This window comes from Lotus japonicus, chromosome 4 (assembly GCF_012489685.1).
Source record: "Lotus japonicus ecotype B-129 chromosome 4, LjGifu_v1.2".
Lineage (NCBI taxonomy): Eukaryota > Viridiplantae > Streptophyta > Magnoliopsida > Fabales > Fabaceae > Lotus > Lotus japonicus.
The window spans coordinates 25,489,029-25,633,207 of NC_080044.1; the positions used below are offsets into that span (position 1 = coordinate 25,489,029).

At 37.5% G+C, this 144,179-nt stretch overlaps 6 protein-coding genes and 1 long non-coding RNA gene across 12 annotated transcripts; 2 read left to right on the top strand and 5 right to left on the bottom strand.

The window, feature by feature from the left end:
* Positions 1 to 2,408: 2,408 nt before the first annotated feature.
* On the bottom strand, positions 2,409 to 8,367 carry LOC130711986 (ASC1-like protein). 2 transcript variants are annotated; one of them, XM_057561802.1, is made up of 7 exons: positions 8,012 to 8,367; positions 6,830 to 7,059; positions 6,544 to 6,699; positions 4,882 to 5,067; positions 3,831 to 4,015; positions 3,293 to 3,354; positions 2,409 to 2,821 (listed from the first exon to the last, which is right to left on the bottom strand). In XM_057561802.1, the coding sequence occupies exons 1-6, from the start codon at positions 8,159 to 8,161 to the stop codon at positions 3,329 to 3,331; spliced, it is 933 nt and encodes a 310-aa protein (XP_057417785.1). In that variant the 5' UTR covers positions 8,162 to 8,367; the 3' UTR covers positions 2,409 to 2,821; positions 3,293 to 3,328. The 2 variants fall into 2 exon arrangements, with proteins under 2 accessions (XP_057417785.1, XP_057417784.1); XM_057561801.1 differs by having other exon boundaries at positions 3,298 to 3,354; positions 8,012 to 8,366.
* A 10,794-nt stretch (positions 8,368 to 19,161) lies between these two features.
* On the top strand, positions 19,162 to 23,367 carry LOC130709852 (uncharacterized). Of its 3 annotated transcripts, none has more exons than XR_009010210.1 (5): positions 19,162 to 19,409; positions 19,506 to 19,662; positions 19,748 to 19,795; positions 20,184 to 20,294; positions 20,593 to 23,367. It is a non-coding gene; the product is annotated as an uncharacterized LOC130709852 (long non-coding RNA). The 3 variants fall into 3 exon arrangements; XR_009010209.1 differs by having other exon boundaries at positions 19,577 to 19,662; XR_009010211.1 differs by having other exon boundaries at positions 19,162 to 19,576.
* Positions 23,368 to 43,069: 19,702 nt separating this feature from the next.
* LOC130712542 (uncharacterized) lies at positions 43,070 to 43,702 on the top strand. The gene has a single exon (XM_057562373.1). The coding sequence runs from the start codon at positions 43,070 to 43,072 to the stop codon at positions 43,700 to 43,702; it is 633 nt and encodes a 210-aa protein (XP_057418356.1).
* Positions 43,703 to 70,653: 26,951 nt separating this feature from the next.
* On the bottom strand, positions 70,654 to 85,234 carry LOC130714975 (putative disease resistance protein At3g14460). Of its 2 annotated transcripts, XM_057564962.1 has the most exons (5): positions 75,714 to 85,234; positions 75,335 to 75,409; positions 74,722 to 74,820; positions 74,308 to 74,474; positions 70,654 to 70,981 (listed from the first exon to the last, which is right to left on the bottom strand). In XM_057564962.1, the coding sequence occupies exon 1, from the start codon at positions 78,910 to 78,912 to the stop codon at positions 75,730 to 75,732; it is 3,183 nt and encodes a 1,060-aa protein (XP_057420945.1). In that variant the 5' UTR covers positions 78,913 to 85,234; the 3' UTR covers positions 70,654 to 70,981; positions 74,308 to 74,474; positions 74,722 to 74,820; positions 75,335 to 75,409; positions 75,714 to 75,729. The 2 variants fall into 2 exon arrangements, with proteins under 2 accessions (XP_057420945.1, XP_057420946.1); XM_057564963.1 differs by lacking the exon at positions 75,335 to 75,409.
* Positions 85,235 to 91,173: 5,939 nt separating this feature from the next.
* On the bottom strand, positions 91,174 to 95,025 carry LOC130714734 (uncharacterized). 2 transcript variants are annotated; one of them, XM_057564670.1, is made up of 4 exons: positions 94,802 to 95,025; positions 94,000 to 94,197; positions 92,076 to 92,499; positions 91,174 to 91,596 (listed from the first exon to the last, which is right to left on the bottom strand). In XM_057564670.1, the coding sequence occupies exons 2-4, from the start codon at positions 94,108 to 94,110 to the stop codon at positions 91,580 to 91,582; spliced, it is 552 nt and encodes a 183-aa protein (XP_057420653.1). In that variant the 5' UTR covers positions 94,111 to 94,197; positions 94,802 to 95,025; the 3' UTR covers positions 91,174 to 91,579. The 2 variants fall into 2 exon arrangements, with proteins under 2 accessions (XP_057420653.1, XP_057420652.1); XM_057564669.1 differs by lacking the exon at positions 91,174 to 91,596 and having other exon boundaries at positions 91,899 to 92,499; positions 94,802 to 95,022.
* A 3,502-nt stretch (positions 95,026 to 98,527) lies between these two features.
* LOC130712543 (uncharacterized) lies at positions 98,528 to 104,629 on the bottom strand. Its single transcript, XM_057562374.1, has 12 exons — positions 104,455 to 104,629; positions 104,187 to 104,267; positions 104,008 to 104,092; positions 103,786 to 103,918; positions 103,548 to 103,714; positions 103,378 to 103,400; positions 103,064 to 103,227; positions 102,903 to 102,953; positions 100,954 to 101,020; positions 100,188 to 100,272; positions 98,643 to 98,763; positions 98,528 to 98,557 (listed from the first exon to the last, which is right to left on the bottom strand). Exons 1-12 carry the CDS (start codon positions 104,627 to 104,629, stop codon positions 98,528 to 98,530), a joined length of 1,182 nt encoding a protein of 393 aa, XP_057418357.1.
* An 8,170-nt stretch (positions 104,630 to 112,799) lies between these two features.
* LOC130714484 (basic leucine zipper 43-like) lies at positions 112,800 to 113,729 on the bottom strand. The gene has a single exon (XM_057564380.1). The coding sequence runs from the start codon at positions 113,592 to 113,594 to the stop codon at positions 113,001 to 113,003; it is 594 nt and encodes a 197-aa protein (XP_057420363.1). The 5' UTR covers positions 113,595 to 113,729; the 3' UTR covers positions 112,800 to 113,000.
* Between the last annotated feature and the right edge of the window lie 30,450 nt (positions 113,730 to 144,179).

The window sequence follows — 144,179 nt, forward strand, 5'->3', positions numbered from 1 at the left end:
AACAAAGCAGTAAGAATAGGACCAAATTCTGGTAAACTATGTTGAGGAGAAGATGCAGACAAATATAAGGTGTATAGTAACTTTGGAAAGGATAGCAAAGTTGATGTCATGTTTGATATAGTGAAAAGAGGATAGAAAAAAAGTGGAACATGAAAATGTATTGAAAAATAATAATTTTGATGGAAAAATGAGTAGGAATACTTTTTGGTGGCCCACTAAAAATGTGTGTCACACAAATGAAAGCAAACAAGGATTAAATGATCATAGGTTTCATTTAATTCCACTTTGGGTCCCTGATATTTTACAAATGTGCGGTCTGCATCCCCTATATTTAAAATATGCAGTCAAGCTCTTCATGTTTCTAAAACGGTCGATTAAAGCTCTTCCGTCCATCCCCGTTAGTTGACAAACGAAAATACTGATGTATCACTTATTTAATTAATAAAATATTATTTTTTAAAATTAAATAAATAAATAAATTTTAAAAATTCACAAAAACATAGAATTCATCTCTTATATATCATCTTCAACTCCATCATCTTCTTCCATCTTCAACTCCTAAACTTAAACCCATAAATTTATCCTCCTCTTCAACCTCAAATCATTAACATAATGTAACCCAAAACTCAAATATCAAACTAAATTAAAATCTGTAAATTTACTCTCACAGAGGTCGCACATGGTTTGGGCATGGTGCTGGTGGGTGGTGACGCGCGAATTTGTACGCGATTTAGGGAAGAAATCGCGGATCTGGGCGCGGGTCGGGTTGTGTTGCTCGGATCTGCAACGCTGAACAGAGAGGGCGCGCGGTTCCCTCACTAGTTTTTAGTATTTATTTATTTGTTTTGTTTCAAAAAATAAATATTTTATTGATTAAAAAGTGATACGTCAGCATTTTCATCAGTCAACTAACGGAGATGGACAGAAGGGCTTCAATCAATCGTTTAAGAAACATGAGGGAGCTTGACCGGACATTTTAGACATGGGGGATGCATACAACTCATTTGTAAAACATCAGGTACGCAAAGTGGAATTAAGCCTTTAAAATATTATATTGTTCTCATGATTTTTTTATTCTCTTCTCTCTTTTTCTAACCACAAATCTTCTATTGAGACAATCATATTCGATCTGAAAGTGGTAAAGGCCAAAAGTCTTTTCAAGAATGTGTCTCCTAAGGGTCTAACTTTCAACCTCAGCAGTTTAAACACAACTTTTAACCAAACCATTGCGACTTACATTCATTCATTGGTCATTTCAAAAAAAAAGAAACATTCATTCATTGGGTGTTAATTTCTCTCTTTGCACCTAAAATAATGATAATGTAGAATAGTAGTAATGATAATGGTAAATAATAATTTTTTATTACAAAACATTCTCTTTTAAAATTTGTAATGTAAGAGAATATAAAAATATTCATAATTTTTTCTTCAAAATATTTGTATTGAATATTAAATTAGCACATTAACTTCAATAGAGATATTTTTTTTGGTACATCGAATAGATAAACTATACCTTTCATGGATTAATCCCAGGACCTTGCTCTTCAATAAAGATATTTATGTCATTCCAATCTTATCTTTTTTTTCCTTTATCTCACTTTTCCTTCCACTTTCCCTCATACCAAAATAACTTAAAAGATCTTTCATTTTACTTTCCTTTTGTTTTTCATTTCCTTTCTCATTTTCCTTCTCCAACCAAACAAAGCATGAAGCTTGAGTTTTCTGTGCATATATAAGGGAAAACTTTTGGATGTGGGTCCCACTCATTGTGTCCTTTCATGGATAAACAAGGGAAGATTGTGTTTTCCATTCTAAAATCACTTCTCTCATACACTTTCCACTAATTTTTCTTCAAAATAGTTTAAAAGTCCATCTGCCATGCCTAACAGTGCCCTCCCTCCTCCAACACCAACAACCATCTTTTCTCCGCCAACCGGTTCTGGTAAGTGTGGGTGGTGCCTACATTTCAGGTCATGAATAGTTCGAACCCTATTGGAGAAACAACCCAAAATACACCATCCATGCCACCATCTTCTCTGGCTCCTTACTTCACTCACCCTCCACACCAAAGCCCAATGCGAGAACAGAATAGGTATTCTGCAAGTGCTCGTAGGGGAAAAAATGCCCTATGTATAATAAAAACTGTTAGGCAATTTTTATCAAATCCTAGATGACTTGGAACCAGCAATAATGGGTAAAAAGATAGTGTTATGGTACCGTGACCTTGTAGCTCAATCAGCACCAGCTGAAGTATTGTAAGACCTCAGTGCAGTATTAATCAATCCACATACCCCTCTTTTTAATTGCGACAACAAAGCTAAAAGTTCTAACATAAGAAACTTTCTAAAGCAGCGCCATTAATGGCTTAGCAAAACCATTTATAATAGACATTTGCCTTACGTAATAAATTAGAACTAAAATCTTTCAACATTACGATGAACAAGACTAGTCCCAGAATGATCTGTGACACCAAAGTCCAACAACTTTTGTTCTCCAATAAATGAAAACCCAGGATAACATTTGTGCCAGAAAACGTTAAGGGGTCAATAGTCCTTCACACTTGTAATTGGAATCAGTATTGACAAATTTTTAAGCAAGTCAAAATAACAAAATGTCAGGCAGCAGACCTCAACTTCAGAAGGTGCTTCATACACCAATAGCTTAGAAGATTGATAATTCTCTGCATCTGCTGCCCTTTTAAATCAGCTCCGTCGCCTGAACTCAAATCAGTATAAATACAATCCCCTCCAATTTGAATGAACATTTGAAAATGATTAGCGTTGTGGCCGAAGGATAAAATGTTTGAAGCCAACAAATTTATCTGTGCCAGAAATAAAACCAAAAAGCATATTCCTTAAATTAAAGGACCGTAAAAAAGGCCACTTCACATGACAGATTTCAAGCTTCTGCAGTTGTATCTTATTTAAAACTTCTCTTTATCTCAATACGTAACAAACATGGAATTCATATTATATCTTTTGCCTCAAATGCCAAATGTACCTTGAGGTAATGCACGCACAAAAGATCATACTAGTTCGAAACATGCACTGAGAAAGAGAGGGGTGAAGGCTTAAGCCATTTTCTTTATGAAGTTTCCTTCTAAGCTTATATTGTTAAACTGGTAGAAAAGACATGATAAGCTGGTTCTAAGTTTACAATAAAGTTATGGAATTGTTTTTTTAATTGATAAAATAAGGGCAATTTGACAGTACCAACATGATCCCTAAAAAATGACTATATTCATTATGTCTAGATCTAGGGTGTTAAAAAATTGTCAACATTTTAAGTTCACCTTGCCTTAAGAAATATTATGGTCCTGCTTTCCTACTCAATCTTCATGTTCATCTTCTGAATCTGCATAAACAAAGTGCAGTAGTTAATGATCGGATAACCAACTTAAGAAAGTCTGTATTAAGCAATACACACATAGCTTATTAGTTTCAGAATTTTACAAACTAAAGCCATGACTGCAACTAGAGAAATTTATGATTGATTAAATATAACGCAATTATTTTCAGATTCTAAGCTAACACATCAAAGTGATCATGTCAAAAATATGCCCTAACATCATATTTTTTTGTTAATTACTAATAATTTCAGTATCCTCATTGAGTGAGGGAAATAACCTTTGCAGAAGTCAAGTCAACCTATACTTTTTAATCCACATGCCAGATTGAGTTGACAATAGTTCAAGTCGGAACTTCTACAATCATAATACTTTTCTTTTTTTTTTTCGTCAACTCATATGCAGAAACCAAGCACAGGGAATACATTACAGAAACTTTGATCAATAGTTTAACATCAGGAGGCCATGCATAGATTCAACTTACCTGATCGAACATCTTCACTAAGTTTTCCTCTTGCTTGGATTTGTTTAACAAGCATCCGATATATCAACACCCACCAATAAATATGGAGAACTAGCAAACAGTATAGAAGACTATTGAACACATAATAATATATTGGGCCATCCACTCGGTGCTTTTCCTTATCCAAGTTGAGCAGAACTTCATAGCTGGCAAAAAAAGTGAAGAAAGTTAAACAATTAAATCGAGAAATGTAATGATTTATAAAAAAAAAGGATAGATCTACTATTGATCCTTATATTGAATTGTTAAAATTTCTCAGACGGAAATAAGATTTCTTTTATTGTGCTTATAATAAGACTGCAGAAAGATTCACTTGGAAACTTCCCCTTGTTGACAAATTTTCTTTTACATTTCTTCCAGACAAGACAACTAAACATAATCTTAAAGCCTCTAGGGAAACTAGCCATAACCAAGAAAATGGCTTCAGCTTTTTCCTACAGCAGTACATATATCTTCTTTTTTCTTCTGGCACAGTGGCACTTGTTGCAATCGATTCCAGTTTTCAGCTGAGTAATTTTGTGAAATAGCAGAACATGCATGTTTTACAATATGATGGATACTGAAACAGCTCTCAAAAAGTACCAGGAGTGGAAACATTGTTGTACCCCAGCACAGAATCTAAACCACTAAAACGCTTCCGCACACACTTAATTTGTGATAAAGGCACCAGTATACATGAAAATTTAACAGTTATCAGGAAAAAGAAGAAAAAAAAAAATAATTTATAAAAAAAATTAAAGGGATTAAATACTAACTAGTACAGCTTCTATTTTGTTAAGTATGTATCAAAAAAATATGCAAACATTTGCAAAAGATGACAACTGAACCTGAAAATGCAACAGGACCATCATCCTTCCAGTGTTAGGGTAAATATATTTTAGTTTCAATAAATATATGGACTTATGTAGAGACACCAAATTGTTATTCACCTAGATAAGAAGCCACATAATAAATGTGGCCAGAGAGAGCAGAAGCAAAAATGATGTAAACTGGGAAATGAACTGTTACAAACCTTGTACTCCAAAGAATCCAGAATGGGTAGTAAATGAGGCGCAATATGACCCATGAGAAAACAAATAAAATAAATGCAATGCTAGCCATTGTTTCAGCACCACTGTATTTGGACATTTTCCCTATCTCCAGAAGCACATCACTAGCATCATGTATTGCTAAAACAATTGATCCAACACGAGCAAACCTGAATGTATTGAACATAGAAGAGAAACACAAAACTGTAACAGAGAATTTTCTAAGAGAAGCATAATCAAATAAAATAGAATTAGTGTGGGCCATAGATACTTTGTTCCCTCTCCCTGTCTCACGTGTGTGCAGCAGTAGTTAAAACACACAATAAGGAAGCTTTTTCCCACCAGGTGGTGTCTGCTATATGGATAATGTGACATCATAAAACTCTGTAGTGTATTAAATTTAAGGATAAATTGTTTACCTCTAAATATCTAAATGATTTGGCTTATAGTTTTTCTTGGTCTCTGTCTACCTTTAGCTATAGAAATATCTTTCATCTGATCAATCCTTCTGTCTATTGGCCTTCTTATTACATGAACAAACCACCTAAAGCGAGACTCTACCATCATTTCTTCAATGGGAGTTACTCCAATTTTTATCTAATAGTTGTATTCCCCATCCTATCTCTTCTAGTGTACTCACTCATCTATCGTATTCTATCTCTACGGAACCAAGTTTAGTTTCTTGCTGGCTTTATATTGCCCAAGATTCAGTTCTACACAACATTAAGTCTTATAATTGTGCGGCAAATTTTACATTTAAGTTCAAGGGTTACTTTTTTTTTATCACAAATCACACCCAAATTATTCCTCTATTTTATCCACCCTACTTGGATCCTATGATTGACATCTCCCTCTATCTCCCTCATCATTTTGTATGATGGGAAAAAGAAACTTGAGCCGTGTCGTGATGCTTGTGGTATTGGATGATCACCAATTTTTCTAGGCTGTGATGACTTATGTGTATCATGCTAAATTTACATTTCATTTACTTTATTTTACTTCAAAGTAGGCGAGAATCATGTGTTTCCAATGCTTGTCTCCATGTCTCTAACTTTACATTTATTCTCTTGATTTTTAATTCTCCAACTAAAACTATATCATCCATAAAAAAAGCACGCAACGAGGCATCATCTCTTGGATATGTTCAGGAAACACATCAAGAATAAAATAAAAGGATTAGGGGCCTTAAAGATTTGATGCACACCTATAGTTATAGGGGAATCTTCAGTACTTCATCTCACAGAGAACTCGTGTCATTCGTTAAAAAAGGTATGGAATTAACTCCATCTTTCTATGTTGTTCAATGACCAATACTTTTCCCTCATCATCCTTAATACATCTCACACATTTCAAATATTTTGCTTTTCTTTCTAGTTTTGGCAAGTCTGGTGATATTCTGTTATCCTTCATAATTTAAAAATGTTGCTTAAAATTTTAAAATAGTATTTTACATTCTATTTTCCATTAAGACCAAGTCAGTAAAATTCATTACATGGCTTAACTTGGGAAAAAGCACATAGATAAAATTAAATAAAAGACAAGATTGCCCCCTTTAACCATTTTGACAAGGAGCTTGGAACAAAGTGACTTCAGAATTTCATAAAAATCTTGGATGACAAGACAAATTGAAGTCAATAAAAACATACCTAAAAATGTATGACAACACAATGAGAATGACAGTAGCGACATGATGACTCATGGAAACCCCAAAGTCTGAGCGTCTTGTTTCCCAAAATATTAAAGCAAAAATGGAGTATGAATAAAATCCAGCAGCATACATATAGACTGTCTTCAATTTCAACCTGAAATGTTAGTAAGTCACAACTCTATAAGGAAACTTAAGTTTCCCAAAGGAAAAATTATTACAGAAGATAGATTAAAAATTGCAACTGAATTGCCACAATAATTGGGTATGTTAAGAAGAAATCTTACTTAATCTTTTGATCTGGCCAGACCTGACTCCCTGGCCCCACCCAGAAATTTTTCGTATCAGTAAACCACGGTTCATCATAGGTTACAGACAGAGCAAGAATCTCAGCTGATAGATAATAAATACATTTCCAGGCTGATTCTTTAAATTTCCTAATCTTCTTACTTCTCTCATCTGTCTGGTAGTCCAGCTTCTCATTCCCCTTTCCAAAAATCAATCTTCTAGCCATTCTCTGTAAATTCCATTCACTTAAGATTGACTAAATATAACCAGAAAAAAATTCTAAAAGAATTTTAAAAAGTAGAGAACAACCATAGCCCTGCAAAGGGTGAACTTTGTCATCACAAAAGCTTGATTGCAAACTTGATTGCAAACTAAGACTTCAAAAATTGAAAATGAGATGCATTTTTTTAATTTCTGGCAGTAACATAGTAAGTAATGAAGAGTCTAAAGGAAAATATAGAGAGAAAAAGGGCTGAAGTTAAGAACTAAAGCGAGACTTAATGTAATTTTGGCAGCTACCCATTGAAAAAAGGAATGGAGCATCCAGATAATGCCTTGTTTTTTAAAAGTCCAAACTACACATAACTTTGAAAAAAATCCATGACAACAAGCAGGTCAGGCAATGCTGTAGGAGAGGAACACCAAGAGAATTATTTACCCAATACCCAGAAATATTAAACACAGTGAATTAAAAAAAAAATTACAAGCTTACCTATACATCAAGGATACCTAGTGTCATTAGCAAGTGACTAAGAAATCAAGAAATAGAAAGTATCTATTAATATAGTGGTAACCTTTTAATAAATGTTTTCCTTAATCAGTATGCTTAAGGAGTATGGACATTAGTTAAACCATAAAGGTATCCTATAAAAAAAATCATAATCATAATTAGTTGTCCAAAGCAAAACTTTCTCAATAGCTTCATCTACAAATTGGTATACAACTTTTCTCAACAAATTCACAAGCAGAGCCAGTAACAGGTGGGGAAAAAAGAACCAGAACTATCATGTATAAATATAAAGTCAAAGCAACATTAAAGCACATCAAATTTGAAGTTTATACTTTTCAAGCTAAAGCAATCTCAACATTCTGAAAAAGTCAATCAAGGTTTTACATCCAATTACAGGTTCATAACAATCAGGAGAAAAAGTCAGAAGAGTTGAGAAAATCGAAGAAGGTACCTCAAAAAGGAACCTATCGAGGAAGAATCGAAGCGAGGGGAAGAAGAGCGCGAAGCAGGGGAGAAGGTAGAAATCCTGGTAGTCAGGGTAAGATTCATGGTGCCAGTCAATGGTGTTGAGTCGATGAATCCAATCCATCATCACCGTCATGGTGGTGGTGGTTTTCTCAGAAATTTTCTCGGGAAACAAACGGAAAATCGTAGGAATGAATCAGAATCTGATTCTTATAACGACGACGCATAAAGAGGTGAGAGAACATGCGAGCGAGCGTTGATTATTATTATTATGATTGAGAACACTGCGGCATATCATGTTCTGTGGAGAAATTTAATTTTGGACGAAATTGCCCTTTCTACTCACAGCAAGTTGACAGAGGGTTTGAGATTTGTGATTTGAGATAATATATGATGATAACAGAGAAAGTAACAGAGGAGTGAGTTTGGGTTTGACAAGTACAGTTCAGATGGCTTCCGTCATTTCCTCCACTTGAAATCATATCATACTAGAAATTAAACCGGGTTTTTAAGTTATGTGTCTATTATTTGTAAAAATAATTTATGTAATATGAAAAATTATTGAATAGTAGATAATTAAGAATATGATAAACATATTGGTCTGGTAGGGACGAAGCAATTGGGCTGACTAAACTTATGTATCAAATGGGTCGGGCAACCCATGGTCCAACCGGACTAAAACCCAAGCTATAAATAAAATAGGACCGCCCAAGTGGCCGGGACCTATCATTTTACGCAATTTTCTTAGTTTTTCACTTACTTCGTTTGCTCTCAGTTTGATTAGCTCACGTTAAGGTTCTATACTGGAACATTGGCGCCCACCGTGGGGCCGAAGGATACTTTCCTAGGCTTCGTTTTTCACCGCGATGGTGACTCGATCCGGGGCGAACGGAGAGAGGAATCATGTTCAACAAAATGATGTTCCTCCCGATGTTCTTCAGCGGATCATGGACGATCTCAATGAACTTCGTCAACATAATCAACAGTTACAAAATCAACTTACTGATATCAATCAGACTCAGGGATTACGCGAGGGCGATCGAAGAATGGCTGAGACGGTGGTGGATTTTCAACCTTTCACAGAAGAAATAGCGAACACCGCCGTCCCAGACAATTTGAAGACGTTAAAGCTTGATTCTTACTATGGCGACTCAGATCCAAAGGACCATTTAGTGTATTTCAACACAAAAATGGTCATTGTAGGCGCATCAGACGCGTTGAAGTGCAAAATGTTACCATCAACTTTTAAGAAGTCGGCGATGATTTGGTTTACAACTCTACCGTCAAGGTCAATTGTCAATTTCACGGAATTATCTACAAAATTCTTGTCTCAGTTTTCTACCAGTCGTGCACAAAAAGTAACTCCGGCGACATTATTCAATGTTCGTCAAGGACTAAATGAGACTTTGCAGTCTTACATGGGGCGTTTCAATCAATTATCTGTTCATTTGGAGGATAAAATGCCGGAAATTTGCATTGCAGCTTTTGAATTGGGCTTGAAGCCGGGTGGTTTGAACAGTAACTTGAGTAGAAAACCTGTGGAGACAATGACGCATTTACGCGAAAGGGTACAAGGATACATCAGGGAGGAGCAGAGCGATCAGATCAAGAACAACCGCCCGAATGCAGCGATTACAGGGCAGAAGCAGCAGTTTGAGGCGAAGAAGGGAGCGGTTGCAGATCAATATTCGAAGGGATGGACTGAACGTGGCAACGCGGGGTATAACAATCGCAACCGTTATGACGGTCGATTTGATAACCGTTCTAATTTCAAATATCGTGCTCAGCCGTATGGGATGCGTGGGCCCGGACATTCAATGACGTGGACCCGTAATCAAAATGATCGTGCAGTGCCTTTGGCGGTTAATTTGACTGAAGCTTTACACACGTGTTTGGAGGCGAATGTTATTCGCTTTCCGTGGCAGCCAAAGCCGTCAACGGGTTATGTGGATAAGAAGAAGTGGTGTGAATATCATAGGATCTCGGGACACAATACTGATGATTGTTTTACTCTGAAGAAGGAGATCGATAAATTGGTAAAGGCTGGGTGTATGAAACAGCTTGAAGGGCGAAGCAATTCAGATGAAGCAGGAACTTCAGCAAGGCCAACCGAAGACGGCAAAGAGATTGAGAGTGATGGACAAAACAGACAATCAGAAGGGAAAGCGAAGGGGCGGATTCATTCTATTTTTGGTGGATTCCGCAGTGGAGGAATGACTAATTCAGCTCGTAAGAGGTACGTCCATTCCATTAATGCTGTTTATTCTAACGATTGGGGAAGTTGGGCAACCAATCAACCCGATATAACTTTTACTGTGCGAGATTTTGAGGGAGTCCAGCCTCATGAAGACGATCCAATTGTTGTAATGTTGAGAATTGCTGATTACGAAATTGAGAGGGTACTTCTGGATCAAGGAAGCTCGGCGGATTTAATTTATGGTGATGCTTTTGAAAAGTTGGGGCTAAATGAATCTGACTTGTTGCCTTATGATGGCTCTTTGGTGGGTTTTTCTGGAGAAAAAGTATTTGTTCGAGGGTATGTGGAGTTGAAGACTGTCTTTGGAGAAGGGGAAAATGCGGAGATATTTGCTATTAAGTTTCTGGTAGTAAAATGTACTTCGCCGTATAATCTACTCATTGGAAGGCCTTCACTAAACAGATTGGGGGCGATCATTTCCACACGACACTTAACAGTTAAGTATCCGTTGAGCAAAGGAGGAGTTGGAGTTTTAAAGGCTGATCAAATAGTTGCCAGAAAGTGTTATTCAGAAAGCTTCAAGCAGTATGGGCACATGGGAAAGAAGGCAGTGAAAGAGGGGCATCGAGTCTATGAGGTGGATGTAGATCAGTCAGACATTAGTTTGGATCCTCGAGACGGATTCATTGAGCACAAGATGACATCAGAAGAGGAAACTAAGGCGATACAGATTGGTGAGCGAAACTTGAAAGTTGGTGTCAATCTAACTACAAGTCAAGAGGACAGGTTGATGAAGTTGTTATCTGAGAATATGGATTTATTTGCATGGAGTGCAAAGGATCTACCAGGAATCGATCCGGAATTTATCTGTCACAAATTGGCTTTAAATCCCGGGGCGAAACCTATTGTTCAATTCAAAAGAAAGATGGGCGAGGAAAAGGCAGAGGCAGTGAAGGTGGAAACCAACAAGTTACTGGAAGCTGGATTCATTAGGGAGGTTAAGTATCCAACATGGTTGGCGAATGTAGTAATGGTGAAGAAGGCTAATGGAAAATGGCGAATGTGCACAGATTATACAGATTTAAACAAGCATTGTCCTAAGGATTCTTATCCTTTACCGAATATTGATAAGCTTGTGGCTGGATTCGGAATGCTTAGCCTCATGGATGCATATTCAGGGTATCATCAAATAAGAATGTATCAGCCAGACGAAGAGAAGACAGCTTTTATGACAAATCAGGCGAACTATTGTTATCAGACTATGCCGTTCGGGCTAAAGAATGCGGGAGCCACGTACCAAAGGTTGATGGATAAGGTGTTTGACAAGCAGGTGGGGCGGAACATGGAGATTTATGTAGATGACTTGGTGGTCAAGTCAGAGGAAATGATGGCACACTGTTCTGATCTCGAAGAGGCGTTTGGCGAGCTAAGAAAGCATAACATGAGACTTAACCCAGAAAAATGTTCGTTTGGAATTCAAAGTGGAAAGTTCTTGGGCTTCATGATCACAAAGAGAGGAATTGAGGCGAATCCTGATAAGTGTAAGGCGATACTTGATATGCAGAGTCCAACCTCAGTTAAAGATGTGCAAAAATTAACAGGAAGGATAGCAGCTTTGTCCAGGTTTCTTCCGTGTTCTGGGGAAAAATCAGCACCATTCTTTCAATGTTTAAGGAAGAACAAAACTTTTCAGTGGACTGAAGAATGTGAAAGGGCGTTCAAAAGTTTGAAGGATCATTTGTCCAGTCCACCAATTTTAGCCAAACCAATTCCAGGTATTTCATTGTTAATGTTTATTTCCATATCTGATAATGCAGTTAGTTCCGTTTTGTTGCAAGAGAATAAAGATGATATGAGGATCATATATTTTGTGAGTCATGCTCTTCAAGGAGCCGAGGTTCGATACCAGAAAATTGAAAAAGCTGCATTAGCTTTAATTATATCCGCCAGGAAATTAAGACCTTATTTTCAAGGCTTTCTAATTGTGGTAAAAACTGACTTGCCACTTCGCCAAGTTTTGCAAAAGCCTGATCTGGCTGGAAGAATGGTTTCCTGGGCTGTTGAGTTGTCAGAATTTGAAATCACTTTTGACAGGAAAGGTCTGGTTAAAGCACAGGTATTGGTAGATTTTGTCAACGAAATGTCTTCCAGTGAGAAAACTATGGAAATTGGAGAATGGAGTTTGTCTGTGGATGGTTCATCCAATTTTAAGGGAAGTGGAGCCGGAATAATTCTAGAAGGACCAGGAGGCGTGACAGTCGAGCAGTCACTCAAGTTTGACTTCAAAGTAAGTAATAATCAGGCAGAGTACGAAGCTATAATTGCATGTTTGAAGTTGGCGATCGAGATGAGGGTCAAGAGCGTAATGATTAAAACAGATTCTCAAATAGTTTCCCAGCAAATTCAGGGTGAATATCAGGCGAGGGATGCACAGCTGGCTAAGTATTTACTGAAAGCTCAAGGATTGATAAAGCAGATAGGCACAATGCAGGTCAATTATGTTCCGAGGGAAGAAAATACAAGGGCGGATATTCTGTCAAAGTTAGCAAGCACCAAGAAGCCGGGGAACAATAAGTCAGTCATCCAGGAGGTTTTAAACAGCCCAAGTATCGAAGAGGACGAGACAATGATGGTGTTGACTGTAGCAGATTCAGATTGGATTGGGCGCATCAAAAAGTGTTTGGAAGCAGAAGGCTCTGATGTGCTGACATTTTCTAAAGATCAAGTTCGCGAGGCAAGTCGTTACACATTGCTGGGCGATCAATTGTACAGAAGAGGGATTGGAGTGCCTTTATTGAGATGTGTCTATAAAGATGAGGCGGAAAGAATCATGTTTGAAGTTCATGAAGGTGTGTGTGCAAGTCATGTGGGAGGCAGATCTTTGGCGGCGAAAGTGCTCAGAGCAGGTTTCTATTGGCCAACTTTAAGAGGGGACTGTATGGAATATGTGAAGAAGTGTGAAAAATGTCAAATTTATGCAGATTTACATAGGGCGCCACCTGAAACTCTTAGTTCAATGAGTTCATCGTGGCCATTTGCAATGTGGGGAGTGGATATCCTGGGACCGTTTACTCCAGCAGGTTCTCATATTAGATTTATTTTGGTCGCGGTAGACTACTTCACTAAGTGGATTGAGGCGGAATCAATGGCGAAGATAACAGCAGAAAAAGTCAGAAAGTTTTATTGGAGAAAATTAATTTGCAGGTTTGGCGTGCCAGCAACTATCGTCTCAGACAATGGAACACAGTTTACTAGTAGGAGTGTGAAGAATTTTTGTGCAGAAATGGGGATTGAAATGCGCTTCGCCTCAGTCGAGCACCCTCAGACAAATGGTCAGGTAGAGTTAGCGAATAAAGTCATTCTCAATGGAATTAGGAAGCGGCTAGGCGAAGCTAAAGGATTGTGGGCTGAAGAGTTGATCACGGTCATTTGGGCGTACAATACTACTCCTCAACCAACTACTGGCGAATCACCTTTCAAGTTGACTTACGGGGTAGATGCTATGATCCCAGCAGAATTACAAGATGTAACTTTCAGGGTGGCGACTTATAATGAAGATCAGAACGACATGAATAGATTGGTTGATCTCAATTTGGCAGAGGAAACGCAAGCAGAAGTTCGCCTGAGACAAGCAATGGTAAAACAGAGGTCGGAAAGGCGATACAATTCCAGAGTGGTTCCGAGGCAAATGAAAGTGGGTGATTTGGTGCTGCGTAGAAAGGCAAAGGGACCTGATGATTCGAAGTTATCACCTAATTGGGAAGGACCTTACAGGATTCTGCGAGAGCTTGGTCAAGGGGCGTATCATTTGGAGGAATTATCTGGGCGAAGGGTCCCAAGGGCTTGGAACGCACAGCATCTCCGTTACTATTACAGTTGAAGTGCAGGGTGATCGTCCAGTTTGCTTTGTGTTGTACAGTTTGGTTCAGTCTATGTGTGTCTGAGTCTATGTTTCGTTGTTTCAGTTTGTGTGTGTTGAAGACTACGTTTGTTCTTTGTATCGTTTAAGACTATGTTTGTAAGACTAAATTTGATGCACTCTTTTCTCTACCCCAGGCGGGAGAGTTTTTAACGAGGCATAACCTTTTTAAAATGATCAGGGGCGTATCATTTTACTTATTTCTTTTACCCAAAGCGGAAACTTATCAACTAAGGTCTATCAATTGGGCGACGTCAGACAATTGAGAAAAGAGTAAGTCTCTTAAAACAAGAGCATTCGACCACGAATTCATAAGCACAGCCTTAAATTGGATTTAAGCTTGTCCAAAATAAGCACAAGTCTCCACGCGAGCATATTAATGAAATCAAATATTGTGACTTTGATTTCCATGAGTAACAATGTCGAATGATGAAAAATTTGACTAAGTTATATACACTAAAGCCTTATGATTCCAAAGTAGTTGAATAAGTTTAAAACTTATAAAATTTTGGAGATTTACCAAAGGGAATTCTTACAGTAAAACAAGAAAATGATGTGCATGGATAATGAGGAGGCGGATCAATTCTGATGAAAGGTTAGTGAATGAAATTTCCATTAAGTTATGTTCTGAATTTCATATTGACGTTATGATATTGTTTAGAAAAATGCCTAATCACAGAATTAGTTATTCTTAGGATTCTTTGTGTTAACGAGGAAGTTGTTTTAGTATGAAAGATAAGACAGTTTCAGGCGAAGCAGTTTGAGAATATGAATATGTGAAGATTTTGGAGGGTAAACACATACATTCATTCATGTGATACTGAAAGGAAATTCATGCATTGATTGAAAAGTTTGTTACATAAAAACAAGGGGAATAAAGGGACGGAAATTAAAGAGACTGGAGGTCTTTTACATAATTTGCTCAAAGGAAACGGTACAAGTCTTGCAGCTAGTGGTTTTCTCCTTCTCCTTCTTTGGTGTTGACATTTTCTTCTTCATTCTTTTCTCCTTCATGTTCTTCTTGTCCCTCTTGTTCTTGTTCTTCTTCTTCTTCTTCGTTTCCTTCCCTATCTGCGTTATCCGGGCTGATCAGTTTACCGTCCACAATACGAGCATAAAGGTTTGAACCCTCCAAGTTGATCGCCAGGTCAGGATTGAGGAAGGAAATTTGATTCAGTGCTTTGGCGAAGCCAGCTTCAAATTGGTCCAAGACGGAGCATTTTAGTTCAGCAATCTCCGTTGTCATCTTAGAATTTTCATTCAGAGTTTGGTGGTGCACTGTAGTAAATTGAGTGAGATCGGCTCTTATTTTTTCATTCTCTCCGCTTAATGCTTGAGCGGAAGCTTTGTTCTCTTCAACAGTCTTCTTCAGTTTGGCAACTTCTGATGCCAAATCAGCGGCTTTTTTCTCATTTGCCTTGTTGGATTTGTCCAACAACTTCATTGTAGCCTTCATCTTTTCAATCTCTTTCTCATTTTCTTCAATGAGTTTGGCGTTGGCAAGACCGTCAAACCCGGCGGATTCTAAGTCGATCATTTTAGAGATAGCAGCAATCTCTAAACCTTTAGTCATCATGGCCTGACAAGCTTCTTTCAGACCAATCTTTCGCATCTTTTCTCGGTCCGCCTCAAACACTAAGTTTGTTTCCACAAGAGAGTTGAAGTAAATATTCGAGTCCCACAGCGAAGTTACTTCAGTTGAGGATAATTCTTCAAATTCTTTCAACAAATTCTTCCAGCAAGGGGGCGGACCGCTTGATGAGCACCCTTTGTTCGCTTCAAGAGCACCGCTTTTGCCCATAAATTGTTCCAGTGAAGTTTGGTTGCTGATTTTGCTTTTGGCAGAAGCCGGGTCTTCGTTCTTCTTTTTCTTCTTAGTGGGGCGACCCGTTTCGGTGCCGGAATGGCTGGTATCTTGATCAGCGACTGATTTGGAGGGATTCCTTTTTTCTCGAGCGGCTTGTTGTTCGCGACGAAAGCGAAGGATGTCTTCCTCTGATAGGCGAGCCATCTTGCCTGCAACAATTTATGAGTATTAGAATAAAAACAAACATAAGGTGCAGCAGGAAAGGACAATATAAGTTAGGATGCCTTACCAATGTAGACACCCACTTGATTTTTAGAAAGGGCGGTCATAAAATCGGTAAGGTTTAATCCTAGGTTTGACAGGAACCGGCAGTCAACTAGTTCCTCAGGTGTCAATGCATCATCAGGAATTTTGATGATCACTTCATATTGGTTCGTCCAATAAAAAGGGAATCGAGGGCTTCCATCATCGAAGTAGAATATATCCTTACACCGATCAGACTCGCGGAGTTTGAAAAACTTTCCTTTGAAATGTTTGTAATGACTTTTGAAAAGGGTAAACAGCCCCAAACCTCTAGCAGTAGCGAGCGAAACATATTCGCCCCTAACGTTGCGCCCATAAGTTTCAAAAAAATAAAAGAATTTGTTGCTGGTGGGTTCGATGCCTAAGGTCAGGCAAAGAATTTCAAAGGCTTTCAGGTAAGCCCATGCATTACCATGAAGTTGGGTAGGGGCTACGTTTAGCAGGGTTAAAACAGAGCAGGTGAAATCAGAAAATGGGAGTTCGTACTTCAGATCGGAAAATAGGCTTTCAAAGAGGTAAGTGAAGTTTCGCCCTTGGTTGTCTGGTTGTCCAAAGCAACATGGTTCGTCAGGGGCGCAGGGGATTATGTCCAGGTGGGCATCTAGGCCATCTTTTCTAAAATTGTATTTAGTGACTAAATCGATGACAGCTTTTGGGGTACAAATTTTAGAAAATTGTTTTTTGATTTTACTGGAGACCCATAGAGAGTTTGCGGAGGTTGGAGCACTAGGAGTAGAAGTTTCCCTACGAGTTCGTTTAGCAGCCATTCTTTCAGAAGAAATCCTGAAAGTGAAATTTTAGAAGGGTAAGATGAAGGTAGACGTTGGGTCTAAGTTGTAGGTTTGAACGTGAAAAAGATTCGAAACAAGTTTTTGGGTTGAGAAAAGTTTAAGTTTTTGGGTTTGAGAATGCAAAATATTTGTTGAGTATACAGGAGAAAAGAGGGAAAGAGGATTTACCTGGGAAGGATGAAGACTTGGACGGAATTTGGAGATGTTGCTACTGAATAGAGGTGAAGAGCGGCGGTGTTGTGCAAACTCCGGGAGAAAGGATTAGAAAGCTTGAATCTTGGTTAAAAGAGAGAATATGGAAAGGGGGAAAATGAGAGTGTGAAAGAAGGGTAAGAATTTTGGACTTTATATAGAAAGGGGAGTGAAGATGAAAGGGTGAATTAAATGGTGAGTGAACGGACGCGTGTCTTCACGCGTGGGCTGTGTTCGAGGCAAAAGTTCTGACGTTTGGATCAAAGGGACACGTTGGTCTGAGATTTTTGAATTTGAAGGGATGTGATTCGTTAAGGGAAAAGTGGTAAGGGGTATTACAGTCTAAGGGACGTGACGTTTCGAGGCTAGTTGTGTTTCAGGAGGAGGTATGATTTTTCGTTTTAAATTTATAACACTTTATTACATTTATTGCAGCTTTGATGATTATGTTAGTGGAATTTTAAAATATACAATAGTATTGTAGCATCAAGTTCCCAAAAATATGCAGAAGATCTACTTGATGAATTTAAAGCAGGTGAAACAATAATGATTTCGAAATCCGCCACGGTAAGGGCATATGAAGTGACAGCTGAGGGGATGTGACAAGTTTGATTCAACACGCAAAGATGATGTTCATTATCTGTTTTGTTAAGGTTTATAAGTATTTGAATTTATACGCCCTTATTGACATTTAATGTGATGTAATAGCTGAGGGCTTATCGAAGACACTTTCGCCTTATACAAAGTCTTAGTGTCTTGAGGGCTTGTGGTCTGGTAGGGACGAAGCAATTGGGCTGACTAAACTTATGTATCAAATGGGTCGGGCAACCCATGGTCCAACCGGACTAAAACCCAAGCTATAAATAAAAGAGGTCCGCCCAAGCGGCCGGGACCTATCATTTTACGCAATTTTCTTAGTTTTTCACTTACTTCGTTTGCTCTCAGTTTGATTAGCCCACGTTAAGGTTCTATACCGGAACACATATGTAATGTAATTACATTAATGAAGCTCAATAAAAAATTATTGTACACTAATTTTTTAGTTTTTGTTTTGGTATAAACATTTCGTACCGGTCACCCTTTGAATATACCGACAGATTCGAGATTTAGACACAATTAAGACTCTTCATCCCTCCCCCAGGGTGTATTGTGTGGGGATCGAATCTGAGAGCTCTTCAAACACAAAGTCTGCGTTGTCAACTGAGCTACCCCGCTTGGGTTAATTTTTTAGTATATTAAATCACATATTTTATATTTTATGTTTCTTTAGTAAAAATTATTTTCAATTTGTTTGGTGATTATATGTTTAAATATTAGTGCACTCTCAATATTAAGTAAATTGATGAAAATATATAATTAGAGCTGAATACAGTGTTTGTGTAAAATCATCTATAAAAGTAAAAAGACTTTTATAAAGTGATATTTATCTCTTCTTTTCATGTTTTTGTCATAAAATTAGTGTTTTCAGTTGAAACTTTATGGAAAGTGTGCTAATGAAAGTTTAATGTCGAAACATATTCTTAGTAACACATATAAAATTTATACTATCTATAATCTATCTATCTATTTATCTATAATCTATAATCTATAATCTATCTATCTATAATCTATCTATCTATCTATAATCTATCTATAATCTATCTATAATCTATCTATCTATCTATCTATCTATCTATCTATCTATAATATATATAAAAGCAAAGTTTTTGAAGCCTTGAGGGCAATTTGGGACTTCAATACTTTATTGTACTATACTTGAAATTTGTATATGGCCATTTTAGTAAATATACTAATTATTTCACCCCCAGAATCAATCTCAGCCGTTCATTCCCTTTCTTTGAGCATCTGAAATCATAGATCTACATGCTCTTTGCGCTTCCAATTGTATATAGTATTGGTGTCTTTTATTCTTCCTATCCCATTCAAAACGCACGCACATTGCATCCGGTGAGAACGTTCTCCTCCTCTGTTTAATTTAATGTCGTCAGTTTCACTATAAACAATCCGTTTTTGTATCCGAAAAGAGAATGAATAGCAAATTGCAGGCTTGGAATTAGAAATGGAAACCATGTAGGGTTTGGAATCAGAAGATGAAGACAACGAAGAAGAAGAGCGGTAAAAGAGTCTAGGGCCAAAAAGAAGAAAATGGTGGCGGATTTCGAATGTCTACAGAGGGTAACACTTTTTCTACCTGATTTTCTTTTCTCTATTTCTTTCTTTTCACTTACCTCCCTCTTTTTGTCAATTCATTTTTGTTTTTCCTTTCAAAAGGTTTCCATTATTCACCATTTCGCATCTTCATTCGCTTTCTAACTCCATTTATGGATTTCGAATCTCTACAGGTAGGTGTGTAGTGCTCTGTTGTTAGTGTTAGGAGCTTCATTAACATGTCATTTCAGACCCTTACATTATGTTTTCCTTGCATAAGGTTTTGCTCGCAAATTCCATCTTTTGAGGTTTCTGATTTCACCAACTGTACTAATTAATTTCATGTTTTTTATTACTTTCATCAGAATGGTCCTCTACACCATCTTTATTACCCTGGCTTTGAACAACCTTGGGTAATCTTCCTTTCTTTCTATTGAATCATAAGCTTATTATGTATGCATTGTCAATTTTGTTATCCAATTGCTTGGAAAATGTGCCGGTTGTACTTTCTGCAAACTAAAACCTTTGATGTTCTACAGTTTGAGATTCTGGAAGTGCCTTTGTTTAAGGAAGGATCTATTTTTAGCCACTTGAAGGATGTAAAATCCCAACTCTACTTGATTCTAACTGTTTCACAATATATTTATTTAAATTAGATGATAAGAAGGATCAAAGATGATAATTAGATTGAAATTTCAAGGAGACCTTATAAGTGAATAAACAACTGTCAATCCAAAGGTTTCATGATAACAATGATGAGAGGAACGAAAAGTAATCGCCATGTTTATTTTTCCATTTCAGGTTTAGGAGTTTTCCACAATTTAAAGCTTTTAGATGATGACATGGGGACTGAGATTAGTTTATACTCTCCTTCTTCAAGTTGAAAGAAATCATAAATCATGACTTCCCCAGGTGCATTCTACAATGATCTAAATGATTTTTTCTTTTTATTTATGGTGTAAGCATTGATAAGATTGTTTTATTCCCCCATGTAGCTACTCCCTTAAATTGATTTTGTTTGTTGATGGGAGGATGGTTGGTTGCTAAATAATGGATTTATATTTTTTTAGTATTACTTTTCCTTTAAGTGTTGCTCTTTGTTATGTTTCTCCATTTCAAAAAATAAGATTGAGAGCTATTGAAGTTGAAAAATGTTCACAATTTACTTTTCAAGTGGTTGAGATCTTTACTAACACATTTCCAAATTCAGGTGGTGCTTATCGAAAACTCTTCACAGCTAGACATGCTAAAGGCACTGGTTAGATAAGAAACTGGGAATAAAGGGAATTCAAACATGCTATAACATGCTCAAGGCATTGGTTAGAGAAGAGCGTGGGTATCAAGGGAATTCAAACATGTTATAAGTGATGGAGAATTTGTAGGCTGAGACATGGATATGCTATTGCAAGGTCTCAGCCTCAGCCTTTACCCGCCTGCAATCCGCCCTCCGTTGTTTCCCACTTCCGAACCCGGTGAGTAAATTCTTACTTTTCTTTTGAGGTTTTACAAGTTGTTCCATTATGTGTTTTTTCTTATATAAATTTTGGTATCATTTTCTTCCCAAACCTGTACATTTTGATAATTGAATCCATATCCTCTATTTAATTAATTGTTAAAAGTTTGTAAATGTTTAATTCAATATTTTCCATAACAGCAAAGCTATATGTAGTCCCATATTTGGCTATATACATATATGGTATATCCGTAACTTTAGCAAGGCAATATGTTCAGCTTATACAATTAGTAGTCTAATATATATTTAGGAAGAAGTTGAAATTTGGATTATGACCATACTGATCAGTAATCTAATATATATATTTTGTAAATGAAAAATTTTAGGCACTAAATTAAAAGTGCTTCAGTATAACATATATTTAGCAAAGAAAATGTAATGCATCCCATTAATAAATGATATCTTCTATTCAAGGTTTAAGCATCACTACCAAATGATAGCTGCTCTTAGCTCTAAAGGTTTAAGGTTCGAATTGGGGTAGTTGTTGCTGAGTTGCTTTCTTTCCTGTGAATTAGTCCTTTAGCTATCACTGAGAGATTTGGATGCTGTATAACCCTTTAGCTAGAGAAAGAGTTCGCTTCAAAAGATCTATTTCATTCCCTTGCAAGTTTTGTTCAACTAACCCTTGTTTACACTAATTTATTCAAAATATTTATGAGAATTATGTATTTCACATTCGTAGGCTATGATGTTCTTCTGAATCGTCATTTTTTATTGTTTTTTAAATTTTACATAATAATACTCAGACATGTCTTTTTGGTCAATACCTTCTCATAAGTTTTTTGTTTACGCTTTCCTCATTTTAACAGTTGATAAATCGTGAAAAATATTACTTATTTTTTATACTTCCCAATAAGTATTAGAAATAATAGTTTATTGTATGTTACGTTTCGTACTTTTAATCCTTCTTAAAGTGTCTTTAAGAGTCAGTTACAAAGTCTAATGGTATTGCACTTTATTAACAGTCATTGAGTAAGCTTTTGATTTTCCATGAGTTACATTTCAGCTTTATCTTATGCTTATCTATTAATTGCTATTGAAATTTCATGTTTCATACACTTTGGTTGTTTCATACCCTCCTGTAAGTTTTTTTTATGCTTTCCTCATTCAATTAGTTAATAAGTCTTGAATTATAATTTTGCTTATTTTGATACTTTCCAATAACGGTTAGATATAATTGCTTATTGTAAGTTTTATTTCCTGGTTTTAATATTGCTTAATGTGTCTTTTAAGAGTCTGTTATTTCCTGCTTTTAATCTTGCTTAAAGTGTCTTTAAAAGTCAGTTACAAAGTCTAATGTTATTGCACTTTATCGGGTGTCATTGAGTAAACTTTTGAGTTTTTACGAGTTACATTTCAGCTTTATAATATAGCACTATAAGAGGTAATAATTATGAATTAAGTATCCTTTTAATTTCACCTTATTTCTGCTTTTTTTTTACCTTCTTTGTTCTGCATTCAACATCGCCATTTCTTCGCCGCATTTCGTTCCTAGGATGACACGTTCATGAGTTGATATTTCTGTCTGTTTTAAGTTCAGACTTCGAAATTTTATCCCTCCTCTTGGGGTTTTTTTTTCCCCTTCCTTCCTTCCTTTGTCCCTTGCTTTCTGATTCTTCTTTCATTGCATGACAAATTTTTTATTCTTCTTTTTTGATTATGCAACATTAAGTTTATTGATACAGTTCGAGCTGTGCATGATTTTCCTTTTTGCGAGCAATTCCTGGATTCAATTTCTTCAGTGTCAATTGGGTATAGTTTGAGCAGTGCAAAGATCAATGTAGAATATGCTGAGGCAAATGGTGGTACTTCCAAGGACACAAAACCTTTAGTCGATAAGGAGCATGTTTCTATTTCTTATCCTCTTATTGCTAAATGTTTTCATGCTGTTGTTCTTCTCTTGACTTCTTTTTATTTTGATTAGTTTTTTTTTATGGTAATAGATGAAGATGGTTCCGGAAGCTGTAATGCTAAACTCATCAAACTTATTGATAAGGAGAAGGATTCATTTCTTACTTAGTTATGTTTTTGTTTCGTGTTTTTTTATCATTTAATCTATTATATGTAAGTTTACTTACTTAAGTTAGTTTTTTCAAAGTTGACACCGAAAGACCATATTGGATCAGTAAAGGCTAGGGTGAGTCAACAACTCATGAAGCATGGTGGAGACATTTACCAGAAGCAATTTAGACCAAAAAAATATTACTTATTATAGTCCTATCTCATATAACTATTACATCTCTCTCTCTCTTATCCCTTTCCCATGATTTTTTACCATTACACCCCTCCCTTCTTTCCCCTGATAATAGTTGGGACCCTAGAGCATTGGAAAAATAATTATAAAAAAATCATAATTTTTTACCTCATTATACTAAGTATCTTTTTCTATTTCTTATATTATAAAATTGTTGGATTAATTATAATTTTCAGTTTTATACCCAATTTGACAATCCCGCTTGGAGAAAAAACAAATTGATGATGAATGTCTTTTGTTAGCTTATATATGTTACTTGAACTTTATGCAATAAACTAATTTTTTACATTTAAATCAAAATTAAGTAATACAATCATAAATGCAAGTTAACAGTTTAAACATTAAATTTGATATGAGTGTAGAAAAAGTTCCCACTAAAAATAAAAAAGACAAATAATAAAAAATAGAATTTGAAAATAAATTAAAATAAAGTGCAAATAATTTAAAGTAAAAAAAATGAAATTGATAAAAAACATGTGATTTGAAAAAAAATATATACAAAATTCAAAAAAGTACAAATTAATTGAAAAATTATAAATATAATATTTGATAATACAACTTGAATTTTTTTAGTTAAGAATGACTTCAAAATCAATTAAATTGTTAAATTAAATGGATATACACCGTCAGTATAAATAGATTTTAGGGTTAATCCTCTACTTGGTCCCTGTGGTTGTGTGGCCGTCTGAAATTAGTCCCTCCCCGGAAAATCTGAAAATCTAAGTCCTCGCGTTTGAAAAAGTGTGTGGAGCAGGTCCTCGCCGGAGGGACTAATTTCCACACACTTTCCAAACCCGAGGACTTAGATTTTCAGATTTTCCGGGGAGGGACTAATTTCAGACGGCCACACAACCACAGAGACCAAGTAGAGGATTATCCCTAGATTTTACTCAGTCATCCAATTGAATTCCGCCACATTATAAAATAAATCTTTGTTTTAATTACAATTTAAAATAAAAGTTATTATTCCTCTTACGTGGCATATTGTAATTGGTTGTCAGTGTAAAACTGTTTTACGCCGACAGTGCATATCCATTAAACTATAAATTGTTATATAGAAAACAAAAATTAATGTGGCCTTTGAAAAAATAGGGGTAAAAACCACAAATAAATAAAATGATTGCACTTTTATAAAATATACAAACCCATAAATTAATTCCAAAGTAAAACTTCCAAATTTATATTTTATTATATCTAAAACTAATATATCCCTTAAATTTATAAAATTTTATGTTTGGTGTATTAAATTGCGCTCGCAATTCGAACTTATTTTGAAAAAATTCACGTTTAAAAGAAAAAATAATGTCCCCAAGGGTTAAGTCAAGTGGTAATAGTTATGAGACATAAGGCTTGAGGGATATGAAGGGTGAAGGGGTCAGGTTTAAACCCTGATGAAGGAACTAATTGCTCACAACTAATATTTTTCTATAAAAAAACCATGTGTGTTGTACGGGTCACAAGACGAGGATAAATAAGATAAAAAAAATAGTTACTCAAAAAATAAAAACAAACACTCAATCCAAAAAAACGGACAAATTTATGTTCCTTATATCTAAAATAAATTTTATTCTTTAAATCCATAAAATATCTTTAAAAAAATAACAGATATTTTAAAAAAATCATAAAAAAACAAAAATGGAGATCCCCGTGCATCGCACGGGTAAAAAATACTAGTTTATTGCATAATTAGTATATAATTAGTTAATATGCAGTTTGTAAGAGCATATATTTCTTAACTTAATTATGAATTAAGATGTTGCTGTTTTGCTGCTGCTGGTTTGCTGGTGCAGTTGTGCTCTTGACGTTCTTGGCTTTGCGGTTGTTGTCTTTACTGTTTGCTGTTGCTGTTGCTGTTGCTGTTTTGTTGATGCTGGTTGCTGTTTGCTGTTGCTGTTCTGCTGGTGCTGGTTTGCTGTTGCTGTTTTGCTGATGCTGATTTGTTGTTGCTGTTTGTTGTTGCTGTTTGCTGGTGCTGATTTGCTGCTGATGCTGTTTTGCTGCTGCTGTATTGCTGTTGTTGTTCCTGTTTTGCTGTTATTGGCTCTGTTTTACATGAATCTAGAAGGCTTTGAGGCAGTTTTGGTCCTGTCATTCTTTTGAGCATAGTTTGTGGTTTTTTTTTGTAGCAGGGTGGCTATCCCAAGCTTGTGGTACTCTTTTTCCTTACTGGGGTTTTTCCCACTGGGTTTACCCAGTAAGGTTTTAATGAGGCTCTTGTTTGGGATAACGTTGATGCCACTTTGCGGGTTGGTGGTGGGTTTTGTTGGCTCAAACTATTGGCCTATGTACTTTGCCGGCTGTTGTGTTTTGACATCGGGTTTGATCTTTCTTAGTAATAATATTTCTTTCATTTTCAAAAAAAAAATTATGAATTAAGATAATAATTTATCTTATTCGATAAATTTTTATAGTTTTATACAAAGTAAAAAATTATAAAACCTCATAAAACAATTTGAAAACACAAATCGTTCAACCTAATAAATGTCTATTACAATGGTTAAAATTAACTCTTTGGATCCCTGAAATTCCGTCTGTAAGGAATGCACTTTATGATAGACTTTTAACTTTCACTACACTTGAGTAAAACATGATTCTCTCAGTAGATGATACATGTGGTTAACACAAATAAATTATAAGGACTTAGTTAAAAAAGATTCTTAAACTCGTGTAGTATAATAATCCACAAAAGTGAAAGTTGGTTAAGAATGATTGTGATTTTTTTATCAATGAAGAAACAATGTAGATATATCAAATATGATTTCATTTAGGAACTTTATTAAATACTTCATCGCATACTACATTTTGTCTATTGTATATGAGTGCAACAATGATAAACCTCATAAGAGGTTATAAACTCATATTAAATATTATTAGAAAACATATTTATAATCAAAATTATAACTACTATCGACCAAAAAATTTAAAATTAAACAATTTTGAAAAATAAATTTAATTTAATTATTCTATTATTTTTTATAACTAACATGACATGCATAACATATTTGATATATATCTCCTAATTTAATTAGATTAGTTTTTAATATATGTAATTTATTTATCATCATATATGTAGTTAAATAGAAAAATTACTCTATGATAATTTTAACTATCGATAATTATTTAATAACAAATATTTCTTAATTTTAAATCTATTATAACTATTATTATTTAATATAGATATTTTTGTGAATATTTAATGTAGGTAGTTGAATAGCTTTTGACAATATAATTATTTTTTCAGTTTTTAATCTTATTATTTAAAATATTTATTACAAAGATAATTTGTTATTACTTAATGCATTATAATACATGCAATCTTTACTAATGTATTTAATGTAATGGTTCAAGTGTGTTTTACTTATATATATAGATAATAACTATTTATTATACCCGTACGGGTTATTTATATTCCACATTTACGATGGTAAATTTTCATTTAATATTTTTTTATTATTTTAATATTATAAAGTGTTTTGAATGATAGCTCAAGTGGTAAAGTCTTAGAGATATATCGGTTAGGACGGAGAGGGTCAGGGATCAAACCTTGGAGGGTGCAATTTATTTTTCCAATGTACAAAAAAGAATATTATGAAGTGCAAAATATTCTTATGAGTCGCACTTTTAGGGAAACAATTATGCTTTAACACAGCGGGTCAGAACTGTGAGAACAATTTAGCACACACAAAACATAGTGGTTTGTAAGAGAAAATTCATTAAATGGATGTATAGATGAAAAATGCATTGGCTTTCTAATATAGCAAACATTTAAAAAAAAAAATGAGACCAAAACAACAATCTTTATGGAACAGAGGTAATTTTTTTAGTTTATATTTGGATGAGCGTTTCTAGGAACTGACTCTAGTGAAATTGATGTTGACATGATTTTATTTCAATACACTTACAAGAAAATGTTTTGATAACTTTGATTCATTCTGGATTTTTAAGGACCTATCGAAGGCTAGCAACAAACCTATATTGGGTAGGCATGAAGAACACTGTGAAAAATTTTGTGTGCAACTATGATACCTGCCAGAGACAGAAGTACTTGCTTCCTCACCCGCTGGGCTCTTGCAACCTTTGTCAATCCCCGAGCAAGTGTGGGAGGATTTACCAATAGATTTCATAACTGTGTTACCCAATTCCAAGGGGTATGAGGCAGCCATGGTAGTGGTGGATCATTTGTCAAAATACTGCCACTTTGTACTAATGAAGCACCCATATACCGCTGAGAGAGTGATTGTTCATTGTAATCGTTCCCTGATTATAAGGAATAAGAGAAAGGTTGAGCTTCCTATATGAGCCTAGCTCTAGTTAGATTCGGGGATACAACTCCCTTTCTGTAATATTCCAATTCATCAATAAATAATCATTTTTCTGCTCTGTTTGTTCTTTTTCACTCTTTTGTGTGCCAATGAGTTGGGATTCTCAACAATATGGAGGCTTCTTTGTGGCACCGCAACTTAGTCATATCAATGAAAAGGGGCTGAATTGTTTAGCTATAAAGGATGTGCTCCCGAGATTGAAGAGTGCAGAGTTGGAGAAATGTTTTCATTGCACGGCTGGTAAGCATACTACAGTGTCCTTCAAGAAACACCCTCCCTCAAGGAAGTCAGAGTTGCTTGAATTGGTGCATTTTGATGTTTATGACCCTTTAAAGGTAAAGTCATTCAATGGTGCACTTTACTTTGTTACTTTTATTGATGATTGTATCAAGAAGCTTTTGGTCTATGCTTTGAAGACAAAAAAGTTATGGAGAAATTCAAAGAGCTCCATGTTATGGTTGAGAGACTGTCAGGAAAGAAGTTGAAATGCATTCGTACTGACAATGGTGGTGAGTATTGTGGACCATTTGATGTTTATGGCAGCAGGTATCAGACATGAAAAGACTCATCCTAAAACTCCTCAGCGGAATGGTTTAGCGGAGAGGATGAATATGACTTTGATTGAGAGAGTTAGGTGTTTGATTTCTGAAGCAAAGTTGCATAAGCGTTTCTGGGGTGAAGCTTTGTTCACGGTAGTGCATTTATTAATCTTATTCCTGCAATTGCTTTAGATGCAGAGGTGCCAGACAAAAATTTGGTTTGGCAAGAATGTCAGGTATGATCATTTGCGTGTCTTCAGTTGCAAGGCATATGTGCATGTTTCAAAGGATGAAAGATCCAAGTTAGATGCGAAGACAAGACAGTGCATCTTTATCGGTTATGGTCAAGATGAATTTCGCTACAAGCTATATGATCTTGTTGAGAAAAAGGCAATTAGAAGCTGTGATGTGGAATTCATGGAAGACCGAACCATTAAAGACATTGATAAGATGAAGAAGACTACACCTGAGATAGATAATAGTGTGTCTGATTTTGAGCCAGTTCGAACGCATGTTCATGATTTGGATATTGCCGATAATAATGTTCAGAATGATGACCAACCTGATGATGTTAGTGATCAGCAGCTCGGAGATGATTTAAATGTTCGTGTTAATGATGCTGAAGAGGAACATGAGATGTCACAAGATGAGAATCTTAGTGATGTTCTTGGACCACCTCAAGTTCAACTTTGGAGGGCTAATTGTAACACCCCGACTTTTGGGGGTCACAAATAGTAACCTATTAAATGAAATGAAATGATTTTCCAAAAGGATTTACAATTAAGGGTATATATATTTTTTTCATTTGTTTTCTAAAACATTTCCAAAACTTGATATGCATACTCTTTCCCAAACTCATACATCCGGCCTGGCCAAGGCAAACACTCGTGAGTGACGACGGATGTTCAAGACATATAGAATTGCAACGAAGCAATGATTAATTCGACAACATGGTTTTAAATGCGATAACATCCTAAGTCCAATATACTTCCTACAATCCCCACACTGGAGAGTTGCAGAAAAGCAATGCATCGGAACCTACCCAAAATCAAGGTAAATTATGCAGCCATCCCTATAAGCTTTACCAATAACAGTAAGCTTCTCTACCCAAGGCTCTAGCCTTACATCTAACTATTACTTCTACCAGTCTTCGGTTAATCTACTCACTCCAAGAAGTCTTCCCGTAAATCAATCCAATCACCTCCTGGCAGCGATCAACAGCTACTCGCAGCAACACCTGTTAGGGCCTGGCAGTTTGCCGACCGCCCAAACACAAACAAAGCAAACAAGGGTCAATCTCTAGCCTCTGAGCGTCAAGTCATCAGTCCATCACTCGTCGCATGCGCATAGATGTATCTTCATTTCCTTGTTAGGGAAGCACTACGTCTCCCTAATGTAAACGCACGACACAAGGGTCAATCATCTAACACGATGAGGTCTATACTCTCTAATCGACAAACAGATAACAAGATCAAGGACTAGCCCCTTAATCGATCCAAATGATAGGAGTTAAGGTCTAACCTCTTAAGCAAATAACAAATAGTATGACTAAGGTCAATCCTCTAAATCAACTAACACATAATAGGATTAAGGTCCAGCCACTTCAATCCAAGGTCAAATATTATGATTAAGGTCCAACCACTTTAATCAAATAGCAAAGAACAGGATTAAGGTCCAGCCACTTTAATCCACAAGCAAATAATAGGATTAAGGTCCATCCTCTTTAACCCATAAGCAAATAATAGGATCAAGGTTCATCCTCTTTAATCCAATATCGAATATTATGATTAAGGTCATACCACTTAATCAAAGAGTAATTAATAGGATTAAGGTCCAGCCACTCTAATCCAGGGGTAAATAATATGATTAATGGCAACCCTCTTAATCAGAGAATAATTAATTGGATTAAGGACAAGCCCCTTAATCAAGTCATGCAAGTATGCAAGAGCTAGCAAACCACGATTCGTCCTCACCCGGATACGTGTCTAGCTATGGTTCATGTCTCTATCGTTTTTCCCTAAGGTAAACGTCGGTCCATTGACCAATCACTTCACAACAAGGAGTAGCACCTGCACTTAATGGCGGTTCTACTCATAACGGCTCCTCTTCATGATGTTCACAACTCGAATCATTATCTTTCCTCGAACCTCAAATATTCGACCCTTCCCATTTTCGAACTCATTTCATATCCTAAGTTTTCCTCAAAAGGGGTCATCTTCATTATTCAAAGTGTTCTAATTTGAGTTAATTCATTATGGAATTTATTCTCAAACAAAGTCTTATGCATTCATTTATTTCAAAGTCTAACAGATTAAAGATCCCCAATGTCCTGGTTTAGGCGAAAGCCTCGATCCTCCGTGTCAACAGTAGCACAGTCCTTCCGACAGATCCTACTTGCTAACTCTCGTAACACTCCGCATTCGAAGTCGATATATCCATAAGGTTTGGGCATAAAACAAGATTCATGCACTTTTGCAATTAAAAGGAATAGAACATGTCTATCCACTATAAAACAATAAGACGGAAACTAGTAAACGGCCGAAGCCTCCAGAAAACGGAGACACACGCCTCAATCAGTTCACACGGCCGAAGCCTCCAGAAAACGTTTTCCCAGTCCAGTCCAACAGTCATAATCAAAAGCAATAAACAGGTCGAAGTTATCGACGCCTAAATCATATAGCTAATAACTAGGAGAGTTGCCCTTACCTCGAGTTGTTCCAGTCTCGCGGAGTAGGTCTCCCTCACAAGCTTGTTCAGTCAATCCCAAAGTTTCCACAATTGAACCTTTGAGCACACAAAGCAATAATGAATCAACACAAGTCGATACAGTCAAAACAATCCTAACTAATGTTCGACAAAGCTCAAGAAGCTTCAGAGTACCACATTTAGGCACGAATGGAAGGGCTCCCCCCGAATGGATGAGTTTTGACTCGATTCAAGTTTTGTACAAAAACACTTTATTCGCTAAAACGTGCATAACTCGAGCTACAGAACTCAGAATGACACGAAACCGGAGCCAAAATTTCCACAATTGAAAAAGCTACGCAATGGCTCAGGTCATAGAGACCCAAAAATTATTTTTGGACACGGTACCCAAGCAAATAGGTTTCGGCCACTATGGAAATAGGGTTTTCGAACTTTTTCTTCGATCTAAATCAATTCCTAGGTATTCTTAGGCGATATCTAAGCCAGGGAAACTCTCAGAAAAATTATCGAGTCGAAAACTGTCGCAGGGGTATTTTGGTCAATATTTTTAGCTCGGAAAATCAAAAATTCGAATTTTGAAAAACTAATCGGATGGAAATGTCACTAACGACGTTTATGACAACTAATCCTACTGACACTAAGCTAAGTCGTGAGTTCTAAACCGAAAGGATGAGACTTTGCCCCAAAAATGGGTATTTGAGGTAAAAATTGATTCCGGCGGAATTTCGGCGACAGAATGAAAAATGTAATCCGACAGAACTACTCTTGGGCACGTAGGGAAGATGTTTAGACAGAGAAATCAAGCTATTTGGACAATTTTACAAAAAGCTCCAAACTTTGAGCTCAGAAAAACATAGAAAAAGTCGACAGATCTGATGATCAAAAGTGAGGGATAGTAACTATACCTCGATGTCTTCGATTAGCAACGAACGGCGGAACGATCAGGCAAGAAACGGCGAAAATCTTCTTCTCCTCTCCTCCTCCTCAAGCTCTCGGCCTCTCTCTCTCTCAAAGGTGGGGAATTTTTTGTTTTTTTTTCATTTTCCACCTATTTATAGGATTTGGAAAATGCGGAAAAATGATTATTTCGCGATTCCAATTTTTCCTACTGATTCCAACGTATTTTAGACACGATATTCTTCCCGCTGAATCTTCTGATTCTTCAAAGAAATATCAGTATGATTTTTGGTTTTCGAGGCTTGTTTTTAATGCTTACCGGCATTAAAAATGCACTTTATGATATTGACCTCGGATGCAGAAACTTCCTTCTGAAGAAAGATTGGAAACATCAAGAAAAATGGGTGTTAGCGTGTGGAATCTTCGTTTGAAGCTCCGAATAGAAAAAGTCTTCATCGTGCGTAGATTTTAGGGTTTCTGAACTATCAGGGATTCCGTTTCGGCAAACTTCCGAGAATTGGAATTGGACGTTCGTACATTCCAGGGTTTCGTATCGAAACGCTTGTTTATAAATGAATAAGAGAAGTTCTAACATTTCTCTGAAGATTTTTCGAATTAGTTTCTGTCGTGTCCTAAAGTGTAAATTAGCTATTTACTAGTGTCTTTGACCTAGGCTTAGGCAAATATTAGTCGTGCTATAACTCTTATCGGTTTTGATACAATCCTTGAACTTTTCCTGAACCTTCTCCTTCATAAATCTATTTCATCCAATAAACTCTCGTTCAGGTTTCCCTTCATGATACATCGAACTTATTCGTTAATAAGGAATTTCACTAATTTATTCTAAGCTTAAAATCTTGGGTCTCACACTAATAGGCAGAGGAAACAATCTACCAGGTATTCTTCTGATGACTATGTTACCTTGTCAGATGGAGGAAAACCTGAGTGTTTTCATCAGGCCATGGAGAATCGCACTTTTGATTTGGTGAAATTTCCAAATGGCAAGAAGGCTTTCTTAAACAGGTGGATTGACAGGGTGAAGCAAGAAAGTAATTCTACATCTCCGAGGTATAAAACCATATTGGTGATGAGAAGTTTCAGATAGAGAAAGGATTAATTTCAATGAAATTTTTTCTCTTGTGGTGAAGATGTCATCCATCCGTGTTGAGTTTTGCTGCTATTCTTGATTTGGAGTTAGAGAAAATGATGTAAAAACTACTTTCCTTCATGGTGATTTAGAGGAAGAGATTTACATGTAGCAACCTGATGGTTTTCTTGTTGAATGAAAGAAAGAATATGTTTGTAGGTTGAGAAAAAGCCTACAAGAAGACTACTTCTGATCACTATGTCTTTATTCAAAAGTTTGCGGATGACATGCTTATTATTGGGAAAAATATTTCCACGATTGACAGGTTAAAGAAGCAATTGGGCGAGTCATTTGCCTTGAAAGACATGGAGCTCCTAAGCAAATTCTTAGTAGAAGAATCATGCGTGATAGTAAAGAGAAGAAACTTTGCCTGTCACAGGAACACTATGTTCCATATGGAAAGGGCTAAGGCGGTAAGTAGTCCTTTTGCTACTCATTTTAAATTGAGTGCTAAATAAAGTCCTTCAAATGAAGCTAAAAAACCACATATGCAACGGGTCCCTTATGCATATGTCATGGGTAGTTTGGTGTGCACAAGACTAGATATAACACATGTTGTTGGCATAGTTAGTAGACTTTTGTCTAATCTAGGTAGAGAGCATTGGAAGCTGTGAAATGGATTTTGAGGTATCTTTATGGTACTAGTAGTTTGAAGGAAATTCCGCAGGAAAATGTGAAGGAAAATCCGGAGGAAATTCAGTGTTTTTTTATGTCCCTACTTTAGAGTGGTTTAGGAATCATTATTGAAAATTTGAATTAGTTTAATTTGTTATGGAGTAAAGTTTTTTTGTAATTTTTATGTTTTAATTAGATTTAATGTTTGTACAATTGTAAGCATTCTTTACATAAGAACTCAATTGTTTTACACTATATTTGAAATTAAAAATAATTTTATATAAATAAAAATGAAATCATTCCTACGTAGCAAAAAGTGCTTGAATGTCAATGTAAAAAAACCTTTACACTAACTGTTATTGTAAGGCCCTAAGTTCAATTTGGAACAATTTTATGGAAGTTTGAATAAAATTGAAGTTTTAGCTAATGTTTGATAACTGGCAGATTAGGACTGTCAACTTGTGTGAATTTTTAGAGGGTCTTAAAGACTTCATTTTGGTAAACTTCCTTCATGAGAGTTGTAGCCCTTTAAGTTAAGAAAATTCTCGATGTAGTTTCGTGTAAATCCGATATCTGTAGCTCGAGATATCCCTGTTTTAATGAGTAAAGGTCGGGCTGTACAGTACCTACGAAATTTTATTAAAAGTTGAGTTTGTGTTTTGGGCTTAAACCTTTTTAATTTGGGTTAAGTGGTGGATTAAACTCATAATCAGAAGGTTCTTAGGCTGAATGGAGCATTATGGGCCAAGGAAGGCTGATCCAAGGAAAGAAGCAAGGGTTTTGAAAACCCTAAGGCTTGGTGAGCCGCCGGCTGCCCATGGAAAAGGAAGGGGGCTGCAGCTGGTTTTTCCTCTGAATTATGAGCTTTAATGAGCCATTAATACTCTGTTCTTGGGCTGTATCAGATCTGAAACCAGAAACCTAGCCCACACAAGCCCTGGCCGCCACCTATAGGTAAGGATTAGAGTGAAATCCTTATTTTCTTACATGCAAAACAGCACCAGAAAATATTTCACGTAAACACCAACCAAACAAGCAAACCAGCACCCTTCCCCTTGCTCCTAAGAGGCCTCCACTCGTCACCCTTGCACCACCAGCAGCCACCGCCCACCAAGGAGGAGGAGGAGACACGAGAAAGAGAGAAAAACCGCAAGGAAGGAGAGGAAACACGAGAAGGAGAGGAAGCACGTGGAGGAAGGAGAATTTTGGACAGCAGAGGAAGCTCTTTCTATTCTTCACTTCTCTCCATCAAAATCCTACTTCTTTTCATCTAAATTCATTCAAAACCCGAGGTAAGGGCTGGTTCTAGGAATGGGTAGGTTCTTTAGGGAATATGCCATGAATTGCCATGAGAAACAACTTGAGTTTTGGACTGTTTTTGCATGATTTCCTGTACATGCTTGCTTGCTGGAATTTTTCTCTTGAATAGCCATGAATATGATCCTCAAACGTTGTTTATGATCTGAATCTATGATTTTATGCGAGTTGCCATGGTATTTGTTAAGTTTTGTGCTATTTTGCACTTGTTATAACATGATCCTTGCTAAATGTTTGGTTCTGAAATTTTGAGTGGATATTTGGGTTGTTGGGGATGTACCAAGATTGCCATGATCAAAGGGGAAGGAAGGAAAATTATTTTTGAAAACCATAGAGCCATGGGAGTTTCGCTGCCAGTTTCCTGTACTGGACAGCGGACTTCGGAGCCCCTTTTTACCTGTTTATGGTCATCAAATGAAAAAGTGATTAAAATGAAAGTTGTAGATTTTCGAAATATCTTTCCAGACATATAAAAATCATAATTTTTGGTTTAGTAATGTGATCTGGGGGTCGTGTTTAGTAACTGTCACACCTGCTGTTTTTCCTGTTCCGGACAGTTAGCTTTAAGGCCTAATATCACCTAATTATGGGACTCAAATGAACAAGTGTGTAACTAGAGAGTTGTAGATATTTAAAATAGCTTTCTAGAAAGGTATCATACGTGATTTTTGGTTGAAAGATGCATTCTGTGGCTCTATTTTTGTGAAAGTTGTTTCTGCTGTCAATATGTTGAAGTTGCGATGATATATTATGCATGAGTGAATGTTCTTGCGTTCCTTTACGTGGATTATATTTATTTTCTCAGTTAATGGTTCAAGGGTCGCTCACCTAGCCGTAATTCCCTTGTAACCCGTGAATGTTGTGTTGTGAAGGTTGTTGTATAAAGAGTATGATAAGACTCTAGGATTGACTTTAGAGACTTAACAAAGAGAAAAGTGTAATAAACTCGCTTGCAAGTAAATGTGAATAATTTGGACATAGGTCAGGTAGACTATGGTCCATGAGAACGATGGTACCTTGCACGCGAGGGAGTTATTTGGGTTGACTGCGGTCTCCCGTGAACCTTGTGGGCCGGTGTGGCTTCACGTGATTTGGTTGACTGCGGTCACCGTGAACTTTTGTGGATCATTGCGGCTCCACGTGATTTGGTTGACTGCGGTCACCGTGATAACCGTGCCTCTGCGGAAGCACGAAGATGGCCATGGAAGTTTTGGTGGGTTGTGTGAAGTGAGATTCCGTTAGTAACTGACTCTTTCCCATAAAAGACATATAATGTACTTATATTATATATGTTGTTGTTGATTTTGTCATTATCATTTTTTTGTTGGACCTGACCCTGCTTGTTTGCTATGTGTTTATTTGGGGGGGGGGGGTAGATGGTCGTGAAGATAATGGCGACGACTCATTCTTGGGAGTTGATGCTACGTGACGAGCCACTACCAGATGATGACTACACTTCTGATGAAGAGGAAGAAGATAAAGAGGAAGGGGCCAAGGATATGGTTGGGTTGTGAGACATCCATTTTTCTTTTGGGTTGAGAGTACCGAGTTTTGGAAGTATTGAACCATTACTTTATTTTAGTTGAGATAGTTTAACTTGATGTAATTTACTTTGAAGTTTTCTTCCGGATATTTATTTCATACTCTTTTCAATGATTAATAAAGTTTGAGGTTTAGTTTGATGTTTATTTCCGCAAGTTTGAAATGGTTAAGTTTCGAGAATTTTGTAAAATTGAACTTTTATCATTAATTCAAGATTAATAAGTGAATCGACGAAAACTCTTTACGAAAATTGGTTAATTAGTTACTGTGTAACACTCGAGAAATCGGGGCGTTACATTGTGGTATCAGAGCTCCGGTTGAGAAACCAGAGCACTAAGGGTTTTGGGCTTACGAGTTTCCGAACTTGTTGGTGTTTTTGTTTTGTATTTTGATAAAGATATTTTCAAAGCTTCACGGTGAGATTAGGTAGACTTGTTTGCTAAGATGTTTGCTTGGCTGTGAGATTGTCTGTAGTTAGTATCATTACCTTGATACTTGAGACTAAGTGTTTGATTATATTAAGATGTTTGAACTCTGAGATCAATTGATGGAATGTCAATCGAAGGAAGAGTGGGCTTTGGAATCCCTTTTGCGCCCCAAGGTGTACGCCTATGTGCGTTTGTGTGCACCTTTGCTATTGGTAAAGAAGAAGGATGGGAAGTCCAGGTTGTGTGTGGATTACCGGCAGCTAAATAAGGTGACAGTGAAGAATCGTTATCCGATGCCTCGGATAGATGATTTGATGGATCAACTTCGGGGAGCTGTTGTTTTCTCGAAGATAGATATGAAGTCAGGATATCACCAGATCCGTGTCAAGGAATCTGACGTCCAGAAGACCGCATTCAGGACTCGATACGGGCATTATGAATATCTTGTGATGCCGTTTGGGGTTACTAATGCACCCGCAGTGTTTATGGACTACATGAACAGAGTGTTCAGACCATTCCTGGACAAGTTCGTGGTGGTATTCATCGATGACATCCTAATCTACTCGAAGAGTAGAGAGGAACATGAGGAGCATCTACGCCAGGTGTTGGGCGTGTTGCGAGAGAAACAGCTATATGCTAACGGCTCAAAGTGTGAGTTCTGGATGGAGGAGGTGAAATTTTTGGGGCATGTCATATCAAGTCAGGGTGTGGTAGTGGACCCTAGCAAGATCGAGACGATTCTGTCATGGGAGCAACCTAAGACGGCAAGCGACATCAGAAGCTTTGTTGGGCTTGCTGGCTACTATAGACGATTCGTCAAAGATTATGCAAAGTTGACTTCGCCGTTGACCCAGTTGACAAAGAAGAATCAACCGTTTGCATGGACGGAGAAATGTGAGGCTAGTTTCCAGGAGTTGAAGAAGCGGCTGACCACCGCACCCATACTAGCTTTACCTAAGGAAGGAGAACCTTATGACGTGTATTGTGATGCGTCGCACAATGGTTTGGGGTGTGTAATGATGCAAGATAAGAAAGCAATTGCCTATGCTTCAAGGCAATTGAAGACTCATGAGAAGAACTACCCTACACATGACTTGGAGTTGGCTGCCATAGTTTATGCTCTCAAGATTTGGAGACACTACCTCTATGGCAGTACGTTCACGATCTACAGCAATCATAAGAGTTTAAAGTACTTATTTGATCAGAAGGATCTGAACATGAGGCAGCGGAGGTGGATGGAATTCCTTCAGGACTATGAGTTCACTCTACAGTACCATCCGGGGAAAAGCAATGTCGTAGCCGACGCTCTCAGCCGGAAGGCTATACATGTGTCCTCAATGATGGTCAAGGAGTTAGAACTGTTGGAGGCTTTCCGAGATCTGAGCTTGGACGTTAAGCTCGCACTAGGAAGACTGAGTTTCGGAATGGTGACGGTGTCAAGTGGACTTTTGGAAGAGATCAAGTCTAGACAAGGGACTGATGAAGGGATAGCTGAGTGGCGAGACCGTGTGACTCAGGGAAAGGCACCAGAGTTCTCTATTGGGAATGACAATATTCTGCGATGCAAGGGACGGGTATGTGTGCCTAACGATGCAGAGATGAGAAGATTGATCCTGGATGAAGGACACAAGAGTAGACTGAGTATCCATTCCGGAATGAACAAGATGTATCAGGACTTGAAACTTCACTTCTGGTGGCCTGGGATGAAGAAACAAGTGGCTGAGTATGTTTCTACTTGCTTGACATGTCAGAAAGCGAAGGTAGAGCATCAGAAGCCCGCAAGGAAGCTGCAACCACTAGATGTCCCAGAGTGGAAGTGGGACAGTATTTCTATGGACTTCGTGACGGCTTTACCTTTAACTCGGAGGAAGTTCGATGCAATTTGGGTTGTTGTTGATCGTTTGACAAAGACCGCTCATTTTATCCCGATCAAACTGAAGTACAAGGTGGAGAAATTGGTGGAGATTTATGTGGCTGAGGTTGTGCGTCTACATGGTGTACCGACCAGCATCATGTCAGACAGAGATCCGAGGTTTACCTCTCACTTTTGGGGAGCCTTGCAGCAGGCCCTCAGAACTAAGTTGAGATTGAGCTCTGCCTATCATCCGCAAACCGATGGGCAGACAGAGAGGACAATCCAGTCGCTGGAAGATTTGCTACGGGCCTATGTGTTGGATCACAAGGGCAGTTGGGATGAGATGTTGCCGTTGATCGAATTCACCTACAACAATAGTTTTCATGCAAGCATCGGCATGGCACCTTACGAAGCTTTGTACGGTCGGAGGTGTCGTACGCCCTTATGCTGGCATCAGGATGGAGAGAATCTGGTGATTGGCCCGGAATTGGTGCAACAGACCACCGAGGAAGTCAGGAGAATTCAGGAAAAGATGAGGACCGCGCAGAGTCGCCAAAAGAGTTACGCCGACAACCGACGGAAGGAGTTGGAATTTCAGGCCGGAGACCATGTCTTCTTGCGGGTTACCCCGATGACAGGTGTCGGAAGGGCAATCAAGTCCAAGAAGCTTACTCCGAGGTTTATTGGGCCGTACCAGATCACGGAGCGAGTTGGACCGGTGGCGTTCAGGATCGCCCTACCACCGTTTCTATCCAACATCCATGACGTTCTTCATGTGTCGCAGTTGCGGAAGTACATGGCAGATGATTCGCATGTGATTACGCCAGACGACATACAGCTGAGAGATGATCTGACAATGGAGGTGCCACCCATCAAGATCGTCGTCCGAAGCATAAAGCGCTTAAGAAACAAGGAGGTGCCTTTAGTGAAGGTCGTGTGGAACCAAGAGACTGGTGACGCGACCTGGGAGTTAGAGGATAAGATGCGGGAGTCACACCCCGATTTATTTGTAAACCCTTAAGTTTCGAGGGCGAAACTATTTTTAAGGGGGGTGGTATTGTAAGGCCCTAAGTTCAATTTGGAACAATTTTATGGAAGTTTGAATAAAATTGAAGTTTTAGCTAATGTTTGATAACTGGCAGATTAGGACTGTCAACTTGTGTGAATTTTTAGAGGGTCTTAAAGACTTCATTTGGGTAAACTTCCTTCATGAGAGTTGTAGCCCTTTAAGTTAAGAAAATTCTCGATTTGGTTTCGTGTAAATCCGATATCTGTAGCTCCAGATATCCCTGTTTTAATGAGCAAAGGTCGGGCTGTACAGTACCTACGAAATTTTATTAAAAGTTGGGTTTGTGTTTTGGGCTTAAACCTTTTTAATTTGGGTTAAGTGGTGGATTAAACTCATAATCAGAAGGTTCTTAGGCTGAATGGAGCATTATGGGCCAAGGAAGGCTGATCCAAGGAAAGAAGCAAGGGTTTTGAAAACCCTAAGGCTTGGTGAGCCGCCGGCTGCCCATGGAAAAGGAAGGGGGCTGCAGCTGGTTTTTCCTCTGAATTATGAGCTTTAATGAGCCATTAATACTCTGTTCTTGGGCTGTATCAGATCTGAAACCAGAAACCTAGCCCACACAAGCCCTGGCCGCCACCTATAGGTAAGGATTTAGAGTGAAATCCTTATTTTCTTACATGCAAAACAGCACCAGAAAATATTTCACGTAAACACCAACCAAACAAGCAAACCAGCACCCTTCCCCTTGCTCCTAAGAGGCCTCCACTCGTCACCCTTGCACCACCAGCAGCCACCGCCCACCAAGGAGGAGGAGGAGACACGAGAAAGAGAGAAAAACCGCAAGGAAGGAGAGGAAACACGAGAAGGAGAGGAAGCACGTGGAGGAAGGAGAATTTTGGACAGCAGAGGAAGCTCTTTCTATTCTTCACTTCTCTCCATCAAAATCCTACTTCTTTTCATCTAAATTCATTCAAAACCCGAGGTAAGGGCAGGTTCTAGGAATGGGTAGGTTCTTTAGGGAATATGTCATGAATTGCCATGAGAAACAACTTGAGTTTTGGACTGTTTTTGCATGATTTCCTGTACATGCTTGCTTGCTGGAATTTTTCTCTTGAATAGCCATGAATATGATCCTCAAACGTTGTTTATGATCTGAATCTATGATTTTATGCGAGTTGCCATGGTATTTGTTAAGTTTTGTGCTATTTTGCACTTGTTATAACATGATCCTTGCTAAATGTTTGGTTCTGAAATTTTGAGTGGATATTTGGGTTGTTGGGGCTGTACCAAGATTGCCATGATCAAAGGGGAAGGAAGGAAAATTATTTTTGAAAACCATAGAGCCATGGGAGTTTCGCTGCCAGTTTCCTGTACTGGACAGCGGACTTCGGAGCCCCTTTTTACCTGTTTATGGTCATCAAATAAAAAAGTGATTAAAATGAAAGTTGTAGATTTTCGAAATATCTTTCCAGACATATAAAAATCATAATTTTTGGTTTAGTAATGTGATCTGGGGGTCGTGTTTAGTAACTGTCACACCTGCTGTTTTTCCTGTTCCGGACAGTTAGCTTTAAGGCCTAATATCACCTAATTATGGGACTCAAATGAACAAGTGTGTAACTAGAGAGTTGTAGATATTTAAAATAGCTTTCTATAAAGGTATCATACGTGATTTTTGGTTGAAAGATGCATTCTGTGGCTCTATTTTTGTGAAAGTTGTTTCTGCTGTCAATATGTTGAAGTTGCGATGATATATTATGCATGAGTGAATGTTCTTGCGTTCCTTTACGTGGATTATATTTATTTTCTCAGTTAATGGTTCAAGGGTCGCTCACCTAGCCGTAATTCCCTTGTAACCCGTGAATGTTGTGTTGTGAAGGTTGTTGTATAAAGAGTATGATAAGACTCTAGGATTGACTTTAGAGACTTAACAAAGAGAAAAGTGTAATAAACTCGCTTGCAAGTAAATGTGAATAATTTGGACATAGGTCAGGTAGACTATGGTCCATGAGAACGATGGTACCTTGCACGCGAGGGAGTTATTTGGGTTGACTGCGGTCTCCCGTGAACCTTGTGGGCCGGTGTGGCTTCACGTGATTTGGTTGACTGCGGTCACCGTGAACTTTTGTGGATCATTGCGGCTCCACGTGATTTGGTTGACTGCGGTCACCGTGATAACCGTGCCTCTGCGGAAGCACGAAGATGGCCATGGAAGTTTTGGTGGGTTGTGTGAAGTGAGATTCCGTTAGTAACTGACTCTTTCCCATAAAAGACATATAATGTACTTATATTATATATGTTGTTGTTGATTTTGTCATTATCATTCTTTTTGTTGGACCTGACCCTGCTTGTTTGCTATGTGTTTATTTGGGGGGGGGGGGGGGTAGATGGTCGTGAAGATAATGGCGATGACTCATTCTTGGGAGTTGATGCTACGTGACGAGCCACTACCAGATGAAGACTACACTTCTGATGAAGAGGAAGAAGATAAAGAGGAAGGGGCCAAGGATATGGTTGGGTTGTGAGACATCCATTTTTCTTTTGGGTTGAGAGTACCGAGTTTTGGAAGTATTGAACCATTACTTTATTTTAGTTGAGATAGTTTAACTTGATGTAATTTACTTTGAAGTTTTCTTCCGGATATTTATTTCATACTCTTTTCGATGATTAATAAAGTTTGAGGCTTAGGTTGATGTTTATTTCCGCAAGTTTGAAATGGTTAAGTTTCGAGAATTTTGTAAAATTGAACTTTTATCATTAATTCAAGATTAATAAGTGAATCGACGAAAACTCTTTACGAAAATTGGTTAATTAGTTACTGTGTAACACTCGAGAAATCGGGGCGTTACAGTTATAGCCATTAAATTCTTTTTAATTAATAATTTTAATTTATTTTAATTATTAATGATTTATGTGGAAATAAAACTTAACCAAGACGTGGATAAAACCACATCAGCGTTCGCTTGACACCGGCGATGACCAAAACAAAAGGACTAATTTGATCATGAGGATAGGGACTAAACGTGACCTCTAGTACAAACACAATGACTAATTTGATCATTAACTCATTAAACTAATACTAATATATAATGTTAATATAATGAATCGGAAAAAAGTTATTAGCTAATTAATATTGTTACTAATATGAAGGTCAAGTCAATTTTACTTTTACTTATTATTATCATTATTATTTTAAATTTTTTCTCTAATTGTGATTAACAATTAATATTAAAAATAATAATATTTATCATTTCAAAACTTTATAATTATTAGTTAATATGATGAGTAATATAAAAATTTATTAATAACTAACTAATTGTTATGAATAGGATGACCATTGAGCCAAGCCCATGTACTATATACTTAGCCCATTGTCTAATGCTATAAATATAGAGGAGGCTGCATCAAGCAACCTATCCCCATTCACACATTTTCTCTAGACTATTGCTTCTCTCTTCATCTTCTCTTCTATATATTTCTTCTGCTTACTATTATTCTTAACACGTTATCAGCACGATTGTTCTCTCTTCTCAAGCTATAAAAATGTCGAACCTTGCCAAGCTCGATTTTGTGGCCCTTGACATTATTGGGACAAACTATTTGTCTTGGTTGTTAGATGTTGAAATGCATCTAGATGCGAATGATCTTGGTGATGCAATCAAAGAAGGAAATGCTACATCAAACCAAGTTAAAGCTAAAGTGATGATCTTTCTTCGTCATCATCTTCATGAAGGATTGAAAACTGAATATCGTACCATAAAAGATCCACTTGATTTTTGGAAAAATCTGAGAGAGAGATTTGACCATCAGAAAACTGTCATTTTGCCAAAAACTCGTTATGAATGGCTGCACTTGCGCTTACAAGACTTTAAAAGTGTAAGCGAGTATAACTCTGCCTTGTTTAGGATCACTTCTAAATTAAAATTGTGTGGAGAAAATGTAAGTGATGCAGATCTACTAGAGAAAACATTCTCTACTTTTCATGCATCAAATGTGGTCCTACAGCAACAATATCGGGAACGAGGGTTTAAGAAATACTTTGATTTGATCTTCTACCTTCTCGTGGCTGAACAGAATAACGAGCTTCTCATGAAAAATCATGAGTCCCGGCCTACTGGTAGTGCTCCATTCCCTGAAGTGAGTGCAGCAGCACACAATCAAGTTTTTTGTGGTTAAGGCCGCAGTTACAGTCGAGGTCGAGGACGTGGATGTGGGCATAGCCACAGAAGATTACAAATGAACAATTCTTCTTACCATAAGTGAATGGAGATCATGAAAGGAACAATTGTGTGCAAAATGATAAACACGTTAAAATCACGTGTTATAGTTGTGGAACTAAAGGACATTGGTCACTAAATTGTCGTACGCCAAAACATCTTGTCAACCTCTATCAGGAGCACATTAAGAGTAAGGGGAAAAAGGTAGATACAAATCTCCTTTAAGAAAATGGATTTGATAATGATGCCACTCATTTAGACGTTACTGATTATTTTGCTGATCCTGATGGAAATGATTGATCACTTGATTGGTGATGGGAGTGTTCAGAAATAAGTTTCATGTTTTAATTCTTGTTTTATTTTTACTTTCCCACGGACCTTATGTTTGTCCTTGCTTTTTCATTTAAGAAATTGAGTGTTTATTTTGAACGTCAATTTTATTACTTCCTCCAAAGTACTCCCTCCGTTCCTTAATATAAGTCACATTTTTTGAAAAAAATTTGTTCCTAAATATAAGTCACTTTCTAATATCTAGGAAGCATTAAATAATTTTTTCCAAATTCACCCTCATATTTAATATGAAAGAGATTATGAACTTTTTGAATATTAACTTGGAGAGAGAAAATCATAGGAAAGTAAATAAGGGTAGTCTAGGAAAGCTAATCATTTCCTTTACAAATTTATTGTTACTAACTACTTTTCTTAATCTAAGAGAATTAGTTATTTGTGACTTATAAATAGAAATAGAGGGAGTATTTTTTTTATGATCTCATAGTTGTTTTTGTCTTTTCTATTATCAAGAAAGGACGTTCTTACTACTGTCACCACCTCAAATGGTGAAGATGTTTGTCTAATTAATTGTGCAAATGGCAAATATGATACTCAAGAATAAATCCTATTTAAACTTGAGAAGCGGAAGTCCTTATTATATTTGAGTACTACAAAAAGATATAAGGCACCATAAGAGCTAAAATATTGTTGCCTAGAAGAGCAAAATTGAATATTGACAATGATGGAAGTGAATGATGTTGTTTTGTGGACAACCATGATTACTGGGTATGCACAACATGGTAAGTTCCTGAAGATCTTAAACTCTTTAAAGAAATGCAAGATCAAGGGATACAATATGATAAAATTGATATTTGGAAGTGAAATAAGTACATGTGAGGGTATCCAAACACTTGATCAAGGACGGCAATGCACCTGTTAGTGGAAAAGTACAAGAATCATACTTTTCTTTTGATAAAATATTTGCAAAAGATAATAAATCATTTGCACAAAGTGGACAATGTTTGTTCAAATGTATTGAGCTGAACTGAAAATATATTTCATTCACATTTGGCTTTGCAGTTAGTGCTGCTGCAAATTTTGTTCATGCCATAAAACATGGTTAAGGTTTTGGGTTAAGATGTGGCGTCGATATCTATTGGTGTCTTGCTCCTCAGCTCATGGGCTCCCCTGTCTCCCCCAACAATGACTTAATTTGATTGAAAAATATTTCGGGGATTACATTTCAATGAATTTTTTTCAGAGATACAATTTAATTCTCTTAACAATATCGGGGACCAAAAGCACATTTAAGCCTATATTTTATTATAGTTTTTGGGATACATTTGGAAATATAATGATATTCTAGTTTAAATAAATAAATATGATATATATTTTTATTATAAATATAATAAAATAAAAAATGATTGTGTTAAGACATTTAAATAAATAGTATTAGAATTCTCTTTTTTGTCAATATTTTTTTTTGAAAGTTTCTTTTTGTAAATATTTTTTTTTTGAAATTCTTTTTGTAAATAATTAAATGTACTCAAATTTGAGCATGGATACAATATCTTTAAGCATACAACGCTGAATATAGAAAGGAGTAACACCCACCCAAGTACAATCTGCATGAGATAAGGTAAACTGAGATAAATCATGTGCCACTAAATTGGCCTTTCTACCTATGTGTACAACAGCAAAAGAGTGAAAACCACTTATTTTTTACAATTTCATAATTTATTTATTTGATAATATTAAAATCATTCAGTTAATTTCAAATTAAGTAAAAAATCATTCAGTTCATTTCAAATTAAGTAATGATTTTTTAATCTCATCAAAGTTTGTTCCACTATAACCAAAAAAGCATCTCATCAAATAAGTTGAATAACATTTTTTAATACTTTTTATCGGGATAATCACTTATCAGGAGTGTTAGTCACAGTTCAAACAGATTTATTTTTTCGACAGCAAAAGAATAACTCATGAGTCAAAAGATCATCCACATGCAATGAAGGTATGAAAAACGGTAGAAAGGGGGGGTTTGAATAACGTTTTCAAATTAAAACTTCCACCTTAAAGATTTCAACAAATCTTTCGAGACTTAAGTGCTAAAGATAAGAGATAGAAAAGCACACAAAGATTTTTATCCTGGTTCGCTTGATAAATCCCTCAAGCTAATCCAGTCCACCCGTCAAGGTGATTTCTTCCTTCTTAGAATGAAGGCAATCCACTAATCAGGTAAAGTGTTACAACTGCACTTGAAACCTACAAGTGACTAACAATTACACTGACTTAGCTCACACTAAGATTCACTCTCTTAGTCTTCTCTAGGATCCGATCAACCTTGATCTCCTAAAGGTAACTAAACAAATTGTTTAACAAAGAATGTTTACACGAGATTTGCTTCTGAAAAGCTAATAGTAAACACAATGAATTCAGATGAAAGAATGCTTGAAGGTTTTTGAATATAGCTTGCGCGTGTGTAATTCTTCCAACCGCATCTTTCAATCTTCAGCCTCTATTTATACTCCAAGGATTAGGGTTTGAACGCTGCATGGAAATGCTACCGTTGGAGGGCAGTTCTGGAAATTCCAGCTTCTGCTGTGGCTGAGAACGTTAGGTAGGTCGTCAGGATAGTACATATGCTTTTGTACTTGGATAGCGACTTGACCTTTAAACCTAGGAGACTTCTGATCAGGAGAATGCTTCATGTTGGAACTTGTGAAGCCGGTTGATCAGAGTCAGAGGGAAAGCACAGATCCTCTGACCGTTGTATCTTCTGATTCTGAACTCAGAGGGAAGTACATGGTCTTCAGAGTTTCTTGCTTCTGGACATCAGAGTTTCCACTATTCAGCTTCTGGATCTTCAGAGTCTTCTACACCATCAGAACATCTGAACCTTCAGAGTTTCTTGGTTGTCAGAACTTCTGGATCTTCAGAACTTCTAGTGACTGAGTCCATATCAGAGCTTGTATAACTTCAGATCTTCTGAAGCGTTTCTACTGTTCAGAGTGAACATAGATGTTGCGAAAGCGTTGCTTGGGTCACTCTTTATGCACAGTGCTTCTGATTTGTGTGAGATTGAATTGAGGTCAGAGCCTGTAAACAACACACTCAGAAAAACACGTTAGAGTACCACAATTGTTCATATCAAAAGGTTAACTTGTAATCATCAAAACATATAGTTGTACTACTAGATCAAAACTTGATCTTACAATCTCCCCCTTTTTGATGATGACAAAACTAAGATTTTTGATGAACAATTCTTAAACATTAAACTGAATTCACTCAGAGTTTAGGGATATAGAATAAGACTTATCCTGATGTGAATAGTTTTATCTTGCTCATTCTGAATTCAAGTCACAGCTTGATTCTGAGCTTAGCTCCCCCTGAATCTAATACTTGATGAAAACGTTAGAAAAGTCTAGATTCTGAGCTAAATAATATAGGAGTTCAGAGTGAAAAACTTATGACATAGATGAATTGGAATAATCAGAGCGCATAAGTATTCAGAGTCAACGGACAGAGTCTTGGGTATCAGAGTCAAACTAAAATCACTTCAGAAGAAGTGAAATGTATTCCTTGTATTTGCCCAGTGACACATCTATGGTCATAAAGGTGGAACTCTTAAATTCTCCAAAATAAAAATAAATCACACTAACACAGCTTACACATCAAAAACTGGTTGTACTCCCCCTTTTTGTCATAAGCAAAAAGCCTGGGGTGTGAAAAACTTAGTTTGAAGTACAAGGTACTCCCCCTTAGAGAAGGTCTAAGTTAAAAAAAAAACGATGCATGAAACAGAGTTAGGCGAATTAAAGAGAAGAGTTAATGCAAAAGAAGAACGTTTACCACCGGCCAAGGGAGTAAAGAGAAGCTTCAGTTACCAAGGACTTAACCTCGAGAAACTGTAGGAGCATTAACTGTCAGAGAGAAAGTGAAGCTTATATAAAGCGATGAAGAAAAGGGGTAAGCTTCACAACTCGATCAATACCATAATCAGAAATGGCTTCATACAGGGTTGCACTAGAAGAGCTCAGAAGGAAGGCCTTCGAGGAGGACATGTTCCTTAACATAAGACATCCAGAGGGTACAAAGACCATACCAGAGCTAGCGAGGACACTGCTTGAAGAGGACCTTTGTCCAGAGCTGAAGAATGACTTGAAGGAATTCCTTGCCTTCGTGGAGGAAGTGCAAGAACTCAGCCAGCTTGAGCTGAAGCTGCTGGAAGAAAAGGAAATCATAGAGAAGAAGCTCAAGACAACAGAAGAGATTCTGGAGAGGAATGAGCTAAACGTCAATCTCAACAACATCCAGTATTCACTGGATCGTCTGGAGAAAGAGAGGTCAGAGCAGCACCAAGAGTGCAGAAGAATGAGGAGGGATCCTCCATTCTAGAGTTTAGGAAAGAAAAATGTATGATGTAAAAGCATAATGATTATGAATAAAGAAAATTTTGCAAACACATGTGACAAATATATATAGATGTATGTGCAAAGCTAAACAGAAACTAACAAAGCATAACAACTAAAGTAACTTAAATAAAAGAAAAGGAAGTTAAAATAAAACTAAGTTAAGAGGGAAAATGAAGAGATCCTAAGACTAAGGCTTGTCAGAGCGACGCAGAAGTTCCTTAAGAATTTGCTTCATGTCCATCAGCAGAGACTCATGAGTATCAAGACGTTGTTCCATGAGATCGAGTCTGGACGAGCTTGACTGTGTGGAGCTAGAAGGAACATTCTGAGCAGCTTGATGAGCTGGAATGGAAGCAGAAGCAGCAGGAGTAAAAACCACTAGTGCAAGTGCTTGGCATCTAAGGGCTTCAGCTTCAGCTTCAAGTCTCTCTGCCTCTAATCTTGCTTGTTCAGCTTGAGCTGCTGCTTGACGTGCAGCTTCTTCTGCTTGCTCTTGCTTTCGTCAGGCCTCTTCAACAGCTTCAAGGAGCTTATGTCTTTGTTGTTGTTCATGAAGAGCCACCCTTCTTGCAAACCTCTGCTTTGCAGCCTCGATCCTCTGATCCCTTTCTGCAGTCAGATGCTGCATCATAATAGGAACTTGAGCTACTAGCCAAGTACTCAGACTATTCCACTCTTCAGCAACAGATTCAGCATTCTCACTCAGGTCAGTGTGACCTTGCACGTTGCGTAGCATCAAAGAAGCTTCATGATTAAAAACATTGATGCACTCAGAGAGAGAGAGGTGGGTCTGAGGTAAGTGTAGGGAACTATGGAGAGGTTGGTTTCTGGAGAGGTTGGGTGATTGCTACTGTTAGCTTCAGAAGCACCTTGAGGAGAGCCAATGTCAAAGGTTTGGACATGAGGTTCAGAGGCTCCAAGGTGTGGGTCAGAAGTTTCAACCAGAGGATGGGGTGATCTAACCGAAGAGTGGTTAGACACAGAGTGTTCTGGTTCTGGTTGAACTGGCTCTTGATGGGCAGGGTCAGGCTGAGCTTGTTGAGCCAAAGGGTCTGCCTCATGTAAGGGGTTAGCCAAGATAGGTTCATCTGGGTCAACTAGACGTTCAGGTCTAGGTCCAGGATATCTCCTAGGGCTTGGACATGTGAGGTAATACTCTGGGATGGCAGACACTTTTTCTTTTCTGACTTCCATGAATTTACGATGTGACTCAGAGTTATTGGAAGGGGAGGAGTCAGCAACGTTAATTGGGAATGATACAGGAGTATAGGCAGTGGAAGAATCTGTATCAGTGGTTCTGGCAGCTGGACGTGCTGATGCTCTGGGGACAGAGTGATCAGACGTTCTGGGTTCAGGTTCTGGTTGGACAGGAATTGTGAGTTCAGGTCCAGAGGGTTCAAGAATAATTGGTTCTTGTTGGATTGTGATGGGTGAGGTTGGTTCATTTGGACGAGGGGTTTGAAGCATATTCCACAGAGGGGCTTCTTGTTGGGAAGGTTGGAAAAAGGAAGACCTTGGGGAATTGGGTGGAGATGAGGCTTGGACAGCAGGTTGAGACTCGGGGATAGTAGTGAGTTGGGTGGATGTGCGTTTGAGGAGGGTAGAAATGGGAAGTGCATCAATAGAATTTAAATCATCATCAGATTCAATGATAGCAGACTTACTTGTACGCACGGCAGAGCGAGTCACTCTGGCAGAAGTATCCATCCTGATGACTATAGCAGCAGGTTCCACCCGTGCAGGCTTCACCACGATTCTGACCTGTTTCTTCTTCTTCTTGGGAGGAGAAGGACCATCCTCATTATCACCATCATCACCATCATCTGGCTTGGTGGTTTCAGCATGTTTTCTCTTAGGCTGGTCAGCCTTCTTCTTCTTTTTCAGAGGGACATCAGATTCCTCAGAGGATTCTTCTAAGACCATCTTTCTCTGAACTTTCTTCTTTTGAGGAGAGTCAAACTCTGGAGCTGGGGGCAATCTTCTGAAGAATTCATCAATATCAATCTCAAACCCTTGGTTCTTCAGATCATCAATGTAGCATAGAATTGCCTCTGGGTTGTCTGCTTGTGTCCACAGAGGGAAATCATGCAGAGGCACCCTTCTTTGTCTGATTTCAGCAGACGTATCTTCATGAGCTAGGGCAATTTTCTTCTTGACCAAACCCATCTTCTTCAAAGAGTTGGCAGTGAAGACATCACTAACGATGGTGGTCAGATCCTCTATGCATCCTGCCTTGATCAGATCTTGCACAAAGTTGCTCTCAATGAAGAGATCTGATAGCAATCTCCCAAAGGGAATATACTTGATGGCAGACTTGATGGAGGCAGTAGTTCTTGACTTCTTGATGCATTCATTCAAGTAAGAGAACAAGAAGAAGGGGAGGCAGATCTTCTTCTTATCTTGAATGAAGAACAACATCGCCTTCTGGCAGAAGTTGATGTAGTCTGGGGAACTGCTCTTTGGCCTCTGATTGATGCAGTGTAGCAGAATCTTGTGCCAGATTCTGAGCTTGGGATGAAGATCCACCACTTTGTAGTCAGTCTTGCCCGGTTTGTAAGTGGTGTACAGAGCCTTGTTGGTTTCATCTTTCGTTTTGGGTTTCAGCTTCGATTCAGTTAGTTGAAATCGATAGCCACGTGCAGTATCTGCTCCCAGCAGATTCACAATTGACTTCTCAGTTATGATGATACTCCTTCCAGCAATGTAGGAGACCACCTGAGTGTCATCGCAGTCGGCATGCTTCCAGAATTCCTTGACCAATTTGTCATAAATTGGTCCTCTGAGCCTGTTGAAGTATTCTTCCCATCCCTGAACTTGAACTTCAGGACGCAAGTCAAACCCATTTGCAGCAAGGTTGTCGAGGTCGAATCTCCATTCTGCAAGTACTTGAAGTTCTTCAGGAGCATACACGCAGTGAACGGCACAGCCCCGTTCTGCGATTGGGATCATCTGCTCTTGAGCTTGACCTTGATTTCTCTGAACCTCAGGACCTGCCTGTCCTGTAGCTTGACCAACTACCATTACAGGAAACCTGGTTGCGTCAGCAGCTTCGTTTTTGTTTTGTCTCACCATTTTGAGCGGTTGAAGGTTTTGGGTAGAAAGGAAGATGAAGATGATGAATAGAGAGAGAGAGAGAGATCGTGCAGATAAGGGTTTGAAAAACTGAGAGAGAGAGAGAGAGAATGTAAAACCGTAAGTGTAGGAGAACGTGTGTGTATAGTGGGTTTTTTTAAAAGTAACCGTTGTTGATCAAAAAGCAAGTTAAAATCAACGGTTAAAAATTAAGGACATCATAGTAACAGTAAATACACATATCACACGCAGGAGAGAAGCACATCTACACTCATTATGACAGACTATCACACGGGCACAAGGAACTATGCATCAGAGATACTGACACACGTTTTACTGTCTCAGTTTCAGAGTCAGCACCAATGGGTACATACACTCTGATAGAGTTACCTTCTGGACTAGACATCTTCTGATCAAGAAGTATCATAGTCAGAGGTTCTGATCCATCTTCACTCTGGACAAAAGTCCATATTCAGATTTTTCAGAATAAAATTAAATCTATCCTCTGCTAAGGGCTTTGTAAAGATATCTGCCCATTGATGGTCAGTATCAACAAACTTCAGAAGAAGTACGCCCTTCTGTACATAATCTCTAATAAAGTGATACTTTACCTCAATGTGCTTTGCCCTTGAATGTAAGATAGGATTCTTACTCAAAGATATTGCAGCAGTGTTATCACAGTAGATTGGGATATTGCTCTCAAGGATCTGATAGTCCTCCAGCTGATGTTTCATCCAGAGCATCTGAGTGCTGCATATTGCTGCTGAGATATATTCTGCCTCTGCAGTGGATAGTGCAATGGTTGATTGCCTCTTGCTTGCCCATGAGACTAGATTACTTCCCAGAAATTGACAATTTCCAGAAGTACTTTTTCTCTCTGTTCTATCTCCAGCATAATCAGCATCACAATAACCTGAAAGGTTATACTCTGATGTTTTCTTATACATCAAGCCAAGGTTAGTGGTGCCTTTCAGATACCTTAGGATCCTCTTAACAGCAGTTAAGTGGGTTTCCCTTGGATCTGATTGGAAACGAGCACATAAATGAACACTAAACAATATATCTGGCCTAGATGCAGTTAAGTATAGAAGTGATCCTATCATACCACGATAGAGCTTCTGACAAACTTTACCACTTGCATCTTCTTTCTCCAGAATGCATGTAGGATGCATTGGAGTCTTAGCAACTGTAGATTCCAGCATATTGAACTTCTTCATAACTTCTTTAGTGTACTTGCTCTGATGGATATATGTTCCTTCTGGTGTTTGATCAACTTGTATTCCCAGAAAGTACTTTAGTTCTCCCATCATACTCATCTCAAATTCATCCTGCATCATCTCAGAAAATTCTTTGCATAGAGATTGATTAGCAGAACCAAATATAATATCATCAACATAAATTTGCACAATTAAGATATCATCTTTGTAAGTTTTGCAAAAGAGAGTTGTATCTACTTTACCCCTTACAAACTTATTCTCCAGAAGGAATGAGCTGAGTCTCTCATACCATGCTCTGGGAGCTTGCTTCAGACCATAGAGTGATTTCTTCAGTTTGAACACGTGGTCTGGGTTCTTCTCATCTTCAAAACCTGGGGGTTGATGAACGTAGACTTCCTCTGAAATGTAACCATTTAGGAAGGCACTCTTCACATCCATCTGATGAAGAACTATGTTGTGATTCACTGAGAAGGAGATCAACAGTCTGATTGCTTCTAGTCTTGCTACTGGAGCAAAAGTTTCAGTGTAGTCTATTCCTTCTTGCTGGCTGTAGCCTTGAGCAACTAGCCTTGCCTTGTTTCTGACTACATCTCCTTTCTCATTCAACTTGTTTCTGAACACCCATTTGGTTCCAATCACATGAACACTTTCAGGCTTCTTCACTAAGCTCCAAACATCATTCTTAGAAAATTGATTCAATTCTTCTTCCATAGCCAGAATCCAATCCTTGTCCTGAAGAGCTTCATCTATGGACTTGGGTTCAATTAAGGACACCAATCCTTTCAGACTGAGCAGAGTTTCTTCAGAGGGTCTGAAGGCTGATCTGGTTCTGACTGGTTCGTCTTTGTTGCCCATAATTAATTCCTTAGGGTGAGCTGCAGTGATTCTGCTCTTCTTTAGAGTTTGTGAATCAGAGGGACCAGCTTCTTCTTCTGGTTCATCTTCCTCTGGCTCAGCTTCCTTTGGAGCTTTGCCTTTGTCAGAAACATTTATACTTAAATCTGCAAATTTCTCAACTAGCTTTGACTGATCAGAGTCAAGCTTATCGTCAAATCTAACATGAATAGATTCTTCAATAGTTTTAGCATCAGTATTATAAAATCTAAAGCCTTTAGATCTCTCAGAGTAACCAAGTAATAGACATTTAGAAGACTTAGCATCAAATTTATGCAATGTATCCTTAGTATTAAGAACATAACAAACACAACCAAAAGGATGAAAGTAAGAAATGTTGGGTTTTATGTTCTTCCACAATTCATAGGGAGTCTTATTCAGAATTGGTCTCACAGAGATTCTGTTCTGAATGTAACACGTTGTATTTACTGCTTCTGCCCAAAAGTGCTTAGCCATGCCAATTTCTTGGAGCATGGTTCTAGCCATCTCCTGAAGAGTTCTGTTCTTCCTCTCAACAACACCATTTTGTTGAGGAGTTCTGGGACAAGAGAAATCATGTGCAATTCCATAGGAATCAAACAGACTCTCAAACTTGTCATTCTCAAACTCTCCACCATGGTCACTTCTGACATGCACAATCCTACAAGCCTTCTCGTTTTGCACTTGGGCTATGAAGGTAGAGAACACAGCATGAGACTCATCCTTGCGGGTTAGAAACTTTACCCATGTACAGCGGCTATAGTCGTCAACGATGACCATCCCATATCTCTTGCCACCTATAGACTCAGTTTTCACTGGTCCAAACAGCTCGATATGCAGAAGTTCCAACGGCCTTGAGGTTGAGACAACATTCTTTGCCTTGAAAGGGACTTTTGTGAATTTGCCTTTCTGACATGCTTCACAAAGAGCGTCTGAAGCGAACTTCAGAGTGGGCAAGCCTCTGACAAGGTTTAGCTTGCTCAGCTGAGAAATCTTTCTCATACTGGCATGCCCTAACCGTCTATGCCATACTCATTGCTCTTCATTAACAGACAGAAGGCACTTCACATTCTGAGCCTCCAACTCAAATAATCTGATCTTATATATGTTGTTCTTCCTCTTGCTGTTAAACAGAACAGAGCCATCGATCTGACTTACAGCCCGGCAGGACTTTTGATTAAAGATAACATCATAACCCTTATCAGCTAATTGACTTATAGACAATAAGTTATGAGTTAAGCCGTCTACCAATAACACATTATCAATGCATGGACTACTATCTACACAAATAGTACCAGTACCAACAATTTTACCCTTTTCGTTGCCACCAAAGCCAACTTCACCTCCAGGCTTAAGTTTTAGCTCTTGGAACATACGCCTTTCTCCCGTCATGTGACGCGAGCATCCACTGTCCAGATACCATGACTGGTGTTTCAGTGGAGCTATCAAGGATATCTCATTTTCATCGTCTGAATTAGGATCTCCTTCTGATTCTGAGTCAGAGTCAACAGCTTCCTTTGACTCTGCTCCTTTGTCTTTGACAATAGCCATGAGTCCTTGGACTTCACCATCAGAGTCAACATCCTCTGACTCTGATTCATCAAAAGTCACCATCAGACTTTTCTTGGTCTTGAAGTGCTTCTATGGCTTCTTGTCCTTCTTCAATTTTGGACAGTCACTTTTGTAGTGCCCAGATTCTTTGCACTCAAAGCATGTGACTTCCTTAAGTGAGGACTTCTTCTGACCTGAGGATTCAGACTTTCCTTTGGCCTTTCCAGAGCCTTTGTACTTGCTCTGCCTGTGCTTCCAGATTCGGTTGAGTCTTTTAGAGATCAGAGTCAGCTCATCTTCATCAGAATCTTCTGATGCTTCTTCAGATTCTTCTTCTTCAGCTTGAAGAGCTTTTGACTTCTCTGCTTTAGCCTTCTCAGATTTGGATTTTAAGGCTATTGACTTCTTCCTCAGATCTTGCATCTCTGAGCGCTTCAGCTCATGGCACTTCAGTATGCTGATGAGTTCTTCTAAACTCATACGCTCAACATCTCTTGTGAGCTCTATTGAAGTCACCAAGGGCATCTAGCTTTCAGGAAGACATCTGATGACCCTTATGACATGATCTTTAGTTGTGTAGCTCTTGTTGAGAGGTCGTATTCCAGCTACAAGCAACTGAAATCTGGAAAACATTTCTTCAATGGACTCGTTTGGCTCCATGACGAAGGATTCATACTTTTGGATCAAAGACAATGCCTTTGATTCTTTGACTTTCTTGTTTCCTTCATGAGACATCTTCAGGGATTCAAAAATGCCTTTTGCATACTCACGATCTGTAATCTTCTGGTACTCTTCATAAGAAATAGCACTTAGAAGAATTGCTCTAGCTTTGTGATGTTGTGAGTAAAGCTTCTTTTGATCTGCAGTCATCTCTGACCTTGGGATCTTCTTGCCTTCTTCATCAGTTGGACGCTCATAGCCATCCACAATAATATCCCAGAGATCAGCATCAAAACCCAGAAAGAAACTTTCAAGTCTATCTTTCCAATATTCGAATCTTTGACCGTCGAACATGGGAGGCTTTGCATTGTAACCATCTCTTTGAGTTTCACTGGTTGTAGCCATTGTTTTTCACACCGGCCCGGATCACTGAACACTGTTAGGTGTGGTAATCAGAACTTGCGCTCTGATACCAATTGAAGGTATGAAAAACGGTAGAAAGGGGGGGTTTGAATAACGTTTTCAAATTAAAACTTCCACCTTAAAGATTTCAACAAATCTTTCGAGACTTAAGTGCTAAAGATAAGAAATAGAAAAGCACACAAGGATTTTTATCCTGGTTCACTTGATAAATCCCTCAAGCTAATCCAGTCCACCCGTCAAGGTGATTTCTTCCTTCTTAGAATGAAGGCAATCCACTAATCAGGTAAAGTGTTACAACTGCACTTGAAACCTACAAGTGACTAACAATTACACTGACTTAGCTCACACTAAGATTCACTCTCTTAGTCTTCTCTAGGATCCGATCAACCTTGATCTCCTAAAGGTAACTAATCAAACTGTTTAACAAAGAATGTTTACACGAGATTTGCTTCTGAAAAGCTAATAGTAAACACAATGAATTCAGATGAAAGAATGCTTGAAGGTTTTTGAATATAGCTTGCGCGTGTGTAATTCTTCCAACCGCATCTTTCAATCTTCAGCCTCTATTTATACTCCAAGGATTAGGGTTTGAACGCTGCATGGAAATGCTACCGTTGGAGGGCAGTTCTGGAAATTCCAGCTTCTGCTGTGGCCGAGAACGTTAGGCAGGTCGTCAGGATAGTACATATGCTTTTGTACTTGGATAGCGACTTGACCTTTAAACCTAGGAGACTTCTGATCAGGGGAATGCTTCATGTTGGAACTTGTGAAGCCGGTTGATCAGAGTCAGAGGGAAAGCACAGATCCTCTGACCGTTGTATCTTCTGATTCTGAACTCAGAGAGAAGTACATGGTCTTCAGAGTTTCTTGCTTCTGGACATCAGAGTTTCCACTATTCAACTTCTAGATCTTCAGAGTCTTTTACACCATCAGAACATCTGAACCTTCAGAGTTTCTTGGTTGTCAGAACTTCTGGATCTTCAGAACTTCTAGTGACTGAGTCCATATCAGAGCTTGTATAACTTCAGATCATCTGAAGCGTTTCTACTGTTCAGAGTGAACATAGATGTTGTGAAAGCGTTGCTTGGGTCACTCTTTATGCACAGTGCTTCTGATTTGTGTGAGATTGAATTGAGGTCAGAGCCTGTAAACAACACACTCAGAAAAACACGTTAGAGTACCACAATTGTTCATATCAAAAGGTTAACTTGTAATCATCAAAACATAGAGTTGTACTACTAGATCAAAACTTGATCTTACATGCAAAAGAATACACAAAACCGTTTTACATGAAGAAAGTAAACACCTAAAAACCCACAAACACTAAATGAGAGAGGATTAAAACTCCCAACCGAAATCCAAATACTCATGATGAAAGGATATTTAATGAAGAAGTTTTCCTCCACTAACTACTATTAAATCCCTTTCAAGACTCAATCGTAGTATATGATGACCCTAGTTTAGTAGTGTTTCTAGCGTCATTTCGTTGTGGGTTTTGAGTCTTTTTGTTGAGTCTCATGTAGTGTTTCACACCATCTCATGCATTTTTATCTTTATTAGTCCTTTTGCATTTCTTTGGTAATTTCATAGTTTTATAAGGTCTTTAATGGTATTTTAGTAGAGTTTAGGGGTCTTGTTTAATTCCTAGTTCATTTTATACTTTTGTGCAATTTAACCTTTGAGTTTCTTGCTTTTGTTCCTAGTCTTTCTATGCAAGTAACCAGGTTGTAACAGCTGGAGGAAGAAGGCCAAGGGGTTTAAAGACTTGAAGGAGGCATTAAAGAGGAGTTAAAATGAAGATTTAAGGTTTTTTTAGGCGAGCTGGGGCGCTCAAGCACCCAACAATGGTGCCTGAGCGCCAGGATGGCAGAAGCCAAAATGCTGGAAAATTCAGTCTGGCGCTTGAGCGCCCGGCACACCAGAAATCTCGTCCATTTTACCTATAAATAGGAATTTTGTCATTTCTCTTGGAATCTTTTGTCATTTTCTCATATTTCAATAAGTTAGAAGAGAGGGTTTGGGTTCTAGAGCTTGAGGAGCTTCCTCCAAGTCCTATGATCCAGGTTTTGTCTTTCTTTTCTTGTATGGATTTCATAGCCATGCTTGGCTAAATCCCTTTTGCTTTGGGTTCTTTGTAAGACTTATGATATTTTAATCTTAATTCCTATTTCTATTCATGAATCCTCTGAGTAAACCCTTGAATCTCATATCCATGCTTTATGTTTCAAGTTAGAACATGTGCTAGCTTTATACTTTTCTATAATAGAACGGAAGTTTGGGAGCGCTTCAAGAAGCTCTTGAGGAAATGTCCTCAACACAATCTCACCCAAGCTGAATTGGTTGCAACATTTTATGATGGTCTACAATACTCTTGGAGGTTTGGCCTAGATGCGACTTCAAATGGCGAGTTCGATGCTCTTCCCCCACAAGCGGGGTATGACTTAATAGAAAAGATGGCAGCGAGAGCCATGAACTCTGAAAATGATCGCCAAACCCGAAGGAGTAAGCTTGAAGTGGAAGCTTACGACAAGCTCTTGGCCTCCAACAAGCAACTCTTCGAACGAATTGCGGAGATTCAAAATCACATAAAGGCGACCAATTTGGTCGGAGCTACAACAGCCAAAGTGGAGTGTGTAGCTATTGGAGGGCCCAATGTTAGTGAATTTTGCACCATTACTAGTCAGGGTTTCCGAGGTCAAAGCTCTGGACTTTCTCAACAAGTCCAAGAGCAAGTTGGTGAAAATGATGGTGGCAAGAAGAGCTTAGAGAAGCTATTGGAGAGTTGCATCAACCGCATGAACAACAACCATAAGAACCAAGAGGCGGCTATCAAGAATTTGGAGAACCAACTTGGCCATCTAGCCAAGCAAATGGCCGAGATACCTCAAGGTAAGTTTTCTCCCGATTCTTTAATTTTGTCTAAACAAGAAAATTTTGCTGTTGTTACCACTAGGAGTGGGAGAGTGTTACACGAGTCAAAAAAACAAGATGAGGGAGAGAAAAATGAGAAAGTACAGGAAGAATATGAGGGTGCTACGGAGAAGAGAGTGAGTGAACCTGTGAAAGCTAGAGTTGTGAGCACTCCTTCTCCTGAACTTAGTAAGATTCCATTCCCCAAGGCTTTGGTTAAGAAAAATCTGGATAAACAGTTTTCTAAGTTTTTGGAAGTTTTTAAGAAACTCCACATCAATATTCATTTTTCTGAAGCCTTGGTGCAAATGCCTATCTATGCTAAGTTCATGAAGGACATTTTAAGTAAGAGAAGGAAGTTGAGTGAGGTTGATGAAACTATCATGATGACCGAGGAGTGTAGTGCCATTTTGCAAAGAAAAATGCCTAAGAAGAGAAGGGATCCTGGGAGTTTTACTATCCCAGTGGAGATTGAGGGGTTGACTGTTGTTGAGGCCTTATGTGATTTGGGAGCGAGCATCAACTTGATGCTGCTTAGCATGTTTAGAAGGCTGAACTTAGGAGAGGTCACCCCGACCATGCTCTCCTTACAAATGGCGGACTGATCCCTAAAAACACCTTATGGGATCATTGAAGATGTGATGGTTAAGGTTGATAAGTACATGTTCCCAGTTGATTTTGTGGTGCTGGACATGGAGGAGGATGCTAAGATTCCTCTCATTCTTGGCCGACCCTTCTTAGCCACTGGCAGGGCTAAGATCGATGTTGATAAGGGTCAGCTCATTCTAAGAGTAGGTGAGGACAAGGTAAGATTTTCGGTTTTCAATCCTAATTTGCAAACTAACCTTAATGATGGTTTTGTTTGTGATATGATCAAAAGCTTATCCAGGTCTTCAAAGGAGACCCCCAAGTTAAGTGAAAAACATGTTGAGCTTAATCAAGCTCTCATCAAGCTTGTTAGTGAAAACAAGTATGGGGGGTCTAAAGAGGAGAATTTCCAAGACCACATGGCCCGATTCACTCAAGCTAGTCACCTTGTAAATATGGAAGGTGTGACTAGTGATGAGTTCATGATTAAGCTCTTCCCTCACTCCTTGAAGGGGGGAGCAAGGATTTGGTACGATGGTTTAGATGATACCCTCTCTTGGGAGGAGTTGTTCCAAAAGTTTTGTGCAAGGTTCCTACCTTTTACATGTGGAGAAAAGATTGATGGTAAGGAATTCCCTTCCTAACACCAAAGGAAGGAGAGTCCACCTAGGACTATAACTTAGGGCTGCTTGGGAGACAACCCAAGTCTTGTTTTACTTTGCTTGTTTGTTTGCTGCATTTTGCAGGGAATGAGAGCCTAAATTTTGGAGTAGGAGGTGTATCTAAGGCCTCCATGGTAATTGGTAAAGGAGGTCGACTCTTTCTCTTAGTTTAGCTCATGCATTTTTGCATATTTTTCCTTTGTAGCCTTCATTTTCTATTTGGCCATTCATTGTTTAGTTAGAGTCGTTTTTTTGGATCTTTACTTCCCTATACTCACATGTTCTTGGCCTTAGTTATGCTCTCTAGCTTGTGCTGGTTTTGGAAAATGTTGTTGTAAATACTTGTGTTGTCTTTTGGGGTTGAGTGATTGCATGCTTTGGGGAAGAGAGGAGGAGACTTCGGTCTTCCGAGTGTTTCTTAAGGATAGAGTTGGTGTGAGTCTACAAGGGTCCATCTTTGACCCTTCACCATAAAATTTCCCTGGAGGATCCTTACTCACTCGTACTTCTTAGTTCTGTATTGATTTCACTCTTTGCATGCTTTGTGATACTTGCACAATTTTTGAGACTTGTAGGTTTTTGAGCTTTAGAGTTTGTTGGCTTGAACATTTGCCCCTAGTTGTCCCTTTTGAGCCTATTGAAGATTTCTTTGTTAGCTAAATGATTAGGGATGGATGATAGGTTGGATTTTGGGGAGTGTTGGTCCTTGCATTGTGTTGAAGCTAGTAATTAAAGTTGGAAATTGTCTCTTGCCCCATGTGAAAAAAAAGAAAAAAAGAAAAAGACAAAAAGACTCCTAATCAAGTTGGAGTTGCAAAAAGGAAAAAATAGAAGAAACGAAAGTTGAAAAAGAGGGGTCAAGAGACTTGTGCAATAGGACCACACTCAATATGTTTTGAAGCCTAGTCTTCCTTAGGGGCCAACCACCTTGTACTTCACCAAGCCACACATTTCACCCCTTGTGAAGTCTCTTTGAATTTGTGCATGTTTGATCATTGTTGCTTTTGAGTGAATGAAATCCAGAACCTATGAACTGCTTGTGTGCTCAGTGCACTAAATGTATATCTCATCCTAGGAATTTAAGATCTATATGTTTCTCATAATGGACTCTACACTCTTCTTTGTCTGAAAGTGGCATGAAGTGGATTGTTGTGTCTTTCTTTTGGAACCAGTTGTAGTTTCAATATCCCCCGATTTTGGTGATAAGTATTCTGTTGACAGCACTTGTTTTGGGAGCATTTCTTGCGCTTAAGGGCAAGCGAGTTGTTCTTTACGCTCGAGGGCGAGCTGTCGTTGAGTATAATGGTGTGATGACCCTAGTTTAGTAGTGTTTTTAGGGTCATTTCGTTGTGGGTTTTGAGTCTTTTTGTTGAGTCTCATGTAGTGTTTCACACCATCTCATGCATTTTTATCTTTATTAGTCATTTTGCATTGCTTTGGTAATTTCATAGTTTTATAAGGTCTTTAATGTTATTTTAGTAGAGTTTAGGGGTCTTGTTTAATTCCTAGTTCATTTTATACTTTTGTGCAATTTAACCTTTGTTCCTAGTCTTTCTATGCAAGTAACCAGGTTGTAACAGCTGAAGGAAGAAGGCCAAGGGGTTTAAAGACTTGAAGGAGGCATTAAAGAGGAGTTAAAATGAAGATTTAAGGTTTTTTTAGGCGAGCTGGGGCGCTCAAGCGCCCCACAATGGCGCCTGAGCGCCAAGATGGCAGAAGCCAAAATGCTGGAAAATTCAGTCTGGCGCTTGAGCGCCCGGCACACGAGAAATCTCGTCCATTTTACCTATAAATAGGATTTTTTTCATTTCTCTTGGAATCTTTTGTCATTTTCTCATATTTCAATAAGTTAGAAGAGAGGGTTTGGGTTCTAGAGCTTGAGGAGCTTCCTCCAAGTCCTATAATCCAGGTTTTGTCTTTCTTTTCTTGTATGGATTTCATAGCCATGTTTGGCTAAATCCCTTTTGCTTTGGGTTCTTTGTAAGACTTATGATGTTTTAATCTTAATTCCTATTTCTATTCATGAATCCTCTGAGTAAACCCTTGAATCCTATATCCATGCTTTATGTTTCAAGTTAGAACATGTGCTAGCTTTATACTTTTCTATAATAGAACGGAAGTTTGTTATAGATTAGGGACTTGTTGTGGGATTACCCCTTCTATGCTTGCTACTAGGAATAGAGGAAGGGTTGGGGTTTGTTGGCCTGAATTGCATGCTTAATGCCTTTAGCAAATGTTTAGGTTATCAAGGAATTGTGACTATCTTTCGGCTTGAGAGGATTGTCTATGTGTAACGCCCCAATTTCTCAACTGAGGAATCACATTAAGTAACCTAACAAAGTGTAAGGACTATTCTGCAATCCCTAAAATCCAAGGGTATTTTTTTTTTTTGAAAATGAAAAGACTAAATACCATAGGGTTGGAAATGTTACATAACTTTATTTAAATAATCTGTTTCCCGACATAATAATATACATAACATAGAGTAGTTCACAACACCTTAAACGGGGTTCCAAAATAAGTTTGCTCACTTAGACAAGTGGCGAGATAAGGTTTAAACAACAGAGTTTCAGAAGGAGAAAGAAACTCAGACATAGTCCACCAAAAAGGGAGAAGCAACTGCTTCATCCACCTTTACTCGACCGCCCACGGTCACGATCTCCAACTCGAACAGCTAAGCTTCAGCGGAAGGCTCTCCATCGCCTAATAGCATTAAGCGCCCAAACAACAAGTAGCAAATAGAAAGGGTTAACTCCATGCAATTACCACATAATAAAGAGAAAAGCATGTTATTCAAATCTAATACATGTCGTGGTAAGTAAGCTACCAATTTAACTCAGGATAGATGACAACTCATCCTATCGATCATGAAATCGAATCATATATTTAACAGAATTAAACATATCAGCATATCAGCAAAATCAACGATATGATTTTAAAACAGATACCAACAAAACTTAACAACATAAACTAAATCATGAATCAATAACTTAACAGCATAGGTTAATTCAGATAACAATAACTTCAACAATATAACATCAAATCAGATATCAATAATCTTCAACAATATAACGACAAATCAGATATCAATAATCCTCAACAATATAACGACAAATCAGATATCAATAATCCTCAACAATATAATATCAAATCAGATATCAATAATCCTCAACAATATAAATCAAACTAGATATCAACAATCCTCAACATATGACATCAAATCAGATATCAATAATCCTCAACATCAAATCAGATATCAAAACTTCATCAATATAAATCAAACAATAACGTCTCGCAAGACGGGACAGTCCTGTGAAAATATCCACTCCACTGTCACTAAGTAACGCCTCGAAGGACGGGATAGTCATGTGAAAATATCCACTCCACTACCACTTGATAACGCCTCAAAGGACGGGACAATCCTGTGAAAATATCCATTCCACTGTCACTAAGTAACGCCTCGAAGGACGGGATAGTCATGTGAAAATATCCACTCCACTAACACTTGATAACGCCCCGAAAGACGGGATAGTCATGTGAAAATATCCACTCCACTACCACTTGATAACGCCCCGAAAGACGGGACAATCCCGTGGGACAAACCCACCTCGTCGCCACTTCAAGCAAACCAAAACATCTCATCCAACTCAGTATTCACTCAAACAACAATCTCAAATCCAATAATCAAATTAACATAATCACATGTTATTCATATTATCAACAAACATAATTCAATTCAATTGCATACCAACTCAGTTCAATGACAGAAACCAGTAAACGGCCGAAGCCTCTCAGAAAACGGAGACACACGTCTCAAAAAGTTTACTCGGTCGAAGCCTTCAGAAAACATTTGGCACAAGCCTCAGAAACAGTCAACATAAGCAAGCATACAACATTGAAAGCATACCAACATTTCAGTCAATTGCCAATCAAGTTTAAACAACTTCATCTCAAACGCATGCAGTGCGATAAAAGCATGCAAGACTCAAAGACGCGCTAAAACCGAGTTACCCTTACCTTCGGGAGTAGAAGTTGTGCATGGAAGTTGTGAACCTAAAACAAAGAAACACAATCATCAACACAAGCCTCACTGGAAGCAACACGATCTAATAATACTAATCGAAATCGTAAAGAACGCTTTTAAAGCTTCAGAGTTCCTATTTAGGCACGAATTGACAACGGAGACTTCGTTCGCTAAAACGAGCATAACTCGAGCTACAGAACTCGGAATGACACGAAACCAACGCCAAAATTTCGACAATCGAAAGAGCTACGCAATGGCTCAGGTCATAGAGACCCAAAAATTATTTTTGGACACGGTTTCCCTAACAAATAGGTTTCGGCCACTATGGAAAATAGGGTTTCCGAACTTTTTCTTCGATCTAAATCAATTCCTAGGTATTCTTAGGCGATATCTAGGCCAGGTAAACTCTCAGAAAAATTATCGGATCGAAAACTGTCGCAGGGGTATTTTGGTCAATATTTTTAGCTCGGAAACTCAAAATCAGAATTTCGAAAAACAAATTAGATGAGGTCGACACCAACGACAATTATGACGACTAATCCTACTAATGCTAAGCACAGTCGGGAGTTTTTGATTCAAAAAGCGGAACCTTTGTCAGAAATGAGTATTTTTAGCAGAATTGAAGTTCGGCGGCGATTCGACGAGATTCGGCGAAATGTAATCCGCTAAACATGCTCAGGGGCACGCAGGGAATAAGTTTAGACACTAAAATCAAGTTATTTGGACAGTTTTACAAAAAGCTCAAAACTTTGAGCACAAAAAGACATAGAGAAAAGCGACAGAATTTACGATCAGAGGTAAGGAAAAGCATCAGTACCTCGAGGCCTACGCGTAGCAACGAACTGTGGAATGATCAGGAAAGAATTGGCAAAAATCACTTCTCCTCCTCCTCCTCTTGAAGCCACGGTCGTGTGTGTGTGTTTGTGATTTTTTTTTATTTTTTTTCATTTTCTTGCTATTTATAGGTTTTGGAAAATGCAGAAAAATGAAAATTTCGCGATTCCGAATTTTCTTGCGCATTCCTCTGTGAATTCTAAGATAGGTTCTGGCGACAGAATTCCAGAACTCAAAACAGGTTTCTTGGAATTAAATCAAACGATCCAAAGTCGGTGTAAATCGATTTTACCCGAAAAACTACTTTTTGCAGTTGATGTCGGATGAGAAAACTTCGTTCTGAAGAAAGATTAGAAACATCAAGAGAAATAGGTGTACGCGTGTAAAATCTTCATTTGAAGCTCCGAATAAAAAAAGTCTTCATCGTCGGTTGATTTTAGGTTTCTTGAACTATCAGTGATTTAGTTTCGGCAAACCTCCGAGGATTAGAATCGGACGTTCGTACATTTCAGGGTTTCGTATCAAAACGCTTGTTTATAGAAGATTAAGAGAAGTTCTAACATTTCTCTGAAGATTTTTGGAATTAGTTTCCATCGTGTCTTTAAGTGTAAATTAGTCGTTTACTAACGTTTTCGCCCTAAGGCGGAAGTGAATACTACTCGTGCTATAACTATATCGACTAAAGTACTATTCTTAGTCATTTCCTGAACTTTCTTCTTCATAATATAAATCCAAATATTAAACGAAAGTTAAGTTCCTCTCACGCTTACACAGAATCCTATGCGTGAGCTGGAAATTATTTATTTATTTAATTCTAAAATCTTGGGTCTTACACTATGCGAGGCATCGATAGATGATTGTTTAGGCTAAATCATCAAGGAGAGACTCAGAGCTTTGTGGATAGAATAGGTTGATTAGAACTGAATTAGTTAAGCAAGAACCCAAGGCATTCTCACCATTGATTATCACACACTTATCTTTGTTAGCTTTGTAATTAAGTATCACAACAATCAATCAACCTTTAAAACTGAATTTTACTCGCTTTCATACCGTGAACTCGAGGCTTAAACTGAATTGTCACATTCCAATTCCCTGTGGTTCGATAATTTAAAACCCGGAGATATCTGTGCACTTGCAGATTGACCAACAGTATAGTATCGGGTTTTGTCGTCTCCACTGGGATTGTGTTGCTATGTATTAATCTCACTAGCTAGATGTTGGGTGAATGGTTTAAAAAGTAAAATGTAGGTTTATTGAAATAAAGGAAAAACTATAATTAAAGCAATAAAAGAAGTTTCACGGAGGCAAACAAAGAAGAAAATGTATTTGGAAAATGAGTTCATTTGATTTACAACTTATTCTCAACCAATATTCTCTTATAAGATGAAATTAACATTTAAGATGTCGATAAGAGCTATTTACCCACTAATTTCTTAGCTAAGCGAATCTACCCATTAAGAACCTAGTCTTAATCTTTTAAGCCCTAGTGATCATAAAAGGAGCATTATAACACATACCTACTCGATAAGACATTCCCAAGCTCTGGTCATAACCCAAGAAGTTCATGTCTTAGTGGATAGAATCTCTGACTGTCACTCAAGAAATCCTAATAGTTCCTACTAGATAATCCTATCCTAGAGAGGTGAGTATCCCGACTTGTCACTCAGTATAGATCTCTTTCCTAACTCATGATATTCATACCTAAGAGTTAATGTCTCCTATTTTCACCTAGAAAACCTCAACCCTACCTAAGACATGTCTTTCTTAAGATGACTGATGCAAGGGTGGTTTCTCTCATTAACTAAATTCACACCAACTTTTCAATTGTCATGCAAATCCTAAAAAGCATCATATTGGTAAAAGATTCATGAATGCGCAAAGAGAATTAATAACCTAAGACATAGGAATTTTTCCCCTTTCTATGAACTAAGCCTACATTAACTCATAATTTTCCAATCTATTTATGAATTAATATAAACTCTTTAAATCACCAATTAACCAATTGAAGCATTAAACATAGAGAGAAACACCAAATAATGAAAATTCATACTTATAATTGCATAAAAAGTATATTGAATAAGAGACAAATCAAGTTTTATCATCCCAAATACTAAAAGAGAGTCAACACAAAAACAGGTAAAGAGAAAAGCGAAACCCAAAATAGAACGGAGCCATAGATGTCCGAAGAAGCTGTCACCTCCTTCATGGCCCTGACACCGGCCCTCAAGGGCCTAGCCTTCCTCTCCACCAAGAAATTGCCTTCAAGTCTCCCACAGGTGTTTATTAGGTTTTGGAGAAAAGAAAGATGAAAAAAATCTCAAAAATTAGGTCAAAAACTGATTTTATAGTGAATTTCGTGTTCTGTGCGTTTTTATCTTTTTCTGATACAGAAGATGATCTAGTGAGGTCAGGTGCACCCTAACACAGTGCACCCGCGTAAATCTGGAACATTGATGCATATCCGGCGAATCTGGCGTGTTTGGTGTATGATATACGGCGTACCGCGACGAACTGTAGTGTAGCCTCAAGGATCTCATGCTTTATCTTCCAAAGTATGACACGTGTCGAGATGTCAGCGCAGGTGCATGGTAGGTTCGTGAACCTGCGCTACACAGGATTCCAACGTCCAAAATTCTTTAATATTTCCGTTTTTTCATTATTTCTTCCTTTTTCCCCATATCTTCTCCTAAAATAAAGCAAATAAAAATAGATAAGAGATAAAAATAAGATAACACCTTAAAATAAACTTATCTATCCTAAATTAAAGTAAATAAATCCTAATAATATCTAGAAAATAATATAAAATATAGAGAAATACTAAAACTTAATAAAAATATTAAAATGCATTAAATAAGCCTAAAGTGTCCTAAAATGACTAAAATATCTTAAATAATATAGTAAAATGCATGCAAATAAACTAGGAAAATAACCTTAAATCTCGGGTCATCAACTCACCATTAGAAGAAACCAAACCCTAGAAAAAGAAAAAAAAAATCAAATTACAATCGCTAAACCTCCAAGAACAACAGAAAAAACACCAAAGCCCCAAATCAAATTAGTAAAAAACGAACAAAAAATGGAGCATAACCATGAATGGTTAGAAATCCCTCCGATCAGAGAACTTCGCAGTACCCCTTTGTTTCACCAAAACCACAGCCACTGAAAACTCCACCATTCCTTTTATGATGCAACCTCCAAAGAACCAGAGCCAACATAACGCCTCCTTCACCATGAGCAAGCCCAGATCACCTCTGCACCTCAACAACCAAGCCACGCGGAAAAGCTCGCCGCCAAACATGAAGACCATTAAGCATTAATCGACACACAAACTTATTATACAAGTTAGAGTCTCACATTGGCTAGAGATGCGGTCCATCACGTGCGCCGCTAAAGTCGCTGCCACCCTCTATACTTAGAGCGCCGCCGCAACTCTCACGTGCGCGATTCTCGCCGTTATTGAGCCCCAGCCGCCGCATTCTCTTCTTTGAGTGTCGCCGCCGCTCTCACGTGCGATCCTCGCCGTGTTTGAGCCGCCGCCGCCGCACCTTCTCTTCTTCTTCCTTTCTCCCTCACCTTCTTCCTCTCATGAGTTTATCAAGTGCTTATACATGTAAGGGTAGTCTCTTGAATTAGTGCGTGCGTATGTATGTTTTCATTTTTTTTCATGATATGTGAAATGAAGTTGTCAAAAGGCGTTGTGAATATGGTTGTATGTTGTGTTATTTGTTGCTCTTACATGTTGATGCATGCTTATTGATGATATGGGAAACATGTCTTAAATTGGATAAAAATTGTTGAACCGTTGGAATTTTGGAAAAAGATAAACGACCCCTTGTCATTGATGGTTGTGGGCCTTGAATGCTAACAAGAGCATCTATGGTTTGAAATTTGAAGTGGCAACATGGTGGTTATTTGTCCCACCGTTGTCCCATCTCGAGGAGATGTTTTGAATTACTCGACAACGTGGTTGTCTAGCCTAGTGAGGCTTTTGATCGATCCATCTTGTAGAAGCATATAGACATTAGGACTAACCTATCCTAATCGATAATTCGTGTAATTTGTTTTGTTGTTCTTGTTAAGATTTTTGATTTTTTTATTATCTCTTACCTTATCTCACCTTTTAATTCATGAACTCCATTGTCTTACCTTGTTGTCAAATTTTGAATTGTTTTTGTTTTGTTATTGAGACTAGCCCTTAATGTTTGCTACTTGTCTACTTGGGTGCTTAACGCTTTAGATGACGAGCCGTTTAGTGGTGAAGTTTGATTGTTCTTGACGACAAGAGTGGATGGGCGACGACTTGTGCTAGGTGACGAGGCTTTGAGGCGACGAAGATGGAAAGCGTGCACGCGAACGTTTATTAAATAATTTTATACTTTGTCCCGTACGCCGATATTATGTTGGTTTTGGATTTTGAATTTTGCGCTAGCGGTTTAGCTAGGAATTTTATCGGGATATTATTTATATTCATATTATCGCGATTTTTGGATATTGTTAAATCGGATAATGGTTTAAAAATCTAATGATAAAGTTTTTTTGAAAAGTTGATTAAAGTAAAGTAATCAAATTGATTTTTGAGAGTGAAGGATAATTGAATCGATTTTTGAAAAGCGATTTGAAATGATATTGAAAAACCTCATTTGAGTTCAAGTAAGAACTCAGGTTGTTCTGTCTAAGGCAAGAAGGGCTTTTAATGCGACATTGTGCCCGACCAGCTTACCTGGGAACTTCTCGGGCCATTGCTTGGGTGATGATGGACCTTTGTTTCGAAATATCACCATTTGGAAAAGAAAAAAAAATCCCGAATTAGTCCCCATATTTTGTTGGGTTACTAATGTGATCCCCGGTTTAGAAATTGGGGCGTTACATTTGTGGTTTGCACAACCATATATAAGCACTTGATTGGCCACATCTCTAGTGGAGCGTGGAATGAAATGGGTGGCCCAAATATGAGAGGTCTCCACAACAAATAGATGGCTCTGATACCATATTAGGAGGCCTAACTCAACTCAAAAGCTAGCTCAAGAGTTGAGGTTTGCACAACCATATATAAGCACTTAATTGACCACATCTCTAGCCAATGTGAGACTCTAACAATACATAATATGATACTAACAATGGCATACAAGCAACATGTAGATCCTGAAGCATCAAATCCTCTCTCTCTGCAAGTCGGCGGACACACTTAAACATTGGTCGTTAGTCATAATTAAGATACAGACATAGTGCAACAGCAAGTGAACAGGAAAATAGGATGAGTAGCTATGCCAAGCCATAGCCTATGCATTCACTGTGGATTTAAATGCTACCTTGCTCCATGGCTCATGCTATGCAGCATGTAGAGCATGTTAATGAACCTCAACCTCATAACTACATTTTGGATACGCAAATAGGCCAACAAAGAAAAAATGTGGCAACTGAAGTTTTTGAGAATAGATTATGTTAAAGAAAAAGAATCTGCACAGCTTTCTTGTTTTATGGCAACAGCATATAAGCAGACCGTGTAAAGCATCAGTATGTATTTGCTGGATCAATGACATATGGATCGTCAATGAGATCCTGTCTCCATCCAGCAAATACAAAAGTAAATTCTACAAGTTCGATGACTGTTATAAGAATAAGCAGTGCATTATGGATCGTTACGAAGTCATAAGCTAGGACATTTCATGACGCTTACTATTTTGCTACCATAAAACTGTAGAATGTTGAAACTTCCAGCTGCTAACGACCTTGGGTTGCCTGAGATGGGAAAAAAAAGATATTAAAGAATAATATTATGGAATTTGAACAATACAAAAAAACTTGCCAATCTTGAATAAAGTAACTAGGATTATTTCATAGTAGAGTTTCCCAATAAAATTTACTTGAATACCTAAAATATCTGATTTAGCAATCCCATTAAAATGGTAAAGATTAAATATCTTTTCACAAATAAGGTTCAGATGAATCCTTCAAACCTACTGAGCTGTCGTTTAGACATGCAAAATGACTCTGCTATGAATCAAATCATACAATGAATGAAGTCATACTGCAAAGATGCTCAAGCATAAAATTTTGATATTTGTTTCTTGGAGAATTTCAAACCCACAATCTGTGCTCTGATCCTGTGAATAAAAAACATAAGAAAACTGTGATTCCCTCCTTTTCTTCCAGTTCGTTCTCATTTGGAGATCTGGTGTCAAGTGCAATCAGTATTGTGTAATTAGATTCAACTGTAACAACAACCCATATAAGGCACTTTGGGTAATTAGTTAAATGAAATTTAGGGTTCCTAGTCGTGTGGGAAAGCCAGCGCACTCAAGAAGTTGCCATTCATTTTCAAAAAAAAAAAAGAAGTTGCCTCGCTATGCTTGTCATTCGTTTCCATTTTTTTCACCATTCACCTGTCCCCTAATCTTAATGCCTTCAGTTTCTCGTTCTTTAGCCAAGGAAGATCAGCCTTACACACAAGAACATATTGGTTGAGGTTTCCTTCTAGGCTTAATTGCAACTTTAGTCCCTGACGTTTACAAAAACCACGATTTTAGTCCCTCACCTAATTTAATTACAAAATAGTCCCTCACGTTCCCTCCTGTTTGCAACGTTAATCCTTCCGTCAAATTTTTAACATAGAAGGCTTATGTGGCAACACACATGCCTCTCATGTGACCTAGAAAAATGATTTAACTGCACTTTTGGTCCCCTACTTATACACATTGTGTAGTTTTGGTCCTTAAAGTCCAAAAATTACATCCAAATTAATAAAAAACAATAAAGAAATAGAAAATGATAACTATTCATCTTCTTCAAAAATTGCACTCAAATTAAAATTTATTTTACTATGACTGATAATGATTTTATAAAATATTTATTTAAATTCTTATTCAGTAATGTTTTGATAAGAATCATAATTATTTCTCTTTCTATCCTATTTATTTAAATTGAAATTATTTATATATAATCCTCCATATTTTTTTTCGATATCTTTTATATTAAGTTGAATGTCATTAAATATATTTTTATTACTCTATAAAGTATGAACAAATTACTCATGGTTGCTTTATTAATAATATTACTTTCATTTTCGTAAAAAAATTATTTAAAATTAAAATGTATAATATTATGCCTGATTATGATTTAATAAATATGTAATTAAATTTGAAGAATATGAATACTTATCATTTTCTGGTTTTTTTTATATAAATTTGAATGCAATTTTTAAACTTTAAGGACCAAAACTACATAATGTGTATAAGTCAGGGACCGAAAGTGCAGTTAAATCTTTTTTCTTGGTCACATGAGAGGCATGTGCGTTGCCACGTAAGCCTTCTCCGTTAACAATTAGACGGAAGGGCTAACGTTGCAAAAGGGAGGGAACGTGAAGGACTATTCTTGTAATTAAATTAGGTGAGGGACTAAAATCGTGGTTTTGGTAAACGTCAGGGACTAAAGTTGCAATTAAGCCTTCCTTCTATTTGACCTAACATTTCACAAATGCAAAATTTTCATGATAGATCATTGAGTTAAGTGGAAAAAAACAGGGAAATCGAAAATCCTTGAAGTGATCTGATGCACATGTAAAGTCTTTTAGGGTGCATTTGGGTAGAATTTGGACAGTTAGAGGGATTGGAGAGTGAATTGGTTAAGCGGTTAGTGACAATAACTGAATCAGTTAGTCTGCTATATAGCTGAACAGTGTGTAGTTACACTCAGATTGATTGTTAGTGAATTTCTTCTTCTTAGAACTTTTCTTCTTCTCCTCTCTCTCTTCTACTTCTTGTTCTCTCTATCTCTCTATTCTATCATTGGTATTCAGATCTGTAGATCCAGCGACATGGCTGATTCTACTCGATTGCAGAGTTCGATACGTGAGGCGGAGGAAAGGATCATGGCGGCTATGGATAGCATTCATAGGCACTTGCAGGAATTGGAGCAACAAATCCAGATTCAGATGAATGGGTTTCAGGAGATTATGCGAGGATTGGGATTGCACATGTAAAGTCATCTAGGGTGCATTTGGGTAGCATTTGGACAGTTAGAGGGATTGGAGAGTGAATTGGTTAAGCTGTTAGTGACAATAACTGAATCAGTTAGTCTGTTATATAGCTGAACAGTGTGTAGTTACACTCAGATTGATTGTTAGTGAATTTCTTCTTCTCAGAACTCTTCTTCTCCTATCTGTCTCTTCTTCTTCTCTCTCTCTAATTCTCTCTCGCTATCCTATCATGATCCTATGTGGTAGGGATACTGAAGCTAGAAAGCTTGACATTTCCAGCAAAATCAACAAGTTTGCCTCTTTGATGTCCCTAGTCCTATTTTATGCACAAAAAGGAAGAAAGTAAAAAAAAAAATGACCAGTTAATACTGAAACACCATAAATAATTCCCATGATCTAGTATTTGTGTGTTTACTATAGATAGCATATACATGTAATTACAGATTATGTGATGTTACATATCAAGTATGTGAAGAAAACCCAAATAAAATATTATAACTGAAGATCTTGAGAATCAAACTTGTTAAGGAAGCATAATCTTCATAACTGTCTTGATTTATTACAATAATGTGGTTGTTGAAACAGACTTTATCGAAGGACTAGTACTTCATATGTTTCTCAATTGAAGCGGGATGGACATATTCAAATTATATTACATGCTCTTTTTGTACTGTAAACACATAATTTATGATTGTTCAAAGAATAAGTGGTCAACTATGGATGGTTGCCAAGTCATAAAATTTGACATTGCTAAATGCTTATTAATTTGCTACCCTAGAAAAGTACAAAAGTAAAATTTCCATCTGGTTAAGAACTTCCAATGAGAGGAAAAGAGAAACAGTAAGAAGAAGCTTATGGCATCTGAAGAGTATACCTATATTTGTCAGGCAAGAAAAATGTAATCACAGTGAGCTAGAGGGGAAACCATTAGGAATCTCAGGCAACCGCATGTAGTATAATGCACAACCCACTGAAGTTTAGGAATCACCACATAACTACGTTGATGATATGTACCCTAACTAACTAAACACAAATAATTGGTATAACATCAACTTATTATAAAGTCCATATCGGTCTATTATATTTATACCTGTTTACCCTTCACATGATATCAAATGAGAAGCCTCCAAGTAAATAATCAGCTATCGATAATGTTTCATGTCAAGTATATCAAAATTTATCTTCAGCTCCTGTTCAAACTTAATTTCAGATCCATGGGCACAGGCTGCTTATCCAGGCTATTTAACCATAAGATATCTGAAAAATAACCAGACACCAAGAATCAGAGATTCCATTCTGACCTCAATAATCCCAAGAGTAGTACATTGAATTGAGCTAATACACCAAATTATACTTTCTGAATTAATATAGTATGAAGAAACAAGCACCGGTGGTGATTGCTGGTATACGGATAAATTTAAAATGAAATGCCAGATTAATAATCTAGTGTTTCACAAGAGTTTGCTTTATATTGAAGCATTTAATGATGTTGGACGAGGAATACCTGCATTTTATTTTCCTCTTCCAATCTTGAGAATGATAGGCAAACTTCTTAACCCAATTTGATTAACGGGTGTATTTCCTTTGAAAGTGTGCTCATTTCCTGGAGATTCAGTGACATATATACTAAATTAGTTTCCATAAAATATATAATTTTATTCAGTAACTCATATACACAAGAAATATAATAAGATTGCAAGCAATAAGTTTCAGTGTCTGTTGCAAATATGTTTGGCTCACGAACAGTTAGTACTACACACTTTAATTCACAACCATCCAACAGAAAATGTCACTCTTCTTGATAATCAACACAATAAGTGATAACCAAGTGTTTATTTTTTATGGTGTACCAAAACACGAATGCCTGACGATTGTATATTTTTAATATCTGCCATTATAATGTTGGAAACCAAAGGTAGTTAGTTTAGTGAGTAGAATGAATATATATGATGTTCAAAGCCAAAAGCAAATTGTTCCCTTGTGCACTCATGAAAACAGAAAACACTAATACTCAAGATTGTTTCCACATCAAATTTGTATTCTGCAAAAAACAGTATCTTTATTTTTTGCTAGAAAGAATTATATTGTTCAAAGAGATCTTTGTAGGATAATTGTACCTAATGATGGTAAACAAAAAATCTTCACTTTGGCTGCACAGTTCAATGCTGCGATCATTCTGGCCACATAACAATCTACAAACAACAATAATACAAAATGAAGATCACTAAATAACAATCTACATAGATTCTTTTGTTAAAACTTACACAAATGACTTTGTTGTTCTGTAGACTTTGAATAAACCACCAATTATGGTCCGATTGAATGCAATAGCAGAGTTAAATTGTAGAAAGAAAAAGACGTGAAATGAAACGCATGGTTGACTAAAATTCATGAACACTTTTCTTTGATAATAGGCTGAAATAAATTCATGCTAGAAAATAGCTTTCCTTTGTAGAGGAGATAATGAAGAAAAGTGGGTCAGCGCTAAACAATTACCTGTTGATAATCCGGTTCATGAAATTACTTCCCATTCAACCCTCAATGCAGTGGATGTGGGAAATGATGGGCACTGTTCTGTCAGCAAAGGGCATGCAGAGATGTGAAGCTCAGTTAGAGAGGCAGGCAACCTTTCTCCCGCCATGTTGTTCAGCTTTGGACAATCATCAATTGCTAATCGTTGGAGGGAGGTGAGGTGGAGAAGCTGCTTGCAATCGAACGTCTCGAGACTTGTAAATTGGCCTAGATATAGCGACTGAAGGGAGGGAGGCAGCAAACTCTCTTTTGGGAAGGACTTGATCCCATGACATAGACCATTTATCCTGACATGGGTAAGCATGTCCATGGATGGCCATGCTACGCCGCTCACTAGTTTCTCACAATTACTGATCTCAATAAATGTCAAGCTAGGCAGCATACCTTCGGCAGGAAACGACTCGATTCTAGGGCAGTTACCTATCTGAAGCGATTTCAAATTTGGGAGAAGAGTATTCAACTGAGGAGGCAATGACTCTAACTTGTCGCAATCAGAAACAACGATGCGAATCAAGTTGGGCGCAGCCAATCCTTCTCTTGCTAATGATACTAAATTGGGGCATTCCCGAACCTCAAGTAGGATCAGATTTTGAAGTGCAAAAACCCGTGACTCTGACACCGAAAGAGATACTAAACTTTCACAACCTGAGATGGATAGTCGTTTGAGATTTGGAAAAGACTCCAGTGGGAGAGACGTAAGCGAATCACAGCTGCTCTTTATTTCCAGCCACTCTAGTAACTCGTGTGTCTGTTTCTGCTGCTGAGGGAATTCTAGTTTTCTAAAATCCTCTATATACAAAGTCTTCAGTGATGCGGGTAAACAACCACCTGGAAATGACATGCCAAATGAACAAGAACAATCCCTTAATTCTAAAGATCTGAGACAAGTTGGTTTCTTGTTAATGAATGCTTCAAATATGGATTCCGTCACCATTGGGCTTGCTTCGATTGTCAAACATTCTATTGAAACTGGTAACTCTTGCAAGACTACTATTTTGGATTTAATTATCGTCATTTGGCGTATGGCGGGAGCCCATGGGAGAGAACATGCAAGTTGCTCACAATCTTTAATCTCAAGTTCTTCTAGAGCAGGGAGGTGACTTGGCAAATCTCCCTTCAATTTTGGACAATCTTCAATCGTCAGGCGCTTAAGTTGAGGAAAAGCACGTGGCTCAGAACAACTCCACACCTCCCAGCAAGGCATCTTCTTAAATTCAAGAGATTCAAGTGAGGGAAAGGGTGTCAACAAAGACCCATCATTTTTAGTATTATTGTTCAAAAAACTGGCATCAACCTTCTCTATCGTCTTCAAACGATAAATACCCAGGTGCACGAGAGATGGAAGACGTCCAAGTGAAGGGAGAATAACACAGTTTTTGCACCCATACAACGTTATTCTAGTCATATTGTGGTAGTAAGGATTTCCAACCCAATCCGGATATCTTGTACCCCTGTAGCGGTTTATCTCTAGGGACTGAAGATCTTGGTGAGGCTCTAACTTGCAAAGTATATCCATTTCAATTCCGGAATCAATACAATCTTTATCCAAAGACCAAGCCAATATTAAATGGCGAATGTGCTTCTTATCCATCATTTTTGCCTCATACGCTTCACTACCATTCTCAACATTCTCCAATTTTCTAATTGAAAATCGTCCATGAAGATTTGAAAGCCCTCCAAGTTCCTTGATCTTGATCTGTTCATGCTTACCCACAATAAAGTAAGGTAAATGTTGCAATTGCTTTAATTTGCTCATTCCTTTCGGCATCTCTTTTATAGAAGTTCCATGAATGCAAAGATAGTGCAAGTTTACAAGATTTTGCATCCCACTAGGTAGCATAGTCAGGCTATAACAATGTTCCAGCTTCAATGTTTGCAGATTATACAAATTACACAATGACTCTGGCAATGAGTTTATTCCTGTGCTAGAGAGATCCAAATAACGCAAATGGATTAGTCCGCCTATAGAATCAGGCAATGCAGTGAGCTTTTTGAAGGAAGTAAATGATAAAACTCTCAGGTACTCAAGATTTGACAGCTCAATACACACTACCTCGTCATCCTCAAATGAATGTTTTTCATAATTGGTTCTAAAAAACGTTCTTAGGAATTTAGCACCACTAAAGAATCCAACATTTTCCGACCTGGGACAACTGAAATTGAGGAATGACAAATGACGAGTTTTGCTACCAATCTTAGTTTCTCCCCCAAGATCATCTGATCTAAAGTAGAATTCTCCACCGCATAATGTTGCCAAATCATGCATGAGATCATGCATCACAAAAGACTCCTCATTCCATCGAGTAGGACTCGAGCGTTGAAGAAATGAGCTCGAAACTAAATAATCAAAATACTCATGGCCAGCTTCTTCTAAAGTTTTTCCTTTTTTTGGTGGTGGTATAAGATCTTCAGCAATCCACAACTGGATCACATCGTTTTTTTTTAATTCAAAATCTTTTGGATATAAAGAACAATGAACAAAGCAACGCTTCAAATGAGGAGGGAGATAATGATAACTAATTCTTAATGATGGAATAATCTTACTTTCACTTTCAGGTAATTCCCAAATGTCACTATTCAGCACATTATTCCAATCCCTGATATCACGCTTTCTTCGCAATAAACCCCCAAGTGATTGTGCAGCTAAAGGCAGTCCCTTACACTTCTTAACAATCTCCAAGCCAATTTTCTCCAAAGCTGTTGTACTCTTATCAGATTTTAGGGAAAGACACGCATGGTTTGCAAGCACTGACCAACAATATTCATTTGACAGTTGGCTTAAATGGTAGGTTTGAACTGTTTGGACTACAAAAGCAACCTTTTCACTGCGGGTTGTTACAAGAATTTTGCTTCCCCTAATCCCATATTGCAAAGGTTTTTTAAGAAGATTCCAACTATCATAATCTTCCATCCAAACATCATCCAAAACAATTAAGAATTTTTTCCCCTTCAACTTTTCCACCAATTTTTCTTGAAGTAAATTTAGATCATTGACCTGACAAGCATGTTGAGTTAGTGCCTCTGTCAAAGTTTTTGTAACCCTCATGATGTCAAATACTTCAGAAACACAAACCCATGCTTTGAAATCAAAATTAAAATTGTGCTTCAAGTTGTCATCATTGTACACCATTTGGGCTAAAGTGGTCTTTCCTACTCCACCCATGCCCACAATAGGAATCACAGCTAATTCTTCACCTCCATTATTATCATCTAACAGTAAGTCAATTATGGCCTTCTTGTCTTCATCCCTTCCATATATATTTCTCTCTTGCACAGATGTTGAGGGAACTTGTTCTAGCAATGAACATTGAAGAAAGGTATAGTACCTAGAGAGTGGAGAATTGTGCTAGAGAGAGAATGAGAATGAGAAAGAGAATGCTGAATTTCATGTATGATTTCATCAAATGAGCAAAAGTCCCTTACAATTGGTAACTCCCCCCTATTTATAGAGTTTGGGCACTATCTCTTGGGCCAATTGGGCCTCCGAAGCCAAGGCCCATCTTAAGGTTAGGGCCCTGCCCCGGGGCGGGCTACATGCTAGGCGTTGCCCCTCTAGGGGCTCGCCCAGTCCACTAGTCCACAAGACACCGAGCTTGAAGTATGAGAGCTAAGTGTGTCTTTTAAATGCCTTTACATATGTCCTATAATACACTGGGATTTGAGCTGCCAACATGGCTTAAGAGAAGAAAAGCAAACTATGTTGCCAACATGGCGTGAGCAAAAGGAAACTAGCATCTTTAGTCATCCAGTCCACTGACTTGGCGAGCAACCTGAGCTGACAAGTCCACAAGTCCACAAGCGGCGAGCGACCTGAGCCGACAAGTCCACAAGTCCACAAGCGGCGAGCGACCTGAGCCGGCGAGTCCACAAGTCCACAAGCGGCGAGAGCGATCGCTCCGTACTGGCGGTCAGCTGGAACAGGTGCATGATCGTCTACCGGCGGGAAAGGTGGCAGGCATTGGTCACGCGCCGACCACCCAAACGTTGATTGGCAGTATTCCCGGCGAGCGACTAAACTTTGTTGCTGGTATCACCTATCGGGCGATGATGTTTGGCTATTATAGTGGCGAGGCCTTTCGCGCTTTCCCCTATTTCAAAAACCCTTCGAATCCTCAACTGCCCCACGTGATGCGTCAGTTACATCAATTTCCCTCTTTCTCCGGAAACGTCACTTCACTTTTCATAATCGTCCCATCGTGCGTAATAACTCCCCATTACACGCAACCCACTTCCCCAAAAACCATCATGACTTCCAACCTTCCACACGCGTCCAACACGCGTCACCCTTCCAGACTCCCCCCTTTCCCTATAAAAACCCTTCTTCCCTACAATCATCCCTTTCCGAAACCCCTCTTCACCTCCCTAATCCCTTACCAGACTCCTTCTGCCAACTTCCGTTCCGGAGCCATCGCTTATCACCCCTTCCGCTACCCACTCTTCACATCTTACTCCGGTGAGTCCTACTGCCCTTATCTTTGCATCATATACATACTCATCTTCTCCTGTCTTTCACTTCGCTGGTTTCTAAAATGGCTTCAAACCCTACCTCCCCTAATCACTCCACTTCCTCCTCCGAAAGCGACCCTGATTCCACCGCAGCCGGCGGCCTCCGTTTAGAGGTCCCGGAGATCCCTGCTTACCGGCTAAAAACCTTCGCCACTCTGCCCCTTCCAGTCCAAGTAGCCCCCAAACATGAGGCCATAGACCAACCTTCCATCTTCCAAGATAGCAACCTCATAGTGGAATTCGTGGGTTCCTTGGGTGGCTTGTCCAATGATGACGAGTTTAACGCCAAACTCAGGATCTGGATTTGCCTTCCTGAGGACCGCCCCTGGGCTCACAAGCTAGACGGCGACGTAAAGAGATCTCACTTTTTCTTTGCGTACGAATACATGTTTAGCGAGCTTGGAATCAGGCTCCCTTTTTCGCCTTTTGTCCAAACCGTCCTCCGCGACATCAATGCGGCGCCCTGCCAACTTCACCCCAACGCTTGGGCCTTCATTCGGTGCTTTGAAATCTTATGCGCCGCGGTTGGCATCGCCCCATCCCCCACCAGTTTCTTCTACCTCTACGATGTTGACCCCAAATCCATCAAAAACAAAGGATGGATTTCCTTAAAGGCCCGGGCCGGCCGGAAGTGCCTGAATCCCCACAAAAGTAACGCGAAGACCTCCTTCGCACGGAAGTACTTTCGCGTGGCGGTTCACCCCGCCTACCCGGAGGCCTTCACCCTTAGGGACGGGACCGCCCTTTTCCCTCTTTACTGGATGGAAAAGCCCAATGGGATTACTGATCCTTCCGAGGAATCCTTGTCCGCCAACGACAAAGCTTTTCTGAATCTCCTTGCCCCACTCCCCATCCTTGACTGCTCAACAGTCCTTGAGGGTGCTGGCTCCTCAAGGACTCCCAAATACTTAGGTCGTCCATGGCTTACTTCTATTATCGACATTTTCTTTCTCGCCTCTTATGTTGTTATTGATGTTTTTTTTTTATTGTTGCAGAAGATATGAACTTCACAAACGCCGAACTCCTGAAAGCCCGCGAGAGGAGAATGGCTCGCTTTTCCCCAAAGTTCAACGCTGAGGGCGACGTGAAAAAGCGGGGCGGCGCTGAGAACCAAGGTGAGGGCGCCAAAGCCCCTAAGAGGAGAAAATTGGTCAAAGCCTCCTCCGTCGCCGGCCCTTCCAACCCTGGCGCTCAGCCCACCACTGCCGCTGCGTCTAAAGGCAAAAGTGTTGATAAAGCCTCCGCCGCCGCAGCTACCGAGACAATCACTGTCCCGGCCCCCAAATCTGCTACCGCGGACGTGGCCTCCGCAGCCGCCGCCAAGTCCACTACTGTTGGCGCTACAGCTACCTCTGCTGATCAGTCACCAACCGCCGACACAACCGCCAACATCTCCCAACCCCCAGCAGTTGAGGAGCCCGCCACCGTTAATGCCACAACAGCTGCCGCGTCGTCTGACGCTCCTGCCGGGGAGAAAGGAAAAGAAGATGAAACCCCCCAGTCTCTTCTCCGCCAGGTCGCACCTCCTAGCCCGCCCCCAACAGATGATGGGTGCCCCGTGTCTTCTCCACCTCGCCGTGAAGAGGGACCTTCCGATGTCGCCGCTACCCAGATCGAGCAAGCTCCTGGTAAAGAGAGCGGTTCCTCCAGCTACTTCAACATGCTTCCCAACGTCATTGAACCTTCCGAATTCTTGCTTACCGGCCTCAACCGCGAAGTCATAGAGAAAGAAGTCTTGAGTCGGGGCATTAATGAAACCAAGGAGGAAACTCTTGCTTGTCTCCTACGCGCTGGGTGCATCTTTGCCCATGCGTTTGAGAAGTTCAACGCCGCCACCGCCGAAGCTGAGCGGTTGAAGGCCGAGAGCGCTCAACATCAAGAAGCCGCCGCTGCTTGGGAAAAGCGCTTCGACAAACTGGCGACGCAGGCAGGAAAAGACAAAGTTCTAACCGACAAGTTGATTGGCTCGGCGGGAATTAAAATCGGCGAACTGGAGGATTAGCTGGCGTTGATGAAGGAAGAAGCGGATGATCTTGATGCAAGTCTTCAAGCTTGCAAAAAGGAAAAAGAGCAAACTGAGAAGGACCTGATCGCCAGCGGCGAAGCGCTGGTTGCTAAGGAGTCGGAGCTCGCAACATTGCGCGCTGAGCTGGAGTTAGTGAAGAAGGCGCTGGCGGAGCAAGAGAAAAAGTCTGCCGAGTCCCTGGCCCTGGCGAGATCTGACATGGAGGCGGTGATGCAAGCCACATCTGAGGAAATCAAGAAAACGACCGGCGCTCACGCCGAGGCCCTCGCCACGAAAGATGCCGAGATTGCTTCCCAACTGGCAAAAATCAAAGTGCTCGAGGACGAGCTGGCGACGGAGAAAGCCAAAGCCACTGAGGCGAGGGAACAAGCTGCTGACATTGCCCTTGACAACCGCGAGCGCGGTTTCTACCTCGCCAAAGATCAGGCCCAACATTTGTACCCGAACTTTGACTTTAGCGCCATGGGAGTAATGAAAGAGATAACCGCTGAAGGACTGATTGGTCCTGACGATCCTCCCCTGATTGACCAACACCTCTGGACGGCGACTGAAGAAAAAGAGGAAGAGGAAGAGAAAGAGGAAGAAGAAGAAAACAATGAATAATGTAATTTTTAAGTCATTTAGCTTTTACTGTCCCTTTGTAGTGTACTTTTCCGCCATTCATCTATGTTTAAGCAACCCTTCGCCATAGCTTTTCATATCGCCGTTGGATATTTTGTAAATCATGTTGGAATACTTTCGCCGTACATTTTTGGTCGCCGCCTTCTTATTGCTTAAAAAATTTAACAATGAATTCCATGCATGAATTTCATAGTTTAACGCCCCACCACGCCGGAGTAATAAAATACTCAACATCCTGAATGTCCAAGCACTCGCCTTCCACCTTATTCATTCGCCTACCTTATATCTTGCGCTATTTTTTCACGCGTCATATGATTGAATTACGCCTAACGACTTCGTGCATTAATTTTAACTAGGACTTGTTGCTTGGTATTCCACCACCAAGACTTTAGACGTTTTCCCCAAAGGAAGAAACGGCCTCCATTCTCGAGGGCTTTGCCCGCTCGGGGCTTACAATGCTTGGATCCTAATGGCCATTTGGGAGTCCCAAGACTTTCGCCTAGTTAACGGTGCTCGTCGTATTTTGGCGAGACTTATCCAGCACATCGTTTACGGGACCGGCGATCACGTCAGACTTTCCGGGGGGTGATTCCCAAGCGTCAAAGGCCATTTGTGGAATCGCCGCCACCTTCAAGGTTCCAGCAGGCCCCTTTGGGGATCAAGCCTGTCCCACTTAGTGATCGCCGTAATTCTTTATGTCGATCGGCAATTCCGATCGTCAGGGAATCCCTGGAATTTTTGGACACGAATTTCGTGAATTTTCGTTTTATTCTATTGATGGAGCGCCTCATTAAAAAACTCCTTTCGGAGAAAAAGAGCACGCTTTGTTATTGCAATACATTGGAGAATTTGAAAACACTTTTCAGAAAATTTTAAAGATATCTGGCTCCGGCGACTCCGCCTTGTTCGCTTTCTCGCCTGCGATCAACTATAATAGTAACGCAAGCTCAAACCATTGAACGACCGAGGTAGCCGCCTTCCATCAAGCTCTTCTAAGTGATAGGCCCCATTGCCAAGAACTTTAATAATGCGGTATGGCCCTTCCCAGTTAGGCGTGAGCTTGTTTCCCGGGGCTCCCGATCGCCACTTGAGGACCAGGTCGCCGACCTGCATATCTCGGACGCGAACCCTGCTGTTGAACTTTGCCGCCACGCGCTGCTTCATCGCTGTTTCCCGAATGTGCGCCTCATCACGCGTTTCCGACAAAAGGTCCAACTCCGCCGCCATATTGGCTTGATTCTCCCCTTCAAAATCTGGCTGGGTTCGCCATGTGAAGTTGTCAATCTCCACTGGCAACATAGCATCAACCCCATAGGTCATTCTAAAGGGGGTTTCCCTTGTAGTGGATTGCACAGTGGTGTTGTATGACCATAGCACCACCGGGAGTTCCTCCAGCCAGGCTCCCTTAGCCTCCTTGAGCCGTCGCCTTAATCCACGCAGGATTACCCTGTTTGCAGATTCCACTTGCCCGTTTGCTTGCGGATGCTCCACAGAGGCAAACCTCATCTGTATGCCCATTTCCCTGCAAAATTCTCTAGTTTGGTTGCTTGAAAACTGGGTCCCGTTGTCGGATACGATCGCCCTTGGGATCCCGAACCTGCAAACAATTCGCTTCCAGTAGAAGTTGACTATCTTCGCAGAGGTTATTTTGGCCAGGGGCTCGGCCTCAATCCATTTAGTGAAATAATCCACCGCTACCAATATAAACTTCATTTGCGACCTGGCGATCGGAAAAGGCCCTACTAGATCCACCCCCCACATGGCGAAGGGCCATGGGGCGCTCATCGTTACCAGCTCCTTTGGCGGTGCCTTAGATAAATCAGCAAACACTTGACATTTTTTGCATTTTTTCACAAAGTCCATGCAGTCTTTCCTGAGGGTGGGCCAGTAGAATCCCGCCCTCAACACCTTGCAAGCCAAAGATCTCCCCCCAATGTGGCTTGCGCACACTCCCTCGTGCACCTCAGACATTATCGCCTCGTATTTTTCCGGCGGTACGCATTTTAACAATGGCGCCGAAAAACCACGGCGATACAAATGTCCGTCGATGAGAGTATAGTGGCTCGCCTCTCGCCGTTGTTCCTTCGTGCATTGCTCCACTTCCGCTGGGTCCCCCGCTAAGATGGACAATATAGGTCCCATCCACGTCGCTCCCCTGTCCACGCATGCCATGAGCTCGCCTTCAATGCTGGGGAACGCCAGCGTTTCCTGAATCACACTTCTATTGTTGCCGGGCTTCCGCGTGCTCGCCAATTTGGCCAACGCGTCCGCCCGCTGGTTTTCAGTCCGAGGAACATATTCCACCACAACCTCTTGAAAAAGTGTCATCAAATATCGCACTCGCTCTAGGTACTTGATCAGATTAGGATCTTTGACCTGGAAAGTGCCCTTCACTTGGTTCTCCACCAACTGCGAGTCCGTTCTTATCAACAAGCTTCCAATCTTTACTTCACGTGCCAACTTCAACCCGGCGATGAGAGCCTCATACTCTGCCTGGTTGTTTGTGGCCTTGAACTCGAATTTCAGCGATTGTTCCAGTACTAGATCTCCTGGTCCTTCCAACGTTACTCCCGCGCCACTGCCACTGCTATTGGAGGATCCATCTACAAAGAGAGTCCACTGAGTGTTACTCTTTCAAACCGATATGGGGTCAATTCCACCACAAAATCAGCCAGCGACTGTGCGCCAACCTTGCCTCGTTTATCATATTGCAACCCATATTCGGACAATTCAACCGACCAGGCGACCAATCTGCCTGACAAATCCGGTTTTTGCAACACTTGTCTCAGGGGTAAATCCGTTCGCACCCTTACTGGAAAACTCTGAAAGTAAGGTCTTAACCGTCGGGCGGTGACGAGGACCGCCAATGCTGCCTTCTCGATTTTCTGGTATCTGACCTCTGCGCCCTGGAGTGTGTGGCTAACGAAATAAATAACTCGATGTTCGCCATCCACCTCCTGCAATATCACAGAACTCAGAGCACTATCACTCACAGCAAAATACAAGTGCAGCGGGTGCCCCTGCATTGGTTTTGACAAGATCGGCGGTGATGACAGAAGTTCTTTGAGGCGAACAAAAGCTTCCTCACACTCCGCAGTCCACTCGAATGCAGCATTTTTTCGAAGACACTTGAAAAATGGGAAAGATCTATCGCCAGACTTAGGGAGAAAACGAGATAGAGCTGCTATTCGCCCGGTTAAACGTTGGACTTCTTTCACATTAGAGGGACTTTTCATCTGCTGAATCGCCTTGCATTTGTCTGGGTTTATCTCTATTCCCCTGGATGTGATCATGAATCCCAGAAACTTGCCACCCTGAACACCAAAAGAGCACTTCTCCGGGTTAAGGCGCATATTGTGCTTCCTGATCTCGCCGAATGCTTCTTCCAGATCTTGATGATGATCCAAACCACGTACTGACTTAACGATCATATCATCGACGTAAACTTCCATGTTTCTCCCCACCTGCCCAGCAAAAACCCTATCCATCAATCTTTGGTAGGTCGCCCCAGCGTTCTTTAGTCCAAACGGCATGGTGCGATAGCAATAATTGACCCTGGCGGTCATGAAAGCCGTTTTGTCCTCGTCTGCCGGGTGCATGCGGATTTGATGATAGCCAGAATAAGCATCCATCAAGCTAAGCAGTTCGTTGCCCGAGGCACCATCAACGAGGCTATCAATGCTGGGAAGGGGATACGAATCTTTTGGACATGCTTTGTTTAAATCTGTGTAATCTACACACATTCGCCACTTCCCGTTCGCCTTCTTCACCATTACGACGTTCGCCAACCACGTCGGATACTTCACTTCCCTGATGAACTCTGCCGCCAGCAACTTGTCAACTTCCTGTTGAACCGCCTTTCCCTTGTCTCCTCCCAAGCGCCGCCTGAGTTGTGAAACTGGCTTGACACTTGGATTCAATGCTAATCGATGGCAGATGAAGTTTGAATCAATTCCAGGCATGTCTTTGCAGCTCCAAGCAAACAAATCTAAGTTCTCCCCAAGCAGCTTTGTCAGGCGCGTCTCCTGCTCTTCCGTCAGTCTGGTCCCAATCTTCAAAGTGCGATCGCCAAACTTCAGCGCCTTCGTGTCCTCAATTGGCGTGGGCCTGTTTACCCGCCCCTCGCCACGTGGGTCAAGATTTTCATCCGAAGCTTCAATTTCATAACATCTATGACCGACCAACGCACTTTTCTTGCCGTACAAGTTAAGGCAATTATTGTAACACTCCCTCGCCATCTTCTGGTCCACCTTCAGCTTTCCAACCTTTCCACTGCTTAGCGGATACTTGACCGCCAAATGGGCTGTTGAAATTACAGCACAAAGGCAATTCAATGTATTTCGCCCAATAATGACATTGTAAGATGCCACCACCTGGAGAACCAGATACCTTACCTTCAAAACCCTGGCACACTCATCTTCCCCGAATATTGTGTCTAGATCAATGTATCCTCGCACCATTACTTGCTCCCCCGCGAAACCTACCAAGGTTCCCGCATATGGAGTCAGATCATTGTCAGTTAGTCCCAACTTGTCGAATGCATCACCATAGATAATATCAGCCGAACTACCTTGATCCAGGAGTACCCTTCTAACGTTGAAACTGTTCATCCTTAACTGCACTACCATCGGGTCATCCTTATGAGGCTTGATCCCCTCAAAGTCTGCCATCGAGATTGTTATGTCAGGGTGTACGAATCCAAAAGCGACCTCATGAACAGAATTAACCGCACGAACATGGCGTTTCCGCGCCGCATGGGTGTCGCCACCGCCGCCAAATCCCCCAGCGATGGTGTTTATGGTCCCGACGGGCGGTCCTGAGTGTTGAGCGAACGTGTCATCAGCCCCTCTTGTGGCGATAGCCGCTGATTCTTGCTTTTTCTTGCCCTTAGTGTCCACTCGCTCCTCTTCTCGCTTATGCGTTTTGTTGTGATCGTCGTTGTTGCGCCACTGGCCTTGGCGGTTTCCTTGATATCCCGCCCGAATCAACTTATCAATTTCCCGCTGCAAAGTCCAGCAGTCGTCTGTGCCGTGCCCGGCGGACCGATGGAATTCACACCACTTCTTGGGATTGGCGTCCCGTGATTGATACTTAGGGGCCTCTGGCCCATCCACTAGATTTGCGCCCCTCGCCCCGCGGAGCATATCCGTTAATTCAGTATTCATTACCATGTCAGCTTCCTCCCGCTGGCGATGGGACTTGGATTGCCATGGCCGGCGTTGTTCATAATCATCACGCTGTGGATACAACTGCTCCTTGGTCGGCCTCAATGCCGCCTTCCCTTTATCTTGCCTTTGCTGCTTGCCATCCCCCTTATCTTCGCCATTCTTATCTTTTTTCGCGCGCTTGGGCGACGTGTCGCCCTTTACCAACTTCGCGCGCTTTCTTTTGAAAGCGTCGTCCTCCTCATCAAGAATATAAGTGCTGGCGCGAGCACGCATCTCTTCCATCGAACGCGCCGGCTTACGTGTCAATTTGCTGTTCAACCCTTCCGGTAGCAAACCGTTTTTAAATGCTAGAGCACAAGCTCGAGGCTCCTCGTCCTCAACCTTGACCGACGCTGCGCTGTACCTTGCCATGTACTCTTTCAGTGACTCTCCTTCTTGCTGGCGAATATTATATAGGTCATTGATCGTCACCGGCTGATTCTTATTCGCCGAGAATTGCACTAGAAACTTGGATGAGAAGTCTCTGAAATTTGAAATCGATCCGCGCGGCAAAGTTGTGAACCACGCCATCGCCGTCGATTTGAACGTCGATGGAAACATCCTGCACTTCACCGCATCTGACGCCGCAATTATCACCATCTTCGTATTGAAATACAGAAGATGATCCTTCGGATCGGAATCTCCGCTGTAAGAATCCAGAACTAACGTTTTCATATTATCCGGAATCGCCACACTCTCAACATCCTCCGAGAACGGACGGAACTCAGCCACGGAATCTGCTTCTCTGCTTCCATCGTCCCGCTGCTCGCGACGGTAGAAATCCAACTGAGCCTGTAGATGCTCATTCCTCTGCTGGATGTTGCCAATGCTGCGCATCAGATGGCGCCATTGCTCCTGTGTCACCGCCGGTTGTTGCTCCGGAGCAGGTGAATTCTCTGGTGAGCGCTCCAGAGATCCAACCTGTGAAGGCGATGGAGGAGGTGGTGGTGACGGAGGAGGAGAAGGCGGCTGTACTCCCGCCGTTCGTACCGGAGAATCCAGGATCACACGATGAGGCCGCCGAGGCGGCGAAATTCGCTGTCGCACTGGTGAATGATGCTGCCTCCTGCGTCGAGTCTCCATCCAAACCAAGAACGATGCAAATTCGATCGGAAAACGAACACCGGTTACATAATCAAAATCAAAAGACCAGAGAATTGCCTAATCACCAACAGAGATAACTTCCTGCACAATCAATCCACGTGAATGGGAGTAGAAAGTTTACAGTTCCCACAGACGGCGCCAAATGTTCTAGCAATGAACATTGAAGAAAGGTATAGTACCTAGAGAGTGGAGAATTATGCTAGAGAGAGAATGAGAATGAGAGAGAGAATGCTGAATTTCATGTATGATTTCATCAAATGAGCAAAAGTCCCTTACAATTGGTAACTCCCCCCTATTTATAGAGTTTGGGCACTATCTCTTGGGCCAATTGGGCCTCCGAAGCCAAGGCCCATCTTTAGGTTAGGGCCCTGCCCCGGGGCGGGCTACATGCTAGGCGTTCCCCCTCTAGGGGCTCGCCCAGTCCAGAACTCTAGATGAAGAATTCTCTATTGCAATCTCTTTAAGATCAAGACTCTCTTTGAGTTTTAAAATATGCTCTAGCTTGTCAACTATTTCATTCAAATTCAACCTAGTAGCCATATCCCCATCTTGTGCATTGAAAAAGCGAGAGAGCAAGTTAGAAGTAGTTACCTTCTCTTGAGTTGCAGTAGCAGCTTTGGTAGAAACTTGATCCAACAAGTCATCAGCCATGTAAACAACATGTTTGAGTTCACTGAGCCAGTCTTTAACATCAGAGTCTGTAATCTGTTTCTTCTCAGCATCATTGAGTACAACTCTAACAACTTTGAGAGTTGTCTTCAACCTTTGAAGTAAGGGACAAAGCTTCTTACCTCGGATGAAGTTGACAACAAGAGGTGAATCAAGCCTGTCGAAAACAACGTTAAGGAAAGCACTGAGGAAAGCTCCACCAACCATTGTTGCTGCCATGATCACAAACAAGATCGATCGAGATTGCAATTCAGTGAAAAAGTTGCTTATACAGGTCAACAAGGTACAGCGTTGTTGTTTTAATTTATATTAGTATTAAACAGATCGTTAGGAAGGTAAAGCGAGGGTTGAATTAGGATAAGATTACGACTTGGCTTCGACTTCTATGTCTCCGACTCTACGCACACTTTGCGAGACAAGTTCTGTGTTACCTTCTTCACATTCCCTTTTTTTATTTTCATATTTTAATGCTTGTTTGATGAATAAGAATAAGCAGATTATTACTCCATCAAGAAAAATTGTTATTTTAGATACTATTTAAATATTTGAAAATGTTCTTTATTTTTATTTTTTTACATGGGAAAACAAATGTTTGTTATCTTTAAAGGCAATGCATGTACTTTTTTTAATTTTTTCCACCTTTATTTTCATTTAATCAATTTTCTCTCACTTATCATCTTTCATATTAACCATTCACAATTCTTCTCTATGAACTACATTCTTCTCTATCAAAGGGAGAATTTAACAATTGTATATGGTACTAGTAAAACTAAATAAGAATTTTTAATAACATTATACTATCAATAATTATCATTTTACTTTTTGTGTCACATTCTTAAGAAAGTAGTGAAATTACTCGTTCTCATGCAAGCCTTTTATGTGTTTATAATAGAAACCCAAGATAAAGAGGAGAGAGAGAAAGAGTAACGGACTGTATCTGAATTTGTTGTTCTGTTTTTGCCGTAGTACATAGAACTATAATACAAGTATTTATACTAATATTGTGAAGCTTTTGCCAGAAGCTTTCCCGAGCTACTAATTATAGTACACTATTGAGCTTTAATACAAGTATTTATCTGACTGTATCTAAATTAGTTGTTCTGTTTTTGTCGTAGTACATAGAGCTGTAATACAAGTATTTGTACTGATATTGTGAAGCTTTTGCCAGAAGCTTTACCCGAGCTACTAAATATAGTACACTATTGATCCCCCCCCCCCCCCCCTCAAGCTCAATGTGAGAGATCGTTTGAAAGGACTCCCTAACATTGAGCTACCTTAAGCTCAAGAAACGTAGTAGGGGCTAAAGCCTTGGTGAGAGCATCAGCTACTTTAAACTGGGCTAGAATATGGTTGACATGCAACTATTTGTTGATCATTTTTTCTCGAACAAAGAACAAGTCTAGCTCCATGTGCTCAGTTTGAGCACGGAGAACAGGAGATTATTGATGTAGAATGGGCAATATGAAGTTCCTTCGATAAAGACTGCAACCACGAGATACAAATCCTCCTAACAAAGGAGCACAAAACCCCACAAAAGAGACGAACCCAACTAAGTCTCTCCATTATAACAAAAATGAGCTAAAGTAAACAAACCAGACAAAAGAGACAAACTCAAAAGTCCGCCTCTTCCTGAACAAAAACTCAAATCGCAACCACTGGGAAATGCCTCCATTTAGGTACCACATGCGGCAACAGGTTCAACCAAAACAGGAACCTATCAAAGCCACAACAGAAACCACCAAGAGTAAAGACCCTTTCCAACTGAGAAAACCAAGAAGCATAACAACCTAATATTGACAAAGAGCTAAACAAATACCGAATCCAAGTTTACCCAGAAACAAAATCACACACCCCTCAGGTCTCCAACCTAATATGCCTGCAATGCTACTGGATTATTTCGCATAGAGTCTCCAACCTAATATGTTAGCATTGTTACAGGATTATTTCGCATTAAGATGAAATAATGTACTACGGTTAATTCTAAATAATTCAGATTCATAAATTTCGCTTCCTGAATCTGTAATCTGAATAGAGATATTCATATCATCATGGTTTATCAACTATCAAACTAAATGGACATGATCAAACACGAGGGGGCTATAGATTGTTTGGACTAGAATCTCAATAATAAATAACGTCTCAATTGTTTCCACAAAAAGTTGACTCAATCAAGATAAACCTTGATATCAATACCATTATCAATAAGTGATTGAACTACAGCTCTGATTTTCCCTTCGAACTTGTCCCTATCTCTTGGAGTATAAGAAGCAGTATAAACATCAGCCTCTCTTGCTCTTTCAGACAAAATCCGACCAATGGCTATGCACGCTGGTATATCTGAACGAGATCTAAGAACGGCTTTGATGTCCTTGGAGTTGGTGCCAGCAACTGCAACCTGTTTGCTTGTCACCCTGTGGGTCACTGAAGCTGATACAAAGCGTTTTGAGATAAACACATCAAGTGTGAAAGGCTCCATGTAGGCAACTGTTCTTTGTTTGAATGATACATGCTTATTTGGATTCTTTGATTTCTTCCCTTTTTGGTATGTGTAAGGTCGGCTATTGTCATCATCAAGGAAATCCTCTACCCCGAAAAAGCTTCTTGGTGCCATATGCGCCTGAATTATAAAACAAATGCAACACAAATCAGTATTTATACTTAATATATGATTCTCCTCAAGCTTACATTTAATGTTTTCACCAGAGCTATTGATTTACGATTTCAACTTTGATCTGATAAAAACCAATTAACTGGTAGTTTTACACACAGACAACAACAGATTTGGAATTACAAAGTGCCACACGTCCTGATGAAATGTAGTTTCATGATGAACAGTTAAAACAGTACTAGATAGAAGTGTATGTGAGATCATCAAAATTCATAAGGCAAGTGCCAGACATACACGTAGTGAGTTACAAATGATAGAAATTATCAGGAAGTTTTCATCTCAATCTGAAATAAGTTTAGGTAACTGCAGATAATTTTCTTCGAGTGTAGGAATAACAGTTTTGCAGGATAGTGGTAATTGCCATATTTAAACCATACAAACTTGTAGAAGATGGACAAGAAATATTCTTCAACAGTATGTATACTTGAAGTTGATGTAAGAATCTAGATGAACCTACTGCAAATAAATGAAAAAATCTCTAAATTTGAGAGTCCATACAACAAACATGAGGACTAGTATGACAAAAACCATATACTGCACTGTATCTGGCCATGCTGTGAAACCAACCAAAATGTCTTTAGTTAAAAAGAACTACTTGCTTCAACAAAAGTGTTTGGCTAAAGCAAACAATCTTTTTTCTTAACAGATGCAAAAAGATCTTCTATTGCAGAGAAAAGAAGTGTTTCTCCAGTTCCCCCATATACAAAAGGACATGCATGGTGGGGAAAAGAGAGAATTTTTCATAAAGCAATTCTTTGAAAAGAAAATATTTCTCAACAAGGTGAAACAAGCGCTAGTTCTTTAATTATCTTACAAAAATTATTCAGTAAACACTTTGGGAAAATTCATACAACTCGAATAGATGGCATAACTAATGAAAAAAATAAATGCTTTCAGAAATCCTTTCACGAGCAGAAAGTTTAACTAGATCTACAAATCTTTCAAAACCAATCATACCACCAATAAACAAGTAGGAAAAATGCTGTGACATGACCAGTATTAGTATTTGTCCACAAAATTACATAAAAATAATGAAAAATCAAAAGCATCAAACATTCAAAAGCCCATGAAAAATAATTATGAATTCCAGAATTCAACATGTCAAATGCCAATTTAACCCTATCCAACTTTATACGCTTCAGGATTTCATACTCTGTTTTAATACTTCGCACACCTTATTTATATGTGAAATGAATGATTAGATACATGAATTACATCAATTAGAAGTACTATCTTGCAACAAAATGGAAATGAGGTGTTCAACATTTGTTTTCAAGCTTTTTATCTGAAGCATATAACTTCCACCATATGTTGCACTGTCATTTGCCTCAACTCATATTCAGCAACAGTTGTAGTAAAAGGAAGAGTAAGAAAATAAAGTTACAGTAATATAATTAATTGAAAAATCAAATTGAACTGAGCTTTGAAAGACAGAATTGTAGACTTTACTTGTCCACTGTGGAAACAGCATGAGGGCACATAATTCCAAGGCAAAACTCCATTTACTTCGCAAGTATAAACACTGGTTCTGCAAATTCTGCCAATTGCTTGCTTCAACATGTTTCTCAGACACCCAATAAAAGCTCCTTATTAGAAAAAACTCACTTCAGCCTATGGAGTATGGGACTAATGGAAACGAATATCTCCCTGTAAGAAGATTCATTTAAAATTCCAAGCCAAATAGCAACAATAATAACAAATTAATCGGGTTTTGCAAGAGGTATTTTGATAAGGTGCTGGACAGTGGGATAAAAGATGGTCACATTATCCGATAGACGTAAACAGTTTGAATTTTACTATCGGATTTCTGTTTTAGAGGAAAAACCCAAGTATATTTGGAATAACCATCAATTGTAGTAAGAGTATTTAATGCAGGAGGTTCATGCATAGAATGATATTCTGAAAGCATTTTTCCATCAATTGCAAATGACACGAGCATAGAAAACAATCAAACAAAAATTAAAATGAACACCTACAATGAATTTATCTGAAAAACACTAAAACCCCTTCAACCGCATTTCAACAAACACCTCAAATGCATAAAAACACAACAATAGTAAAAATTAACAAATATGCTACACACTAACAGAAAGCCAACATTGCATAATCTAAAGGGTTTGGTTAAAACCAGTTCAAGTTCAGGAACTATTGTTACAGGTAATTGCCATCACCTTTACTTATACTCCTCCGAACAATGGTGAAATCGAGTGAGAGAGAAAGTAAGGGGAAGAGAGAGAGAGCGAGAGAGTACCTTATGAAATGGTGTATAGGGGAAAGAGAGCAATTTTTCGGCCACCGGAAAAGAGTGTCGCCGGTGATTGGCGGAGCCGCCGTTAATCGCAGCCTATTCTAGACGGAGTGAAGTGAATCGCAGGGTTCAAGTCCAGAAACAAGGGAAGACGGAGTGGACCAGTGTTAGTTTGGGTCACATTGTCACAAGATCAATCACAAAGCTTTCATTTCAAAAATAAAAAAATCACAAGGCTTATTGGAAAAAAAAAATATAAACAATAAGTGTGTTGGAGTATGTAATTTTATGAATGTGTTGCTAAAGGGTATTGAAGGGTGAAGGGTCAGGTTCAAAAATTAGTGAAGGAACTAATTTACTAACAATTTTTTTTTTCGAAAGGAGAAAATATATATAATAATAATGAGGAAACTGATAAGATATACACCAAAACAACCTCAACACGGTATCAAAAACCCACACGACCAAGGCTGCCCACCAAAAAGAACAAAAAAAAAAAAATTAACCCAAAACAGCGGCAAATAAGAACAATAGCCTCAAAAACTAGAAGCCGCAATTTACTAACAATTTAACAACTAACATTTGCTTATCAAAAAATAAAAAAATAATAAATGTTGCGACTCTTCTCCCAAATTCGTTGAACCCTAATTAATTACTTAAAACTTTAATATGTTGTGGTAGAAAGAGTATTACCACTAGCTTCCTTCTTCAATTCAAATCATCAATTGAAGTGTCTCTATTAAGCTTTTGAAGGGTCTCGAATTAGTTATACATATACAATGTTTTTCCAAATTTTGAGTAACGCGGTTCTTTGATCGAATGTGGCAGTGCTAGATAGAAAGCAAGGAAACAATAATGAGCTTGGTGGTGCAGTAGATACTAGATACCCACCATAGTGGAGGTATCAACAAAAGTCATCTTAAAATAACTGAGAAAAATGTGTTTTGTGTGTATTTAAGTGCAATCAAACACACACACACATAACCAACATAGGTTGGCAGGTTTAACTCTTACATCTTCATAGGCCGATGGTTCAAACTCCTTTGGGATCAGTAAAATCTCAGTTGGTAGGCAATCTTTCTCGAGGAAATCCATTGGTTCTCCTTCCTAAGAGTGAGCCTCTGCTGGCCACCCTAGCATGTCACTGCGCTCTGCCTTGTAGTCTGAAAACCTTTCTCGGGGAGATTCGCTAGAGCTCCTACCTAGGAGCAGGCCTCTACTGGCCTCCTAGCATTCTATTGCGCCCTGCTCAGTAGTCTGGAGATGTTTTCTCTCTGTTCTACCATTTTTTTAACAAAAAAATAAAGACTTAATCCTCAAATTAGTCCTTGTCTTTGTCTTACAGTCTGATCTAAGTCCCTCCCCGAAAATTTTTGTGGAAAAGGTCATCATCAATGCAAAACATATGGAGCAAGTCCTCGTCGGAGCCCAGAGCTCCGGCGAGTGATGATTTGGCCTACTGACTGTATTATTGGTGTTGATGTGGCTTTAAAAAGAAATTTAAAAATTTGAAAAAATATTACACATCATATGATTAACAAAATTAAAAACTATTACTAATTCTAACCCTAATCTAATTAATCAAATTAAATTTCCTCCAAACTTATCTCAATTCCCCCCCCCCCCCAAATTAGCAATCATCCCTACCGAATTAGGTTCATCTTCTACAACCCACATCCCAAAATCTCTCTTCTTCTCTTCCACAGGCCACCACCACCAATTTTTCCCTTTCTCCTAGCCGGCGGCCTCCACCACCACCATAGCCACCTCCTCCATTTCATCTCCAAACCACTGTCGAACCCACCACTCCTCTTTCTGATATGAGGCCGCCACCATTTCACTCCAGAACCGCACCACCACTTCAGAATCGCATCGCCGCACTTCACCACTGTCATCACTTCTCCCAAAAGAGATCCAACACCGAGCCACAACCACCCCCGCGGCGCCGCCGTCACTTGCTCTCTGGTTCCAGCGCCGCCACGCCGTCGTCGCACGTCCTCCTTGTTTCCGCCACCATCGTCATCTCTTTTTCTGGTCCCAGCGCCACCACCGCTCACTCTCGGATTTGAACACAGCTTCAGCGTCCACTGTCTTCAGCCCCTTTATGCTGCTGATTCATGGATTTGTCCCTTAGAACTTTTCTCTCTTTTCTTTGTCTCAATTTCTACTGCTAGTGGTCTTTATTGGTTAAAATAAAGAAGAAGAATTTGTGGAGAAGAAGAAGACGATAGGCTCCACGGGAGAGAAGAAGTCGAAGAACAAGGGGAGAGGAAAAGAAGAAGAAGGACAGATTGGGATGATTGGGAATTTGAACCCTAAGTTGAGGAGAAGAGGATTTGGGTTGCAGATGATTTTTGTGATTTGGTTGGGATAATTGAGAATTTGGGTTAATTTGAGGAATTGGAATTAATTTGAGGGGGAATTGATTAAATTAATTTATGTTATTAAACCTTAATTTTTTATTTTTATTTTTTTAATTTTTTTAAAGTCACACCAGCACCAATAATACAGTCAGCAGGCCAAATCATCACTCGCCGGAGCTCCGGGTTCCGACCAGGACTTGCTCCAGACGTTTTGCAATGATAAGGACCTTTTCCACAATTTTTTCCGGGGAGGAACCTAACTCAGACGGCGAGACAAAGACAATGACTAATTTGAGAATTAAGCCAAAAATAAAACACACTTATTTTTTTAAGATAAATTGAGGAATTATTCAGAAAAACAGAAACACCAAATAGAGAAAAAGGACAAGCAAAAATTATATGCCATAACAAAATACCAATCTAATGACAAGCATGAGAAGCATCAACCTCCCTCAACTCCTCGTCTAACCCTCAGGCCTCAGATAGCCTTCAAATCATATATACTAGTTTTTAACCCGTGCCTTGCACGGGGAATTTAATTTTAGATTTTTTTTTTTTTATTTTTGTTAATCAACTAATATCTTTTTTATTTATTCTATATAGGTATTTGGTTTATTTTTCGTTTTTTGCACATTTGTGATGTAGGTTTTTTTTTTGCAAAGTAATGTGTTTAAGGGTCGAAAGCACATTTAAATTGACGTATGCATGAAGATTTGCAAACATAAAACGATTTATTGAATATTTGAGTAACATGGTCAATATACGAAAAACAAATGTCAAAATGTTTGAAAGTTACCACCGAGGTCAATTTACCAAAAAAAAACACATTGTCAACGTGGGTAAAGACATAAAAGTGAAAGTTTAGCACATAGGTTCTTTATTTGTAAACAATCTTGAGGAAATGCTACTAATTCTTTGAAAACTTGATCTTTTTGAACATTTATGCATCGTTACTTCCAACAACTTTTGTTATGGATCCTTCGTCTGAACGACGTTTAATAGGTGTGTTGGAGTCTTCAAGTATAGGTGGAGGTGTGTTTCGCTTAACACTTTTAGTGATTGTCTGCAAAATAAACATATTTTAAAATAGTGATGACCAATGTCTAAAACAAACCTATTTGACAATAGTGATGTACCTCAATCAGAGATTTTACATTTGAATCGGAAATATCAAAATTCATTTTGTAGATAAAAATAACCATTATTTAGCAATAAAAGTTTAAAATTTTACCTTTGTTTTGAATTTTGAAATTATTTGTTGGTCCTTGCAAATTTTCAAGACGTTAAATGCTGGATTAAACTACCTTCCGCATATATCCTTCCCTTCAACCTTGAAAAGAAATTTCTTGTGCACTAAATCTACAATTTATTGTCGGGGGTGTTCCATGCTCCCGGTCTACATAAATTAAAATGAAAAAATTAATATATTATGAATTAAGTGAGCATTGAAAATGTACCTTTTTTGACATGACTATGTTTACCTTTTCCATTTTTTCCAATATCTCGTTGCCTTTTTTGTTCATCAGATAACAACCTTCGCGATCAAAAACGGTAAACGTTGCAGATCCAGTATCATCAGCAACATTAAGCAACAATTTGTACCTGATGTAAACATTAATAATTAAATAAATTGAATATTTTACAAATTAATTTATTTATCGAATTTGTAGATTACCGGTAGGAGTGACATGCTTGTTACATTTTTCACAATAATATTGTGCTCCGTCAGAGTATGCTGCTGAGTTACATTCACAGTCATGGTAATACCAATCATTTGTGCTCTAAATTTTCTTAATCGTGGCATATATAATGAATATTGTACGCTGTAGAAATGAATTAAATGAAAAAAAAATTGTAGTTACAACTGATTGTTAGATTAACAATGATAATAACATATGTAAATGTAATACTTTTAAATGTAAATACTCAGTAACATGTTTTTTAAAATGGGAAATGATTGTACTTGATTTTGTTGTTATTTTTTTAGATAGTAATTTATTTATAGAAAAAGTAATTAAATTTGTATAGTGTAAACTTTATTTTTCTAAAAGGAGGGATTATATTGTCTATTGTTTTTATAACTGAATATAAAACACACTATTTAAGATCCATTAAATACGTTCATATAAGAGTTTTTATATTTATTAAATGATAATAAATATACTCGTTAAAAGACCTTTAAGTAGCTGAGTTTTTTTTTATTTTCTTTTTTAAATACGGTATTTACTTTTAAAGATTTTTTTAAATTGATTAAAATTTAAGTTTTTTTTTAAATTAAATAAGTGTTCCAACATTTTTTTTACAAAAGAAATTAAAAAGTTTTTTTTAAGAATTGAATATAGTAGCTGTTGTTTTAACTGTTGACTATGAATTAATCTTTTTTAAAAATGTTCAAACCGTGTATCAAATATTTTTTTTTCCTATTATAATGTTATGAATTTAAAGCAATTAAATTCAATGAAAGAGTATAAGAGTTTATGGTCTAATTAATTGATATTTCATCCCATTATTCATGTGTTGTTAATTTCCCATAATAGGTTATTATTAAATTAGTTCAATAAGTATTTAAGTTTGTAGTTAGTGTTTAAAAATCTCTAACCCCATGAATTTTGTATTTAAAACGCATTTCTGTTTATTGTAATCCTTAACATTATATGTTTATTTACTAATTTAATAATATATTCATTAATACTAAGTTAATAATATAATAGGTAATTGTTTTATTTAATTAAAACGTTGAATGAAAATCAATGTCTGTTTTTTTTTGAATAAAAAAATGTCTAATAAATTAAATTAAAAGTGATGAGAACATACCGATCTGCAAGTAACCAAATTTTTAATATTTGTGCTTGAGAAAAGCGTCAGGAACTCATCTTTTTCATTAACTTTAATCTTTCAATCACAATGTTCATTACTTGAGTCTGAATTGCGTCACACTCAAATAATCTTCTAAAAAACAAAAATTATGTTGTTATTTGTCATCTAAATTTGTTCAAAGTAATATGAAATCCACAATACATACATACCTTTCTCTGTAGGACACTGCTTGTGGAATGTTAGGATTGAACATTACTTTAGTGCAGTTTAACTCAGCAGTCAGTTTATATTCCCCTGGAAAAAAAATGAGCGATCAATTGTAAGTTTAAGTTTGAACATGTTGATTTATTATATAGAAGTTTATGTTTGTTTGTTGCTCAAAATTATTAAATGTACCTTAATGAATTGTTACAACTCCAACAATATGATAATAACAACATGTTTGTTGTCTTTTGAATTTAGAAGTGCATCCAATTCGTCGACAAATTAGCCGTATAAAAAATATTTAATTTTTTTGCTGTAAAAAAATTAAATAAAAGTTGTTAACTTTCTACCGTAGGAATTTAGAGAAATTAATAATACTAATTTGTTATTGATAAAAACAAATTTATCCTTGAGATTCAATTTCAATGTCTCTGCTCTGCGTATGGACTCTGTTCCGCTCAAATCCGTTGTAATTTCCGACGTGCGTTACTTCGCTCATAGTTTGAATGATGTCAATACATGGAAGTGTTGATGTATTTGAAGTTATTTAAATAAAGGTATTTACATACCAACTAAGAACCGCTCGTCAAAGTTAGAATTTAGAATTTCATGCACGTTGTCAAATAACAGATCACGCACATGAAACATATCTTTATTATATGGAATCATCCTTATTCTACTTTGCAAGTGTATCTTATAGATATGCCTAGATGCACTAAGACCTCGGAAATTATGTCATACCTTAGAAATATTCAAAACGGTATACCAAACCTTCCGTGATTATATTGGCAAAACGTTCATGAAGGTTATGCCTACACTCTGCATGGATTGTTTGACCCTAGAAATGAAGGAGTTTCATATGAATTTATGTCTGTGAATTAAATTAAAATACAATTACATATTTAATAGGCTTAATTGCACTTTTGGTCCCTCACGTTTACCCTTTGTGCGGTTATTGTCCTTAAAGTAATAAAATTGCAAAAAACGTCCCTCACTTTGTCAAACGGCAGCACTTTTGGTCCTTCATCCATTTTCCGTCTAAATTTTAACAGTTTCCGTAAAAAAATTAACGTTGTCAGGTTTTCCAAAAATTCTTCATCTTCTTCATAACCTTCCTTTCTCAAACCCAGAAAATAAAAACCGCAGCCATCTCCTTTAAACCAACACCCTTCCCTCAATCTCTAAAACTTCCTACAACATAGTAAACCCTTAATCACCAACACCATTCTCCCTCTTTAATCTTTATGCATGAATAGCTTTTCCTTCCCCACTGAGACTAGAGAAACCGAAATTCAAAAGGGAATTCTTTTCAAGATGACCCAGATATGCAAAACTGGAAATCAACATAGACAAAGACACAAGAAACAATTTTAATTTGCAGAAATGGAAGTTGAAAGGAACAAAACAAAGAAACCCAAATATAAATAAATAAATAAAAAACAAATCCAACTTGTGGAACAGAGAAGTTTTAAAGATTGATGGGGAAACATCCATTGAGTTGCAATCACAAATTTCAGATATATAATCAATGCAGATAAAGAGAAAGGGTAATAATTTCATTCAAATAGTGATACAGGCAATAACTCAGGACCAGTTGGGATCTGAATCTGTTGGCCCATTGCTTCGTCTTCTCCAAATTTGGGAAAGGGTTTAATGGGGGTTGGGTTGGGGTTTCGGGTGGTGGGACAGAGGAGAAGATAACGAAATTTGGGGAAGATGAGGTTTTTGGGGGAGAAGATAAGATTTTGGGAGAAGAAATTCGGCGAAGATTATGATGAAGAAAGAGATGAAGATGAAGATGATTGAGGAAAATAAGGGTTTTAATTTCATTTTCATTTTTTGTTTTTGACAAAACCGTTAAAATTTTGACGGAATATGGATGGGGGACCAAAAGTGATGTCGTTTGACAAAGTGAGGGACGTTTTTTTGCAATTTTATTACTTTAAGGACGATAACCGCACAAAGGGCAAACGTGAGGGACCAAAAGTGCAATTAAGCCTATTTAATAATAGCGAAATTGTTTCTGGTTTACATACATTTCGATCCATCAACAACAGATTATAGAACGAACCGTTCTGTCCTTCCTCATCTTCTTCCTCCTCTTCTTCAGCAAACCACGCCCTTATTACTCGAACGACAATAGTCCAATCATGTGTTAAAGGAGTTAGTTGGTCAAGTAGGCTATAGTTCGGATTCATGATGCAAGGAAGTTTTGGAGATGAAAACTAACGTCTGTTGATTTTGGCCTGAACTTGTGTGTCAAAGGAGATGTATACTAAAGTATATATATAGGCTCATAGCTCTTCTGTGATTCCTAATTGATTTTGTTTTGATTTATTATTATTTATTTTTTTGTTGAAGCTCGAATTTTTATTAGTATAAGTTGAAATTTTTTAACAAATTAATGCGTTATTCAATTTTTTACTTGATTCCGAATTTTTCATTTATGTATGTAGATTTTATTTACTTTATTAATGCACATAATTTTGTATAATTAATGTATATAATCAAGTAATTGTAATTAAGGAATTATTACTAAGTTGTTGCTTGATTTTTTAAAAATAAATTCGTTAATGTACTTAATTGTGATGGATGAATTTTAAAATTAAATCAACGTTATTAATTTTGTTTTTTTTAATTCTAATTCAAAAGTATTTTAATTCGATATAAGTTGTTCATGGTCTAAAACAAACTTATATTTAAAAAGTGAAAACCAATACCTCCGTCAGGGATTTCAAATCTGTAACAGAAATATCAGAACCGCTGGCCTCCTTCATGGAAAAACAAAGTTATGTAGAAATTTGGTTAGTTTACTTTTATGTATATATGTATAACTATAACTTTCAAGTCAAATGTTTAGGGCGTGAGTTGTACTACTTACATTGTGAATGAACTTCATAATAATGTCTGCATCTTTGCAAATTTTTTTAACCGTGTATGTAGACTCAAACCTGCCTCCAAAATCCTCCTTAGCCTCGACCTTGAAGAGGAATTGCTTATGCATTATGTCACAAATCTCTTGGGGAACACTCAATTTATCACCTCCTACAATCAATACATAATAATTACATTTATGATTACGTAGAAATTGAATGTTGTGTTATACACTTTTGCCTTTATCATATTGTAAATATTAAAATACCTTAACAACATTTGCCTCGACATCTTTGGCTGATTTTTGAATAATGGAAAAACCTTCAAAATTAGAATCATGAATTCTGCAGATTCAGTGTCATCGGCCACAGAAACACAAAGTTTGTACCTATGAAGTTTAAATGGAGAAAATGTGTATGATGAATAACTATTCAACGTTAGCCACCTTTAATATTGTAATTACAAATGTACTTAGTTAAATATAGTATAACCTGAGGGTAGGATTTGCAACATGTTTATTGCAATTTTCACAGTACCAAAACCTGCCTTCGTTGTGCTTAACAGATTTGTTGCACTTGCAAGCTTTGTAGCTCCAATCATCAGGTATGACAATCTCTTCAATACTTCCAAAGACAATGAATATAGTACGCTGGTAATACTTTGAAATTAGATTTCAAAATCGTTATAAATAAAATTTAAAAATCATTTGTGGAAAGGGAGGTGACTTACTGTTTTACAGTCGACCAAACCACTGATAGTTGTCCTTGGATACAGCTTTAAGAACTCATCTTCCGCTGACGGACAACTTAGATCTGTTATTTGGCTTAATGTCTGGTTCGACGTTTCATTGTTCTTGGCAAGACTAATAACATACCAATATCTTTGACTTTCGAACATAATATATGGTTAATAACGATATAGAAGATGTCATCATAAACAAAGGAAAAATACCTTTTTCGCAGACAAACAACATCGGGATGATCCGGGTTGAACAGTAGTTTGCTGCAATTGAATGCATTTTGCAATTGAATTTCTCCTGAAAATAATGTTTGCCACAAATGTGTCAGATATCATGTACGGAAAACAAAATATGAAATAAACAAAAAACATGACGCGGTAATCAAATTAACCTTGAAATGTTCTGAGTTTGGCAAGTAAGAGCACCACAACAACATTGGAAATATTTCCAGCTTGCAGGAAAGCATTCAATTCTTCAACATATTCACCAAACAAAACACATTTTGTGTGAGGGTTGAAATTGTAAATGAAAAATAAATTGAGGAAATAAAATATGTGTATCCATAATACATTTTAAAAAAACATTGAAAACAAACCCTCCAGAATAATAAAAACCATAATTTGTCGTATACTGATGAAAGAATCACATAAAATACTTACCAACCAAAATTTGTTGATCAAATGAAGGGCTTAATATCTCTTCAAAATCAGCAAATTTGAAGAGGTTTAGGGGGACCTTTTCAACGCTTACTGGAATGACTTTGGTCTCAAATTTGAAGGTTATTTTATCCTGATTCTTACATGGCCTGAAGTCACCAGTGTTGTTTCCTACCATAATATCATGGATTGAGTACACCCCCCCCCCTTCGTTCATGATCTTGTCAAAACGATAGACATGTTGCTTTCTGACGAAAGCATGAATCTTGTCACCCTATGTAAATTGCAGGACGGACGTTAAATGGTAGTATATAAATTAGAGAATGAAAAAAATTTGAAATTCAATTAAATATTTGATAAGTTTTCTACCTTGCCATCAATTAGCAACATGTTGTAGGATAGAGGTAACCCAGACTTGTCTGCGAGTGGATCATGCCAACTTCGAATGACTCGAACAATTAAGGTCCACTTTTCCGTAGAAGGATTGATTTGAGAGAAAAAAAAGTTCATAGTAACAGGTATAGAAAAAACGCAAACTAAGTTAGGATTTCAACTTATGATTTGGATGGATGAATGATATAGTTTGTTAGGTTAGTCTCTATTTATCATGTAGATGTATAATAGGCAATGGTCATTTCCTTAATGAATATTGGTGGGAAATGGGTATTGGAAACCAGTCTAGGAAATTAATTTCCTTACATAGAACTTGGCTACCGAATTTTAAAAGTTTTAAATATTTTTAACTTTTTTTTATAATTTAAAAATTTGAAATTATTTTACAACCAAGGAAAAAGGGATTCATGTCATTAATATTTTTATATAAGGAAATTCATTATATAATACGTAATTAAATAATTAAACATTTTTTTAATTAAGTGTTTTATATATGGAAATAAATAATTAATTTCGAAAATATTTTACTTAAATAAATAGTCAATGCATTAAAATTTATTTAATTATTTTAAATTTCCTTATTTAAAAAAATGAAAATAGCATTTATTTCATAAACCATTTAATGTTTTTTATGATTTTAAATAAGGAAATAAATATAATTAAATGTTTTATATAAGGAAATAGAAGGAAATAAATAATTAATTTCAAAAATATTTTCCTTAGATAAATAGTAAATGCATTAAAATTTATTTAATTATTTTAAATTTCCTTATTTAAAAAAATGAAAATAGCATTTATTTCATAAACCATTTAATGTTTTTTTATGATTTTAAATAAGGAAATTAATATAATTAAATGTTTTATATAAGGAAATTGAAGGAAATAAATAATTAATTTAAAAATATTTTCCTTAGATAAATAGTCAATGCATTAAAATTTATTTAATTATTTTAAATTTCCTTATTAAAAAAAACGAAAATAATATTTATTCCATAAAGCATTTAATGTCTTTTATGATTTTAAATAAGAAAATTAATATAATTAAGTATTTTATATAAGGAAATAGAAGGAAATAAATAATTAATTTCGAAAAAATTCATTAAATAAATAGTCAATGCATTAAAATTTGTTGAATTATTTTAAATTTCCTTATTTAAAAAAAATAAAATAGCATTTATTCCATAAAGCATTTAATGTCTTTTATGATTTTAAATAAGGTAATTAATATAATTAAGTGGTTTATATAAGAAAATTGAAGGAAATAAATAATTAATTTCAAAAATATTTTCCTTAAAAAAATAGTCAATGCATTTAAATTTATTTAATTATTTTAAATTTCCTTATTTAAAAAGAAGCAAAAATAACATTTATACCATAAAACATTTAATGTCTTTTATGATTTTAAATAAGGAAATTAATATAATTAAGTGGTTTATATAAAGAAATTGAAGAAAATAAATAATTAATTTCAAAAATATTTTCCTTAAATAAATAGGCAATGCATTAAAATTTATTTAATTATTTTAAATTTTCTTATTTAAAAAAAATGAAAATATCATTTATTCCATATAACATTTAATGTCTTTAATGATTTTAAATAAGGAAATTAATATAATTAAGTGATTTATGTAAGGAAATTGAAGGAAATAAATAAATAATTTCGAAAATATTTTCCTTAAATAAATCGTCAATGCATTAAAATTTATTTAATTATTTTAAATTTCCTTATTTAAAAAAAACGAAAATAGCATTTATTCCATAAATCATTTAATGTCTTTTCTGATTTTAAATAAGGAAATTAATATAATTAAGTGGTTTATATAAGGAAATTGAAGGAAATAAATAATTAATTTCGAAAATAGTTTTTTTTAAATAAAACTTGGCTACCGAATTTAAAAAGTAATTATTTTTTTACCTTTTTTTATCATTTTAAAATTTGAAATTATTCTAAAACCAAGGAAAAGGGGATTCATGTAATTAATTATGTAAACTTTTTTTTCATCTTAAAAATGGAACTTATTTCAAAAGCGATTTTTTTTTTTGAAAATGGTATAAAGCAATATATGGATATCTTATTATTATAAATGGCCGGTGAATGCAAAATTGTCAAATATATCAAGCTTGATTCAGCCTACAAGACAAAGTGATGAAGGCAAGGAAAAAATTGTACGTGTAAAACAAAGGAAAAACAAAGTAAATCACGAGAACAATTCCAGAGTGAAAAAAATAACAATTAATCTTGGATTTTATTTGATAAATAAAGTAAATCATGAGAACAATCCTCTCATGTAGAATGAGAAAAACAAAACAACGAAAAGATACCCAAGACAAAACAACCCTGACTAAATATTTCAATACAACACCTTAACTTCATTAATTCTATTTGCTATTCTTTGAAACCTAAAACAAACTATGTCACCGCCTCTAATTTTCATTAATTTGTAGAATTTTCTCCAACCAGATCCTATACGCGCATCAGTAGATTTTGACGAAAGCACGTTGCAGGGGATGTCGTCTATCACACCAGTATGAAGTTGTACCGGAGGTGTTCCAAAACTTATAAAGAATGGAACGATCTGAGAAGGTAATAGATGAAAAAAAAATGCGAAAACAATTATGAAATTGTAAAAACCATAATAAAACACATTGAAGTTAAAAAAAAATAAAGGAATACGAAAATTAAACTAACCAATTCGTATTGTGCACAGCCACATTGACATGCAGTGAGGGTCAGTACCAACTGTGGATGTTTCCGTTCGTAAAAAACAACCACTTGAGATCCATATCTATTTTTCCAAAACTTTAATCCTGTAAAAAAAATTGTTGAAAGGGAATGAGGAGAATAGCATATTAGGGTTAATAAAACATGAATTTTGAAGGAATGAGATTAGATTACAATAACATACACCAAAGACATGAAAAATTGATTTCAGATGAGAAAAAGTACATACCTTTGTATAATCATGAAGAACCAGAAAAAGAGATCTTGAAGCCATGTAGAAAGGCTCAAAAAATACAAAACGCAGGAGATGGTTGAAGAAGCAGTGTAGGTCTAGGAGAAATCCAAATAATGGAGAGATGAATGAAGAATAAGAGTCTTATATATGCTTTTAAATAGAGAGGAGTGTAGGTTAAGGAGAAGGGTGTACATTAAGAGGAAAGGAGGAATGATTGCCATGTAGGATTTTAAATGAAATTAGCCAATCATAAGATGCCACGTAGGCGATGATTGGACCTAGAAAAACCCCTGAATGTATATATTATGGATATATATTAACTAGTTCTCACAATTTTCATTTTGATCAAGTGGTTATGCTCAAATTCTGTGGCCATGAGGAACTAGAAGCACGAACCAAGAATCAAATGGCAAACAACACCTTAGGGACATGACTTAGGCATCAACACGAACCAGAAACGTCGTTAAGTAGGCGCAACCATAGACGGATCTATGTATAAAACTATGAGGACATGTGCCCTCACTTGATTTTGAAAAAATCATTAGAAAAAAATTTGAGTAGTAAAAGTATGTGGTTTTTTATGGTTTTTTTTTTTGTAAAAAATGCTCTCACTTGGATTTCACATTGCTAAATGTCCTCACTTGAGTAGTTAAAGTATGTAATTTTTTATGGTTTCTTTGATAAAGAATGCTCTCACTTGTGTCTCATTTGGTAAAAAATGTCATAACTTCTAATGGTATATATTAATTTTTTTTAGCACAACATCAAATTTCTGAATCCGTCCCTGGGCACAACCAAGACTAACCAGAAACATAAGTGAAGGGCACCATGACGAACTAGAAACGAGAACAAGAAAAAAACAGTAAACATGAACTAGGGGTGCAAATAAACCAACAAGAAGAGCATCAAGTGTGTCATAAAATAGACAAAGGCTCGTACATATACAACGACGCTCGACCTTGACATGAGAACGCGAACCAAGGGGATGCGAGGAAAACGACCCATGCACAAAAGAGAGCATACAAGAATACTACGATTGCAAAACTAAGAACCAAGAGAACAAGAGCAACGTTAGTCACTTAACTGTGAACCAAAATCACAAACGACACAACTAACCCTAAATAACAATAAGAACATCGACGACTCTGAAAAGCAAATCAATCACGTCTTTGGCTAAAAGACTCGTAATACCATGTCAATAATTTCTCGCTTCATATCTTTCTTTCATATTATTCACAATATAAATAAAGCTTAGATATGTTTGGGAGAGTCACGGCGAGGACCCATGGGCCAAGGCTGAGAGGAGACACCAAGGAGATTTTGGACACTACATCTTAACCCAAAACCTTAAGGCATTAGGTTTATAGGACCTTCTCCTTATAAACTCTCCCTCTTACCTTGGTTTCTCCAATGTGGGACTTGACTCTAACTTTTGATTCCAACAATCTCCCCCATGGTCCTCTCGTCTGCAGAAGTTATCCACCATTGCACCGTCGTTCGCCGCTAACGGAACCTGCCGCCTAGCCACACTGTTAGGAGGACTTTCGACACAAGAAGTCGTCATGGTCCCACGAACCATCGGCTCTGATACCACTTGTTGGGAAAGTCACGGCGAGGACCCATGGGCCAAGGCTGAGAACAGACACAAGGAGATCTTGGACACCACATCTTAACCCAAAATCTTAAGACATTAGGTTTATGAGTCCTTCTCCTTATAAACTCTCCCTCTTACCTTGGTTTCTCTAATGTGGAACTTGACTCTAACACTTGATTCCAACAGTTTGAGGTCTCTAACTTTATAAGAGAAATCAAATTTGATCGTGAAAAAATCCTTAAAATGTTATTTTTTAGAGTTTTTTATTAATAAATTAAGTCATTATGTCTATGTGACATCAATTTCAATCAATCAACCTTCACATGACAAACCTACTAAGGTGACACTAGTCATTTTCATATCGGTTTTTGTTCCTCCAATTTTTTTTAATCACATCTAATCATTTTCTTTTGCATTCATGCATCATCTTGTCTAAATCTTACCCAAATAAAAAACCCCCCAAATCAAAATCCTAAACCATCTTCATATTCTTCTCTAAAATCAACTCACTGTTATCTCATTCCTGATGCCCCACCCTCTCCTGAATCTTCAAGGAGTGAGATTTGGAATTTTTTAATTATTTATTCTTCAGCTTCCTATACTGTAAGTATAAACGAATCCGATGCGTCAAATGCCTCCAGCTCGTTGTTTATCCAGCAAACGGATTTAGAATTTGTCGTGACTCGTGGCTTCTAGAATTCTAGTTCGCACTGCTCTTATGAAATTAGCAGGGCCGGCCCAAGGGTAAAGCCACCCAAGCAAGGGCTTTAGGCCTCCAATTTTTTTTGTTTTTTCTTAAGTAAAAAAGGCCCCCAAAATTAAAATTAACAAAATTTTATATTAGATCAAACATGTTTCAAGGCCCCCAAAATTAAAATACGCTTTAGGTCTCATTTGGTGTTGGGCCGGCCTTGGAAATTAGGTACCATTTAAATTTGGTTATTATTATGTGTTCTGGATAGAAGCCAAGTTATTTTATGCATAAACATTTGAGCCTTTTATAGACGCGATCACTTTTTCCAAATCACAAGAAGATAATAGTGGGTTGATCTTCCAGACATGGTTTCTCCTTTCACTTTCATCTTCTTGTTGGTGATTTGGGAGAGGGTGAGGCATGGAGGACTCCGATAATAGTGTTTTTTTTTTTTATAGTAAATTGGTACAAATTATTCATTTTCAGGGTTCAAACCCTTACCTTTCACTTGCAATTATCATAAGCTCAATCATGTGAGCTACCCACCCCACCCCTCCGATAATAGTGTTGATTTTAGGGAAGAATATAAATGTTATTTAGATTTTTTATTTGGGTGTTTTTATCTGGATAAAATTTAGGGAAGAGGATGGAAGAAGTAGACGCATGAATGAAGGTGGAAGAAAAATGATTAGATGTAATCAAAAAAATAAAAACTTAGAAATTAAAATTGATACGAAAAAGTTTACGTGGTCACCTCAGCTGATTAGGTTCGCCACATGAATGATTGACTTGTCAAAATTGCTGACACATGCATTAATACTTGATTTGATTAATTTTTTTTTCTTCTCATATATAACATCTTAAGGATTTATTTTTCAGTAACTCGATTTGATTTCTCTTATAAAGTAAGAGACCTAAAAAATATTTAAGCCTATAAATAATACAAATCATTATAGCTCTTAATTGCAATTCCTAATTTGTGCAACTTAGAATAAGAATATATAACACATACCATATTCCTAATTAGAGGAGGGACTCACTTATGCATTGTTGGACTTGCTAGGACACCAGGCAAACCACATGAAAGGGAGGGGGACTCCGCGAGTTTAAGTGAAGACGCACTTCGTTTTCGTACTTCAAACTTGGTGTCTTGGGGTTATGTCGGTTGGCTAGGTCAGCACCCCCACTCTTGGGGATATTTAGATTACAGAGCGAGTCCTCCCTTTAGGATCAGAGCGTCGGACCTGACATGAGGATTATTAGGAAATTTCAAGACCTCATTCATAATAAATCAGATTCTCTCTTCAGCTAAGAAAGCACAAACCCTATATATAGAATTTCTAGGTCATGACGACAATATTTTTTGTGGACTAGCTAGATGCCAGGCGTCGGAACCCGCATGAAAGGGAGGGGGACTCGGCGAGACGCACTTCATCTTCATACTTCAGACTTGGCGTCTTGTGGGCTGGTTAGGGTGCCACGCCCTAAGGCATGGCACCTCCGCCCTTTGGTGTCTTTAGACTATGAGGCGAGTCCTCCCTTTAGGATCAGGGTGAGATGTCTGGGTTTGGGTCAGAACTAATGTGAGGCTCATTAGGCAATTGTAAGACTCATTATGTAATGGACTTAGGATTAGGGTCCTTGCCCGGCTATAAAAGGCAAGACCCAATTCATAATAAATCAGGTTATCTCTTCCGCTAAGAAAGAGTTGCACAAATCCTAGATCTAGGATTCCTACATAGTGACGCGAACAATTATATAATTGAGGCTTAATTGCACTTTTGCTCCCTGATCTATCACGGTTGTGCGATTTCACTCCCTCGTGTTTAAAACGAGCGATTTTGCTCCCTAAAGTTCTAATTTGTGAAAATTGGGTCTTTCCGTTAGATTGACATCCAATTCTTAACGAAATTTGCTGATGTGGCATGTTCATTAATATTTTATTAATATTTTTTCACTTAATCATTAGTTTTTATTCACCATTCCCTCTTCTTCTTCTTAACCCAGAAATACAGTAATCCTCAACAACCCGGATTTCTGAAATCACACACACTTCTAAAACACCAACTCACAAAGAAAAAATACCTCTCTCACAAACCAATTCTCCCAGACGGCAAGAGAGAGAAAGAAACATGACGGCCTCTGCTTGCAGCTACCTATGTCAGCAATTTTCGTTTACAATTGGATGTCAATTTCACGGAAGGATCCAATTTTCACAAATTAGAACTTTAGGGAGCAAAATCGCTCGTTTTAAACATTAGGGAGTGAAATCGCACAACCGTGATAGATCAGGGAGCAAAAATGCAATTAAGCCTATAATTGAAAAAAATAATAACAGATTTTCTACCTAACAGAGAGTTTGAAATAGGAGAGAGATGAGAGATATAATAGGTAATGTGATAAATAAGATGAGAAAGAAATAAGAGAAAATGAGCGGAAATTTGATAGAAGAGAATGTGAGTTTGAATATCAAAACTCCCAATCAAATGCTTTCTTTACCATTGAAGCCTTTCCTTTTCCATTGAACCAGCCTTCTTTTAACTCTTCCATTTTCATTCTGGGGTTAATTCTGTTTTTTTTTTCTTTCTTTCTATGGATAATCTGAATCAGAGGCAAAAGTTAGTGGACTATGAAAATTATGTAGATACCATTTCATTTGTTAACTTTACGACAGGTAATGATAGAATCATGCCATTATATATATCCTCTCTGCAGTATAGTCCTAAACGTAACTATGTTGTAAAGTACTACATGGCCCATAATTTTTTTGATCCTAACGAAACCAAGAAATAAATGTATCTGGCTGTTATTAGACATTGTTTCTATACTCATTCAGCTCCAATGCTGGATAATAATTAAAGTAAGAAGCAACAAAGTATAGTGTGTCCTTTATTATGTTGAATATATAGCCTCATTTTAACAGCATGTCTAGTGATTGTTTTGAGGACTCATCATCACTGAGTTGTGGAATATTGCACAAATCTTCATCAAAATCTCTCATGGTACTACTAAAAGAAGTGCCAAATTGGAGGTCTGCAAGAAGCAAGCATAGATCAGAAGCTTCTTCCTTCAGGCGTGCATTTTCTTGAAGAATCCTGTCATGGGACTCAGTTACATGGTTCAGTTTGTCAATAAGGTTGTGGTTCTCAGTCCTGAGTCTAACCACCTGTGACCAAAGTTCATCTAAGTGCTTCTGCTTCCTCAACCTTGATCTGCGGGCTGATTCTCTGTTCGATATCATTCGCCGCTGTTTTCTTTCAATGTCAATTTTGTTGAGCTGGTACTCATCTGCTTCATCAGAAGTTGAGTTGCTGTTGGGGAAGTGTGAAGAAGGAGGGGAAGATTGATGGCTTGCATAATGGAAGAAAGAGTTCGGCAACTGGTTTAAGAGAGTATTTAGATGGAGGTTTGGGATGTCACTCTGTAGAAAGCCAAAGATAGATTGTGATAGGATTTGGTTTTCAGGGGCTTGATAGGGGACTTCCCTGGTCTCACTGAGAAACATGACTGCAATTTACACTTGAAGAGTATATGTTGAGAATATTGATGAGAGGTTGAGATGATAGGAGAAAGTGGTGTGAGAAGTAGGTGGAATTTATAGGAGGATGAGAGCTAGAAAAGTGGGCCAGTTTTAGCTAAAAAGAATCAGTGTTGAGGACTTACATGAGCATAAGTACTTAATAAGGATTATTAATTAGGAGGGGCTTCTAATGTGTGCATATGGAGTATAAAATGGCTCCCATGAAAAGGCCACATTTTACATCCACTTTATTATACTATCTATTTTTCACTTTTTATCACATCAGATCATAATCACATGTCTATAGTTTTCTTTGTTTTTTAATTTTCTCAGCTCTCAATGTCTACACTAATTGAATGTCTACCCAACATTTTCCTTACCAAATTTACTAACACTGGTAAATTTCTTCTACACTCCTCACTCAGCCTCCCCTCCCACCTACTTTACATCTTGTCTCCCTTATTCCCTTAGTTATCAGTTATCACTCTGCCCATATAAGAAAAGCGAATGATTAGAAAAATTGGTTAAGGCTACCTTTTGAGTTTGGAAGTAAGTGTCAAAATACTGCCATTATCAATACTTCATTGCTAATATTGATAAAATTGTGGAAATGTATGATTTGAAAAGTTTGGGCACCAGATATAAGAGACAAGAAGATATTGGGGTGGGAGGGTAGTGCTTCGATTCCAATTATAATTTAAAATGAAAAATGGTATGTGAAAGTAAATACGGAACCAAAAATAAGGTGCCAAAGTCAAGGAGGACTTTTAATTTTCTTTGAGCTATCTACCCAATTTCTGAAGCAATGGCGAAAATAAAAATAAAAAACTCTTAAAGCCAATGATTCCTTCTGATAGATGACGCACAGAAGGCTAGTTTTAAAAAATTTATGGTCATTTTTAATTTGTTATCTTAATAATATATAATGTTAGCATTTTATTGCTACATAATTTCCAAAGTGGGTCATATTGCTACATAATTTCCAAATGTTAGCATTTTATTGGTTGTTTCCATTGAATTTTCACATGGCTTTTTCTAATTGGTCCAAATGTTAGCATTCTATTGGTCGAAATTAATGAGTCAATAAATCAGTAAATCAATAAATAAATTAATAAATAAATAAAAGCTTATTCTGCAATCAATATCAATATCAATATCAATATCAATATCAATATCAATATCAATATCAATATATCAATATCAATATATATATTAGAAAAGAACAACTTCTAGCTAATCTAATTGATTGGTATTTCATTTCAGGCTTCCTTTGATCATTATTTGGAAGACAAGGGAAGAGTAATCCGAGTCTTATTTCCAAAAAAATCAACAACCGAGCAGCTTAACCAGGTACTAGCTATTCTTTTTCTAATTGATGTTGGTTTCTAGCACATTAGACTTATCCAGCATATTAGATTGAAAAAGTTTACAAACTATAAGATTTATAAACTGATTAGATTTGTTTTCCTTTGGCTGTTGTTGTTTGTATTTGTGTATAATTTTCAAATTGATATGTTTTGTTTTTATATTCTAAATTAAATGATTGATATTATGATTTGTTTTGGCTAATTTAGAAGATAAGATTTATAAACTGATTAGATTTGTTTTCTTTATGTTACTGGCTTTGAATGAATTGTATGGAATAATGATGTTAGTGTTCAATTGGGGTCTTCATGCCATCTGCATTTGTAATGATATAACATTGTTGTTTTGTTTTTAGCTCTACTTTTCTCCAAATTCATTTACTTTGATTGGTAAAACTGTTTCGAATGAATCCTTTTTAATGTCTGTCATTGTTTTATCTGTTTTTATGAGAAGTAGTGTGATAAATACCTATCAAAGTGTTCATATGAGTTTTTTTATGAAAATAAGGAAAACTATTCTGTTAGGGAAAAAGTCATGAAAGAAAGCTGTGATTCCTGCATATTGTTTGGCTTTCAATTGGGAGTCAATTGTTTACATGCTCTTTCCTTTTCATATTATATGTTTAGGGTGACTGAGGAAGTGGTGAATGAAGCTGAAAAGAATATTGGTGATGAGAAGCCTGCAGGCGAGGAAGAGGTAGCAGATGTAAACAAGGAAAGCCCTGTTAATGAAATAGTGAGAGGCCTCTATACTTTCATATTAGTAAAACAGGAGATGTAAAAACTTATTTGAAAAGGAAGTAGATGGGTGCTGACCAAACACTACCATTAATATCTCCTCCAAATTGAAGAGAAGTTTATAAGAATTTTAACTTGGATGTTTTTCCTATGTTGGATAATTTTAGTTATACATCAATACTATAAATTTTAAAGGATAAAAGAAGGGAGAACAAAAATACAGTTTCCTTGAACTGAGACCCACTGAAACGTTAGAAAGCAAATTGAGTTGTTTTGCCTGACTTATTAATAGGTTTGCAGCGCTTGCTTGACAATTTTGGTGTTGAATATACACTGCAGGAGTCCCTGAGCAAGGTAGGTGAGCTGGTTACAAAATTATGAGAATTTGCTGATTGTCCACGTGAAGCTACTTTATCTCAATGGTGAGTGCTCCTTCATCAATGGATCGTTGCTCCCTGGGAGTATCAGTAAAAGAGAAAGGTAGCATGCTCTAGCTCTTTGTTATTATGGAGCAGATAAGGACATGGTAGCACTGGCTCTTCTCAGAAATTTTTTGAGTAGTAGAGCAACATATCTACCTCTGATTTTACACTGTTAACAAAGCCTGACATTGTCTGCTCAGAGAGATAAGCCTTCATCAAACTTTGTAGTTAGATTGTTCTTGTTTTTTGTTTTTATTGTGAGATGATAACTTCTGATTCATGATGCTTGCTATCTGTTTAAGCATGCACAGAACTAACCTTTAATTGAGGTAGTGTTTTCTATATAAATTAGACTATTGCATAACATGTGAATCCTTTTCTACATTTGATGCATATTTGTAAAGAATAGAGCAAAGAATTACATTAGACAATGTTTGGCCAAACTTCTCCATCAATATTTTGAGATGCTTTCAGCGTCATTATGTAAATACACTACAGATGTTGAGGATACGATAACTGGATTCAGAGGAGAGGTGGCAAGCTGTTTGAGATGGTGAGACATTCTTCCCACTTTATTGTTTGTAAACAGATTGGAGAGGGTTTTCAAGTGTGAAAATATTTTGCGGAGGCCTTTAACCTACACAAGTAAAAACTTGTGTAGAGTTGCACAAGCCACTTTTTACCTATCATAGCAGGTTTTCAGATTTAAAAAAAAAATAATTCAAAAACATATTTATTAGTGTATTAGTGAATTAGTTAATTCAGGATTTAAGTTAATCTCATCACCATCTTCAACCTTCTTTCATCATATATCTTCATCATCTAACATCAAAAAAATCTAGGAAACTAAATTTATTCACATCAATTTTATCATTCTTGCATAACTTTTATTCCCCAACAACAACAAAAACTGAAAAAAAAAAATTATTTATTATCATCCACATAATTCCAGATTCAACAACATATTACAATCAATAAAAAAAAAAACAAGAACAGAGGAGGATGGTAAGGTTCACGTTTTCTATACAACTTGGAAAAAGAAAAAAAAAGACAAGAACCCAGGGGAGGTTCACGAATAACTGGAAGGAGAAGACTCCGACCATTTTTTTTTCCTGTTTGTTTTCCTGTGTGTTTTCAGGAGGAAGGAGAAGACTTGGACCATGGCTGGGTCATCTCTGCCGCTGGGCAGGTCGTGAGGTTGAAGATCAACAGCGAAGCTTCCAAATCTGGGGCGGATCGATTGAGGTTTGGGGTGGGAGGGGTGCTGCACGGTATGGCAGGGAAAGAGATAGAGGGGTAGAGAAGGAGATTGTGGAAGGGAAGGTCGCAAACCCCCAACCCCACCAAACCCACAACCAACCTCACCCCATAACCACCCCCACCGCAACCCAGACCAGCAAACCACAACCCACTCGAACCCAGAACCCACCCACACCCAACCTCACCCCATCCCCAACGCAACCCACAGTGCAAATCGACCCCACCCCAGATCTGAAACCCAACCCGTCGCTCTGCTCCGCCGTCGTCACCCAACCCCCAGATCTGAAGTTGAAGTTGTGGGTTTTTTGGAAGCAGATTTGAAGGTGTGGAAGGGAAAGGATGATCAAAGATGGGAAAGGATGACCAGAGAGAAAATATTAAAGGACATGAGAACAAGATTTGAAGGGTAGTGGAAGGGAAAGGATGACCGCAGATTTGAATTTGAAGGGTGACGGTGGTGAAGTTGAAGATGAGAGAGAAGATGAAATGTGTGTGAGAGAAAGGGTGTGTGATTAAAGGATAATTGATTAATTAATAAAATAAGTTTTTTGAATTATTTTTTTTATAAAAAAACCGGAAAACCTACACTAACAGGGTAAAAAGTGACTTGTGTAACTATGCACAAGTTTTTACTTGTGCATATTAAAGATTTCCATATTTTGCACCTATTTTTTTTTTTGTTTTTCTTGAGTGACTTGGTTGAGTTTTGTTCTACAATTGAAAACCAATTGAGTGACTTGGTTGAGTTTTGTTCTGCACAAAGTAATGAATTAAGAAAATTGTTTTATTTCCTTGATTATTATTATTAATTTTTGTCAAGATTGTTTAACTTAATATGCTTTCAAGTATTATTAATTTTCACATACTATAATTTTCTCCTACAATATGTTCCATGTATGTTTTCAAGAAACTCCCAAGAGTTCTGACTTTGGAATGGATGTATTCATTTCTACTTTACTTTTAATTTATGGTTTACTTTGACCTATATACCCTGTAATATCTCAGCTTATGTTGATGAAGTCACTGTTGTTGGTGCCCTTGATCTAGATATGATTGAGCATGTACAAAATATCTTGTGAATTTATCAGATTTGGGCTCCTAAAATGGTGCTAACTAATGGTTTTTTTTCTTCATAAAGGCTGAAGTGGAAGTTGAAAGACTTGAGCAGTTTAAAGCTAGCAGGATGAAGGAAATTGCTTCCAGGAAGCAAGGAGAACTCAAAGAGATGTTTGCCTGTGCTCATGTAGAAAGATGCTGGCTGGCAAAGGATTATGGCATTCATTGATTTTGGAGAATTTAACCAAGTATCCTACTTTGCGGACATAGTTGGTTTCAGTCTTTCAGAGTGGAGCTCTTCAGTATTAGTATTGTTTTGTCTTTATTTTTCTTTTTGATGTATATTATCCTTCTTCTATGTGATCCTTTTCCCTTTTGGTAAAGTTTCTTCTCTCATTACAAAGTCGTCATTCACTTAGCTTTCGTTAAGGGTTTTCCTTTGAAAGTAAAAGGTTTGAAGATAAATTTATTAATATATCAAATAAAATCATTTACCCTAGACCGTGATGTTTTATTCAATTATTGTGATAAATGTGAATTGTGCTTCATTATCATGTTATGATTTTTCTACTGAGGAATTTTAAATTCTTAAAAGTGCTTTGGCACCATATAGTTTATCATGTTTGAAGCCAAAATTAGTTTAAAACTAGGTCACAGACATCCTACAGAATTTAACTTCAGAAAGAGGAACTCTTGTGCTTTGTGCAGCATTCATACATCAAGTGAGTTTTTCATAGTTCATAATTTTATAGTCTTATAGGATCATATGCTTGCTTAGTGAAGTATCAAGAGCTGCAAAATACATAACAAGAACTTTGGATCAATACCCTGCATTGCTAGGCTAATTGGTATTTCATAATTTTGAAGTCCATTAATTGTAGCAGCATTGGAACCACCATGAAATGTAAATGGCGTTTTATTGATAAGCGTATTTATAAGATTGTAAAAAGAGATTTTTTTGCTCTTAATGCTTATTAAAATATGTTCACCAGGAAAATGCTTATTAAAAAATGTTATAAAACTAAAAAATGGTTAGCAATACTATCTATGGTCCTATTTCTAAAAATTGGTGAACTAGGTGCCTGCAATGGTGACAACAATCAGGAACAAAAGTGAGACAGTCCAATCAAGCTACGATGGAAGGCATGACTCATTCTATGAGATACAAATTGCTCCCCTGCAGTTCTGGTTGAGAAGTTACAAGCAACAAAAATCATGAAAAACACCAAACCTCATTGACTCAGAGACAAGTTGGTAACGAATTGGACTGTGTGTCGAGACTTTAGAACCAACTTTATTTTTGTTATATAATGTGCATCATGCACATAAAGTTATTTTTGCTAAGCAAACAAAATTAGAGACTAAAGCTCCATCGCATGGGAATTCCTACATTCAAAGTTGTAGTCATCCGTCACTAGAATGTGTCGTCTCTTTGTCATAAAATTAAAAATCCATCTGTGGTTGGTTTGTTAATGAATGTACTTTACGGTTTTTTTGTGACGTTGTGGTTGTGTCGGTGTGTTGGTGTTGATTTTTTCATTCTAGAGTTGTTGCATATGAGAATAATTATGAAGCGTTCAAAACTTGTCTGAAATAAAGCTCATAAATATTGAAGATGTTGCCTCATCTATGAACGTACGCACGATTAGTTGCTATAAATTTTGATTAGGCATAAATTCAAAAAACAAAAACTACAAATGAAGATGAAGCCTTCCGTGCATCGCACAGGTACCATCCTAGTGTATAACAAGGAGAACATTTAATGTGTTTCAAGTGGTTTTAAGATTGGTCGTATAAGATTTCAAGCTTTTTTAGGCTCTGATATCAAATTGTATTTCTGTTTACATTTTAATGATTTTGAATATTGAAGTGTTTTTTATTGGTGTTCTTAAATTATTTTTAGTGGAATTTATTAATATATTTACTTTTATATTGTTGTCTACGCACTTAAAGGAAATGCAAAAAATATTTAACTAATGGGTACAATTAATATCATTTTTCTTTTGTAAACATTCCAGTATCATTTACTTTTTGGGCAACAAATATATTATTGGAATATGATTTTCTTTAAAAACTAAGATTTCAAAAATATTTCGGAAGTGTGGAAATATCTTTAGCATCACACACACACACACACACATATATATATATATATGGGGCATATCATGCGAGAGGAGTGTGTTATTGTGAGAGGTGAGAGGAGCTAATATTAACCATCAAATTCAAATATACGGTCAAGATGCAATGCAAAATTAAAAACTCCACCTAACTCTTCTTTACGCTAATTTCCTAACCCCACGCGCCCCCTTTATCCTGTTGGTTCCCCTTCTTCCTCTCGCCCCATGCCTCTCTATCTTTTTCTTCTTCCTCTCTTCGGAGGAGAGAGCATAACAACAAGCTTTTTCTACAGCTCAAGTCCAAAGCCAAATGGTGCCCCAAAAATAAGCATACCCTAATATTTACAATGAGCAGCTTGAGGGAAAACAAATACGAGTCCACGAACGAAATTAATTGTCATGATTGTCAAATTTTAGCATACCCTACATTTGACGATGAAAATATGTATATGAGAATTGGAAAGATAAAGTAAAACATGTCGTGCAGAGAATAAAAGATTAAAAGCTCCCAAAGAAAAAACATTTAACATGAAAATAATTTTACATGAAATTAATACATAAATAAATATTAATAGTATTTAATTGGTTTACAATATAAACACATGATGTTTTTTCTTCTTTTATTCTAATTTATTTTTGTAATTAGTCAATAATGTGGTGGATGACTCTGAATCATATGACAAATATTAATTTTAGTTTATCAAATTTGTTATGAATTATTGATACATCTCTAAATAATAAGAGTAAAAGTTGTCGATTTCATTCAAAGAAATATTATGTTATTAAACCTTATTTTTCCTTTAGTTAATACATTGGATTTTATTTGTAGGTACTATCAAATTAGTTCTTAATATTGGCATTGCTCTATTGCGAAGCAAAACTCAGGTGTTGCCGCATGGACATATCCTCATTATGGTTGAGATTTCTTTTATTTTGTTTATAAGCAATAATTTGATTTATATAATCAACATAATAGTAAATTCCGCTATGCAACGCACAAGTAACAAGTAAAATAATAAGGATTAGAATTTGATTATTGGAATATTTTGTACAAGGATTATAATATATAGTTTATATTTACTTATGTCAAAATTATAGGTAAAAAGCCTCTCACGGGATGAAAATGTTACATGAAAAATATTTTAGTGTGAACTTAATACAAAAATAAATTTCAATATAATTTTAGTAATTTTCTTAGTTTGATAATAATTGAGGAGTAAATATTAATGTGAAAAAACATGACTTTTTAACAGTCCTGAATAGTACAAACTGAAGGGACCCTGCAATATTGGCTCAAACTTGGATTGGATGACTTGGTATAAACACAACAATGTCATACTTTATGATTTATCTTTAACAGTCCTGATTTGTGCTACTATCACTTTTTTTAAAGATTAATATGTGTTCTGAATGCTTTATTGGTGATTCCTTATATCCATGATTTGTGTCATTGTCTTCATGTTCATGAAGAATGTGAAACGAGTTCCTGTTGATCTGAATCAAGATTAGTTTATTTAAATGTGTGAAAATGAATACGCATAATCACGTTCATGAACAATATTTTCTCTTTTTTTCAAGGTAGATTAAATCAACTATTGTCTATTAGCCATCAGTAAACCAGCTCTTGATATATTTTGCATAATTAGAGATTTGGTTAACCAATTGTACGAATTTCAATCTATGCAACAAGGGTTTCAATTTAAGACTTTTTTGTCCACGTCTCTTTTATTTCATTTGATGTTTATTATATTTTTAAAAAACAAAGAATTATTTGACGTATAAAATACGACAGACAAATTCCCCGTCCAACGCACGGGTAAAAAACACTAGTTAGGAATATTCGAATAAAAGATGCCACATGTAGACAATCATCATTTTTCCGTGAATGGTAACAATCAATTTTATTTTATTTTGCAATTAAGGGTTAAAAAAAAGTCAAAAAGAAGCATATTGAATCATAATCCTTTCCGTGAAGAACGCATAATAAAGGAAGATGGTTAAGTTATTTCATACATACATATATTTCATACTGATTTTTTTTTGAAAGATTTCATACTGATGGTTCATGGTTAAGCAAATTTTTTTTTGGTACAGTAAAATGTTTTCTTTTTTAAGATTGGTTTCAGAAAAAAAAAAGATTAAGTTATTTATGATTAATTCTTTCAAAAAAAAGTTATTTTTGATTAACAAAGATTATATATATTTTTTAGCATACTGATTGGACATTTTTGATCGGACATTTTGACGGAATCTCAAAAGGGATATACATAAGTAATATAACAGATTGAAATTTGAATGAAATTTTTCTTTTTAATTTTAAATACATTGATTGCTTTTTTATTTTAAACTAAATAAATTGATTGTTTTTTGAACGTCAAATTGATTGTTAAAATAAAAAAAAATGTCTTCCTTATTTATGTCTTCATTTATTGAATTTTCGCTATAAATTACTACTATATTTGGAATGGATATACTTAATTGACATGAGGGCTAGAATGAAAATCATAGTATTTCAAATTGAGACTTCTACGAAAAATTAATCCACCAGTTTTATCTTTTAAAAAAAATTAAAATTTTCTAAAATTGCGTCATTTTCATACACTCGGTGCTTTAAAACTCTTCAACTTCATAACAGTTCAAGCACCTAATAATTCTCTTCCATACTATTGTTTTCATCTTTTCCCTACAGTAACATGTCTTTTTTATCCATGACTTTGCAAAACTTTGTTGTTCTACACGATATGGGAAATTTAATCTTACATTTTTTTATGAAATGGTCATATCTATTTTGTATTGGCTCAGATATAATTTCAGTTTTTATTTTAATTTGCAGGACTTTGGTTTGGTTAGTGAATACGATGTCATGCGGCTTAAACTTTTGAATACTGGTATGTGGTACATTGTTGACCCTCTAGCAAAAACTTTAGTGTTGATATAATCAAACTAATATCAGAGCTGAGGTTTATTCTGGATTGCATGACGCGGTTGTTAGGGACGACACCGAAGCTGCAGCAATTGAAAAGTGCATCATATTGCCAGCTTCATATATGTGAAACATGCGATACATGTTCAATAATTGTCAAGACTCTATGACAATTTGCAAGAGATTTGGATATCCAGATTTGTTGATAACTATGACATGCAACACCAATTGACCTGAAATTAAGTCGTTTGTTGAGTCAAGAGAATCTCGGCCAGATGAGCGTCCATATATTTTTGTTCGCATTTTTAAGATGAAAGTGAACCAGCTGATGAAAGATTTTAAAAATGGTCATCTATTTGGAAAAGTGGACGCAGGTACGTAATACATTATCACTGCATTACCATGTCTCACTTATGATGTTTAATTTATCACTTAGTTATCATGTTCCGCGTGTCTAATCATTTATCAGTAAACATTTATTATCAATCATTTATCATTAATCATTAATAGAGAAGTTGGAATGTGAGCAGAGAAATCAGTAGTACCATACCTTTAATTTTTAGGTATACCTTTTAGATATGTACATGTCCACCTTTTTGATATGTACATGTTCTTGAGGAATTATGAGATCTTATTGTATTGGGATGAGTTGTGAGAGTTACGCAAATAGTTGGCTATGAAATAAATACCTTTTTGGGAGATCCTCTCACAGATCACGTGCATTTTTCCTTTTGTTGCTAACATTCTTTTTTGGCTTAATAGCTCTTTTACTTCCTCACTTTTCACGATTTTGCACTTTGGTCCCTCTAGAAAAAAATTAGCAAAATTAGCCCCTCACATTTACACATTTTTTCCGTTTTAGTCTCAAATAGGGATCATTTTTGCAAAAAATTAAGCAATGTGGAGGACCAAAAGTGCTAATTTTTTTTATTGGGACCAAAAGTGCAAAATCGTGATAAGTGAGAGACCAAAAGAGCTATTAAGCCTTCTCTTTTATAAAATTTGATTTGCATTTATAATTTGTGATTTATGAGATGAAAACATTGCAAATGTTTCTCATTTTCCTTCAAGGGTGTTTTCCCATGTTGGTATGTTGAGAAACAAATTTGTTTTCAATGACTCATTCCCAACTGTCTATGAGCATGACTCTTGGGTGCTTGCAAGTCTAATCACTTTTGAATTATTCTACTTTTTTCTTTAGAAGAATATGTAATAAACTAAAGATCATGTGCAACTGTTAGAGAGACTGTTTTAATCATTAATATGTTCTTTTAGGTTTGTATACAATTGAATTTCAAAAAAAGAAGACTTCCACACGCACATACTAATTTGGTTGCAATAAGAGAATAAGTTAAAGACTGAGGATGATATTGACAAAGTCACCAGTGTCTTATCCCAAGTTGCACACTATAGTTTCTAACTTCATGATACATGGACCGTGTGGTAGTGCAAACAAAAAATCACCATGCATGGAACAGGGTAGGTGCACTGAATTCTTTCCAAAGAAATTTCAAAACACTACCACTATTGACGAAGAAGGAAAACAGGGATTGTAATCAAGAAAAAAGACATTTAAATTGATAACAGGTATGTTATTTATTACAGTTATAATATGCATTGCGAATATAGTAAATTGATACCAATTTGAAAAAACATAAATTCGTGAAAAATGAAAGATAACTCAGATATGTTATTTATTGCAATTGTAATTTGCATGTGGCATGTTCTACATTGCAGATATGTTGTGTCTTACAATCTCACTCTCTTTATAAGGTATCAAGCTCGCATCAATGTGCAATATTGTAACAAGTCCAATGCTATAAAATATTTGTTCAAATATATCAACAAAGGCGCAGATCGAACAATGCTTGAAATTTTAAATAAGGACAACGATACTCAAGCGAAGGAGCCAATGGACGAGGTAAAGCAATATTATGATTGTCGTTATCTTTCTCCGTGTGAGGCAGCTTAGAGAACATTTGCCTTTGCCATACACAAACGATGATCATCGGTGCAAAAAATAAATTTTCATCTTCCAAATGAATAATTGGTATATTATAATGATGATGAAGACATTTGATATGTTCTTGAAAAGAGTGGTACAAAATCCACAATGTTTATGGCTTGGTTTGCAGCTAATGAGAAATATTGGGACGAGAAAAATCACATATGCTGAATTTCTCAGTGGATTTGTTTATCATAAAAAAGATAGAATCTGGAAACCCAGAAAGAGAGGTTTTAAAATTGGTAGACTACAGTATATCCTTCTAGGCATCAGAGAGTTATATTACATGAGAATCCTACTAACTATGCAAAATGGTTGTACATCATATAGAAGTATCAGAGAGGAGAAGGGAATAACAAATGATACTTTTAAGGAAGCATGCGATCAACTGGGGTTGCTAATAAATGACAATAGAATATATAGATGCAATTAAAGAAGTCTCTGATTCAACTTTCGAAGAACAAATGCGAAAACTCTTTGTACGAATGTTAATGATGAATTCAATTTCAAAACCTAATGATGTTTGAGACACATGTTGACTTCTCTTATCAGTAGGCATTCTACACCATAGAAGAAAAACATTTCATAATCCAGGTATGACGGCTTTCAAGTTATATTATTAAGATTTGAAATGTTGCTATAATAATATAATTATTGCTTGGATTTAATTTAAATGAAATTCAAAAGTGTAGAAAATCACGTTGCGCATCATAATTATACAAAGTGTGTGAACAACATTAGTTAAATTTGACACAGTTAAAAATCATTAGTTAATCTTCCTTCTCTATTGCAGGACTACGATTCGCAGATTCTTATTTGTAAAACTTATGTATAATTGAAATTGAGATGTTGCTCCAAAGAAATGGTATGTCATTAAATGATTACTCATCTTTGACAACTCTAGAATATGATGAAGTCCTGCAATTTGACAATAGATGCATTAAAGGTACAATATAAAGAGTTGTTTAGTATGCTTACACCCAAACAAAAGTCTGTATATGAAAGGGTTATCATATATGTGTTGTCAAACTCAGGAGGCTCCTACTTTTTATATGGCTATGGTGGAACCGGAAAGACTTTTGTTTGTAACACTTTTTATATGGCTATTGTGTTTTTGATGGCTTAATTTAGTTGAAGTAGAATATTCAGTGCACAATCATTTGTGGCAAGGGTCTTCATGTTAAACCAATCCAAGTTTACGGTTTATTGAGTGAGTATAGAAGCAGTGACCTTATGCAATCCTTTGGATAAATGGCTCAAAAACAGCAATATGTGCGGCAATGGGAATCAGTAAAGTGAACAATTAAACTCATCAAGCTAGATTTATAGTTGTGTTTATAATTTCTTTAAACGACTTCAGATTGATTATCTTTATTAAGCATAATGCCGAAAGAAAAGGGAAGTATATGAAGTGATTGTTGAAGCACGATTTTTAGGAAAAGCAAGGACCATGCACTCACTATTGAGGGATCTAAGTGGAATTTTGTTAACTCATTTACAACAAGTATATGAATAATTTTTGTAGTTTTGTGATAAAAGGAATGACTCAAAAAAAGGAACATTGAGTATTTTTCAGCAACGGGGGAAATTAAGGAAAAGTTTAAAAGAACAATTTTATGGATTTTTTTTAGCTTCTTGATGGAATACAATGTGAAGGCGAATCACTTTACGGAAGTCGTTCATCTAGAAGGACACTTTGCTATCGACAAAATTGAGAGTATTGTTTTTTATGAAGTTAAGACACTTTTTTTTTATAATTGAAGGGGCAAAACGCCCAAGAAAAAACAAAACAGTTCAGGGGACCAATATGAGATTTAAGCCCCTACAACATCATCACGTAACCGTGAAATAAAGGAATTGGGGATATTGGTTCCTATCAAAGCTTACACCAGGAGAATTGTGGTCAAGTCTAGCAAGATAGTCTGCGCTACGATTTGCCTCACGGAAGAACAACTAGAACTTTACCTCCCAATTTTGGCAGCAAGGGATTGGATTTCCTTCATCAAATCCGCACTAGGATGAGCAATGGGGCACTTGACAGTGATTAAGTTGAAAGCAGTTTTACAATCCATCTCAACAATAATGATTGTTGGGATAAGAGTAGAAGCCAATATGAGCATGTCATGCGAGGATTATAAAGTATTTTTTTATTTGAGGAAAAGTACTAATATATAGATTACTGTTATTTTTATTAAAATTATATGGTTAAATACTCTCATGGGGAAGAACATTTTACATGAAGATAATTTTATGTTTAAACTAATTTAAAATATATTTTCATAAAATTTAAGTACGAATTTCATAAATTTTAATAATTTTAGAACTACATATATATAAATATGAAATGAGACAGTAAAATTCTCACATAAAAAATGACAAAATGTATATATATATATAGTTACAATTATATATATTTAAATAACACAACAAAATTTGTTCAAAAAAAATTACATTCCAAAAATCTCTTTGGGAGGAATATTTTACATGAATCATGTTAAAACTTAAATATAATTTCATTATTTTTTCATATATGTATTTTTAATTAAAAATATATCTATATATCTATGGTTTGATTCAGATATGTTCTATCTCCGATCTGATCCTTTAGTCTCCTTCACAGACTGCATGGTGGAGCTAGCGCTCAAGACGGTGGTTGGGTGTTTTTCTTGAATAGTGCTAATACAAGAAAAATGATCAACTGTTCTCCTGCTAATTACTAAAAGCCAGTATAGATGTAGTTCTAGAAGATCAATGTGTTGGCAAAATGATAGAACCATTAATGGAATTGATGAAATTGATTAAATATACATATCCTGACCTTCTGCACAAAATGAAAGACCTGCAATTCTTTCAAGATAGAGCAATATTGACTCATTCAATAAAGGTTATTGAAATGATAAACACTTACAACTTGGCATGATAGCTGCACCAGAACATGAATATCTGAGCTCTGCTGATGGGGATTCTGAAATCCGAGGTGAGTGGTTTACCACAGAATTTTTGGACGACACTAAAAGTTCAGGAATGTCAAACCACAAACTGTTATTGAAAGTTGGTACATACTCCAATCATGTTTTTGAGAAATATAGACCAAGCAGCAGGTTTATGCAATTGAACCAGGTTAATTATAGATGAACTTGGTGAACGTGTTATTTGTACAATTGTTATCACGGGAACTAATGCTAATGACAAAGTGCACATTTCAAGAATGACATTGGTTCCTTCTGATTCTAAATTTTCAATTAAATTCAGAAGAAGACAGTTTCCAATTGCAATATGCTTTGCGATGACCATAAACAAAAGTCAAGGACAAACACTATCTCATGTTGGGCTCTTCTTTTCGAGGCTCTTCTTTACTCATGGTCAGTTGTAGCTCTCTCTAGAATACTGTAAATGTAGTGTTTAAAGAAGTTTTGGGAAATGTTCGATCTACACAACACAATTTCATTTATTTATTCTAATTTTATCTTCATATATTATTACACGGTTGACTTATGCTCGATCGACTTATTTATTTTTTAAAAATTACATATATATGAAAACTAATTTATTTATTAAAAACTTTAACATAAAATTCCGTGCAACGCACGAGTTATCGCACTAGTAACTCTGGTGACTCATGAGCCACTGTTTGCAAATATGGATTGGAGGGACCCATGTAGGATAATTTGTTAAGTATAGTTAACAGCAGGTAGCTAGATTCTACCATTTCATCCCGCAAATCTTCTATTATAGAGAACAATTGTTGAGCCCCTATGCCGACAGTCAGACACTACACGTCTGACCCTGTGTCTTTCAGTTTAATTAGGTTCTTCTAGATAGACTTTGTTACTTGGAGTCAAAGAACGTCGAATGATAGGTCAGATGGTAAAAGTTTTGAGACATATGTGTTGATGGGGAGGAAAAATTTTAATGATCAAATCTATGGAAGGAAAATTTGGCCGATAAAGAAAAAAACAAATTCGGTGTCAAAGTACGCTTATAAATTATAATTGAAAAATGGAAAACTTGTGAGCTCTTAAATTATAGAGTTTAATGGGGGTGCACTGACAGTGTAAACCCACTTTACACAGACATCCAATAACATTTCTGCTTTTTGCCACGTCAGTTTAATATTTTTAAATAATTTCTTTTAATTAAAAATAGGGGAAAACAGGGCCCATTCACCCTGTTCCTTGAATCGCCGTGAAATTCATTGGATGAAACATAGAAACCCCATCAAATATCATCACTGTGATGCCTTTAAATCTATTAATCTATGCTTCGCTGACCCAGATCTTATGATTACTCAACCCTCACCATTGCAGGATCACAATCATCATTGTTGTTCCGGCCCCCAAGCTTGAGTCACCGCCGCTCAAACCGCAACTAGAGCCATCGCGCACCGCCACTGGGCCTCTCGATCAGACCGTAGTGAAACCAACGAGTGCACCGCACCACCGCCAGCGTCGTTGTGCCACCACCCCCAACATGGAATGGATGTGAGGAGAGCAGATCTCATGGAAAAGGGCAAATCGGAGGAGACAAGAGAAGGCAGAGAGTGGAAAATGAAATTTAGAGACTCCACACTCCATAGGTTCACAAATGTGAATTGAAAAAGGAACATCATTGGATGTGTAGCACTGTAGTAGCCTCTGCACAATGGGAAACCATGGGGTGGAGGGGTGGAGGTTTCACGCAGAAGTGAAACATTGCAGTGCTGCACAACGCAATGGTTGAGGAGAGTTTTTTAGTTTTTAATTAAATAAAATAAAATTACTTAAAAATATTAATCTGACGTGGCAAAAAGCAGGAATACTATTGGATGTCTGTGTAAAGTGGGTTTACACTGCCAGTGCATTCCCATTAAAGTTTAAACTCTAAATTATATATATGTTCGTGGTAACAATAAACAACTTTGGTGAAAACTATTTTGAACCCATTAACCAACTTTTTTTCCTTAATCTTTCACTTTTGCCCTTTACGTTAAGCTTCTCTACATTAATTGGGTGGGAACTAAATAGCACGAAGTGCATGAGGCCACTGGCACTTAGAGCATTTCCAATGCAAGGTTCTTAGTTCTTTTTTTTGAGTTAAGAACTAAGAACTGAGTTCTTAACCATTGGAGAAGATGACGTGGAGTTCTTAGTTCTTAAAAATAAGAACTAGGTTCTTAGAGCATCTCCAATGCAAGGTTCTTAGTTCTTATTTTGGAGTTAAGAACTAAGAACTAAGAACTTTATCATTGGAGGTGCTGACATGGACTCTTTAGTTCTTAAAAATAAGAACTCAGTTCTTATATAATATGTTTTGCTTTTTGAGTTCTTAGCTTAAAATATTAATTATTTCTCTCTCATCCAAATCACTTTATTACTTTATGAGTTTTTGTTTTATTATATTATGAAAATAAAAAGTATAAATAATGTGGTTGGTGGGACCAAATGAATAGTTGTAAGAACTAAGAACTAAGAACTTATGGTTGGAGCAAAATTGCTTGAGAATTGCTTAAACATATGTGGCAATACGGGCCCACATGAATAATGCTAAGAACTAAGAAATAAGAACTAGCATTGGAGATGCTCTTATATAAGATGTTTTACTTTTTGAGTTCTTAGCATGAAAAGTTAACTTTTTCTCTCTCATTCATCAATTGATTTAATTTAGGTATTGAATTAGCATTTTAATTTAAATCAAAATTATATGAAAGTAAAAAATATTACTACTATAATGATATTGTGGGATCAAATGAATAGTGCTAGGAACTAAGAACTAAGAACTCATGGTTGGAGCAAAATTTGCATAGAGTTGCTTAAGCACATGTGGCAGTACGGGCCCACATAAATAGTGCTAAGAACTAAGAAATAAGAACTAGCATTAGAGATGCTCTTATGGTTTTCCAGATGTCTCAAGACACAGAGACAATTATATTCCTAATGGTCTTCTTCCCATGTAGTTAACTCTTTCACGAGCTGCCATATATATATATATATATATATATATATATATATATATATATATATATTTCCACCATCTCTAAAATAGTTCATTAACATGTATGCTTCCTTTTAGTTGTGTAAAATATCTTATCTAAATTCGATCTTCCTCAAATTTGAAAAAAAGTGTTAGTGCATGTGTTTAATGAATTTATTCATTACATATTAAAATGGTGTTTATGTTAATAAGTATACTTGTGAAAAATATTTGGATTTTATTTGACAATGTTATGAAATTCAGTAGTAAAGTTTTAAAATTCATTGTGTTTAAGGCAGAAATAACTATTTATCATGCCAAGTGATCTAATTTTTGACACATGAAATCAATTTTGTTGATGCACGCACATTGTTCCAACTTATTAGAATTGTTTTTAAGCGAGTAGAAAAAAAATCTGCTTTCCAAACACAATATATATTAGTATTATTTTAATTTAATAATAGGGAATTGTTCTTGATAATCGTCTAGTTACTTTAACTAATTTGTGTAGCCATAAGGCCCACTTGCATGTCATAATAACGAACTCGGACAGAAGTAATATACTGCAAAAGATTAGATGCAAAAAGTCATAGCAAATCTAAGAAGGTAGCAAGCAAATTGCGGGGCGAAACGTTCTTGATTTATGCTCTAAATGTCCTATCCCCATGAGAACCTTGAATTTGCTTTGATGGATACTTCACTTCCCCAATAATAAGTTGGTGATTCTTCCCTGCAAAATGCTCATTACATTCTAATAGTTATAAGCTAAGGGCGAAGTACAAGATACTTGGTAAAAGAAAGTTAAAAAAATAAAATAAAAAATCAGATAGTGGTATGTAGTACATTTAAAAGAACATTCCACATAAAGCAACTTAAAATCCAACTACAATGTATGTTCGAAGTTCGAATCTATTTATATGGAAAATCTTTCTTGAGTCCATATGGCTATAGTTCGTAAATAACTTCCTATATTAGTAAAGACATACCATGGTGACTTGTACAATATTAAAGGGTAGTGTTTTCCTACTTTCTTATTATTCTCTTTTTATTTTGTTTCTTAATTAGGTGGTTGGTGAAGGTATGAAAAACGGTAGAAAGGGGGGGGTTTGAATAACGTTTTCAGAACAAAACTTCCACCTTAAAGATTTTGACAAATCTTTCGAGAACTTAAGTGCTAAAGATAAGAGATAGAAAAGCACACAAGGATTTTATCCTGGTTCACTTGATAAATCACTCAAGCTACTCCAGTCCACCCGTTAAGGTGATTTCTTCCTTCTTAGAATGAAGGCAATCCACTAATCAGGTAAGAGTTACAACTGCACTTGAAACCTACAAGTGACTAACAATTACACTGACTTAGCTCACACTAAGATTCACTCTCTTAGTCTTCTCTAGGATCCGATCAACCTTGATCTCCTAAAGGAACTAAACAAACTGTTTATCAAAGAATTGTTTACAAGAGATTTGCTTCTAAAAAGCTAATAGTAAACACAATGAATTTCAGATGAAAGAAAGCTTAGAATATTTTGAATATGTCTTGCGCGTATATGTGTTTCTTTCTTGCCGCTTCTTTCAATCTTCAGCCTCTATATATACTCCAAGGATTAGGGTTGAGCGTTGCATGGGAAATGCTACCGTTGGAGGGCAGTTCTGGAAAATCCAGCTTCTGCTGTGGCTGAGAACGTTAGGTAGGTCGTCAGGAAGGTACACTTGCTTTTGTACTTGGATAGCGACTTGACCTTTTAACCTAGGAGACTTCTGATCAGGGGAATACTTCATATTGGAACTTGTGAAGCCGGTTGATCAGAGTCAGAGGGAAAGCACAGATCCTCTGACCATTGTATCTTCTGATTCTGAACTCAGAGGGAAGAACATGGCCTTCAGAGTTTCTTGCTTCTGGACTTCAGAGTTTCCACTATTCAGCTTCTGGATCTTCAGAGTCTTCTACACCATCAGAACATCTGAACCTTCAGTGTTTCTTGGTTATCAGAACTTCTGGATCTTCAGAGCTTCTAGCGACTGAGTCCACATCAGAGTTTGTATAGCTTCAGAACTTCTGAAGCTTTTCCACTGTTCATACTGAACATGGTGAATGCGAAAGCGTTGCTTGGGTTACCCTTTATACACAGTGCTTCTGATTTGTGTGAGATTGAGTTGAGGTCAGAGCCTGTAAATAGCACACTCAGAAAAACACGTTAGAGTACCACAATTGTTCATATCAAAAGGTTAACTTGTAATCATCAAAACATAGAGTTGTACTACTAGATCAAAACTTGATCTTACAATCTCCCCCTTTTTGATGATGACAAAACTAAGATTTTTGATGAACAATTCTTAAACATTAAACTGAATTCACTCAGAGTTTAGAGATATAGAATAAGACTTATCCTGATGTGAATAGTTTATCTTGCTCATTCTGAATTCAAGTCACTGCTTGATTCTGAGCTTAGCTCCCCCTGAATCTAATACTTGATGAAAACGTTAGTAAAGTCTAGATTCTGAGCTAAAAAATATAAGAGTTCAGAGTGAAAAGCTTATGACATAGATGAAAAACGAATAATCAGAGCGCATAAGTGATCAGAGTCATGGACAAGGTATCAGAGTCTTGGGTATCAGAGTCAACTTAGAATCACTTCAGAAGAAGTGAAATGTATTCCTTGTATTTGCCCAGTGACACATCTATGGTCATGAAGGTGGAACTCTTAAAATCTCCAAAAGAAAAATAAGTCACACTAACACATCTTACAAATCAAAAACTGGGTTTACTCCCCCTTTTTGTCATAAGCAAAAAGCTTGGGGTGTGAAAAACTTAGCTTGAAGTACAAGGTACTCCCCCTTAGAGAAGGTCTAAGTTTAAAAGAAAATGAAAACGATGTAAGAATCAGAGTTAGGCGAAAATGAATAGAAGAGTTAATGCAAGGGATGAACGTTTACCACCGGTCAAGTGAGTAAATAGAAGGGTCAGTTACCAAGAACTTAACCTCGAGAAACTGTAAGAGCATTAACTTTCAGAGAGAAAGTGAAGCCTATAAAAAGCGTTGGAGAGAAAGGTAAGCTTCACACCTCGAATAATTTTCAGTAAAAAGAATGGCATCATACAACGTAGCACTAGAAGAGCTGAGGAAGAAGGCCTTTGAAGAGGACTTGTTCCTGAACATCAGGCATCCAGAGGGTGCAACTACCATCGCGGAGCTGACACGGACACTGCTGGAAGAGGACCTGCGTCCAGAGTTGGAGAGAGACCTGAAGGAATTTCTTGCCTTCGTGGAGGAGGTGCAAGAACTCAGCCGGCTTGAACTCAAGCTGCTGGAAGAGAAAGAGAGTTTGGAAGAGAAGCTCAAGACTTCAGAAGAGATTCTGGAGAGGGATGAGCTAAAGATCAGGCTCAGCAACATCCAGCATGTACTGGAGCGTCTGGAGAAGGATAGGTCAGAGCAGCGCCAGGAGTGCAGAAGAATGAGGAGAGATCCTCCATTCTAGATTATATGATGGAAAGAAATATGATGTAAACACAAAACAATTATGAATAAAACGAGTTTAGCAAACATATGTGACATAAGTATATAGTTATGCATATATAATCACAAACAAACAAAAGAGAATAAATAAATAAAAAGAAACAGAGTTTAACAAAGGAAAACAAAGGTAACGAAAAAGAAGAAAAAGAAGAGATCCTAAAACTAAGGTTTGTCAGTGCGTCGCAGAAGTTCCATCATCATGTGCTTCATCTCAATCAGCATGGATTCATGAGTGTCAAGACGTTGTTCCATGATGTCGAGTCTGGATGAGCTTGTCTGAGTAGAACTGGAAGGAACATTCTGAGCAGCTTGAGGATCTGGAATGGAAGCAGAAGCAGCAGGAGTAAACACAACTGGTGCAAGTGCTTGGCATCTAAGAGCTTCAGCCTCAGCTTCAAGTCGCTCTGCCTCAAGTCTGGCTTGTTCAGCTTGAGCTGCTGCTTGACGTGCAGCTTCTTCTGCTTGTTCTTTCTTTCTCTTGGCTTCTTCAATAGCTTCAAGAAGCTTATTTCTCTGTTCTAGTTCATGAAGAGCCACCCTTCTAGCAAACCTTTGCTTTGCAGCCTCAATGCTCTGACTGCCCTCTGCATGCAGGAGCTGCATCATAATCGGAACTTGAGCCACTAGCCAAGTGCTCAGATTGTTCCACTCATCAGCCACATTTTCAGCATTCTCACTGAGATCAGTCTAACCGTGCACATTGTGGAGCCTCAAGGAGGCTTCATGATAGAAGATATTGATGCACTCAGAGAGAGATGTGGGTTGAAGGTGAGTATAGGGAATTATGGAGAGGTTGGGTGCAGGAGAGGCTGGGTGATTGCTGCTATGAGCTTCAGAGGCACCTTGTGGAGAACCAATGTTAATCATGGGAGCATTGGGTTCAGAGGTTCCAAGGTGAGGGTCTGAAGTTTCAACCAGAGGGTGAGGTGATCTAACCGAGGATTGGTTAGACACTGATTGTTCGGGTTCAGGGTCTGGTTGAATGGGCTCTTGTTGGTCAGAGACAGGGTGAGCTTGTTGAACTAAGGGGTCTGCTTCTTGGATAGGATTGGCCAAGATAGGTTCATCTGGGTCAACTAGACGTTCAGGTCTAGGGCCAGGATATCTCCTAGGGCTTGGACAGGTAAGGTAATACTCTTCCAAGGCAGACACCTTCTCTTTTCTAACCTCCATGAATTTTCTAATTGATTCAGAGTTATTGGAGGGAGAAGAATCAACAACATTGATTGGGAAGGATACAGGTGTAAAGGCTGTTGAAGAGTCTGTATCCGTGGTTCTGGCAGCAGGACGTGCTGATGCTCTGGGAGCAGAGTGATCAGACGTTCTGGGTTGTGGTTCTGTTTGGTTGGGCTCTGGTTGGTCATGGATGATGGGTTCAGAAGATAATGGGTCGTACGGAATGGTAAGGAGAGAGGTTGGATCTTCTGACCTAGAGGTTGGGTTCTGAAGCAAATTCCAGAGAGGTGCTTCGGCAGGAGAAGGTTGAAAGAAGGAGGATCGTGGGGAATGTGGTGGAGAGGTGGTTTGTGCGGCTGGTTGGGATTCAGGAATAGGAGTGAGGGGATTTGAGGAGTGTTGAAGCAAGGCAGAAATAGGAAGTGCATCAAATAAATTCAAATCATCATCAGAAGCAAGTGCAGGCTTACTTGAATGTGCTGATGATCGAGTCACTCTGGCAGGAGGTTCAGTCCTTCTGACCACTGCAGCAGCTGGTTCCACCCGAGTAGGCTTCACCACGATTCTGACCTTCTTCTGCTTCTTCTTTGGAGGACCATCCTCACTATCACTATCATCACCATCATCAGGCTTTCTCTTTGTCTTCTTGACCAGAGGGACATCAGATTCTTCAGAGGATTCTTCCAGAACCATCTTCCTCTGAGCTTTCTTCTTGGGAGGAGAAGGAAACTCTGGAGCTGGCGGCAGTCTGCTGAAGAAATCATCAAGATCAATCTCGAATCCTTGAGCCCTGAGGTCTTCAACATAGCATCTGATGGCTTCAGGATTGTCTGCTTGAGTCCACAGTGGGTAGTCATTCAGAGGCATCCTTCTTCCTCTGATCTCAGAAGATGTGTCTTCATGAGCAGGAGCAATCTTCTTCTGGACCAAACCCATCTTCTTCAGAGAGTTGGCAGTGAAGACATCGCTGACAATTGTGCTCAAGTCCTCTGTGCAACCAGCATTGATCAGGTCTTGAATGAGGCCACTCTCAATGAAGAGATCAGACAGCAGTCTCCCAAAGGGGATATACTTGATTGCTGACTTGATTGAGGCAGTAGTCCTAGACTTCCGGATACACTCCTTCAAGTAGGAGAACAGGAAGTAGGGAAGGCAGATCTTCCTCTTGTCTTGAATGAAAAACAGCATCGCCTTCTGGTTGAAGTTGATGTAATCTGGGGAACTGCCCTTCGGTCTCTGATTGATGCAGTTGAGCAGGATCTTGTGCCAGATCCTGAGTTTGGGGTGAAGGTCCATCACCTTGTAACTTGTCTTGCCCGGTTTGAAAGTGGTGTACAGGGCCTGGTTGGTTTTGTCTTTGGTGCTGGGTTTCAGCTTCGACTCAGTGAATTGGAATCGAAACCCATAAGCAGTGTCTGCACCTAGCAGATTCACGAATGACTTCTCCGTGATGATGATCTTCCTGCCAAGAATATGAGATACCACTTGAGTATCATCGCAGTCGGCGTGCTTCCAGAATTCCTTGACCAACTTCTCATACACCGGTCCTCGAAGTCGGTTGAAGTAGTTTCCCCAACCTTGAGCTTGGACTTCAGGACGAAGATCAAACCCATTTGCAGCCAGGTTGTCGAGGTCGAATCTCCATTCTGCCAGGACTTGGAGTTCCTCAGGAGCAAATACGCAGTGAACGGCACAGCCCCGTTCTGCAATTGGAACAATCTGCTCTTGAGCTTCAACTTGTTCTTGTGCCGGGTTCTCAGAGCCCCTTTGACCCGTTGCCAAACCAACTACCATGTGAGGGAACTGAGGTGCATCTGCAGTAGATCTTCTGGTTTGTCTCACCATTTTGAAGAGGTTGAAGGTTTGAGGTAGAAGATGAAGTTTGAAGGATGAAGAGAGATCGAGAGAGAAATCAAGAAAGAGGCGGTTTTGAAAAGCAGAGAGTGCGAGAGTGAAAACCGGAAGTGAACGAGAACGTGTGTGTATAGTGGGTTTTATCAAATAACCGTTGTTGATTCAAAAAGCACTTTAAGATCAACGGTTGAAAATTAACGATAGATAGTAACAGTAAAATACACAATCACACACAAGAGATAAGCATATCTACACGCAATCATAACAGACTGTCACACGGGCACAAGGAATTATGCATCAGAAATTCTGACACACGTGTTGTTGTCTCAGCTTCAGAGTCAGTACCAGTGGGCACACACACTCTGATTGAGTTACCTTCTGGACTAGACATCTTCTGATCAAGAAGTATCATAGTCAGAGGTTCTGATCCATCTTCACTCTGGACAAAAGTCCATGTTTAGATTTTTCAGAATAAAATTAAATCTATCCTCTGCTAAGGGCTTTGTAAAGATATCTGCCCATTGATGGTCAGTATCAACAAACTTCAGAAGAAGTACGCCCTTCTGTACATAATCTCTAATAAAGTGATACTTTACCTCAATGTGCTTTGCCCTTGAATGCAAGATAGGATTCTTACTCAATGAGATTGCAGCAGTGTTATCACAATAGATTGGGATATTGCTCTCAAGGATCTGATAATCCTCCAGCTGATGTTTCATCCAGAGCATCTGAGTGCTGCATATTGCTGCTGAGATATATTCTGCCTCTGCAGTTGATAGTGCAATGGTTGATTGCCTCTTGCTTGCCCATGAGACTAGATTGCTTCCCAGAAATTGACAATTTCCATAAGTACTTTTTCTCTCTGTTCTATCTCCAGCATAATCAGCATCACAATAACCTGAAAGCTTATACTCTGATGTTTTCTTATACATCAAGCCAAGGTTAGTGGTGCCTTTCAGATACCTTAGGATCCTCTTAACAGCAGTTAAGTGGGTTTCCCTTGGATCTGATTGGAAACGAGCACATAAGTGAACACTAAATAATATGTCTGGCCTAGATGCAGTTAAGTATAGAAGTGAACCTATCATTCCACGATAGAGCTTCTGACATACTTTACCACTTTTATCTTCTTTCTCCAAAATGCATGTAGGATGCATTGGAGTCTTGGCCACTGTAGATTCCAGCATATTGAACTTCTTCAGAAGTTCTTTAGTGTACTTGCTCTGATGGATATATGTTCCTTCTGGTGTTTGATCAACTTGTATTCCCAGAAAGTACTTTAATTCTCCCATCATACTCATCTCAAATTCAGCCTGCATCATCTCAGAAAATTCTTTGCATAGAGATTGATTAGCAGAACCAAATATAATATCATCAACATAAATTTGCACAATTAAGATATCATCTTTATAAGTCTTGCAAAAAAGAGTTGTATCTACTTTACCCCTTACAAACTCATTCTCCAGAAGGAATGAGCTAAGTCTCTCATACCATGCTCTGGGAGCTTGCTTCAGACCGTAGAGTGATTTCTTCAATTTGAACACATGGTCTGGTTTCTTTTCATCTTCAAAACCTGGGGGTTGATGAACATAGACTTCCTCTGAGATATAACCATTTAGGAAGGCACTCTTTACGTCCATCTGATGTAGAACTATGTTGTGATTTACTGAGAAGGAGATCAACAGTCTGATTGCCTCCAGTCTTGCTACCGGAGCAAATGTTTCAGTGTAGTCTATTCCTTCCTGCTGGCTGTAGCCTTGAGCAACTAGCCTTGCCTTGTTTCTGACTACATCTCCTTTCTCATTTAGCTTGTTTCTGAATACCCATTTCGTTCCAATAACATGGACATTCTCAGGCTTCTTCACTAAGCTCCAAACATCGTTCTTGGAGAATTGATTTAATTCTTCTTCCATGGCCAGAATCCAATCCTTGTCCTGAAGAGCTTCATCTATGGACTTGGGTTCAATTAAGGACACCAATCCTTTCAGACTCAGCAAGGTCTCTTCAGAGGGTCTGAAGGCAGATCTGGTTCTGACTGGTTCATCTTCGTTGCCCAGAATCAATTCCTTAGGGTGAGCTGCAGTGATTCTGCTCTTCTTCAGAGTTTGTGAGTTAGAGGGACCAGCTTCTTCCTCTGGTTCATCTTCCTCTGGCTCAACTTCCTCTGGAGCTTTGCCTTTGTCAGAAACATTAATGCTTAAATCTGCAAACTTTTCAACTAGCTTTGACTGATCAGAGTCAAGCTTATCATCAAATCTAACATGAATAGATTCTTCAATAGTCTTAGCATCAGTATTATAAAATCTAAAACCTTTAGATCTATCAGAATAACCAAGTAATAGACACTTAGAAGACTTAGCATCAAATTTATGCAATCTATCCTTAGTATTGAGAACATAACAAACACAGCCAAAAGGATGAAAATAAGAAATGTTGGGTTTTATGTTCTTCCACAATTCATAAGGAGTCTTATTCAGAATTGGTCTCACAGAGATTTTGTTCTGAATGTAACATGCTGTATTTACTGCCTCTGCCCAAAAGTGCTTAGCCATGCCAGTTTCTTGGAGCATGGTTCTAGCCATCTCCTGAAGAGTTCTGTTCTTCCTCTCAACAACACCATTTTGTTGAGGAGTTCTGGGACAAGAGAAATCATGTGCAATTCCATAGGAATCAAACAGACTCTCAAATTTGTCATTCTCAAACTCTCCACCATGGTCACTTCTGACACGCACAATCCTACAAGCCTTCTCGTTTTGCACTTGAGCAATGAAGGTAGAGAACACAGCATGAGACTCATCCTTGCGGGTTAGAAACTTTACCCATGTCCAGCGGCTATAGTCATCAACGATAACCATCCCATATCTCTTGCCACCTATAGACTCAGTTTTCACTGGTCCAAAAAGGTCTATATGCAGAAGTTCCAACGGCCTTGAGGTTGAGACAACATTCTTTGCCTTGAAAGGGACTTTTGTGAATTTGCCTTTCTGACATGCTTCACAAAGAGCGTCTGAAGCGAACTTCAGATTGGGTAAGCCCCTGACAAGATTTAGCTTGCTCAGCTGAGAAATCTTTCTCATACTGGCATGCCCTAACCGTCTATGCCATACCCACTGCTCTTCATCAACAGACAGAAGGCACTTCACATTCTGAGCCTCCAACTCAGATAATCTGATCTTATAAATGTTGTTCTTCCTCTTGCTGTTAAACAGAACAGAGCCATCGATCTGACTTACAGCCCGGCAGGACTTTTGATTGAATATAACATCATAACCCTTGTCAGCTAATTGACTTATAGACAATAAGTTATGTGTTGAGCCGTCTACCAATAAAACATTGTCAATGCATGGACTACTATCTACACAAATAGTACCAGTACCAACAATTTTACCCTTTTCATTTCCTCCGAAGCCAACTTCGCCTCCAGGCTTAAGTTTCAGCTCTCGGAACATACGCTTTTCTCCCGTCATGTGACGCGAGCATCCACTGTCCAGATACCATGATTGGTGTTTCAGTGGAGCTATCAAGGATATCTGCAACATAGATAATCTTGTCCTTAGGTACCCACTTTCTGGGTCCTCTTTTGTTAGTTACCCCAGAGGTTCTGATCACCTTGGGTGTCTCAACATAATATTTTAAAGGAATATTTGCATGATATTTAGTCATAGAGAAAGATCCCTTTTTAAGAGGGTTTTTAGCAATTTTAGCAGGTACAGGATCAGGCAATATGGTACCAGAGGGAACAAAGCATTCATACAAGGATTTAGCTTTAGACACAGAAGGCTCATTTCTAATTGGTTTAGAATAGCCAATGCCATGCATTCCATTTCTGCTTACGCCATAGATCATTGAAGCCATTAAGCTTCTATCCACGCTTTTAGCTAGGAATCTTTGAAAAGACTTTTCATACTTAGATTCATTTCTACAATCAGAGGCATCACAGGCAACAATTTCTTCTAACTTAGCAATCTGGTTCTTAAGCACAGAGTTAGAATTTACCAAAGCATGATTTTCATTTTTCAAATCAGAAATAATTTTCTCATGTTCAGAAGGAGTCTTGGAGACAGCAGATAAGTTCTTTTTCAACTTTTTATGCTTAGACAATAAAGAGTTATACTTATCCATGATATCAGACAAAGCATGTTTCAGTTCAGAGGTAGAGAAAGAAGCAAATACCTCATTTTCATCGTCTGAGTTAGGATCTCCTTCTGATTCTGAGTCAGAGTCAACAGCTTCCTTTGACTCTGCTTCCTTGTCTTTGACAATTGCCATGAGTCCTTGGACTTCACCATCAGAGTCAACATCCTCTGACTCTGATTCATCAAATGTCACCATCAGACTCTTCTTCGTCTTGAAGTGCTTCTTTGGCTTCTTGTCTTTCTTCAACTTTGGACAATCACTTTTGTAGTGCCCAGATTCTTTGCACTCAAAACATGTGACTTCCTTGATTGAAGACTTCTTCTGGCCTGAGGACTCATACTTTCCTTTTGCCTTTCCAGAGCCTTTGAACTTGCTCTGCCTGTGCTTCCAGATGCGGTTGAGTCTCTTGGAGATCAGAGTCAGCTCATCTTCATCAGAATCTTCTGATGCTTCTTCAGATTCTTCTTCTTCAGCTTGAAGAGCCTTTGACTTCTCAACCTTAGCCTTTTCAGATTTGGATTTCAAGGCTATGGACTTTTTCCTCAGATCTTGCATCTCTGAGCGTTTCAGCTCATGGCATTTCAAAATGCTGATGAGTTCTTCTAAACTCATATTCTCAACGTCTCTCGTGAGCTCTATTGAAGTCACCAAAGGCATCCAACTTTCAGGAAGACACCTGATGACCCTTATGACATGATCTTTTGTTGTGTAGCTCTTGTTGAGAGGTCGTATGCCAGCTACAAGCAATTGAAATCTGGAGAACATTTCTTCAATGGACTCATTTGGCTCCATGATGAAGGATTCATACTTTTGGATCAAAGACAATGCCTTTGATTCTTTGACTTTCTTGTTTCCTTCATGAGACATCTTCAGAGATTCAAAAATGCCTTTAGCAAACTCACGATCTGTAATAGTTCATTAACATGTATGCTTCCTTTTAGTTGTGTAAAATATCTTATCTAAATTCGATCTTCCTCAAATTTGAAAAAAAGTGTTAGTGCATGTGTTTAATGAATTTATTCATTACATATTAAAATGGTGTTTATGTTAATAAGTATACTTGTGAAAAATATTTGGATTTTATTTGACAATGTTATGAAATTCAGTAGTAAAGTTTTAAAATTCATTGTGTTTAAGGCAGAAATAACTATTTATCATGCCAAGTGATCTAATTTTTGACACATGAAATCAATTTTGTTGATGCACGCACATTGTTCCAACTTATTAGAATTGTTTTTAAGCGAGTAGAAAAAAAATCTGCTTTCCAAACACAATATATATTAGTATTATTTTAATTTAATAATAGGGAATTGTTCTTGATAATCGTCTAGTTACTTTAACTAATTTGTGTAGCCATAAGGCCCACTTGCATGTCATAATAACGAACTCGGACAGAAGTAATATACTGCAAAAGATTAGATGCAAAAAGTCATAGCAAATCTAAGAAGGTAGCAAGCAAATTGCGGGGCGAAACGTTCTTGATTTATGCTCTAAATGTCCTATCCCCATGAGAACCTTGAATTTGCTTTGATGGATACTTCACTTCCCCAATAATAAGTTGGTGATTCTTCCCTGCAAAATGCTCATTACATTCTAATAGTTATAAGCTAAGGGCGAAGTACAAGATACTTGGTAAAAGAAAGTTAAAAAAATAAAATAAAAAATCAGATAGTGGTATGTAGTACATTTAAAAGAACATTCCACATAAAGCAACTTAAAATCCAACTACAATGTATGTTCGAAGTTCGAATCTATTTATATGGAAAATCTTTCTTGAGTCCATATGGCTATAGTTCGTAAATAACTTCCTATATTAGTAAAGACATACCATGGTGACTTGTACAATATTAAAGGGTAGTGTTTTCCTACTTTCTTATTATTCTCTTTTTATTTTGTTTCTTAATTAGGTGGTTGGTGAAGGTATGAAAAACGGTAGAAAGGAGGGGGGTTTGAATAACGTTTTCAGAACAAAACTTCCACCTTAAAGATTTTGACAAATCTTTCGAGAACTTAAGTGCTAAAGATAAGAGATAGAAAAGCACACAAGGATT

Bases quoted from the DNA above. Each gene is read 5' to 3' on its own strand.
- LOC130711986 (XM_057561802.1), bottom strand. From the start codon at position 8,161: ATGACGGTGATGATGGATTGGATTCATCGACTCAACACCATTGACTGG. The intron at 7,060-8,011 runs GTACCTTCTTCG...TGGAATTTACAG, and splicing joins TCGATAGGTTCCTTTTTGAG to AGAATGGCTAGAAGATTGAT. The intron at 4,016-4,881 runs GTTTGTAACAGT...TTTTTTTGCCAG, and splicing joins TGGATTCTTTGGAGTACAAG to CTATGAAGTTCTGCTCAACT.
- LOC130712542 (XM_057562373.1), top strand. From the start codon at position 43,070: ATGTCGAACCTTGCCAAGCTCGATTTTGTGGCCCTTGACATTATTGGG.
- LOC130714975 (XM_057564963.1), bottom strand. From the start codon at position 78,912: ATGGGTGGAGTAGGAAAGACCACTTTAGCCCAAATGGTGTACAATGAT.
- LOC130714734 (XM_057564669.1), bottom strand. From the start codon at position 94,110: ATGTTGAAGCAAGCAATTGGCAGAATTTGCAGAACCAGTGTTTATACT. The intron at 92,500-93,999 runs GTAAAGTCTACA...TTTATAATTCAG, and splicing joins GCTGTTTCCACAGTGGACAA to GCGCATATGGCACCAAGAAG.
- LOC130712543 (XM_057562374.1), bottom strand. From the start codon at position 104,629: ATGGTAGGAAACAACACTGGTGACTTCAGGCCATGTAAGAATCAGGAT. The intron at 104,268-104,454 runs GTAAGTATTTTA...AATATGTTGAAG, and splicing joins TGATCAACAAATTTTGGTTG to AATTGAATGCTTTCCTGCAA. The intron at 98,764-100,187 runs GTATGTATGTAT...TGTTTACATCAG, and splicing joins GCAGTGTCCTACAGAGAAAG to GTACAAATTGTTGCTTAATG.
- LOC130714484 (XM_057564380.1), bottom strand. From the start codon at position 113,594: ATGTTTCTCAGTGAGACCAGGGAAGTCCCCTATCAAGCCCCTGAAAAC.